The following is a 144,179-nucleotide window of genomic DNA, read 5'->3' on the forward strand; positions in this document are numbered from 1 at the left end:
TCATGTTAGCAGGCAATATTAACTAAATATGCAGGTTTAAAAATATATACTTGTGTATTGATTTTTTCAAAAGGCATTGATGTTTATGGTTAGGTACACATTTGTGCAACGACAGTGCTTTTTTCGCGAATGCGCTTGTTAAATCCCCCGTTTGGAGAAGTAGGCTGTGATTCGATGAGAAATTAACAGGCACCGCATCGATTATATGCAACGCAGGATACGCTAGATAAACTAATAATATCATCAACCATGTGTACTTAACTAGTTATTATGTTAAGGTTGATTGTTTTTTATAAGATAAGTTTAATGCTAGCTAGCAACTTACCTTGGCTTCCTGCTGCACTCACGTAACAGGTAGTCAGCCTGCCACGCAGGCTCCTCATGGAGTGCAATGTAAGGCAGGTGGTTAGAGCGTTGGACTAGTAACCGGAAGGTTGCAAGATCGAATCCCCGAGCTGACAAGGTAAAAATCTGTCGTTCTGCCCCTGAACAAGGCAGTTAACCCACCGTTCCTAGGCCGTCATTGAAAAGAAGAATGTGTTCTTAACTGACTTGCCTAGTTAAATAAAGGTATAAAAATAAAATAAAAATCGTCCACAATCGGTGTCCAAAAATGCCGATTACCAATTGTTATGAAAACTTCAAAATTGGCCCTAATTAATCGGCCATTCCGATTAATCGGTCGACCTCTATTGTGCAATGTAACAGCAATATTTAAACATAGGGTTGCCACCCGTTCGATAAAATACAGAACGGTTCCGTATTTCACTGAAAGAGTAACAGTTTTGTTTTCGAAATGATAGTTTCCGGATTTAACCATATTAATGACCAACGGCTCGTATTTCTGTGTGTTTATTATAATTATTTCTATGATTTGATATTTGATAGAGCAGTCTGACTGAGCGGTGGTAGGCAGCAGCAGGCTCGTAAGCATTCATTCAAACAGCACTTTACTGCGTTTGCCAGCAGCTCTGAGCAATGCTTGAGGCACAGCGCTGTTTATGACTTCAAGCCTATCAACTCCTGAGATTAGGCTGGCAATACTAAAGTGCCTATAAGAACATCCAATAGTGAAAGTTATATGAAATACAAATGGTTTTGAGAGAAATAGTCGACGCTTCATAATTCCTATAATAACTAGAACCTAAAACTTCTTAACTGGGAATATTAAAGAACTGGGAATATTGAACCACCAGCTTTCATATGTTCTGAGCAAGGAACTTAAACGTTAGCTTTTATACATGGCACATATTGCACTTTTACTTTCTTCAACATTGTGTTTTTGCTTTATTTAAGCCACATTGAACATGTTTCATTATTTATTTGAGACTAAATTGATTATATTTATGTATTATATTAAGTTAAAATAAGTGTTCATTGTTCATTCACTATTGTTGTAATTGTCATTATTACAAATATATATTAAAAATWAAAAATAAATAAATAAAAATCAAATACATTTTTTTATTTATTTTTATTTTTTTATCACCCGATTAATCGGTATCGACTTTTTTTGGTCCTCCAATAAATGGTATCGGTTTTGAAAAATCATAAAATCGGTCAACCTCTAGTAATGACATTGCTCAAAGGGCTAGTTCTTTCCTTGTGATCAAATAGTTGAAGAAGTTTTGTTGAAAAATACAGTAGTATGGCAGGTCATCTGAAAAAGCTGAGACACTCTTTGTCAATTTGAGCAATTGAAAGCTTCTCAGAGGAACTAGAGAATTCTTGTGAGAGATTCGTCACAGTATTCTTGGTTAGTGTTCTACTGTAGCTGGAGGGGAAATGTGTATTCCATAACAAACCGAATCTGCACTTCCCAGAGCATGCATGCAGGTCCAAACATGCATGGCAGAAAGCTTACCACAAGTATCACAGCTCCAACACCCCTACCGAGACCCCTAGCTGCCTTCAAGGGCCGTGAATGTTTTGAATACAGACACCAAACTCAACAGGGCTACCTTTCAAACTAGATCCAACATGGACAGTGCTGATATTTTCCAGTTACGTGGTATTTCATGCATTTTGGCTTGTCGTGGGTGTAACCACATTAGAGAGCAGTACAGCACAAGAAGGAAGTCAGCCAGCTAGACAGCCAGCCTCCAGCCTGTGGAATGAGTCTATGGCTCACTCAGAGGATGAGAGCGATCTGAAGAAGACACCGCGGGATACTCCGAATCTGTGACACACATTCCGCCAATATTCGCAGACATTTAAGTCAGATCCCTTCCTGGATCAGCACGCATCAATTAGAAAATGGATGAAGATTTGAACTTCCGATGCTCTGATGTTTATGAGAATCAAAGTTAATATGTCGAAGTGCCACTACCAGAGCAGCCTTGCGTCCTTTCAGGTTGAGGTTTAGGTCCTTTTCKTGTGTCGTGTCGAAGCAAAGGTTGATGTGTCTGACAGTATGGAAGCTGAATTTGCATAAGTTTGCATTGCCATGCCGTAGCAGGAAAAAAATCCTAATGAGCCCACAGATACAACTGGAAAGAGGCGTGTCACTAGGAGAGACTCAAGGCTCTGCTTTCTGGCAGGCATGTTGTGGCACAACAGCTGAGAACTGGAGCTGAAACCTAGGAGGGGCAGGCGGAGAATCCAAGGGGGAGGAAAGACAGAATGGACGACTGTAGGCCTAAATGGTCATTATTCAGTTTCCATCCAACCATTTCATGCGGATGAATTACCTGACACATGGGTAAAAAAGTCACGACCGGGCTGATGGAAACAGGAAATGGCAGGACAATTTTATAAATGTCGACAAACAATTTGTTCGTTCGACATGGTCTAGGATTTTTTTTGTGTCTGTAAAATGTATTATGCTAGCAATGGCTGTGGAAACACCTTCACGATCAAATATTATATAAATGACAAGGTAGGGGTGGTATACAGAAGATAGTCCTATTTGGTAAAAGACCAAGTCCAAAAAATGGCAAGAACAGCACAAATAAGCAAAGAAAAATTACAGGCCATCATTACTTTAAGACATGAAGGTCAGAATCCGGAATATTTCAAGAACTTTCAAAGTTTCTTCAAGTGCAGTCACAAAAACCATCAAGCGCTATGATGAAACTGGCTCTCATGAGGACCGCCACAGGAATGGAAGACACAGAGTTACCTCTGCTACAGAGGAAAAGTTAATTAGAGAGTTACCGGCCTCAGAAATTGCAGCTCAAATAAATGTTTCACAGAGCTCAAGTAACAGACACATCTCAAAATCAACTGTTCGGAGGAGACTGTGTGAATCAGGCCTTCATGGTCGGATTGCTGCAAAGAAACCACTACTAAAGGACACCAATAAGCATGTGCAATGGACATTAGACCAGTGGAAATCTGTCCTTTGCTCTGATGAGTGAAAAATGTGCGATTTTTGGTTCCAACCGCCGTGTCCTTGTGAGACGCAGAGTAGGTGAACGGATGATCTCCGCATGTGTGGTTCCCACCGTGAAGCATGGAGGAGGAGGTGTGATGGTGCTTTGCTGGTGACACTGTCAGTGATTTATTTAGAATTCAAGGCACACTTAACCAGCATGGCTACCATAGCATTCTGCAGCGATACACCATCCCATCTGGTTTGCACTTAGTGGGACTATCATTTGTTTTTAACAGGAAAATGACCCAAAACACATCTCCAGGCTGTGTAAGGGCTTTTTGACCAAGGAGAGTGATGGACTAGTCACTAGTGCATCAGATGACCTGGCCTCCACAATCACCTGACCTCGACCAAATTGAGATGGTTTGGGATAAGTTGGAATGGCGCCCCCCCCTTGGGTTGTGCCGTGGCGGAGATCTTTGTTGGCTATACTCGGCCTTGTCTCAGGATGGTAAGTTGGTGGTTGAAGATATCCCTCTAGTGGTGTGGGGTCTGTGCTTTGGCAAAGTGGGTGGGGTTATATCCTGCCTGTTTGGCCCTGTCCGGGGGTATCATCGGATGGGGCCACAGTGTCTCCTGACCCCTCCTGTCTCAGCCTCCAGTATTTATGCTGCAGTAGTGTATGTGTCGGGGGGCTAGGGTCTGTCTGTTATATCTGGAGTACTGTCTTATCCGGTGTCCTGTGTGAATTTAAGTATGCTCTCTCTAATTCTCTCTTTCTTTCTCACTCTCGGAGGACCTGAGCCCTAGGACCATGCCTCAGGACTACCTAGCATGATGACTCCTTGCTGTCCCCAGTCCACGTGGCCGTGCTGCTGCTCCAGTTTCAACTGTTCTGCCTGCGGCTATGGAACTCTGACCTGTTCACCGGACATGCTACCTGTCCCAGACCTGCTGTTTTCAACTCTCTAGAGACCGCAGGAGCGGTAGAGATACTCTTAATGATCGGCTATGAAAAGCCAACTGACATTTACTCCTGAGGTTCTGACTTGTTGCACCCTCGACAACTACTGTGATTATTATTATTTGACCACGCTGGTCATTTATGAACATTTGAACATCTTGGCCATGTTCTGTTATAATCTCCACCCGGCACAGCCAGAAGAGGACTGGCCACCCCTCATAGCCTGGTTCCTCTCTAGGTTTCTTCCTAGGTTTTGGTCTTTCTAGGGAGTTTTTCCTAGCCACCGTGCTTCTACACCTGCATTGCTTGTTGTTTGGGGTTTTAGGCTGAGTTTCTGTACAGCACTTTGAGATATCAGCTGATGTAAGAGGGGCTATATAAATACATTTGATTGGATTTGAAGGAAAGGCAGCCAACAAGTGCTCAGCATATGTGGGAACTACCATGTCCTTCTGGAAGGTTCTCCCATCTCCACAGATGAAGCCTGGAGCTCTGTCAGTGACCATTGGGTTCCTGGTCACCTCCCTGTCCAAGGCCCTTCTCCCCCAATTGCTCAGTTTGGCCAGCCAGCCAGCTCTTGGAAGTCTTGGTGGTTCCAAACTTCTTCCATTTAAGAACGATGTAGGCCACTGTGTTCTTGGGGACCTTCATTTTTTGGTACCCTTCCCCAGATCGGTGCCTCAACACAATCTTGTCTCGGAGCTCTACAGACAATTCATTCAACCTCATGGCTTGTTTTTTTTCTCTGACATGCACTGTCAACTGTGGSACCTTATATAGACAGGTGTGTGCCTTTCCAAATCATGTCCAATCAATTGAATTTACCACAGGTGAACTCCAATCAAGTTGTAGAAACATCTCAAGGATGATCAATGAAACAGGATGCCCCTGATCTCAATTTTGAGTCTCATAGCAATACTTACGTAAATAAGGTATATGTTTTTTAAATTTGTAATACACTTGCAAAATTTTCTAAAAACCTGTTTTTGCTTTGTCATTATTGAGTATTGTGTGTAGATTGATGAGGAAAGTGTTTTATTTAATCAATTTCAGAATAAGACTAACGTAACAAAATAAAGTCAAGGGGTCTGCATACTTTCCGAATGCACTGTATTTAAATAACCATCATATCGAAGTAAACTTGGAATTACACAATGATATGTTGTGTGGTCCTCCCACTACGACTCTAGAAAGCACGCAGTTTATTAGGCTACGATTAAATATTGTAAATTACTGAACTTCACAGGGTGGTGAAAGTGCACGGTGATGAGCTCGATGCTCAATTTAAATAAATATCAACGGTCTTAATTTGATGACAAGATGATCGATGCTTGGCTGCCGTTTAACAGATAAAAATGATCTTGCTCTTATCCATAATAATCTCATCATGTAGGTAGGCCTGCACTGTATGTGCAAGCTGTTGGCTAGAGCACACATGCCAAGACCAGAGTGGGCACATTTGCAACATAACGCAACAGTTTGTGACAAGACCATCAGTAGAGTTGAATATGCGATGGTCTTTTTATTTCGGCACATGGGAATTTGACCGCAAAAGTCACATTTTTATCCTCAATAAGTCTGTTCGATGGAAACATCTCTGGTGGTATTTTTATGCAGATTTGAGAATATTTGCATTAAAATCTGTCGCCAATTGGATGAAAACCTAGCTATTGTATCACTTCTAAATGTTTGCTCATCTGGAAAACCAACCTTGTTTCTGATTCCCAGTCCAGTCAACCATGACCATTTAACTTTTTCTGTTTTAAAACTGTGTCAACCTGCAACCTAGGCATTTGCATAGGTTCCACTTCGCTCTGCTACACCTTGTTATCTTGACAACAGGTGCACTTGCGGTGTAACAGAATTTAACAGTTCAAGACTACTGACGCAGCTGTTGTGGGTGTGGTTGCGTAACAACATTCTATTCTTTGTTCCCAGTGAAATGCACAGCAGTATGCATAATTCAAAGGAAGAGATCTGTAAGACTCCATTGTTTGAAACATGAATGAATAAAAGAGCACTAATGATACAGACATTTCAAAGAAAGCCTGCCTTACTGGGGAATGGATTGTATATTGTAGGCCTATCTTGAACTACTTATCTGCAGATTTCTACCAGTTTCTCAGCCCTGCAACAATGGTTGTTATAAACTAATGCTATACCAATCATTTCAGACTGGATTAAAATTATATTTTAACCTTTACATAAAGATATAATAGTCATCTCACACATTACTTTCTCACTATTTAACCCCATAAAGAAATGTTAACTCGTGTACATTAATGTAACAGTTAACAGTCAGTGACTGTGGCAAACATCTATCGAACGGCATGTTCGCGTATTCATATCATAACTTCGGCAACAAGTAAATTATGTAGCAACTATTTCACAATGTTGACCTGCATACCTACAGTGAGAGCCTGCATAATTGAGCAACTTGTTGCCAAGTCCAGCACAGAGTGGGTTTGAACAAGTAGCCTACACTACATGAAATGTCACAAAGCTTTAGTTCATGTACATGTATACATTATATACTTTTTTTTTTTTAAACAGGTCAACAAAATTGTTTCCTTTCCGAATAATACTTTTTTTTTAAACGATACTGTATCCTGTATCCTGTAGTGTCGTGTCAACAAACCAAACACTCCCACATTTTCTAGAAAAATGGGAGACCAACGGGAATTCTAACCTGAGGCCAGTTAACGGGCGTTTGACGGAAGTTGAACGAAGGTTGTGTGAAGACGGAATTGACACATTTTACTTTAGTGAATTATTTCCCCCGGGCAGCGCAACAATGGGATATGAATACGCATGTTTTCACATTTTAACAGCGCGCGTGCCATGATGTCGTTTGTGGTCCTTTGAGATTTCCAATGTTGAAATAGTTAAATGACTATAATTCATTTTAATGTGACTTCCTCACGCCTACACTTCTATTGTTTCGCTGTCTTAAACTCCGATAAGAGGACTGGTAAAAACCACACATTGTGCTCACATTCGGTCATAAACACATTTAGAAAAAAACTATTAAATATTATTAGAGAAAATAGGATACTCACCTTAAAGGAAAAATATATACGTTACTTTCATCAGTGTTGCTCAGAATAAGATACAAGTTATGTTCCTAAAATTCATAGAATGTAGCACCAACGTGTTACTTTCCTTCTCTCTCCAAATATCCTGATTTCGGCGAAGGTGGGCGGAGTTAATACTAGACAGGCTCTAACCTATCTGACAAATGACAGATACACATAGAAGTCAAGAATGGTTTAGTAATAATATTAATATAGTCCAGTTATATCCGCAGTTGATGAACTTGTAATAGTTTTATATACTTTGGTTATGTTTGCGTGATTGTTGTTTGTGAAAGGGCATAAATATAACAGGATAATATTGCTCTTTGACTCCCGAAGCTTGACACCCCTACCACAATGTCCCTAAATGACGACGCAATGAGGGGGACATGAGACTTTCCCAGCAAAAGCAATATCTCCCCCCAAAAACTAAAGCAAACTAAGTCACCTGTGTTGCTATAGTAATATATGGAAAGGAAAAGTGTGAGAGCACTTCTTTTGACATTTCCACCCAAGCAATTCCAGAAGAATAATCTCATCAAGAGAAACACTGTCCAAAGGTTTTAAATAGAATGCATTGATTTATTGTACAAGTACAGGTTCATTTCCTAAAAGGTACAATTGTCTGAATCAGATGCATTGCAGTGTTATAATCTAATGTGCTAATATAATCTCTAATATAGTCTCTTCATAATCTTATGAATGATTACACTCAATCCTTTATCCTCCATCCATTTGTAGAATTGGTTCTCGTAAATCTATTCCACTGAAATAAACTGTAAAAATGTTATGAAAACACATGGCTCTGACTTAGGAAAAAAGTCTGATTTCATAACACCATCTAGTGGTTGCTTCTGGCAGTCTATGAAACGATGAAGGAAACCATGAACATCATTCGATAGTTTTTAATATTTCCAGTTTTTTTTACTAAGATCATTAAGCATGACAAATTATTCACTTTTAAAACAATCAGTCTGAATGGATTTCCTATACGATCACAAAAATGTGCTAAAACAAAAATTCGGTAGCTACATTGAAATAATAATCATACATCCTTCTATTGCAACGAAAATCCACAAAATAAATTGATAAAGCATATTCTAAAATATATGCATGGACCATGTGTGATAATACTACCATGTTAGCTTCATTAAAGTAAGACAAATTCCGATGGCACATAATTTTCCCACAAACAGTAATTACTGCTTCGTTCCATTTGAAACTGTATCAATCATGTATCAATCTGCAAAATACTGTAAAAGTCAACAGCAGTAATCGAGTATAAAAATACTTATTTCATTGTAGTGAAGAATGTACTTGTTCCGAATGCAACATCAGGGTTGTATTCAACAGGCACCAAACGAAAGAAAACTGACTGAAACAGATGGGGGGACTATCTGGACTTGTCCTATAAGAACCTCTTTTTTTCTTTCCATTGCAAGACGTTTTACCACAGTGTGCCCTAATGAATACGACCTTGTTCTTCAAGCTAGTTTGATTTTCATGTCATTTCTTGGTAATTAAGCCCCACATGGTAGAAAAGATCCTCAGGCATATATACACTAGTGGTTTGTATTAAGTGCAATAATTGAAAGGCCCCTTTTCTCAAATCACTAGTATCAGAATCACACATTGGTATAGCTTACTCATCAACTCGTTATTCACTAATCATATTCATTACCCCACAAGCACAAACTCTCTCACACCTAGACAAGAGACAGGCACACCATTGTTCATTGCAAACCACAACTGACCCGTCAATCACTACTAAAGACAACCGTCCACAGTACATTAGCGTCAAATGCTGTGACATGCATGATCAGAAATTATCCAGATTAAAAATGGGATTCAACATATCTCAACAAATCGAGAGATTTTCAATGTACATGATCCAAAGAGCTTGATTAGATCACAAGGATCAGTCATTAAAACCCCTTCATCTTTAGGCCACCTCGCATGCTCACGACAGTTTTGCTTCCTCTCCATCTTATGTTTTCTCAGACCTTCGATTAAATCCATTAACTAGGCACAGGGTATATCAAACTCATAAACTAAAGTACTAGTTTAATACGTCCAGTAGAATGATTGATTCATTAGCAGCACATCAGTAGAGGTGGGGTAAGGAGGCTGGTCTCCAATGGTTCCCCTTTAAAAATGTTCCACCACCTGTGGTTGGTTAAACACAGCCCCTTCTGATTGGTGGACGGGCGGCGGCGGCCATGTTGTGGTCCCACTGTTGGATTGGTGTTGTTAGTGTGCTTCCCATCCCTGTAGTGGAGGGGTCAGGTGAGAAGGCTCAGAGGACATCTTACAGCTTGGCCTGCAGAGGTTTCAGGTACTTGTGGTAGGACTCGTGGACCTAGAATAGAAGGTAGGGGGGTCAATTTGAGTACTCTGCAGGTAGTCTCTTCCACCCACCGGCTACCCCTCTCTGTCGGTAGCAATAGCCTTGGGACTAGGTTACTCTGCAGGAGACTTACTACTACAGCAAATCATTCATTAGATTGCCATCATTGTGTAGTTTGCCTACATAAAGAACACAGAAATCATTTGGCTCTTGATCATAATCTGAAACATTTACAAGGATAAATGGTTCTCAAATGGCCTGTTCATGTTCTTAATAATATATATTTTTTTAAATAAGCATAAAATTAACAGTAAATGTATTTTCTTCATCTCAGTTTCTCTTTTTTAAGGCTCGCTCAATGAACTCTGACCTCTGTCTTGTTGAGAGGTGAGCGGCGGGCCCACTCGAACATGTGCTCATAGACGTTGCCGTCGTAGCGTCCCAGGACGGAGTTGAGCATTTCGTCGCAGTAGTCGAAGGCGTCCACCAGGGCCACGGCGTTGGGCCTCAGCTGGGCCAGAAGCTCCTTCAGACGCTGGGACACCTGGGAGAGCTGGGGCACACTCAGGAGACCAGTCTGGAGTGAGGAAGTAATTGTCAGGTCGTTATTGTTAAAGAGAATGTGTTCTCAATAAATAAGCAATAATAGGCTAAAATGTTCAAATGTCATGACAAACGAATTAGAGCCTTTATATGTAGGATCAAATCAAACAAATCGGAAAGTTAGAGTAAGAACATAACTGATTGCAGCATTACCACAAAAATGGAAGGGAGAGAGAAGATAGGGAACTTGTTTGCCTGCCATATATTAATTTGTTTCTAAATTGGCTGAAAGGAATTGGCATACATAGAAAAATATACCAGTTTCATTTGAGGACAAAAAAGTTGACAGCTGTGCCATACAGGTTGCAAAATAAATGGGAAGAGATTTTCGATGTACCGATTCCATGGCACATGGCTTATGAACTGGTATAAAAAAAAAKAGTTTTTCAATTTAAATTATATAAAATTTTTGCCACCAACAGAATGCTATATATATGGGGTATGCAACAATCTCAGCTCTGTAGATTTTGCTGCAAAGAGACAGAATCAATAGATAATTTATTATGCCATTGCCCCTATGTAGCTTGTTTCTGGTCACAGGTTCAGGAAAGATTTWAAAAAAAATCAAGACATACACTTAAAATTAACCTTACAAATAGCAGTGTTGGGCGATTTGGAAAGCCTTAGTCAGTCAATAAATAATACTCATAGGAAAGGTTTTCATCTTTAACTCACAATCTGTGGATACTAAATGATTAGAAAGGTTAAAAAACGATGTAAAACATCACACAGCACAATTAAAAAATATATGGCACATAGAAACCAAACAAGGATGGTCTATGGTGTTGGATTCTGGGTCAACTTTGAACATGAGATATTAAAGACTTGATAGATCAGACGCATAGTATATAAAGGAGTGAGATCTGTAGAAAGACAAGAGTGGCTGTGGAATGTGCTGGGTGGACGGGAGAGTCACGGGAGTGCAATAGGTGAGACGAGAGGACATCTGTGGATTAGGCGAAGGAGGGGTTGAGCTCAGATCCCCTGAAGGGAGAACTAATGGTTATATTATCCTGTTACATCTTATGGTTCAACAGGAAGAGGGTAAGGATTGGAGAGAAGGAGGGGTGTCGAAAGTGGAGTATATATACTTGTGATGGTGAGAAATGTTTTTTTTGTCTGAATACAGCTGTGTCGACCCTTTGGGAAGAATTAAACTTCGTTAAGCTTCTCTCGTGTCCGTGAGTTATTTACTCTGAAAAATTAGAACCTAACAATTGGGATGGGCTGAGAGTGGCTGAGTGGTGGGGTTAAAGAATTAACGTTTGGTAATGTATTACTGTTATGTGACTGCTTTATTTAAAAGTACCATGTATGTAAAAGGTGAATGCAAAAGCTGTTTAAAAAAACAACAACATTTGTCCTAAAAATATATATATAAAGGACCAAATGTAATATATATATATATATATATATATACACAAAAATAAAATAATCTTCCTTTAATAAGTGATACAAGTACGAGTGTAATACCATGTCTTGCTTAAAACATCATACATGACGTTATAAAAATGAATATAGACTTTAGTACGGGACCCACTTTAGGTCACATTGAAATTCACATCTTTTTTTCAAGTACTAGAGTATGTATGTAGTCCCTGTATTTTCCCCTGGGAGATAGTCTGTGATTGCCAGTTGCCATGGTGGTGGTTACCTGGAGGAAGTCTCCACTGTGCTGTTGGATGCCCTGGAGGGCATAGAGCAGGGCCAGGGTGCTGAGGACAGAGTGAACCCCCGTGTCTCCTATCTCCCCCAGCTTAGCTGCAAACAGCTTCACCACCACATAGTGACAGTGGGCCTGGACATGGAACGGGAGGAGGAGAAGAGATGGATGAGAGTTAAATGAGGACCAGAGAGAGAGGAGGAGGAATGAGACAGGAAAATCAAATTGAAAGAAGGAAGCAGAGGGGAAGAGATAAGAGGGATGGGGTGGGGCTCCCTCCCGAAAAACAACACATTCCATATCCCAGGTTGTTAAGGTAACTTACATCAGAGGCTCTGACCAGGTCTATAGCGCTGTTGTTCCAGGCATCTTCCTGACTGACTCTCTTCTGTAGCTCCTGCTGAATACTCTTAGCTGCCAACTCAACCAGCCTAAAGACACACAGAGAGGCATTGACATGGGAAACCTTTAAACAAAAACTGATGCATGGCTGTCCATAGAGTACAAGTACATTTAGTTGTATGCTGGTTTGCTGGACTGGTGGACCATTTTAGCTCAACCCATTGCATTGCCTGGCACCAACTAACACATTGCTCTGATTAAAAGTCTCTGCCATATAATGAACAGCCCTTTGGGACTTAACGAAGATCAAATATCTAAATGGGATCTATTACCATTACATTTTGGTTCGTTTGTAGGCCCACTTACTTGGCAGCTCGCAGTTTGTAAGCCTCCACAAGGCTGGCCAGGTCATTGACGTTGACTACAGTGGGTCGGGAGGACACAGACTGGGGCTGCAGGCTACGCTCTGACTCGTTCAGGTAGGACACGATGCCACTCAGCTGGTGGCCTGCCGACGCCTGCCGGTAGCTCTTTATCAAGAACCTGGGGAGTGAGGGATGCAAACACGTGAGCAAGACGGTGGATGGGCACGAAGGTCACACACAGACAAGAACACACACAAAGTAGAGATGGGCGATAAGGCCAAAATATCATATCACTATATGTTTCTAATTTTTGACGGTAATTGACGGTATTTTATGTTTTGGTATAATAAAAAGGGTGGCAACAAACACATTCTAAGTGGTTTTAAATGGGGCTTTCTCTCTTCTGATTGATTGTATAAAACAAATAATTTCAGCCTTTTCATCAATTTCCTTCACTCATTTGTTATAGTTTCCACCCTGTAAAATATTTGTTTTTGTCTTTGTATGCCTCTATTGTGACAAAGTAACTTTTCGTTTATGAAAGTACTAATTCTCCTCTGACCATGTCTTTTCAATGATTTCCAATGGCAGTTCTTACTTTCGCCACAAAAGGCATTGTGCTGATTTCTATGGTGCTTTAGGAACCCCCACTGCCTCACTAGCCTATTTATAACCACAAAATGACATGTGCGCACCTGAAGCTCTTGCTAGGAAATGATCAGATCTCAACCGTTAGCAGTCTCTTACTGGCGGTAAGAACGGACGATTGCAATCATTTTTCAAGTTTCATCACTCAGTTATTTACATTTAACAAACCAAGCATTGAAATACCAGTATGTAAGTTAAAGTAAAAATCCAAACCGGTCCATGCTTTAATACTGGTATATAGTAAAACGCTGTTTACCACCCAGCTCCAACTAAGGACACAAAAACTCATACACACCCATTCATTCGGTCCTAGTCTCACTCACTCCCATTCACCCTTTCCACTGTACACTTCACACTTAGCAGTGCTTAGTTAGATCAATGCTTTGTTGATAATTACTACCTTTGATGTGCAGGGCGCAATATCACACAATAGCTTTTAATACTAGGCTTATGTGCCGTGACTTGCAAGTATTGAAATACATTGTAATGTGTGTTTGTGTGAGATGTATAATGTGACTAATTGATGTTTCTGATTCAGCGAGGAAAGAATGTGTCATTTCAGGGTGTGTGTCTGTCATATCTGTGTCTTATATTTGTGTTTGCGTCTGCATTTGTGCGTGCATGTGCAAGTGTGTGTGTGTGTGTGTACCTACCTAGCGGTCTGCAGCATCATGACAGTGTTCTCTCCCTCGTAGGTGCACGTGGGCACGAAGTTAACATAGATGTCTGGGAGGGCGCTGCAGCGGGAGTAGCCATGCCCGCCGCACGCCATGCGACACACCTCAATGCCCGCGCTGGCCGTCCATGTGGTGAAGGCCTTCAGGCCCGCGGACAGGGCATGGAGCTGGGCACAGGTCAGACGATGGCACAGGGTTATGCAGTTAAATTGACACAGGATGGTAGAGGATGGGCACAGGGTACAGTTATATTGGCACAGAAAAGGAGCAAATAAAAAATGACGTCATTTGTTAATATGAATGAGGATCTTTTGTTTTAACCCCCCTAGAGTTGATTGACGCATCGGTGCGCCAATCTAAGTTACATAACAACAAAAAATCCCCATAAAAATCAATTCCATATGTCAGCTTAGCACTCCCCCCCCAATGTCTTAGACTAAAGAATTAACACCAACGAAGCCCGTTGTCAAAACACCTCCATTAGACTTCTGCTGCTTAAAATGGATGAAACATTTCAAGACTATTTTCAGTGTTATCCCATTTTTCCTGGTCAGGTCACGTGGTTAGGAAAAAACTCGGGGCCATAGCCAGCCTTCTTTCATCATGTACTATATCAAGAGGAGGTATTTACTTAGCTTGGATACCAGTCTGTTTAGCTATCATTCCACTCCTTGTATAGCATGACACGACGTGGAATGTTAGCAAAACAGATTCTGGATTTCAGGCTAGTAGTTACTGTAAGTACCTCTGGTAGTTCACTGAAGTCTCCCTGGCTGATGTCTCCAGTGATGCGGTGGTAGACGTCGTTCATGTACTGACCCACAAATTTGTAGGCATAGGCTGTAGCCAGCAGGGGGAACAGCTTGTACTGTTGGGTCTGGTAGTCCATGATCTGGGGCTCCGGCTCTCTGGAGGAACCACAAAATAAGAATATAGACTTAGACACAAGGTTAATGGTTCGCTATCTTTTATATGTTAGTCTTTGAAGAACATTGAGATACACATATTATATGAGTAAGGCTTCCTAATATCTACCCAAACTCTATGTAATATCTATCTACATCAGCTCTCACACAATTAGAAGAGTATAGATTTTGTTAAATGGTAAGGGTTCTAGTACTTTGCTTTCTATTCTTGTTTGTGTCTATGAGTGTGTTACTTGTGTATGGATGTGTGTAAGTATATGTGAGTATTTTTGTATTCCTTTGACTATTTATGTATGTTTCAGTAAATGTGTGCATCCAGGGTCATGTTCATTAGGCAACAAACGGATGAAAACGCACCGAAACATAACACAGGAAAGTAGTATCTGTACAATAAGAATTTAGATTTCCATCTCAAAATATTTTTGCTACAGTGTGACCTACTGAACATGACCATGGTGTGTCCAGAGCTGCAACTGACCCTGGGCGTATCTCAGACTGGTGCCGTACGGAACTGTAGCGGATGGCGATAGTGCAGGACTTGGCGAGGGCGCGGCCCGCTTCCCCTACGATCATGGACCTGATGAACACCATGGTGCCGTAGGTCAGCTTGTCACTGGGAGGCTTCACGTACGTACCGTCTGCCTCCACCTGGTGGGGGAATACATACTGTCTGTGGCAGTGGAGGCTCCTCAGAGGAGGAAGGGGAGGAGCATCCTCCTTAGTAAATTTCAGAATCTTCATTTTTTTTAAAATGAAACTACAATAAATATCTTCACGTCACCAAATAATTTATTAAAACACACTTTTTTGCAATGTAGGTCAGTAGCCGCAACAGCACTATGTAGGGTAGCACCATGGTGTAACCAGAGGACAGATAGTTTCTGTCCTCCTCTGGGAACATTGACTTCAATACAAAGCCTAGGAGGCTCATGGTTCTCACCCCCTTCCATAGACTTACACAGTAATTATGTCAACTTCAGAGCTCTTGCAGCATGAACTGACGTTGTCCACCCAATCACAGGATCAAAGAATGAATCTGGTACTGAAAGCATAAGCTACAGCTAGCTAGCTAGCAGTGCATAAAATGTGGTGAGTAGTTGACTCAAAGAAAGAGAAAGAACAGTAGAACAGCTTTGAACAAATTCATTTCTTTAAGAGAGTGAGGGAGAGATAGAGAGCTAGCTATATGTCGTTGTATTTTTTTCACTTAGCTAGCGAATGCAGTTAGCTAGTTTAGCCTACTCAAACACCCGGCTCAAACAGAAACATATTCTATGTTAGCTAGCTGGCTAAGGCTATCCAACACTGGAACTCTTCAAAGTCAAGGTAAGCTTTTCGTTTTATTAATTTATTGCCACCGGGGCCCAATGGTGTAACTGCTAAACTGCTTTCTGATTGTACACTGTACTGCATGATTGTAGCGGGTTTACTAACACGTTAGTTCTAGCAGCTATGTAGACTAATATGCGAGAAGGAATACAATAAACAAAGTGATCATGCTTTTTGTATGTGACTGTATGAAAGTGAACTCTGTTCACGTGTGTTCAGTGGTGTATTCATTCTGCTGATTCTGTTGAAAAATGTTTCTTAAACTGAAGCAAACAGAACGGGGATAAAATACCTGAATTTGTCCAATATAAACCCATGTTTGCCACTGTTGGACTAATGATTACATCTTAGATCAGCTAGATGCAGGCAAGAGTGTGCAAGGCGATATTGAATGTCACTGTCACCTTGATTACAAACATGTATCTCTACCTGTGTGCACCTACGTTGTAATCTTTCATTCATAGGCTAGGGATAGGAAAAAGTTGAGTATCATGTAGTAGCCTAAACCTATCGATGTTACATTGAGCTTGGAATATAAATGGAATATAAATGACAGTCATTCAATATGCTGTAATAGAAATAAGGCTCATAAATCTTTTTTTTTTTTTTTTTAAACGTCCTCCCTCATCTTAGACAACACCGACCACCACTGGTCTGTGGTATACAGTACTAGGACAATCAGGTAGTAAGTATACGTTCTCTGTGAGGAATATGCATACAATGTACTTCAAAATCAAAGCTTTGTGACAGCATTAGAATCAACCAACAGAAACAAAGAACAGTGTCTCCTTGAAATGTGCTTAACTTCCCAGTCGCTCACCTTTGCATATTTCATCAGCATGTGTTCGCGAGGAATTCGTACGTTCTCCAATTTCAGGTAACCATTGTCAACCTCATCAAAGCCAAACTTGGGTCCTATGTCCCCTACCACCACACCTGAGAGAAAGAGAGTGAGTTCACTAGACAGTAGGCTACCACCACACATGAGAGAAAGAGAGTGAGTTCACTAGACAGTAGGCTACCACCACACCTGAGAGTGAAAGAGAGTTCACTAGACAGTAGGCTACCACCAAAGCTACATACAGAGACACAGACAGACATACTCACAAACACTCTCTTTTTGACGCACGCACAGCAGTATGTACAGTACCTGGCAGTGGTATGTGTGTGTTCATACTGCGGAGAGGTACGATGAAGGCCTGCAGTCCGTGACACTTCCCCTGGGTGTGGAGCTGGGCCAGAACTATGGCGTGGTTAGACGTCTTACCCACTGGAGAGAGAGCGAGAAGAGAGCGAGACGGACAGGGAAAGCGAGAGAGTCCATTACACTCCAATGGATTCATAACATTAGCTATGTCAGTTCTCAATATTCAAATAACTTGATTGAAATCATTTGGTAGTTATTTAAGTGTCTGGTCCACACTACAATGAGAATCAGCAGTAAAATGGTCTGATCTTGTTCAGCAATGTTGTGGAATGTGTTTTCTTCAGAAGCTAAGTTCACATAATTTACTAGGGATTGGTTTGATTGTACTCAGACCCCTTGACTTTTTCCATATTTTTGTTACATTACAGTCATTCTAAAATGGATTAAAAAAATTATAATCCTCAGCAATCTACACACAATACCCCATAATGACAAAGCAAAAACAGAAATACCTTATTTATACAAGTATTCAGATCCTTTCCTATGAGGCTCGAAATTGAGCTCAGGTGCATCCTGTTTCCATTGATCATCCTTGAGATGTTTCTACAACTTGATTCAAATCCACCTGTGGTCAATTAAATTGATTTGACATGATTTGGAAAGGCACACACCTGTCTATATACGGTCCCACAGTTGACAGTGCATGTCAGAGAAAAAAAACAAGCCATGAGGTAAAAGGAATTGCCATAGAGCTCCGAGACAGGATTGTGTCGAGGCACACATCTGGGGAAGGGTACCAAAATATTTCTGCAGCATTGAAGGTCCCTAAGAACACAGTGGCCTCCATCATTCTTAAATGGAAGAAGTTTGGAACCATCAAGACTCTTCCAAGAGCTGGCCGCCCAGCCAAACTGAGCAATCAGGGGAGAAGGGCCTTGGACAGGGAGGTGACCAAGAACCTGATGGTCACTCTGACAGAGCTCCAGAGTTCCTCTGTGGAGATGGGAGAACCTTCCAGAAGGACAACCATCTCTGCAGAACTCTATCAAATCAGGCCTTTATGGTAGAGTGGCCAGACGGAAGCCACTCCTCAGTAAAAAGCACATGATAGCCAGCTTGGAGTTTGCCAAAAGGCACCTAAAGACTCACAGACCATGAGAAACAAGATTCTCTGGTCTGATGAAACCAAGATTGAACTCTTTGGTCTGAATGCCAAGTGTCAACTCTGGACGAAACCTGGCACCATCCCTACGGTGAAGCATGGTGGTGGCAGCATCATGCTGTGGGGATGTTTTTCAGCGGCAGGGACTGGGAGACAAGTCAGGATCAAGGGAAAGATGAACATAGCAAAGTACAGAGAGATCATTGATGAAAACCTGCTCCAGAGCACTCAACCTCAGACTGGGGCAAAGGTTCACCCTAAGCACACAGCCAAGACAACGCAGGAGTGTCTTCGGGACAAGTCTCTGAATGTCCTTGAGTGGCCCAGGCAGAGCCCGGACTTGAACCCGATCGAACATCTCTGGAGAAACCTGAAAATAGCTGTCCAGCAACGCTCCCCAGCCACCTGACACTCAATGCTGTAATTGCTGCCAAAGATTCTTCAACAAAGTACTGAGTAAAGGGTCTGAATACTTATGTAAATGTGATAATTTATTATGTAAATGTGATAGTTTTATTTTTAATAAATTATCTAAAATTTCTAAACCTGATTTTTCCTTGTCATTATGGGTATTGTGTGTGGATTGAAGGGAAAAAAAACCTATTTAATCCATTTTATAATAAGGCTGTAACGTAACAAAATGTGGAAAAAGTGTATGTGTATGGGCCCTGAAGCTAAAGTGTGTCCGTGTACTCACGTCCCCCAGGCCACCACTTGATGGAGGTGATGGTCGGGCTGTTCAGGACAAACTCCTGGGTGGCCGGGTCATATGTTGCCGTGGTTTCAAGCCCCCTGAGGTGGGTGCCTAGGCAACGAGAAAGACACCAAGGCCCCCAAACAAACAACACGAAAAACGAGTTATCACTAAGTTATGGCAGGAGTACATTGATGTTTTCAAATATTATGCAGTGCAAAACTGACACAAGACTAGCCATCAATCTCAACTAATAACGCAACTTCAAACTTTTTTTTAACCACCAGTTCCCTCACGGGAAAAAAAGTTATTCTATTCTATATTGGAAAAACCTTTGTAGGTGTTTGACAAATCGAAACCAAAGAAAATCCAATCTATTTCTTACAATTTGCATAGGTGTACGGTTTAGGACTGTCAAAGTTAACCCCCCAAAAATTTATGCTGTTAATTTTGCTTCTGTTTTAGTTCTCAGGTCAAAATATTTAAGCAAATGATCCCAGTTCTAGTAGCAGCTGCTTGTGACTAGTTGATGAAGAACATGGATCAGTAGCCTAGGCTAGATCTAATAGCTGTATTATATTTTACATGAACTCAGACATGGCTGAGCTGTTGTTAGTTTTCTGTGGAACTCATAACATTGTCAGACAGGTTTAAATGCTCTTTGTATCCATAGAGCCAGGTCTTTTTTCCCCATATAGTCAACCCTCCAATTAGAAATTGGAATGAATTAAGCGTTAACAGTACTTGTGTGTACGTGGGCAACTGTTAAACTTCAAGAACATTGATAAGAGGCAGTAGGCCTACTTAAACATTGAGACCGTTAATAGCCAGCTGTATGTTCCAGTGACTTTTGTGTTATGGTGAAACATTTTGATACAGAATATTTTGTGTTTCTTTCCTTAACAATCAAAACATAGTATGCCTTTAACTAAACGCCACTAATGCAATTCACTATTTTAATTGTTTGACAGCCCTATTACGTTTATACAGTGAAGTTACGGGTGATGAAGGACATAGGTTGTCTGTCTTTAAACTCAATATACTTCCAAACACAGTAAGGGGGACAAAAGGGACAGAGGCGGTGGAGGGTACCTGTTTTGGAAAGGAAGTCACTGAGGATGCTTTACAAGTGGGCATGCACGTTCACCGTGGCTGGCAACAAGACTGTGTGAGAACCAGGGGCAGAGCACATTGCAAAGGGAAGCCATGCGTAGCTGTACGGCCAACAACACGCACTCTCCAAGCCAGCCAGTATTAATGGTTTTAAACAGAGTAAAGGCCAGAGTGAAATGTCCTTTAAAAAAATAGCATTTAAAAAAGACCCAGTGCAGTCAAAAATATTATTCCTGTGTTTTATTTATAATTCCACACTATGAGGTTGGAATAATACTGTGAAATTGTGAAAATGATAATGCCCTTTTAGTGCAAGAGCTGTTTGAAAAGACCGCCTAAAATGTCAGCTTCTTTTGGCGGGATGGAGTTTTGGAATGCCTGGTGACATCATCAGGCAGTAAATTAGTACCAAACATCTCTGCTAATAACAGCTAGTTTTGAGTATCCCCTCCATACTCAGACCACTCCCAGACAGTCATAGCAAAATTCTTGTTTGATAAATTGCTCTTTGCTAAGAAGCCATTTTTGTTTCTTTTTGACCATTTTAAATTGAAAACAATCACACTAAGGTAATTAATTGTTACCCAGAAACAATTTGATATTGAGATAAAAACGGCATCATTGGACCTTTAACAACACAAACGTTTTGTCGGTGGAGACGTTTTTACACAAAATTCCCTAACGAGTATGGGAGAGTTCTCTGGAGGCTCGACTCAAATGTTTAAGAGGGTGGGCATGCATCTCTTGTCCACTCCACAGAGCATGTGGGTGACGGGAGGTTGGTGATCAGGTACGGTTTGTTCGGCATTTTACCGTGGCCCATCTCCGTCTGTGCGTAGGTGCCGATGATCTCCAGGTTCCAGGCGGGTATGAAGAATGTCTCCATCTGCTCAGGACTGGCCTGGTTCAGCAGGGTGGGCAGGAACATTGCCAGGTGGAGGTCCAGCGGCTCTGACCGCCCACGGTGCACACAGCTGGGGCAGCGCCAAGGGGCAAGGAGGGGAGGGGGTAGGGGATAGGAGGGTAGTTTGGAGGGAGAATATGGTAAAGGAAGGATAGGGTATTGTGGGGGCATGCAGTATAAGGTATAGCCAAGGGGGGGAAATAATTTTTAGGCATAGAATAATAGACCATATAATGGGACATGACAATGGCGAGATGGTTGGAAAAGATGGGAGATTAGAAGTGTTAGTAAATAACATTTTGGAGGCAGAGAGGATAGATGAATAGATGGAGGGATGGATGAAGGGATGGGGGGAGTGCAAGAATTCATATAAAAAATGTAAAACAACTGTGAGATAGTCATGCAAACTGACTGCGGAGAACTGAATAATCTGCATTTAGACCTGGCTTGAATCAAGAAAAGGTTGATTAAGTTCATTCATTCAAAATAACTTTCTCATGCATGATTGTATTTGCCTGAAATGTTAAGTTCCAAAAGCAGTGTAACCTGTACTCTCTCATTTCACTGAAAAAACATTTTAATTCCAAATTAACTGTGAGGCAAACTCTGGGCTGTGTTCATTAGGCACCCAATGGAAGAAAAATGACACAGGAAGGGACTAACTGGAGTTGGGCCATTTAGAAATGGCAAATTTAGTTTTACATTGTTAAAGTATTTTTTATTGCACGGCCAAATGAACACAACCCTGAGGCAGTAAAATGTCAAATGTGTGATAACCAATAAATCAACATTATACTCTATGTCTATGCTAATGCTACCAACTAGTGCAGTGCAACTAGCAGTTTCAAAGCAGACTCTTTAGTCCAGGGGTAGGCAACCCTGTTCCTGGAGGGCCACAGGTACTGCAGGATTTTGTTCCAAGTATGCACCACACCTGACCAATTGCGCTAATTCAGTGACTGCCTAAATTCACACACCTGGTCTTCCAGGTTGGTTAAATCAAAAATATAAAGTGCCTGCGAAACTCCAGGATTACGGTTGCCTACCCCTGCTTTAGTTTATAAGGGTGAAGCAGTTGTAAGGGCATTTAAGGTTAAGACAATAGGCAGTTTTCCATTGACCCAAGATTATTCGACAAAAGCAATGTGCGATATGTGTTACGGAAACAGCAGGTCGCATAGCGGTTAAGACTGTTGGGTCAATAACCGAAAGGTCACTGGTTCAAATCCCCGAGCAGACTAGGTGAAACATATCTGCCCTTGAGCAAGGCACTTTTGCTCCAGGGTCGCTGTCAATAATGGCTGATCCCTGGCCGTGACCCCACTCTCTGAGGGTGTCAGAGGGAGTGGGAAATCAAAAATAAACAAACTAATTTCCAATTCACACATACTTACACACTTTTACATGTGCGAAATAGGACAAATGTAAGCACCTACCTAATTATTATTAATAGATATAGGAGACATTTGCTACCGATCGGCAACATTTTTATAAGTTCGACAGGTGGACATTTCCTTTGTCGAACTTTCTTCATTGCGACAGATGATGATGGAACCAGTGTTTTTCTAATAAATGCTGATTGCCACAAATTTGAAGGTACACGGGCATGTGACGTTGTCACGTAACTATACAAATAATGTTTCTTTGCAGGAAAAGGATTATCCTGACTTTCAAGAGAGCCTGAATTACTTACACCTTGCTTTTCTGGTTGGCTGGCAAGTTTCACCATTCAATTATTTCCGATCTACAGGAGTGCAAGTTTCACCATGGCACGGACGGTGGCGATACGTTGGCACATGTGAATTATTATAATATGGAAAATATTAGTACATTATTGCATTCTATCCATGCTGGCTTTCGCGGGCTACCTGCGACATGAAACAGATAGGTGAGAGGGCATACAGGGTGTTGCCAATTTATTAATGTACAATTTTCCCAGTTGGGTAATGGAAACACTGACCACTACATTTTTATTCAACACTTTAGGATTTTGCGAAAAACAATGTTGAGGTGCGAGGTCATTAAATCCAGCTGTTTTTATTGACAATTAAATCATTAAAATGGAAACGCACGACAGCAGGCAATTGTATCCATTTTCTATGCAAACTTTTTAAATGTTGGCACAAAAAAAAAATCACTTGAAAAGTTCACGGAAACCTAGCTAGTAAGTTGCTGAGAAGAAGTGAACCAGAATAGAACTACAAAAGAAGGCCTTCAGAATATTCTGAACAGCCAGTCCTGGACATTCCCTGGAGTAGTATTGTCATGGAAATGCCATGGTTACGTGATCGTGAATAATGTCCACTTCGCAGCGTCATAGAAGTGAAACATTGGCAACAAGAGACATCTGGCATGGCAGATTTCTCTGCTTTCTGATTAACAATGGGATATTCAGGGATCTGAAACTCAACCCACACTACATGTTCTTTGGCAGGACACAGTGCGTCTTCCCTATGAGTTGAGACTTCAACAGACAAGAACAATTGTTAGGCCTATATTCATTCATCCAAGCCATTCATTCACAAACAGCCAAACAATTAGGCCTACATCCATCCACTCGAATGCACAATTCAGAATGTTAGTTCATTTGCTTAAAAAAGGTCCAAATTCTACAGTGTTAGGGTTAAGGTTACTCATTGTAATGAGTAGACTAGATTCAGAGCAAATGGGGAGTAGGGGAAAAATCAAGAGTTAATAGCAATCAGAGTTAAATGACATAAGCTTGGAAACAACTCATTAGGCTAATAGGCCACTACTAGCAGAAGGAGAGGAAATAAAAGGGGTTTGAGGAATGGAATGAAACTAAAAACTAGATGAGAGACATTTGGGTTCTTCGGGAAAAGATTTTTAAATATTGTTTAAGCGCATTGTTAGGGATTTTTTTGTCCTTCAATTGTTTCTTTTGTCACCTTTTCCAAGGTATTGGGCAGGTTATGAGGACTCTAAAAACAGACTGGCAATCATGACATTTTGAATCCAGCATATTAGTTTCGGCTATTCAGTTTAGCTAAGAACTATTGAGTTATGCCTACTGTTTGGGCACATTTTGTCTACACAAACAACTACAGTGATCTGTCAAACACCTACAAATAATCACTTTCAATCTAAATGTCCACCCCATGATTTGAAAACAATATTAAAAGAAAATCCTACGTCAAAGATCGACAACTGTCCATCCCTAAGCATCCCCGTGAGCCTTTCCATAATTCAAACATAACTAGCTAGCTAAATATAAAACAATTGCACAAGTACTTTGTTGTATAAATTGTGCTATTACGTTATCATTATTATAAATTCTCTGTAAGGAACTGACCGTGCCCCAACTCTGTCTGGGCGTAGGTGCCCAGGGCCTTGAAGGACTCGGCCAGGGGGACCCACTTCTTGAACTGCTCCTTGTTACACTGGGTGTACAGGGTGGGGAGGAACATGACGAAGTGGAGCCCCAGAGCCTCCTGATGGTTGCCCCGAAACACGCTGAGGGAGGGGGACAGACACACAGGTTGACGGATGGACAGACTGGACCACTCAGCAGGTTTGTGGTGATTTTACTCGTTTAAAAAAAGGGGAGGTTCTACCTAAACTTGTCCAATAAGAAGGTGCATTTTAGTTTTCCATTTCAAAGTGTTTCGTGCCTACTTAAAATGACCCAGGTTTAGGGTTGACACTAGTGTCAACATGACCTTACTGTAAAAGCAGGATTCTGCAAGATTCTGGTAATTAATCATGGAAGTCTATAGGTATGCTAGCATAAGCTACTGTACCTATAGACTTCTAGTTTTGCGCTAACGGTAGTTAGCATTCGCTCGCAAAACTACCTCTAATGTCATTCATACTGCACGCAGAGACATAAAAATAGTACCCACGAGTTTCTGACTCTGGGTAAGTAGAAAACTGCTTAATTGACAGAAACTTGCAGTATCCCTTTAAAGACATGCTCTGGGTCTTAAACGACCACTAAGTATTTTTTTTAACTCCCCTTATGGGCTAGATGTGTCAATGTGTAGTTCATACATGCATAATCTATGAGCAGAATTACTGTCTTACCTCAATTAGCCACAAAATCCCTAGTTTGAAAGCAACTGTCTGCAAGAAGCTGTGCAGTGCCATTTTACCCCACATGGGCCAGCCCCCTAGCAATTAGAGTTCTAGCCAATGAGCATCAGTTCCTCACCATTTGAGTGATAGCTAGCAAGACGCGTGCGCACACACAGTAGAGTGACAGAGAGCAATTATGTGGTGCACATATGTGACATAGTACACTATTTTTGGAGGCTTACTTTTGGCTCGTGAGCGCTACTTTCAGAAGTACTGGCTAAAAAGTATACAAAAGTACCCGAGAATCTAACACTTTAGAAAGAATATTGACATTGGACAAACCCAATCCCTTTAGTTTCACTATAAAATGTGCTCTGATTTGCCTCGTCATTGTCATATTGAGAAATAGATGTTTTAAAAGAGACTTACAAAGAGAAAATATAGGCTCCTGGCTGAGGCCTTAAATATGTAACTAACATCTGACTTTTATACTTGACTTGGGATAAGGCAAATATGCAGTTTGAACAAGTGAAAGGGTAGGACATAGCGTAGCCTGTGACCTAGTTTTAATCTTGATGTGACCTTTGCTCTGCCTAGAGAGATGGTGCTGGCCTGCAGCACATACTCCATGACTCTCACATACTAGGGATTGGGTTTTGAAATAATTTCACTATTCGAATAATATGATGAATTTRTTTGATATCCGGATTTTCGATAAACATGTTTGTTTTGTTTTTTTTACATTTGTTTTTTAAGCTGAGCACTGCTACGTGAGGGAGAGAGTCAGGCTCTCTACTGATGCAGTTGTGGAGGGGCCTTGTGTGTGATCAGAATGGAGGGAGCAGATGGAGGAAGATGGCTAATAAAAATATTGCCTAGTCAGACCATTATTCTGGTGATAGTCTTTACAATACAATAAAAGTCTACTACTTCTCATTTTGCTAACTTTTAATGCCATCATTGTACTACATCTTACATTGCATTAGTAAGGTCTCTCTCCACTTGCTACAGATCGAGTCTCTTTGACGCTTTGATTGGCCAACATAAAACAAGTTACATGAAGGCTACCGGAGGTCACACGTCATTAAAACTATATTGAAAAGTTTGTTTTATTAAATGAATCATTTGAAATGTCATGGTATATCCTTGTATGTAACAATGTCACATTCTAATTTCATATATATATATWTTTTTTTACTTTTCAGTGTTAAAACTTCCAGACGGGTTGACTCCAAGTGGTAAGAGTAGGCAACACCTCCGCCACACTGACCCTCAACACAGGGCCCTCCCAGGGGTGTGTGCTTACCCCTGTGTGGCCACGCACGACTCAAACTCCATCATCAAGTTTACTGACGACACGACTGTGGTTGAGGAGTTCAGAGACCTGGCGGTGTGGTGCCAGGGCAACAACCTCTCCCTGTCAGCAAGACCAATGAGCTGATCTTGGACTTCAGAAAACCGGCACAGGTGCACACCCCCATCCACATTGATGGGCCGTAGTGGAGCTTGTCAAGAGCGTCAAGTTTCTCTGTATCCTATTCACTGAGGAGTTAACATGGTCCCCTAACACCAGAACAGTCGTGAGGAAGGCACGGCAACGCTTCTTGGCCCCTCAGATCTTCAGCAACTTTTACAGATGCACTATTGAGAGCATCCTGACTGGTTGTATAGCCGTCTGGTATGGCAACTGCAACGCTCGTGACCGGAAGGCCCTGCAGAGGGGTGGTGCGGCTGGCCCAGCGCAAACCTGGGGGTGAGCTCCCAGCCATCCACGATGTACATGCCAGGCGGTGTCTGAGAAAGGCCCAAAACAAATGTCTCCAGCCACCCGAGATATGGACTGTTCTCCATGCTCCCGTCCAATAGGCTGGACCAGTGCATCAAGGCTCAGACAAACAAACTCCTAAACAACTTCTATCCCCTGGCCAAAACTGTTAAATGACGAACAACTACTGCTCTCCCTCTCCTACAGAATATCCACACTGACTATGACCATCCACAAACTCTAACCACTCAGACAACTTACGCTGCTGCAAAAATGATTATTGATCAGATTACTCCATTAAACTGCTGTCCATTGATTATGTATTGCCATTACCATTAATCTATACTGAACTAAAATATAAAGTGTTGGTCCCATGTGTCATGAGCTGAAATAAAATATCCCAAAAATGTTCCATACGCACAAAAAGCTTATTTCTCAAATTCTGCATAAATTTGTTTGTATCCCTGTTAGTGAGCATTTTTCCTTCGTCAAGATAATCCATCCACCTGACAGGTGTGGCATATCAAGAAGCTGATTAAACAGCATTATCATTACACAGGTGCAAGGATTAATTGGGGACAATAAAAAGCCATTCTAAAATTTGAAGTATTGTCACACAATGCCACAGATGGTTTGATGGAGTGTGCAATTGGCAAGCTGACTGCAGGAATGTCCACCAGAGCTGTTGCCAGAGAATTGAAGGACCCTGAAACTGACCCTGTATATAGCTACTGACTAGAGGTCGACCGATTATGATTTTTCAACGCCGATACCGATTATTGGAGGACCAAAAAAATCCGATACCAGTTAAATCGGCCATTTAAAAAAAAAAACTTTGTAATAATGACAATTACAACAATAATGAATGAACATTATTTTAACTTAATATAATACATCAATCAACTCAATTTAGCCTCAAATAAATAATGAAACATGTTCAATTTGGTTTAAATAATGCAAAAACAAAATGTTGGAGAAGAAAGTAAAAGTGCAATATGTGCCATGTAAAAAAGCTAACGTTTAAGTTCCTTGCTCAGAACATGAGAACATATGAAAGCTGGTGGTTCCTTTTAATATGAGTCTTCAATATTCCCAGGTAAGAAGTTTTAGGTTGTAGACTATTTCTCTCTATACGATTTGTATTTCATATATCTTTGACTATTGGATGTTCTTATAGGCACTTTAGTATTGCCAGTGTAACAGTATAGCTTCCGTCCCTCTCCTCGCTCCTACCTGGGCTCGAACCAGGAACACATCGACAACAGCCACCCTCGAAGCAGCGTTACCCATGCAGAGCAAGGGGAACAACTACTCCAAGTCTCAGAGCGAGTCACGTTTGAAACGCTATTAGCGCGCTCCCCACTAACTAGCTAGCCATTTCACATCGGTTACACCAGCCTAATCTCGGGAGTTGATAGGCTTGAAGTCATAAACAGCAGAGCTGCTGGCAAAACGCACGAAAGTGCTGGTTGAATGAATGCTTACGAGCGCGCTGGTGCCTACCATCGCTCAGCCAGACTGCTCTATCAAATCATAGACTTAATTATAACATAATAACATACAGAAATACGAGCCTTAGGTCATTAATATGGTAAAATCCCAAAACTATCATCTCGAAAACAAAACGTTTATTCTTTCAGTGAAATACGGAACCATTACGTATTTTATCTAACGGGTGGCATCCATAAGTCTAAATATTCCTGTTACATTGCACAACCTTCAATGTTATGTCATAATTACGTAAAATTCTGGCAAATTAGTTCGCAACGAGCCAGGCGGCCCAAACTGTTGCATATACCCTGACTCTGCGTGCAATGAACGCAAGAGAAGTGACACAATTTCACCTGGTTAATATTGCCTGCTAACCTGGATTTCTTTTAGCTAAATATGCAGGTTTAAAAATATATACTTCTGTGTATTGATTTTAAGAAAGGCATTGACGTTTATGGTTAGGTACAGTCATTCAACGATTGTGCTTTATTCGCAAATGCGCTTTTGTTAAATCATAACCATTTTTTTGGGGAAGTTGGCTGTCTTTGTTAGGAAGAAATAGTCTTCACACAGTACGCAACGAGCCAGGTGGCCCAAACTGCTGCATATACCCTGACTCGGTTGCAAGAGAAGTGACACAATTTTCCTAGTTAAAAGAAATCCATGTTAGCAGGCAATATTAACTAAATATGCAGGTTTAAAAATATATACTTGTGTATTGATTTTAAGAAAGGCATTGATGTTTATGGTAGGTACACATTGGAGCAACGACAGTCCTTTTTCGCGAATGCGCACCATATCGATTATATGCAACGCCGGACACGCTAGATAAACTAGTAATATCATCAACCATGTGCAGTTAACTAGTGATTATGATTGATTGATTGTTTTTTATAAGATAAGTTTAATGCTAGCTAGCAACTTACCTTGGCTTCTTACTGCATTCGCGTTACAGGCAGGCTCCTCGTGGAGTGCAATGTAAGGCAGGTGGTTAGAGCGTTGGACTAGTTAACTGTAAGGTTGCAAGATTGAATCCCCGAGCTGACAAGGTAAAAATCTGTCGTTCTGCCCCTGAACAAGGCAGTTAACCCACCGTTCCTAGGCCATCATTGAAAATAAGAATGTGTTCTTAACTGACTTGCCTAGTTAAATAAATCTGTAAAAAAAATACAAATAATAATAATTAAAAAGAAAAATCGGCCAAATCGGTGTCCAAAAATACCGATTTCCGATTGTTATGAAAACTTGAAATCGGCCCTAATTAAAATCGTCCATTCCGATTAATCGGTCGACCTCTACTACGGACTCTGGAACTGACCCTGTATATAGCTGCTGACCCTAGAACTAACCCTGTATATAGCATTTCTCTACCATAAGCTGCCTCCAACGTCGTTTTAGAGAATTTGGCAGTATGTCCAACCAGCCTCACAACCGCAGACCACGGGTATACCGTCGTGTGGACGAGGGGTTTGCCGTTGTCAACGTTGTGAACAAAGTGACCCATGGTGGGGTTATGGTATGGTCAGACATAAGCTACGGACAACGAACACAATTGCATTTTATCAACGGCAATTTTAACTTCTTATGGCTGCAGGGGCAGTATTGAGTAGCTTGGATGAAAGGTGCACAGAGGTGCCCATAGTAAACTGCCTGCTGCCTGTATAACAGAACTCATATGGCAGGCAAAAACCTGAGAAGTTCCACTTCCTGTTTGGATTTTTTCTGAGGTGGCAGATTTTCAACCAAGCTCTCATTGAAATTACAGCGAGATATTGATGAGTTTTCACTTCCTACGGCTTCCACTAGATGTCAACAGTCAATAGAACTTTGTCTGATGACTCTAATGTGAAGGGGGGCCGAAGGAGACAGGAATTAGTCACCACTGCCACGAGCTGACCATGCTTTGACCACGCACGTTCATGTGATAGGCAGCTCCGTTCCATCGCTCATCTGAAGTCAATGTAATTCTCCGGTTGGAACGTTATTCAAGATTTATGTTAACAACATTCTAAAGATTGATTCAGTACATCGTTTGACATGTTTCTACTGACTGTTATGGAACTTTTGGACATTTCGTCACGTTATAGTGGACGCGCTTTGTGACTTTGGAATTGTTTACCAAACGCGCTAACCAAAGTAGCTAATTGGACATAAATAACGGACATTATCGAACTAATCAAGCATTTATTGTGGACCTGGGATTCCTAGGACTGCATTCTGATGAAGTTCATCAAAGGTAAGGAAACATTTATCATGTATTTTCTGGTTTCTGTTGACRCCAACYTGGCGGCTAATTTGGCTATTGTTCTGAGCMCKGTCTCAGATTATTGCATGYTTTGCTTTTTCCYTAAAGTTTTTTTGAAATTTGACACAGCGGTTGCATTAAGGAGAGGTATATCTATAATTCCATGTGTATAACTTGTATTATCATCTACATTTATGATGAGTATTTCTGTTGTGGCTATGCAAAATCACTTGATGTTTTTGGAACTAGTAAATGTAACGCGCCAATGTAAACTCAGATTTTTTTTATATAAATATGAACTTTATCAAACAAAACATGCATGTATTGTGTAACATGAAGTCCTATGAGTGTCATCTGATGAAGATCATCAAAGGTTAGTGATTCATTTTATCTCTATTTCTGCTTTTTCTGGCTGCCATCTTTCGCTGGAAAAATGGCTGTGCTTATTGTGGTTTGGTGGTGACCTAACATAATCGTTTGTAGTGCTTTTTCTGAAAAGCATATTTGAAATCGGACACTTTGGTGGGATTAACAACAAGATTACCTTTAAAATGATATAAGACACATGTATGTTTGAGGAATTTTAATTATGAGATTTCTGTTGTTTGAATTTGGCGCCCTGCACTTTCACTGGCTGTTGTCATATCGATCCCGTTAGCGGGATGCAGCCATAAGAAGTTTAATGCACAGAGATACCGTGGCGAAATCCTGAGGCCCATTGTCGTGCCATTCAGCCGCCGTCATCACCTCATGTTTCAGCATGATTATCCAAGGCCCCATGTCGCAAAGATCTGTACACTATTCATACTCACCAGACATGTCACCCATTGAGCATGTTTGGGATGCTCTGGATCTGTGTGTGCGACCATATGTTCTCGTTCCTGACAATATCCAGCGACTTCGCACAGCCATTGAAGAGGAGTAGGACAACATTCCACAGGCCACAATAAACAGCCTGATAAACTCTATGCGAAGGAGATGTGTCACGCTGCATGAGACAAATGGTGGTCACACCAGATACTGACTGGCTTTTTGATCCACGCCCCTACCTTTTTTAAAAGGTATCTGTATTCCCAGTCATGTGAAATCCATAGATTAGGGGCTAATTATTTTATTTCAATTGACTGATTTCTTTTTATGAACTGAAACCTATTAAAATCTTTGAAATTGTTGCGTTTTGCGTTTATATTTTAGTTCAGTATAGTTTCAGGTTAAAACGTTTATTCGCCACGTGCTGGATATTGTCAGGAACTGTAATATGCTGTCGTACACGTCGACCCAGAGCATCCCAAACATGCTCAATGGGTGACATGTCTGGTGAGTATGCAGGCCATGGAAGAACTGGGACATTTTCAGCTTCCAGGAATTGTGTACAGATCCGTGTGACATGGGGCCATGCATTATCATGCTGAAACATGAGGTGATGTCAGGGGATGAACGGCACGACAATGGCCCCCAGGAACTCGTCACGGTATCTCTGTGCATTCAATGTGCCATCAATAAAATGCAATTGTGTTTGTTGTCTGTAGATAATGCCTGCACAAACCATACCCCCACCATGGGTCACACTTTTCACAACGTTCACGTCGCCCACACAACGCCATACACGTGGTCTGCGGTTGTGAGGCCGGATGGACTTACTGCCAAATTCTCTAAAATGATATTGGATGCAGCTTATGGTAGAGAAATTAACATTAAACTGTCTGGCAACAGCATGCCAATTGCACGCTCCCTGTCACATTGTGTTGTGTGACAAAACGGTACATTTTAGAGTGGTCTTTTATTGTCCCCAGTACAAGGTGCACCTGTGTAATGATCCTGCTGTTTAATCAGTTTATGGAATATGCAACACCTGTCAGGTGGATGGATTATCTTGGCAAAGGAGAAATGTTCACTAACAGGGATGTAAACAAATTTGTTCACAAAATTTGAGAGAAATAAGCTTTGTGAGTATGAACATTTTCTGGGAACTTTTATTTCACCTCATGAATCATGGGACCAATACTTTACATGTTGCATTTATTTCTTGTCTATTACTGCCCTGTTGGGTAGAGCTCTGAAGTTAAGAATTTCACTGTACTTGTGCATGTGACAAAACTTGAAAATAGGTGTATAATTACCCCCCCTCCCTCGATAAAAGTGATACTCACAAGTATTCTAATACTAACGTTCAGCTATTCGAACAAGCGTGCACATCCCTAACACACACACACAAACCTTTATAGCCACATGGCAGAGTGCCAGGGTCTTGCCCCATAGGCAATTATGTAACAGTGCATAAAACTACAGTACCGTAACATTCCTATTGCTTCACCATATATATATATTACAGACTTTGATCAGGAAGATACCAACAAACTCCTCATAAGATGACAATGCAATTACTCTTGAGGCTAATAGCAGGCAATACATTAGCATGGGGTGTGGAGAAGACTTTAGCATATAGGTGAAAGGCTTAGAGACTGTTTGTGTAATTCCAGCAAATGCTGTGTTTTGCTTCAGTGTGTCCAAAGCAGCATCAATACAGCCATCTGCGCTTCAAACCTCAAAACAAGCATGAGAGAAACCTCATCGATGTTTGTCATGCTGTGTTTACCATTAGAACTTCCTGTGAAATGTTAAGAAAGAAAAAAAACATCCATGAAATGTGTTAAGGAGTGATGACTGGAGGATACCGGGAAGTATGATATTTGCTTTGATCATCCCAAACCCTTACAGAATTCATACAGTCCATTGAAACCAAATCCTGCTTGTAAACAACAAAACTAGCCCAAATGATCTTAATTTCCTCACCTTTCATTACTTTCACCTGCATCGGTCATTACACCTAACAGGTTAGCTGACAGGAAGACATCTATGGACAAAAGCCTATATCTATTTTCACATTTCTAGTTGTGATGTGCAGGTCCATAGCATTTACACTGACGTCATTTAACAGACGCTCTTATCCAGAGCGACTTACATGAGCAATTATGGTTAAGTGTCTTCCTCAAGGGCATATCGCCATATTTTGGGATTCAAACCAGCGACCTTTCGGTTACTGGCCCAACGCTCTTAACCGCTAGGCTACTTGCCGCTCATAGCAGGTAGCTGGCCTGGGTCTGTGTCCCAGCCTTACCTCTTGTAGCAGTAGATTTCCTCAGGATCTGAGATGCCATACTCTCTGAGCTTCAGGATCATCTGGGCACTCTTCTTCACCGCGGCATCGTATCGCTCGCTCCTGGACAGGAAGTTGAGATCCTCACTTTGGAAGTCGGGGTCATTGATCACCAGTGACTCTGTGGAGGATATAGAAGATTGGGGGGTTAAGTCATCAGGGTAAACATAGCCTCTGAAACCCAGGCTTCTCACATAAGACGATTTTGGAAGGGTGGCCATGCGAGACTAGGTTGAACATTATGTGCAAATTGTGTAGTTTTACCATTGGATAAATACATGTGTCTAATATCATTAGCTACATTTCTATCTGCAACATAATACACCCCATATCATGTCTTATTTGTTTTGATTATGTTGCCATAATGAGTCCTGCATGGGGTCAACCATCACTATACAAACAGCCAGTCGGTCAAACAACGACTGTTGCTATATGAAGGGCTCAAGTGACCCTAACCTAACGTTCTAGCTAGCAAGGTTGCTGCTAGCTGGCTATGTTATCTGGCAATACACGAATCAGAGCCTTGTTTACACAAACAGTATGCATTTCGTAAACAGTATGCACAAGTTACAATGAATGCAAAAATTGGCCATCTTGTCATTGGTTCACAACTATAAACAGCTGACTGGTTATAACGACTGTTACAACAGATAGATAACTAACTGGCTAACCTGGCCTAGGCAGCCGATAGTGGCCGTGCAGATCTAGCGACCACTATCGGTTGCCTAGGCTATGTATAACCAACCTTCTCTAATGTAGGATAGCTAGCCAGTTGTCAACTTGTTTTGTTAGCTAGCTAGCTGCTAGTTCAATGTTTTGTTTACACTTGTTTCATGATGTTTTACCTCGCGAGAAAATATATACTAAACACACGAGACACAAAACAAGACATTCCAACCTTACCAATTTCTCTTCTTCTTTTGGTCTTCTCGATGCCTCCGTCCAGAATATGTGTGAGTTTCTCCACGTTAAATGTAGCATTCTCACGCTCTCTAGTTATGTCAGGATTCATGGCGAAATAAATAATATTTTCCCTTGCAAAAGACGACGTTGCTTGTGGCAATAAAAATGTGAGTTGTGTAACCTTGTGACCACAGGAACCGAGTTCAGCACTGTATAACTGGAGCCTGACCAACTCTTTTTTTTGGAGCCTGACCAATTATTGACAACTTCCTGAATAGCTAGAAGAGGGGGCGGGTAAACACAATCATGTTATGTGACGTTGTGAAACATTACCGCCTTGAACTGACAAAACACACAACTGGCATCTTTATGGTATTTGGCCTATTTTACCCTTTGATAACTTCTTGAGAAGATGCTTCCAGCACCTGCAGTCTTTCATTTCCTTTGGGAAGTCAACTCTGGTGCAGTCAAGGAGGGAGATTCAGTGAGAACATTTGGAAGGTGAGGAGTGTCTATCGCAGGAGGTTGGTGGCACCTTAATTGTGGAGAACGGGCTCGTGGTTATGACTGGAGCGAATCAGTGGAACGTTATCAAATGCATGAAACATGGTTTCCAGGTGTTCGATGCCATTCCATTTGCTCCGTTCCGGCCATTATTATGAGCCGTTCTTCCGTTAGCAGCCTCCCCTGGTACTGTCTTTAACACAATCTACCTAATAATCGTATTTTTTTAGCATGGCTAACAGACCAGTTCATTTTCTAGATTGGTGAGTTACCAACCAGAGGAATCGAAGGCTACACTATCTATCCAGCATGCAACAAGACAGCACCAAGTTGTTGTTCAGACTCCATTTGTGGAACCCTTTGACCCCATCATTGGAGCCCAGTACATAGTTCTGGGCGAGATTGAAAAAGCAGAGGGTAAGATGAGGTTTTTATTTGGTTTATATGCTTTGCAACTCCCAAAACCCACGTACCTATCTCTTCACAGGAGGTGATGGTGTGATGGTCCATGCCCGTGTGCTGAACTGTGTGGATGGGGTGAACCTAGCCCTGCTACAGAGAGGTGTCACTGAACAGAGGAGCTACTTCAGAGAGAGGGGGGAGAGCAAGGGAGATGCTGCTACTGCTGCTCGGCCACGTGCTCCTCTCTGACCTGGACCCCAATAACAATTAATCTGTCACAACGCTGCACTGATACAGTGCTACTGGTGGAAAGTTATGAACCAGGTGGAATTTAATGACATGTAATGTTTATATGACCTCATTTATACCTCAGATGGATCGTGTCAAAAGGTCCGTTTTTTTTATGGTTGTGACATTTTCCCAAATAGCTGATTACATGGGGATGTTAAGAATTATGAGACTGTGCTTCTCGCTAATTTAGAACGGCGAAGGGTGGAATTGGGATATAAAAAGACTTCTGAGGAAATCCTGATTGATACACAAAAGCTGCTTGTTCCGGTGCATTGTAAAGTCCTGCCATTACTTGTCATAAGATATCAGTTCTGGAAGACACCCTCTTCCTCCTGAAAGAGTTAGGCAAGTTCACTGAATGTTGGGTCAGGTGTATGAAGTAGGTCAATAAAATGCATACTTACATTCTTATTGTAGCTAATCTAAGGTAAGAGAGCATGTTTGATGTAGCCATTTATGCAATGGTTATATTTGTGAATGAAAACTGATATGTAGCTTGGAAATGTATATTTGTGAGAAACAAATAAATTCTTCTTGATTTGATATTAGATGTATTTGTGGACGAGGTGTGTGTTATCGTGTTGCTTTCTTTTTTGGTAGTTAATTATTTTATTTTGTTGGAATTGAAGAAGCAAACATGTTGACAATATAATCTTTAATGAGTAATTATTTTCTTGATACAGTATCAAGGTTGCGTTTAAAAGGATCAGTGTCAGGAAAATAATAAGAAATAGACAAGCAAAACTTAGTCAATAACATTGCACCGTGTCCCATCAGCTCTAGTAAAACAATATCAAGGATAAATAAAAAAACAAACTCCTTTGTGTCTTTCCTTTTTTAAAGTAGATTCTGCCATCTCCAAAGAATTTTGGTAAACAAAAGCAACTCAGCAGCAACAACCATGACCTTACAGTGAGCTACGCACTATTTTCAGACAAAATTAAAATGATACATTCTGGGTATTATTGATATTTAAGTTTATACAATATAATTTGACTTCATATAAAATCACCCTAGAGACAAGAATACCCTCCAAGCACACTGTTAACAGGTCTATTATCTAGGAGAAAATCGATGAGAATTGTATGTAGGGATGTAGCTGCTGCCAGACACTTTGGAGGAAGCAGGTAGCATCAGTAGGCCAGACTGAGGATCTGTCTTGCAGAGGGCCATCGCTTGCTTGTAGTTGATTTTATCCTTTGTTGTGGGGTCGACGATTTCCTTTGCGTAGTTGTACTCGTCCTGAAGCTCTCTCATCATGGTGCTGTCAATCATCTTGGCTCCAATGGCCTCCCGTATGCCCACACGGTCCGTGTTGTTGGGATTTACCAGCCCTCCTGTCAGGTGTTGCACCTCCATGTAACGCAGGGCAGTTTCTTTGGGCATCCAACCTTTCAGGACGGCCTCTCCCACCGACAGGCGTTCTCTGGTCGTGGGGTCCTCCACGCCAGTGTAGGCTTTCTGGGCATTGAGTAGACTCTGCAGTTGGCTCGAATCGATGAGGTCCCTCTCGGCTGCTTTGTGGATTGAGTATCTCTCCTTGTTGTTGATGTCAACGATGCCCCCTGTAGCAGCCTGCGCTTCCAACAGCTTCTGTGCCGTGCCGCTTTCGATCAGCTTGCGGGCCACTGCACTGCGTATGGAGAAGCATGTGTCGGTGTTTGTGTCAATTACACCAGCGATAGGATATCTTTCCTTAGAGGCAGGAACAGGGACGCTGCTTGTAGGGGACGACTTTAGCGAGGATGCTGACTTTGATGTGATTGAGTTGAACTTGGGCTGTTTTTCTTTTTCACCTGCGACAAGGAGTGCAAACTCTGAAATGGGCATTTTCCCATCCTTGTATTTTTGCAGATCATACTGGGTCAGTTTTCCATCTCTCAAGGCATTTTTGATAGAGTACTGCTTGCCGCTCTTGCGATCCTGCAGCACAGAGGTCTCCCCATRAGGTCCCATGGAAGTTATTTCCTCCCAATCGCACTCCAGCTCTTGCAGATGCATGTACTGGGTACGGTCGATCAGTCCCTGCAGGTAGGCTTCATATGGCGATAGTTCTTTGGCAGTATCAGGGTCCAAGATGGTGATTTTAGTAGAGACGTTGGTCTCCTTTGTCTCTGTATGGTCTTCCTTCTCCTTTTCCCTCTGGAGTTCCCTGATGGTGTTGTCTTTCTGGTGGATTGTGTCTTTCTCGTCCAGTATCTCCCTCTCCAGACGCTGCATGTCAGACTCCATCTTGACACTCTTTTGCCTATTGATCTGACTTCTCTCGCTCATCAGCTTGGTCTGCTGCTGGAACGAAAAGCTGATGTCTTGCCTCTCAGACTCCAACTTCTTCAGCTCCCGGGTGAGGTTGTCTTTCTCCCTCTGCGAGGCGTCCCTGGCCAGAATGAGACTTGTCTCTTCCCGAGAAGACTGAGTGCCATTCAGTCGGTTGAGTTTGTCAGAGAGCTGTTTGATTTTATCCTCCAGGTCCTGCCTGGCATGTTTCTCCTGAGACACCAGGCCCTTCAGGCGGTATCTCTCTGCTTCTACAGTCTGGTCTTTCTCCACCCGGATCACCTCTTTGTACACCGTCTTCTCTACGGCCTTTTCTCGCTGAAGGAGCTCAAGCTTAACATTTGTGTTCCTGATGTTTCTCTGAATATTCAGGACGTCATTGGTTTCCTTGTCCATGTCTGAGCGAAGACCGTTGGTCATCCTCTCCAGTCTAGGGTCTCTCTCAACTTTCAGGACCTCCTCGACAATGATATTCTCCTCGACGGGCGGTGGGGCATTCTCCAGCTCTTTGATGCGCAGTTTGATCTGTTTCAGTTCAGACTCCACTTTAATCTTCATCTGATGTTCGTCACTCTGCTTTAGGATGATCTCCTTCTCCTCCACTAAGGTTTTAAGTTTTTGCATCTCAAGCTCTAGCTGCCTGCGGGACTTAACCTCCTCATCAAGGTTCCTGCCAAGCTTATCATGCTCAACTATCTGCTTGGGGTCCTTCTGTAGACGCACCACCTCCTGCACCACCACTGTTTCTTCTGGCTTTTGTCTCTCCAGCTGGATGTACTTGTTTTGCAGGTCGAACACCATCTCCTCAGTGGTACGGCGACGCTGTTGCTCTTCGCGTACCTCCTTTCTCAGCCGATCTGCCTCCTTCTCCAAGAGCGGATCATCCTCATACTTGAAGATATCTTTGGTCATCAGCTTTGTCTCCACCTTGGATTTTTCTGCTTTCCACTCGTCCCTCTCTTTTCTCAGGAGGTTAATCTGGTCCTCTACATTATTGTAAGTACGGTGCAGATGGTTCACCTGATCATTGAGCCTCTGTATCTCTCTTTCGTTCTCAGGGCTCCTCTCCTCTTTCACCACGTCTTGGATGACTTCCTTCATCTCAACCTTTGGCTTCTTGGAACGCAGGGCTTCCAGATCGACCATGACCAGAGTGATCTGGTCCTGTAAGTCAGAACGCTGCTTGTTGAAGTCTTGAACATCTTTCTTCAGACGCATTATCTCCGACTCTGTTTGTGGATCTATGCGGTAGATCTCATTGACAATTTCCTTGAGTTCGACCTTGGGCTTCCACTGCCCCACCTCGCTATACCGAATTTTGAGCTGAGAGACCTCCTTGACCAGAGAGTCTGTCTCAATTTTCTCTCCTTCTAGGCCTGATCGAATCCTCTTGGATTCATTGATGAGCTCAGGGTCCTGTTCGACTTTCTTCACCTCCCTGGTGATCACCTTGGGCTGAATGGTGGGAATGATCCTCTCCAATGCATTGATCTGGCTCCTCGTTTGGAAGATCTCGTCATTCAGAGTCTTGCTCTTGTTGCCTTCATCTGTGATTTCCTTCTCAAAAGTTTTAACAGCCTTGAGCATCTCTGGATCCTTCTCCAATCGAATCACCTCCTTTTTCATAACCTTCTCCCTGATGTTGGGTCTTGTAGCATTCAGGATGGTGACCTCTGTCTTCTGTTGAATGACTTCTCCCTCTTTTACTCGAACCTCATTCTTTATCTTGCCGATCTCATCTTTTAACTTGGAGGCTTCTACATCCAACTGAGGATCTCTCTCAAACTCAGTCACCTCTCTYGTCACCAGTTTGGGCTTGATGCACTTGAGGTCGTCCCCAAAAMTYGCGATTTTGATTTTCACACCCTCYARCTCACCCTGGGTACGGCTGCGCTTCAAGGCCTCTTTGTGGATTTGGTCCTCCAGATCTTTTAGGTCGGTTTCCAGTTTAGGGTCGCGGTAGTACTCGAGTACCTCCTTCTCCTCAACTCGATGCATCCCTTTACGGCTCTTCAGAGACAACATCCTGGTCTTGAATGTTTCCACGTCAGTCTCAGCACGGCTGCGTCTATCGCTCTCCGCACTCAACTCTTGCTGCAGGCTCTTTATGTTCATGGTTGATTTTATGGTTGGTTCTATGGATTGTTTCTCATGTTTCTGAAAAAAGTCAAACAAAAAAAAGCATAGTTTTAAAAGCAATTTCAGGGAAAATACTTCAACATTTTCATAATTCTGTATCCTAAACACATTCAATTGATCAAAATTGGCAGTGGGAAAGAAGTTATGTGTAGCTCGATTTTCCAACTCACCTGAGCGATGAGGTTCTTAGCAAAGCCCATCTGATTGAGCAGCTGGTCATTCTCAGCTGACGTTTTAGCATAGTGGTTCACCACAGCCTTTTCCTGTAATARACAAAGAAGCACAGCCATCCTTCAGAGTGCTTCAAAGTGCTCAAGAAAACATGCAGGAAAACATGATGCGCCCTACATTGGTCTGCATAGAAGTGGATAAACATGAATGTAATTTGTATCTATTGTCTTCCATTCTTTAAGTATTACCTGGTTCTGCACAGTATCGGCAAGGGTGGAGGTGTGACCTTTTTTGGAATCTTTGGCTCCCACATTATCGAGGGTGCTGCTGTATTTATCAGTGTTGACCTCATATTCCTGCACAAGCAGTTGAAATAAATATTTTATTATTCAATATCCAAATATCTGTTACACAAATAAAAGGTTTATCATGATGCAGTAGGATAATGTAACTTAATCYGAGTCTTACATTGAGGATATTCTGCAAATCTTGGGAAAGGTCAACCACTCTATCCAGATCGTCTCCCTTCCTCTTGATGTCATCCACCACCCTCTGCAATAAAAATTACAAAATTAAACTTGATTGCAAAATATGTGTCTTACAATGATATTTTAAGAATATCYRCAACAATTTCAGAGCTTCRTGACACACAACACAAACAAACTGACCTTCTGGGAGGTCTGCTTGGAGTTGACCTGTGATAGGTCATCGCTGGGGCTYATCTTGTTGTCAGGCAGATTTTTCAGGAAGGAGTTCAGAGATTTGCTTGTGTTCTGGAATTCCTGGTTCTTGCCTGCAGCCTCTTGCAAGAGGCCCTCTCTGAGAAAGAAAAACGCAATGAAAAACACTTTCATGATGACAAACTGAAAACAATTATTCTGTTCATCTGACGTTCGAGCAAACAAATGGACTATTTTGATACCATATATTTGCAGACATGGTGTGTGTAGTCAACATTAGCTAACAGACAAAGGGGCCCTGGGCTCACCTCTCCTTCAGRTGGTTGTTGACYTTAGAGTAGCGGTTCTGTAGTTGTTTGACCTGGGTCCCCTGGCGATGGATGTCTGGGCAGTACTCCTGGTAGCCCTGCTGCAGGGAACTACACAGCTGCTCYCTGGTCTCCAGGTCCTGGCCCAGCTTCTTCAGTTCATCCTGAGAGCCCGCCACYTCCTTACGCAGACTCTGTAGAGAACAGATATGATAAACGTGTCCTGGTGGTGTGCATTTAGCTAAACTAGAAGGGATGACTGAAATGTGCAGTCAAATGATACAGTCCTTTATTACTTCAAGTCAACTACTAGGGTATTCTCTGGTCCAATTTGTTCAAGGATACTGTAGAATCTATTTGGTTCTCTTGAGAAAGCTGAGGTGTGTCCAAAACGGCACACTAATCCAAGGCAGTGTAGGCAATGGTCCTGGTCAAAAGTATTTCACTATATAGGGAATAGGGTGCACTGGTAATTGTCCCACCCACCTGGATCTCCTGCGTGCGGGCCTGAATAGCATTGGGGACATCTGGGATAGGGCCATCCTTATTCAGTTTTTCCTCAAAGCCAGAGACGATGCCATCCACTTTCTTGATCTGCTTCTCCAGGTTCAGAGATGCATTAGCCCTATAGAAGAAATGGCAACAAAAAAATATATATAATTAACAGCAAGATCTGCTGTTTGATGCTATTTTCGGATAATATATCGCTAAGACAGGTGATCGGTGATAACGTATGTTTGTAAAATGGTCGTACTTCTTGTTAAATAGGTCGGCCAGGGCTGCGATGCCATCTTGCTTTTCCTTGGCAGCTTGAAGTTTGGCTGCAAGACCTTTGGAGACGTCCTTCTCCAACTTCGGCTGCTCCATAGCTGCCAGAGCATCTGCTGCTTTCTACGAGAGATACAACCACCGTATCATTAGGGTCCAGTACCATCCTCACCAACAATATCATAACTATCATCATCCTCATCGCCATAGTCATTAGACTCATCATCGTTGTCATCATCATCTTTAGGAGGCACGAATCCATCAATGTCATCAATGTCAATCTATAATTATTCAGATTTAGCTTGTCAACCAGCATGAAGATATATTGTACAGTTACAATGGCTGGTAGACATGCTTTCTATCTATCAAAAGTAGCTGAATAGGGTGCCATTTTGGATGTCCCCTTAGACTGTGCCTGAGGCTGGTCTGGTGGGTAATGTGGCCTGCAACACATATCACTCCACAGCGTGGGTACGAATCCCGGCTCCACCTCTACTCTCTTTCTCCCTCCTTCTCCGTCTCCTTGCTCCTTTCCTCTTGTATCGGTCTCAATAAAGTTAAAAACAAGACTTTCTCCCTCCTTCTCTGTCTTCCTGCTCACTTCCACTTGTATCTGTCTCAATAAAGTTAAAAACAAGACTCTCTCTCACCTCTTGCTCCTTCAGCCTCTTGGCCAGGTCGGTGGTGGGGTCACTGCGGTCAAGCGGGGCCCTCAGACGGCTCAACATGCCCTGCTTGGCTTTGACCAGGTCCTCATCCAGCTTATCCAGCTGACCGGCCACGGCTTTAGCTTTGGGGTTGGACGGAGGAGCTATGTGGGGGACACAGGGCAATGATAATCTGGCCTTATCAAAAGTAGTGCACTATGTAGGGAATAGGGTGCCATTTTATCTGCAGCCTTAGTTAATTTCACACATTGTATATGTACACATGTCCCATAAATAACCTTTGGCTTGGGGTTTACATGACGTGATGAATTGAATGTGATATCACAATGTGGTTTAGGGACAATGTTGAATCAAAAGTTAGAGAAGCCATTTCTCCTTATTTACAGTTAATGATCATAGCAGTAACAGTAGCAGTTCCAGAGTTATTTGGAAGGCTTTGCTTTGGGGTACTGGGATTGATAGAGCAACTTTTTCTCACCTGTGTATACGGGTTTCTCTTCGACACAACGGATCTTGTCTTTCATTGTGCCTAAATAAACAGCCCTCCTCTTCTTGATGTCGTCAAGCACATCGCCATGTCTGGCGCACACAAACACACAAAAAATCATTAGAACTGAGGCATTTTAATTCACAAAATCGACGTATTATTGTCCATATGCATGTCATATAATTGACATAAATGACATATTATCCTGTTGCTTACATGTCTACGGTGGCAATGGCCTCTGGGTCAGGGGGTGGGATCAGGAAGCAGACCCCTGGAAAGGTTTTGGTTGCCCCACTGCTGGTCAATACCTTCCAGTTCTCAACGTCTGAATTCGACTTGAGGGTGAACTTGTCCCCTCGAGTGAGTTCAGCCTAAAAGAACACAAAGAGAGAACTTTCCTCAGAATGGATCACATGTAAATATTCCTTTTCATCTTACAAACACAATGCCCAATACTGAGGTATCTAGGAACTCTAATTTACTTTAGTGAGTTCCCTAGTTACAGTAATGTTTGGTTTTGTGATGTTTACACGAGCCTACATTATGCTGCATGCCTTGACACACCTCTCAGTGCAGTGGTAGAGCATTCTATTCTATTCTAGTACTCATGTCATTGCTTAGTAGCTTCATCAAAGATTCTACAGATGTTTGGAACCCGCTTTGACTTCATACCGTAACCTGTGGTGGATGCTCCGGGACAGGGTCAAAGTTAAAAGGTGAGAGGTCAGAGCAGCTGGTCATACCTTCTCAGTCTTCCAGTCACAGAGGGAATCCACGGTGGTGGACCTGGTGGGCGGGCAGCGGCGCAGCTTGAGGGGGACGATGGTGGTGCTCCTCTTCCTCAGGTCAGCCAGGAGCTGCTCGTTACGTTGCACCGTGCTCTCCTCCGCCTGAGAGAGAGAGATGGAGAAAGAAAGAGAGAAGGAGAGAGAGTGGTAAAGCGAAAAATGCGGAATTAGGACCAGCTGCATTGTATTTCGGCATAACCCTTTTTCTTCTAGTAGGGTAATGTCATGATAACGTCTGATAATGTGTGAAAGAAATGCAATGTCTTTAGAAGTGAAGTGTTAACACGCACACTACCATTTATTTCTCTATTGTGGTGCAGGGAGTTAAAGCCCAAAAATGGACATTGTAGAAAAACGAATGGACTTGAAAATGGCTTTTCTACATGTATTTTACATTGATAATAAATGTGCAGAGGTAAAAGCGTGAGTTTTATTGTTCAATATGAAATGCAATGTAGCATCTTCATGATTCATGGGTGTGTTGAAAGTTTACTGCGCAAGTTAACACCGAAGATTCAATGAGATTGGAACTGCATCCAGATGTACAATAGATATATCAGTGTTCACATCCTGGCATTACCTACATTTGTATTTGTATGTATCGGAGAGGCTGGTAAAAAAGCAGAAGACAAATTTCCATCTAGTATGGACTAATAAAGGATATCTTATCTTACCTCCAGTTGAAGAGTCATCGCTGAGCCACTCTTCCCAGTTGAGCCTTCCACTTTCTTCAGGCTAGAGTTGAGTTCACTCAGAGACTCCGATAGTGTCTCCACATCTAGTTGGTACTGAACAGGGACACATAAGAACATGGTATCTTTTTCACATACAGTATCTTTGACCTATCCAGGTTACTGATCATGCTGCAGTTTGAATGTCTATGGTAATGTGCCGAGGGACATTTCTGGTTCAAAACCAAACAGAAGATACCCTTTCCATTCTGACAATAAAAACGGGAATCTGAATATTATTCTAAGCTGATGTAAATACTATGAAGCCTTGTTAATGTATTCTGAGTGACATTTACCTTCTTGAAATCCTCTATGTAATCCAGATGGGTCTCTTGGCAGATGCACAGGTTGAGGAACTTCTGCCACTCATTCCGCAAAGAATCTCTCTGAGCCTGAAACAAGTATAAAGATGCAGGCATCACGTAAAGGAAAACCGCTACATCTTTCAGGAACATTGTAAACTTGGTGGACCTAAATGTAGAAGTCGAATCTATAGAAGAGTGATTGATCCTTGATTGAAGACAATGTAAAATGGTAATAGTCTATAAGGGGAGGTGTACTTAAAGTTTTAATTGGTAATTGGCATGTACCTGTATTGTGGTGTCAGCCGGGTGCTTCAGCTCAATGAGTCGATCACCGTCATCCTGGAGTTTGTTCACTTCGCTTTCATGGGACAGCAGGCTATTGTTCTTGAAGTTCTGATTGAGATAAAAAAAAAAATGAAATATGATGCCCCTGAACATGGCTCATTCAGTAATGGAAAACTAAATGTACACCCATGCCAGAAACCTATGAAGCACCTCCTCAAGCAACATTTTCATACTTTATTGTTATATTAAGTCTTATTGACATTGAGTGACACTCCGAAGACGGACTCTCACCTCATACTGTCTACGGACGTCCGGAGGGTCCAACATATGGTCGCTCCAGTCCTGTTTCAGGATTTTTGTCTGTTCGTCTCCTAGATAAGTCAGCTCCTTGTTACAGCTCTGCATGTAGTCATACAGACTGCTTAGGTAGTGGTGCCGCCATTTTGAATTGTCCTGTGGGAATAGAACAATATTATATAACAACTGTAAAGAGTMACACCAAAAAGAGAACATATCTTACAATTACTTTTAGGTTGAAAGTGAAATCCCACCGATCCCATCAGAGGAGGCTGGTGGGAGGAGCTATAGGAGGATGGGCTCATTGTAATGGCTGGAATGGAATAAATGGAACGGCATCAAACACATCAAACATTTGGAAACAGCATGTTGGACTCTGTTCCATTAATTCCACTCCAGCCATTACAATGACCCCATCCTCCTATACCTCCTCCCACCGGCCTCCTCTGGATCTCATAGTACCCATATGATAACTATGACGTACCGAAAGGTTGTTGTATTGTTTCTTGATGACAGCATACTCCTCCTGAAACACAAATCAATTGTTGTCATGGTCACTAGCTACAAGATGTTTTCAAACACATCCATTAAATCCATGAACCCTTGAATTCATTGTCACGGAGATGAGAGAGTTGAAGGGGTTACCTTGGTGCTGGTGGAGCTGGGGCTGAGCTGAGAGCTGTAGGCCTCGATCTCCTTGTGCAGTATGTTGTGGGCAGCGATCTGCTTCTTCAGGTCAGCCATGGTGGGCCCGTACTCTTCTGTGTTCACCTCCCTCTGAGAGACAGACGCACAGAACGGTATGGTCAGTCATGGACACAATTAGACTCAGAAGAAAACTAAAGAGGCTTTATGGTAGTATGCATTCTTATGGGGTATCTTAAATGAACATGAACTGTAGGATAACGATGAACTGAACGTTGTGTACTGTTTTGTTAGTTGTTGTGTTGTGTACTGTTGAGTTAGCTAAGTCAGTCGGTATATAGTACAACTGAAGTAAAGTTCAGCTTGGATTGGTCAACAGAACAGTTTGTCAAGGGGATGAGCACCATGATTTTATGAGGATGTTTACAATAGGGAGGCTTGGTCTTAAGTTAGTTGCCAAAGAAGAAGAGGACACTTGATTTTACCTGTTTCTGATTGAGCACTGAAGCCCAGTCGATTCTGGGCTTCAGCTCCACATCGTTGACAGGCTCATAGATGGCACGATAGACGGCACAGTCTTTCAGCCAGCGGTCATGAAGATGACGGACACTGGAATGACCAAAAGGTTGAGGGAGGGAGGGTAAAATACGTTTAGTATGTTTAGCATGAGCATGATAACAAAGAGAACTGGCAAGAGCAACACATTTCAGTAAATAAATCAGGCTGGACCTTACTGTATCCCCCAATGATCAAATGTCTTAAAGGGAAAGATGGATTTCCACGTTTTAGTAAATGAATGCAGCTGGACCTCACTGTATCCCCAAATTATCAAATGTCTTAAAGGGAAAGATGTATTTCTAGCTTTTAGTAAATTAATGCAGCTGGACCTTACTGTATCCTCAAATTATCAAATGTCTTAAAGGGAAAGATGGATTTCCACGTTTTAGTAAATAAATGCAGTTGGACCTTTCTGTATCCCCCAATGATAAAATGTCTTAAAGGGAAAGATGGATTTCTGCAAAGACTAATATTTTAGAAGCAGCTAAAGAGCCCAAATGATATCAGCTTTCATAAGAGATATCCCACTGTGCACACACTGGTTGAATCAATGTTGTTTTCACATCATTTCAATGAAATTGTGTTGAACCAATGTGGAATAAACGTTGAATTGACATCTGTGCCCAGTGGGATGGGCCTAGAAGAGGTCACTCACTCGCTCTCTATCTCGCTGCCTTGGGGGTGTTTGTACTTCTTGGCCTTGTCCACATCCAGGAAGAGGTCATTCAGCAGGCCCTCAGCCTCAGACAGGTTGCTTGCCACCACTTTCTGGTGCTGGAGGGGCCGGTTTTTCTTCTCATTCTCTTCATCCTACATGGCAATGGGGATGAAGACAGTTGGTGAGTCAAGAGAATGAATAGTGGCCAGAATTGAAGTCCATGGAAACACTATTATTTAGAGAGAAAGAAAGAGAGACAGTATGTGTTATGTATGTGTATGTGTTCTCACCACAGCAAGTAGCTCTTCGGCCCGGAGGACATCTTTCTCCACCTGGTCGGAATTCTTTTGCATGCGTGCAATCACCAAGGCCAAGTCGTTGGCTGTGTAACTGTTTAGAGGGCAAAGGTTAAAGGTTAAATATCTGATTTAGAAAAATAGCAAAGAAGATACAAAATACAAAGAGGAAAGAGGCAGAGAGAGGAATGTGGAAATGGAATCTCTGTCTGAATCCTATCAATCATTTTTTGTAGTTTTGGACCATTTACGAGCACCTCAGTTGCTGTCCTTGACTTAAGTGACCAATGAAGGTCAAGGTCCTAAACATTTAAGATGGATGCTGAGGCCATTATCCTTGTATAACCTTCTAACCCCCCCCCCCCTTAAAAGAGTTAGATGCACTATTGTAAAGTGGTTGTTCCACTGGATATCATAAGGTGAATGCACCAATTTGTAAGTCGCTCTGGATAAGAGCGTCTGCTAAATGACTTAAATGTAAATGTAAATGTATAAGCTATCCAGTTACAAAGCCTAACACGCAAAATCATTAGATATAAAACCACAGGCTAAGAATAGATAGTGACACAGACAGAGTAGATGTGTGTGAAGATGTCCTCCGTGAACTAACTTCCCTATGTCCAAAATTAACACTTTATCCAAGACTAACAAAAGTCCAAATGTATGACTAGGACCTGAGTTCTTTGTGACTTGACCAGGAAGAACTCTGGGCCATAGTTAGAACCTATAACTAGGGCACTGAGTTCTTGATGTTCAGGAAAAAACTCCTGGCCCTACATAAGACAACACTCTTGAACTGAAACCAATGTGAGTCCCAAAAGGCACCCTATTCCCTTCGTAGTGCAGTACTTTTGACCATGTCTCTGGTCAAATGTAGTGCACTACGTAGGGAATAGTGTAACGACCTGGGATCAACAGTAGGGTGAATCACTTCCACTGCCCCACCTGAGAATTCCCAAAACGCTGTTTGTTTGTCTCTCTCAACTATTTGTTTGTCTCTCTGTGTGACTGTGACTACCTGTATTGCTCCCTCTCTGCCGACCTAGTGGTACTCTCCCAGGGCAGTGTTCAAGGTAGAGCATTGATCTCCAGAGAGGGTTGGAAGTTGGCAGGCTATTCAGATTGCCTGATAAACTGTAAAATACTGTACGTAACTGTCGTCTTACAACTTCATCTGAGTTGGGATCAATTCATGTCACCAATTCAGGTGATATACAGCGCATGTGTAGAAAATAGACCACTACTTTAACTGTGTAGTTGAATTTGCTGAACTGACGACATTTGACGACCCCAACATTTCTGCCCATGTTCCTTTCTGCCCATGTTCCTTTTAACCTACGGAGCCATTTTGACATGAAAGTGTTGTTACCAACAGTAAAACATGTATTATGATGTAATGAGATTACATATGCTTGTACCGGCATCATAAGATGACAGATTCAGTAATACGTCGATCTGTGTTCTCACGTCAACCTYCCCCTATGGACCATACCAGCACTGAAGTGATAAGTCACTAACCTCCCCTTTAAATACCAGCACTACAGGACTCACAAACCTCCTCTTTAAACACCACTATCCCTCCAATGACAACTTCTACAGGTGATGGACAGGGTGAAATATTTAAGTGCCTTAAACACATTAAATGCAGAGGCCCTAGATTTTACACGGATGCCCTCCACCATTACTAAGATAGACCTACTATACTAAAGTATCTTCACTGTCATTAAATGCTTCATCAACAGTTGTACTGTGGAACCCTTCACAGTGCTCATACAGATGTTTCAATTGTGTTAAATAAACAGAAAGACAAGCAGTCTATCAATCAGACAAGGACAGACATTCCCTTTAAATATCCCATTTGCACCACCGCGGCGAGAGGGTGAGCCAACACCCATAGGCCGTGGAGAAACCAGCTGAACAGCACAGACAGAGGCCTTATCTGCCCTGCCCTGATCAGCAGGGCCATCAGACACACAGTGACCCTGAGGCAGGGTGAAACCAGTGGCACTCCTCTCACTCTGAACGGTCATCACCTCAACCTTTCATCTCAGGCCAGGTGTCGTGCATGGATACTATAAGACAATCATCCTGTTATTATAGCATCACAATGATCAACTAACACACCTTCCATGTATTCACGCTTCAAGCGTTTCCATTCCTCTCTTTCTCATGAGAGTCTTTTCACCAGTGTTACACCCATAGACTTGCAGGTTACATCTCCATTAACATCAGTCTCCATTGACTCAACATAAACACCAACCATCCTGGTGTTAAGCTGCCTTTGCCGTGGTCAGGTTTGATTTTCAACCTTAGGGAAGCGCAAGTGAATCATATTTTTCTATAGGGTGACATTTGATTTATCGCTATTTTAGGCCTACAGGCTACGCTGTTGATGATGCATTGACATAGGAGTCATACTTGATTGATGGATGAACATTGATAAAAAATATGTGTCCCTATCTACCTTATCTAAGTACTGTATGTCCTACTCTTTCGTGGTAACGTAGAAATCTTGATGCCATCATATATCCCTCCACGGGGAACGTTATAATGACGTGAATAGCCACCAAATCAATGTGAATCTAATGAGCCGTACCATTTGATAAACGCCATCAAATTTTAGAATCTGTTTTACGTGACCTGAAAACAAACACACACACACACACACACACACACACACACACACACACACACACACACACAGGTGACGGAGACTATCTACTGCTACTCCTGAGCAAATCTGACCTAAGGCCACATAAAAACCTACAATAACATCAAGACAACCAAAGAGACAAACAACATTTCTCTTCATATGTTTACATAGAACAAAGTTTGTCTTCTTGACTAGAACAACATGCCAAAACACACAGTAAACCATCTATCTTCCAATCTCCATTATCCAGGAGTTAGGAATGAAATAAACAAAGGAGATTCCAGAGGATTCTATGAGAAAGAGGGCAACACAGCAAACACAGGAAATATGAAACAAATCCAAGTTTAGGAAAAAGGAGAAGAAAGGAGGAAGGAGGTAGGGTGGAGGAGGTTGCATGACCGAGTTTGCTATCGTTCCTTAAAGACTCACGTGCTGGTCTTGCTGGACCCCTTCAAGGTAGTACTCTCCTTCTTCTTGAACATCCTGGATCTTTTGGTGAGTGGAAGTTCCACTCCACGGACAGAACTCAAGTCTCTCTGGTCCCCTTACACTCTCTGTTCCTCTCTCGCTGTCACAGATAAGACACACACTCCCTGTGCGTATTTTAGTGTGTGTCCCTGTTGGCGTCAGCACTGTGATTAAGCTGAATGAAAGCGTACCTGTGCCCCTCCCTGTTAACAAGTGTGTCGACTCAACACCCAGACAATCTATTTAGTTCCACAGGACCGGGCCAACCTGTTCTACACACTCCCCCTTCTCCTCACTCACCTCTCTAGTTCAACCCTCCCCGTTCATTAGTTCACTGTCACTCATTGAGGTTTTCTAAAGTCACTGTCGCTATTTTGCTAGGGAGTTAGTCTGGAGAAACATTCCGTTTCTATAAGGATCAGTGTAGAATAACATATGGGCTTGTGGGTAATTAGATACGAATGAGTAGTGGAGGTAATGTAAACCTTAAACAAGGCAAGATGAAGTACAATCCTATCTTAGTGGATGCCTGTGTACTCTGTTCCTATAGTGTGTGTGTGTGTGTGTGAGGGGGGGGGGGGTAGGCATAAACAAATAGAAATGTTGATATTGTAAAACTGGCAGCCTCCCGGTTGTTTTATTTGGCCCCCCCAAGTTTTTTACATTTTCATTGTTGCACATAAAAGACTAAAAACACCAGCTCCAAGTGATTTTAATTTTGGAAATGTGTTCCCAAGTATTCCCACGCATAATAGAGAGACACGTGATCATCTGCAAACGTAAGAAAGGTTTGAAATTATGTTTTAGTCAAATATATCTGTTTGGGGTTCTTGCGGTCAATTTGCAGTTTATAAATTATTTGTAAATATGTTCCGGCCGCCCGACCATCCGCTCAAGAAAAAAAATCAGCCCGCGGCAGATAGATGGTTTACTGTGTGATGATCCCTGTTGTAACACAATCCATTTCCAAGTATTACATTGATTTTAAAAAGCAACAAAAATCTTTCTGAATCAAAGTTCAGAATGTTAGAATGTATCCAACAGAGAAATGATCTTTTACACATACCATAAGAAAATTGGGTGTGTTATATACATTACCGGTACATATTCCTTACAGTGGGCTTCAACCAAGCTAAGCTTTCACAAATGTGATCAGATTTCTCTATGGGGGCTTATGTCAAATTTAAGTGATCTTGCTTTAGTTTTTTACATTTTATACAAACTCAGCTTCAAAATGCATTTCATACACTGTTGGAGTAAACATAAACATAGTAAACATAGTAAGCCCACCCACTGGGAAGCCAAGCCCAACGAATCAGAATGATTTTGTCCCCCAAAAGGGCTTTATTACAGACAGAAAGACTCCTCAGTTTCATCAGCTGTCCCAGTAGCTGGTCTCAGACAATCCGCAGGTAAAGAAGCTGGATGTGAAGGTCCTGGGCTGGCGTGGTTACCCGTGGTCTGCGGTTGTGAGGCCGGTTGTACTTACTTCCAAATTCTCAAAAACAACGTTGGAGGCGGCTTATGGTAGAAAAATTAACATTCAATTCTCTGGCAACAGCTCTGGTGGACATACCTGCAATCAGCATGCCAATTACACGCTCCCTCAAAACATCTGTGGCATTGTGTTGTGTGACAAAACTGCACATTTTAGAGTGTCCTTTTGTCCCAAGCACAAGGTGCACCTGTGTAATGATCAAGCTGTTTAATCAGCTTCTTGATATGCCACACTTATCAGGTGGATGAATTATCTTGGCAAAGGAGAAATACTCACTAACTGGGATGTTAACAAATTTGTGCATATCATTTGAGAAAAATAAGCTCGTCGTCAGTATGGAACATTTCTGGGATATTTTATTTCAACTCATTAAACATGGGACCAACACTTTACATGTTGCGTTTATATTTTTGTGAAGTTTCGACTTATGTACAACCAAATAAAATTACTTTACTGTCATAAACAGCAACTGGGACCATTAATGAATTATTTGCCTACAGCCTGGATGAACTAGACTGAACATTGTGCTGACCATTGTTTTACTTGATGTCACGTCATGTTCAGGTCGGTTTAACCAGGCTATTATTTGCCTATTGATTGATAATAACCGTTACTGTTTATGCTAATTCAGGTGTTACCTGAGGTGTTTTGGTAATGCCCTCAACATTAGCCTTCCTCAGGAATGGCCATGAGGGGGGAAATATTTCATGAGGGGGTTGTCAATTTCCTTTTATGGATGCCATACCACATCTCATATGACTTTGTCATAACCATTAGGAAAACTCAGTTGTCACGCTGTCATACCGTGTAGGTGTTTGGGTGGAGTACAAGGAACACAAGAGATGGGTGAAACTTGGAGGAACTGCCAACCTCAAGGTTCCTAAGGCAACAGCTGCAGTAAGAGTGCATGGGAAAACAATAAACATAGGTGTGTGTGATTGTGTGTATACAGGGGTGTAATACAGCGATGGTGTAATACATGTAGCCTAATACAGGGGTGTGCCACATTAACTAATTTAACGCACAGTAGTATTGTGATTAGCCATTTTATATATATGTACATAACCCTATATAGATATGTTTACAGTAGAAGGAAAGTGATTCAACAGACAAACAGTACATCATAATCATATACGGTACTCATCACACTGATGATGGATCCTGATCATGGGCTATTATCAAACACACAAAATGACCCATACGAGGTTAGAATGCATTTCATGGTGTCTGAAGTGTGCATGGTGGACAGCACATACCGGCTCGTGATGAGAGCCCAGCTGTTGGTTACCGATAAGTGATCAAGGAAAAAACATTAGGTGGTGGGAGGAGGCTGATTAGCTTTGAAAGTTGTTAACATGTAGCACCTGTACGCCTGCCTGGGACCGAAACACACACACCCAACACAGGCATCTCATGCTGCTCACACACCCACACCTGACACAAGAGCCTATAATCATGAAACTACACTAATAGGCTTCTGTGCCAAAAGCACTACCATAAAACTGGGTTCAAGCCCTGAATGCTGATTGGCTGACAGCCGTGGTATATCAGACCGTATACAACGAGTATGACAAAACATTTTACTGCTCTAATTAAGTTGGTAACCAATTTGGGGGTTTGTGGTTTATGGCCAATATACCATGGCTAAGGGCTGTGTCCAGGCACTCCGCGATGCGCCTAACAGCCTTAAGCCGTGGTATATTGGCCATAAACACACCCCCTCGTGCCTTATTACMTAATTATAAACAGCAGACTTATAAAGTCTGTGTGATAGAGGTTGGCAATTGAAGCTAAGCTACAGTATAAAGTCAGTATCAGTCACAAACTAAAAAGTGAGTGAGAATGACAAAAAGCCAAATTATAACATCTTACATTTACATTTAAGTAATTTAGCAGACGCTCTTATCCAGAGCGACTTACAAATTGGAAAGTTCATACATATTCATCCTGGTCCCCCCGTGGGGAATGAACCCACAACCCTGGCGTTGCAAGCGCCATGCTCTACCAACTGAGCCACACGGGACATCTTGAAACGTTCAAGAGAAGTTAGGCATGAGTGAAAAAAGGATTCACAATTTTCTCTTTCAACACTTCAGTTTCAAATCATGTTCACAGAATTCATTTTTCAGGCATCTTGGGTGATGATGCGTGAAACCATTCCAACCACGCATCATCACCCAAATCCTGTTCATTAATACATAACATTGGGAAACAAAAAAAATTAATTGAAGTAAAAAGTACAAGACTTATATAACCCCGAATTAAAGAGAAAACAAAGAGTTAGATTGAAGAGAGGACAGAAGGTAAATTGACAACCTGTAGTTGAGAACACGGTTTGTCATCATAGGCAAACGCAAATATGGAGGTCCATTGAATAGCTAAAGGCTCTTGATTACAGAACTGGCTTTGGTACTGGAAAAGCTGAAGAGGTGTTAGCCACTCAAAAAYYYTGCCGCTCCCTCCCATTTAAAACCTGTTGGAATAGGAGCCAACTGATACAATGAAGTAGTYTGTKRWYAAARARWYTYTTTRWYMACARACTAGGGTTGTTTTGGACAGAAGTTCATGAACGCTGCCTCCTAGACTTTCGGGGGTGAGGCCAAAATGAATCCTAAGCAGTCCCCTTTGACCTCAAAGGTCATTCTGTCTTTTGTCACACACAGAATGTTTTAAAAAGTCATATCATTAGAGAATATAAACACGTTATAGAGTCCTTTCCTGTACCGAATATAAAGTCATTGGCCACTGAACCCCATTGTTGTATAAGGAAATTAACAGGACCATTTCAATCCTGATGTCTAACGTTAACTGTCAACCATGCAGAGACGTATTGGTGCCACAATGGCGTGCAGGACAAGACAGACGGATACATTATTCTCTATATTGTCTCACAATCTAGATATTACAGTCATGAGACAGTTGAGGCAATACAGAGGTGATTTCGACAGTATGTCCACGGTCAGAAATGAACGTGTTATGAGACATCACGGCTTGGTCGCGGATTTACCCTGTGTGCCTGCATTTATACAGTTTGTCCTTTTTGATAGTGATTGGTACAACACTTCCTCTCCCTCCCTCCTGTATACTGACATCGAGACGGAGTACACGAAGGCGCTTTTACGAGTTGAAAATGAAAAGTCAATTGGGTTTGTTTCCCTCTGTAAAGTGTGTTGGGGGTGGTTGAAGGGAACAAACACAAGGCCTGGAAACCTCTAGAACACGAAGTCTCAAACTGGTAGCTTTTGAAATGGCACTCTATACCCTATGCAGTGCACTAGTTATGACCAAGTTGTCTACTACATAAGGGAACAGGGTACCATTTCCAGACACAGACATTGTTTCCACAGTTCAGGTGGAGACGGAGAAAGTTTTCAAGAAACCCACTCAGCCTGTTTATCAATATCATGGGGGACCATGGCTGCTTCCAACCTGAAGGCCTKACCAAAGCCTGGGACTCGATTTAGCTGCCGAAGCCGAAGATGCCCTTGATGTAGCCGGTCAGGCCGCCCTTGCCCTTCTGCTCCACCTTGTCGTCGAGGGGTGGGAAGGCCACGTGGTTGAGTGCCAGATCAAAGAAGAGGGGCTTACAGGGGATGGGCTGGAAGTCGGGGGGGAACTGGACCAGGTTGGGCTGCTTCCCCACCAGGGTGGGGTCCAGGTGGAAGGTCTCCAGACGCTCACACAGAGGCTGGATGGAGGGGGGGGTAAACAAATTAGAGGGAGAGCAGGGACTGGTAAAAGTAAATGACTAGAACCTGTCATAAGGTTTGGCTAGTCTGTCAGCTAGCAGAAAACATACGCTGTGGTTCCAACGCAAAGCAGAGGTCATTTTTCATGAACCGGCACTAGGTTCAGTCGTGAACAACTGGAATACCTGCCATGTCGACATACACTGCCCATGATAGCAGCAGCATGACATTTCTATGACAGATTTAAGAGTGAAACCCGACCCTGTGTGGGATTACACAATAACATATAGTATGTCCGGCAAAGGCCTCCTGATATAGGTCACCCATCACCCAAACGTTGTCGTTGTTCCGTGTCAGTCTGCTAGGCAGCATTCCAGCTCTGTCCTGTATTGACAGAGGCAGGTCAGGGAGTATTCTTTCCCACATGCTGGCCCATGTAAGGCATGCTCCGTGGTAGGCACACTCCTATTCCCAACACTACTTCCTCTCACTACTGCACAACTAACATACTACACCTTTCATTTACTCCACCATTTTCTGAAAGTAGTCTAGAAAATGGCAAGGCTGGAACTTGGGAGGTACAGAGGAGTCAGAGTTAACACAGAACTAATTGGTCAGCTGCTCGATTGAGATCTGTGTCAACGTTAAGAGATTGATAAAAGCTAGAACAAGGAGCGGAACGAGGAGCTCCACCCTCTCTTTGCAAGTTACGACCGAATGTCCCCTCCCGAAATTAGAAAGACGCTAACACCTGCGAAATCGTGATCTGTTCAAATAACCAGTGATGAAAAACCCCAAACACCGTAATTACACACAGAATCTTTCCACGAGAGATTAGAGTTAGGGCTAAGCACATTGGGGGTGGTTAGCTGCGAGACTTCGTTTTTATGTGGGAGGCTAATTTTGTTTGTTCTTACCGTGTTGTCTTTCACCTTCTGCTGAGACGGTGCTTCAGGAGCATCCTCTGTGTCTAAAATACAAACACACACCCACAGCTTCATAACACAGGCACAATAAACCAGAGACGTCAGGTCTTACAAAACACACACCAGTCCGGTCACAACAATGAAAAGTCAAGCAGAAAGGTCAATACAAAGAAAGTTGCCTAACCCAGGTAAGGGTATTACCCTATAGAAACAAAATGGCTGCCATTGCAAGTCAGGTACCCACCTAAGATGGCCGCCGCCTGAAGCGAGTATTTCTCAGCGTTGACCTCTGTGATCAGCTCCTGCACATCAGGCAGATCCTTTAGGCAAGGGAGACAGATACATRAGGCAAAGACACTTTTAGACAGTCCCACAGTAGAYTATCATGAATAACARGTATGTTTACCGACCTGCYTCCATTTCAATGACAGACKCCCCCCCCKAAAAWATATARKRAKKKYAWAYWWYAWKYKKRACRTWSTMMYTYMWMWWWMWYWTWGWWRGKASYKWSAATRYYRTSMKTCWWYKATYYWWWMTYWRWGACAYKCAASCWWMRRTTRKWTCKWWMRMTMYSWTYRARAMYRAYSTYKCWYWKWAAWMYAWYSAKWRYKWTYAATGAGGGATACAAAGTATATTGAAAGSAGGTGCTTCCACACAGGTGTACRGAGTTAATTATGCTTAGMGTCATGTATAAAAATACTGGGAAGGCCATTATTTTGGCTATCATGACTATGCCTCCCATAGGATGACAATGGCCCCATCCAGGTGGCACGAGTGGTCACTGAATGGTTCGATGAGCATGAAAACGATGTAAACCATGCGTCATGGCCGTCACCAGATCTCAACCCAATTGAACACTTATGGGAGATTCTGGAGCGGCGCCTGAGACGGCGTTTTGCCACCATCATCAATAAAACACCAAATTATGGAATTTCTRATGGAAGAATGGTGTCAAAACCCTCCAATAGAGATCCAGACACTTGCAGAATCGATGCCATGCATAGGTGCATTGGAGCAGTTGTGACTCGTGGTGGCCCAACGCCTTATTAAGACARTATGTTGGCATTTCCTTTATTTTGGCAGTTACCTGCATGTTAAAAAAGTAAGTTTACATAACGGCCCCGGTCGGGGTCAACGGTTATAGGTCAGGGGTCAGTGTCTGTTACCTTGAGGCTGTTGTTGAGGCTCTTAGCCTTGGACTGGACCTCCTTGGCGTACTTCAGGACCCGCTCATACAGGACCAGAGCCTCGCTCCACTTCTTCACCAGCACGTACGACTGGGCTATGAAGAAACACCTGGGGGAGAGAGCGGGATGTTAGTGACTGTGTGTATGTTTCTGTTCTGGCAGAGGCGGATCAGAAACACCTGAATGGCAGGGGTTATGCCAGCAACTGTGTGTGTGTGAACAGTGTGTGGCCTCCGTGGTGTGAGCTCTGACCTGTAGGCCTTGTAGACCAGCATCTTGAGGGCCACCTCCTTCTGGAACGTGTGATCTTCCTCCAGCCCCTGCAGGGTGGACAGCTCAGCCAGACTCTGTAGAAACAGTCATGAGGCAACATCAACAAGGATAAGATGACTCACTGGTAGTGGCTTAACCGTAGAAATAGAATGAATCAGAAAGAAACATCCTATTTCTACGGGCTTAACATTAGGGTTGAGTGGCGAGCACCCCCTCAGACGATCCCGCAGGTGAAGAAGTCGGATGTGGAAGTCCTGGGCTGGCGTGGTTACACGTGGTCTGCGGTTGTGAGGCCGGTTGGCCATACTGACACATTTTCTAAAGTAACGTTGGAGGCGGCTTATGGTAGAGAAATGAACATTCAAATCTCTGGCAACAYTTCTGGTGGACATTCCTGCAGTCAGCATGCCAATTGCACGCTCCCTCAAAACCYGAGACATCTGTGGCATTGTGTTGTGTGACAAAACMYKTCATTTTAGAGTGGCCTTTTATTGTCRGCAGAACAAGGTGCACCTGTGTAATMATCATGCTGTTTAATCAYCTTCTTGATCTGCACACCTTTTGGGTGAATGGATAATCATGGGAAAAGAAGAAATGSTCAATAACGGGGATGTAAACAAACTTGTTCTCAAAACTTGAYATAAWTAAGCRTTTTGTGCCTGTGGAACATTTCTGGAATCTTTTATTTCAGCTCATGAAACCAACACTTTACATGTTGCGTTTATATTTTTGTTCAGTATAGTTTTTGGACTTGATCCTGGGTATGCTGAGTAAATAGAGTGGTTTGGATGTTTTGTGGTTATGAAGCAGGACAATATCAAACCATTCAGTTTCACTATCAATTACTGTAACATTATGAGACGACAAGGACACCGACATTGGGAATGTGCCAGAGATGACAATGTAATGTGACGTGGTGTTGTGTTATCAGAGGTGTATTCATTAGTGTGCACAACAGCAAAACATTTTAACAGAAAAATAACAGTTTATTGGACAACCTCAGGTAGTACCGCCCTGTTTTATGCTGTTTTCTTCCGTTTTGTGGCTACTGAACACGACCCAGGTGTGTGTTTGTACCTGGAGGATGATGTCGTACAGGCGGATGAGGTCCTGGGGGCGAGGGCCCCTTTTGTTCTCGTCCGTCTGCGGCTCCTTCAGCTTGGCCTGCAGCATGTGGGCCATGCTCTCGTTCCTCTTCACCACCGTCCACAGCTTGATGTAGGTCAAGTAGCTATGGAGAGGGGGGGGGACCAAAACATAGGTAAAAGACTGGTTCCATGTACAGATAGGCTCTTAATTCATATTTGCTTGCATTTCTCATCTAATCAAAACGCATCGGAGAAGACGGTCTGAGGGACCTCGGACCTTCTCCTCCAATACGGTTGAGGATGCGGCGAGGAGATAGTGGTCACCATGCGTCTTGCATCCTCTGACAAATGTCAGACAGACAGAATGACCTCTCTTACCTGTGCAGGAACTGCAGGTTGGACACCTTGCCACTGGCTTCATCAGATCTCTCTCGCTGCTTCTGCAGAGTTGAACAGTCAGGGAGCATGTACCCATAAACATATAGTAAGATTCTGGTACGGTCCTTGACCCTACTACTCACGTTACTGTCTAGCCTATGAACTTTACTACGTCAGGTCCGTAAACCCACGTATCAACGTGAACCCCGGTCAGTTCGTAACCCTAACGGTCATGTCTGTAACTTCAAATGTGTCATTCTGTAACCCAAACAGTCATGCCTGTAACTCTTTCAGTGTCAGTCAGTCAGCCATACTTACCGCTTCAGTCTTCAGCTCCTCTCTCACAGCCTGGATGGTGTCTCTGCACTCGGCTAGTAGGGTCTCGTACAGACGTTCCTTGGTCTCCTCATTGGCTGCCTGTGGGGGACAAATGGTGATCCTGTATAAATATGACATAGAATATATAAAATCATATTTCCATATATACCTCCCCTGACCTTCTCCTCCAATGGGTATTGAGAAGGACATGAGGATAGAGGACACGAGGCATAAGCAAGAGAGACCTTCCCTATGCGGTGGGCTTTCAGCACAGCTCCCCCGGCACTGATGCTGCGCGAGGTGGGATATGAGATTGGTATTTCTTTGTGCGATAATATGTAACAGTATGAAACAAAACAGCTGAAAATAGCTACGGCAGCATTTTACTCGCACACGGGCTCATACTTGAAATGGTTGCCTGAACTGGAGCCTTGCTTACGGTACGAATCAGATTAAAATCACGCAAATGTAAATATTAGCGTAAAAGTAGGTCTTGGGTAAGGCTGTGACTGGGAGAGACAAACGTGCGCAGCAGAGCAGGTTGCTGTAGACATTCCTGTGAAAGGTAACTTCCTAGAGTTACTGTAGCTCAGGACCGATGTCAAAAAGAAGCCTTACACCACACGCGATGTAACACAGGCTTATTGTGTACGTTACAGTAGGCTAACTTGTAGGTGTGGGAGGCAGCCAAGTGTCATGGTTTATATTGTTTATGAAAAATGTCAGTCTTTTCAATAGATGAGAGTGAGTCAGAAATATTACAGTATCGTCAATGACTCATATGTCCTAGTTAGAACATCCCAGCAGTGGCCATATTAAATACAAAATTGCTAACAAAATATGTTTGTTATATATTCCCCTGTGGACAAGTCCATCCAATCTTAAATTATTTTGCCGCATCTTATCTTCTGACGAATCGGTGTATATGCTGTTGAGACACAGTAAATCTGAGGATTCGCCAGTGTCTTTCTTCTCTTCGGTTGACAAAAACACTTAAGCAATCATTAAAGCGCTAAAACATGGCGGGGAATGATTTGGGAGCGTTCCACTTAAAAAAAGGACAATTCTGCCACTTTTTAACCTCAAATTCATCATCTCCACCACCATACCAGTGTCTACATATTTGAAAACAGCACATTTATATGATCTGTGGTTAAAAATATAAGAACATCCAAAAAAAAAAGCTTATCATTAAGCATATTTCCATCCATTTATGCGAGTAAAGTAATACTGTATAAAAAAAAAAATTCATCACAACAGCTGTGATGGAAACCGATGGTTACAGTACAATTTAATAAATGCCGAAAGATAGCGTTCATTCGACAAGGTGGAATCTTTGTGTGTCGGTAAAATTAATTATGCAAGAAATGGTGGTGGAAAGTCCTTAAAGCACAAAGACATTATAACCATATTGGAGTCCTCCCACTACAACTCCGGYAAACAATGCAGTTTAGTAGACTAGGCTAAAGATGATATAATTCATGATGAACTTCACAGGGTGGTGAAAGTGCACGGTGATCTTGATTCCCCTTTCCAATAAATATTGAGGGTCTGATTCTGGTGACATGATCATCGATGCTTGACTGCCATTTGACAATAAAGATATTCCTCGCTCTTAATAGCGTCATTATGTTACGTAACCTACCCGCACTGTCAGGCTTGGGCGGTATACCGGTCATACCGGGGTATTTCGAAATACCGACGGTATGATTTGAATACCGTTCAAAAGAATAAGCAAACCAAACGCATAGCTGGAGCCCTTAGCTGGATATAATTTGACTCATTTTAGATTGTTATAAACAGTGGCTTAGCACAAACCCCCATTGTTATATATATATTTTTTTTTATGTACGAGGGTGCATGCTACGCCACTGCTTATAATAATAACTACATATCGAATATGTGTCAAATAAACGATATCCAGCTACGGGCTCCAGCTATGCATTTGGTTTGCTAAATTGACATCTAGTGGCTAGAAGTCAAGATCAAGCTTCTTGGTTACAGCAGAGACATTTAATCCTTTCCATGATCAAGATCTGTTGCCTAAATTGTTGTGTGTGCAAAAAATGTATAACTACACACACACACACACACACATACATATATCACCCCTTGTGTGCACTTGAGTTAAGACCGTATACCCCAGTATGGTACAGAAACAGTAGGACTATAACCTGGATAACGCCCAACCCAACCCAGATACTCTGGTATCTGACCAGAGTAGGGACATTTGCTATTTAACGCAAGTTTGTGACAAAACTATTGGTAGAGTTGAAAATGCGATGGAAACACATTGAAATGTATTATTTATTCATAATTTTGGCGGTACATGAAATTAAGAGAAAAAGTACATTGTGTGCATTACGTCATCACGCACTGATTTTTGGAAGTCAGTTTTGTGGATTTTGGAATATCCGCATCAAAATCTGTCACCAATTGGATGGAAACCTATCTTGTGACATCACAAGTTAGGATTAAAATATATATATACATTTTCAAACCCTGCAACGAGTTTCTAGCCAGAGGGATGGCATTTTCTTGCTCCCCACATCACCACGAATCTGTGTTTGAAAATCAGTGTTTTCAAATGAACCTTTTGATGATGTCTTAACATTATATATTGTTCTACAAAACGTAGAAATGCACCATTTTCACAAATGTAAACGGTATTGCGCTGGAGATAATGAAAATTACGCTGAAAATGTATGAGAGTTGCCCTTTAACACAAATTCGTATTGGGCAGACTATGAAGTAACATTCACTCCCATCCATCCAGCATGTGGGGAGGGTGTATTGTGGTGAGACACTCACTAGTGCCAGCACCCTGGCAACGCCTAGCCCCTAACAGGACTGGGAGAACCAGTCTGGTGTCTTCTGTGCTTTTCACAGAGGGAGAGACAAAAGGAGGGATGGCACATCCCTCTTCAGTATGTCCCCTTGGGATTACGCATGGCCTTAAATGGCAGTTCCGTTGGAATGGTTGAGGGATCCCTCACAAAACCCAGATAACAACAAAGACCATGATTTGGGGGATTTTTACTAAATGTAATCCACAGAAGTCCTATGGATGAAGGATTGTTGACAGACAAATGTGAAATATAAAAGCATAAAATCTGAAATAATTAAAATTACCATATGACATTGACCTTACCTAGGCCTCCTTTTAAGATTCCATATTGTTTCATTTGTGAGCTACAAAGCAAAAATGTACGTCAAATGAAGCTTTACTGCTTGCTCTGTAATAAGCGTAGTATTTTAATGGTCATACATTTATGAATATTGAAATATATATATAAACATGAATATTGAAATGTTTGGATTTTCTATATAATTGTTGAACATAATATACTCTACAGGCATATCAAAGTTCCAGAGTGGGAACTCTGCTTCTTTTAGAGTTCGTAAGCATAACCAACGGAGTGAATGTGAAAATGGATTCAAAATTATCACGTTCTACTGGTGATTTGCAGGATGTGCAATGATACAAGTAAAAGGAGGGTTGTGATTGGTGTAGTAGACAATGTAACCAATTGCTCTGTATAAAAATGAGCCACAACTTTAGACAACCGAGGTAGATACAGGGGAGTGTAGAAGTAGAGGCAGCCATAGGGGGAAAGGCATTATGGTCCAACTGTTTCTGAACCCTTGTGTTCATCAAATGGTACCTTCCATAAACATAACAGAACCATTGACTGACATATCAATTAAGGACTGAAGTGCATAAAATGTTAACCCTCAACTCAAAAAGCACATTTGGATACAGCCGGTTGAGGACAGGTATGAGGGGAATTTCTGACCAGACCCAAATTCAGCCTTACTTCAAAAGTGTAAGCACAACAATTACATGTAATGCTCTGCTACATCTAACACAAATGATGGTACCACTCCCTAACTGATAACCATTTAGCTCCGATGCTAGTCTGTCCATAGAGACTAGGGCTGATGGGTGTAGCCATGTGAGTGTGTGGGTTGCTATGCATAGAATGCAGTTTGACAGCACGAGTGGCAGCATGCCAGAGCCTAGTGCAGGTGGGTGTGACGGGTGTGGCCGCAGGGAGGGAGAGGTAGGCCTACAGGAAGCCCGACAGGGAAGGTAAGAAGAGTCTGACAATAGACACCTGTCAAAGAGCTGTAGTGGAGGGAACGACACCTACTGAGACCCAAGGTGAACTACATGTGATGATAGCCACCGTTGGACACCTTACCTGCCTTTAGGATAACCTCTCCCTACAAACTGGTTTATAACAGCTCGATACCGCTAGAGATATCGAGCACTGACTAGGCTGCACCACTAAACCCCTGTTCACTGGCCCCCTAGTTCACCAACAGTTTCTCTAGTTCCATTAGTTCACAAGGCATCCTTGTTCACTAGGCTCATCAGTTAACTACTAGCCCTGCAGCTTCATCCCACTAACCCATAACGAAGCAGAGGTGTCCAAGCAGACCAGCGAAACCCTTTTCAGGGCTTGACATGAACAGGCTTTTTTTTGCCACTTGTCCATTGGACAAGTAGGACAGATTCTTTTCTTGTCTGAAAGCACAAGTTACTTGTCCCCCCCCCCCTAAAAAATAATAATAAAGAGGCCTGTACCACCATAGGCCAAAATAGGTGACTGATATGCATGTTGTAAGAAGCAAAGAAACTTTCAAAGAAGATAGTTGGTTTAATCGGGATTCATACACATTCTGACAGATGTCAGAATTACATGGGCAATATTGAAGAGCGGAAACRGCAGCTTTCCAACAGTGTCAGATTTATTTCTCAGCTCCCAAAGAGACGGCTTTGCAACCAGTGTACGCAGCATTGGTGTACTAACGCACCGACTCAACAACTACGCAGTTGATGAACGCTCACAATGCCATGTACAGTTATTCACGAGCGCGCTGGTGAAAAGTTTAGGACATGACACTAATACATGCTAATAGCTAAATAGTTAACTACCAAGACAACTAGCCAGACTATACAATATGTTTTAAAACTGMCCGTCTAGTTAGTCTGTTGTCCATCATTATTTTAAAAGGCTACCTGCTGCTGCAATGTCTCTCTCGGGCAACGGCCCACTGGCACAGATAAAGTACACGTTTGATGACAGTACGAACCCTGTTTGCTGGAACAAACAAATATGCACAGGGTGATCTCAAAAGCGTAGCTTGCAACCGCAGGTGATTGAAAGACTGCTCATGCCTGTCAATGCAATACAATAATTATACTCAGATGCGRTCTGCAGAGATTGGGAAAACAGCGCGCAAGACATCTCAGAWCAAATTCTAATCCGAGTAAWTGTTTGATATTTTGATGTGAATTATTRATATTTGTCTAGTCGGACAACTTAAATCTATATTCTGCTTGTCCGACRTTTTGTTGTTGGTTGTCCCGGACAAGCGTTAATGTCGAGGCCTGCTTTTAACACTTTCATTCTGACCTGAACCGTACTGACATTTTCTTTTCACAGTTCTAGCAACTGCGGTGGATGCGAAACCCAGGCCAGCCCAATCAAGTTATGCTTGGCTCAGTACTGTGAAAACATGACTAGTCCCCTGGTAGGGTCACTGACCTGGGCGATGGCGGCCTCGTTGTCTCCCAGGCCCAGCAGGAAAATGCGAGCCTTGTCGATCTTGACGGGCACCGTTCGGCCTCGCCARTCCACCTCGCTCATGGTGGCTGCCTGCTTGGCTCTCGTCTGTGTGATCAGGGCCTGGAATAATACCATAACCYTTCAACAGTATGCTGCATAAGACAGGTCTGTTSCAATATCCACACTAGCCTACTACTGAAAAAGATAGGCAATGTATCAGGTCTGTATTCTAAGTGGTATAACAGTATGGACAATGGAACAAAGTGATTTTCTCTGCACTAAAGCGTCAAATATAGATGTAGGGGCAGATTTATGGCCATACTTTCCAGTTGTAAAGTAGTTGTTACTATGTGTTTCACAGTGAGAGGGACCACACACTGACCTCTAGTTTCTCAGCCATCATGCCTCCTCCTCCTCCTGCACTGAGCCTCATCTGCATCAGCTCATTCATMGCGTTCTGGTCACCTGGGGTCAGAGGGGAGTAGGGTTGTTCACTACCAGTCAACTGAACGGGAACGAGTTGTGTGTGGGTGTGTGTGTACGGTGCGAGGGTGTGGGAAAGAGAGAAGCTGTAGAAGGCACAGATGTGTGTGATTGTCTCGATATGAGAGGTGTGCATGTGTGAATACATATGAAAAGTGCAATCCACTGTCAATGTGAGCGACGGGCTGTATGTGTCGCCTACCGATGTTGTAAGCACAGTAGCGGATGTTGGGTGAGATCTCCTCCACACGCTGGTGATACAGCACTGCCAGCTCCTCAGTAAAGGCACTGGCCAGCTTCTCATAGATGGTCCTGAGGGAGGTTACAATACAGTTACATGGAATTTTCTATAGTTSACAAGTTGCAAGATGGTGGTCCGAGAARACAGCTATACGCTGAATGCGTTTGGATATGTTAAGCATACGCCTACACTTAGGTACCGCTCGTTAACACCAGACAACTTGGCATCTGTCAACAAACAATGTAGCCTACATTGTTGAGGCCTCATTTGCCCCATGTGAAATGATGATCTCAATACTCTAGATCAAAAGCTCAGCAATCAAAAAGGGCCACACTTTAGGCATTTCGGTAGTAGAGCTGTCTCTTATACACATCTAGATGTGTATAAGAGACAGCAAAAGCTCAGCAATCAAAAAGGGCCACACTTTAGGCATTTCGGTAGTAGAGTGGGGTCAYACTCACTTGCACTTGTTGAAGGCCTCCGTGGCAGCCTTCCACTCCTGCAGCTCAAAGCGCACCATGCCACTCAGGTAGGAGGTGTAGGCCTGCAGACAAGTTGCTTTCATTATTATTCATTCAGAGGTCATCAGCAGCTATTTCGGGCTGGGTTAGAAAGACAGGGCCCTGAAGCGCTCTTTCCTCCAGGACAAGCCCAGTTGCCATGGACACCAGCTGCCATACTGTTGGTTCCTCAACTGATAAATATTTGTCTTAAAATATTTGTTTCAGTTAAATTGTTACTTCACTTCAACAGCATTTGAACCGCATGTTGAAATAAATGAAGGTGAAACAATAGGGAAAGTCACTGACTCTCCAGGTCAGGGCATTAGCCTACCTGTGCTTCCAGTTTGGTCTTGGCATCCACACGAGGGCTCTCGCACAGCTTCTCCAGCCTCTCTCCYTGTTTGGCGGCCTTCCGCAGGCGGGACAGCAGGTGGAAGCGCTTGCGGGGCTCTGTGTTGGCCTCCTGCTTCAGCTGCATGGCGTAGCTCCACGCCCTCTCAGCCTCCATCAGTACCAGGAGTAGATACCTAAAAGGGGAATGGGATTTGTTATATTCAAGGGACTTGGGCCAACTTGTGCTGGCTGCAATTTTGGTGCCTCTCTCGGCACTCCATGCATGATGAGTTTGATTGTAGTTCTAGAACAGAATGATGGTTGCTGTCAGGTATCATGCATGAAGTATTTGGATTATAAATCCAGTTGTACTTTAATACTGTTGTAASAACGGGATCGGGTACCATTACCTGTTGTCAGAGTACCGGTTGTCAGAGAGCATCTCGACAGTCACTTTCTTCCCAGTGAACTTGTGCCTGTTGCCGCACTTGAAGCCCAGGGTCTTGCGCAAACGACGCAAGCGCCGGGAGCAYTATCCCCTAGGACAGAGAGAAAGACATGGGTGAATTTTTGTGTGAAACTATGAGCCAACCATAAGGTATGGTCTATGYTTGTCAAACACCCATTCACTGCCATAGTTTAGTCCTCCATCTCACCTGTATCTTTGATAATCCCCGTGTCGCAAGCCATGTTGTTGCTGGGAATCCTTGATGATCTGGAGAACTGRAAGTATGCGTTAAGGGCCAGTCTACTACATTCACACAGGAACCTAAAGCTAGCTACATACACAGTGATGCATTTGAAAAGTAACTATACTTTAGCAGTGGATTTTAATTATGTGATGGATGTAGCAGGTTGACAATGTTAATTTACTTAAATACACATGATTATAGCAATATTCTAATGACAACATTTTGTAAACCGCTTTTCTAATGACACTTAGCGCTAGCCTTCCGACATTACGTTAGCCAACTAACGTTAGTTATGGAAGCCCACCCCCACCAAAACATACTGGTGTCGCTAAATCACATAACYTTATTGGTCCATTGTCAGCTTTATAGCTTAAGAAAGGATACTCTCCAGRCCTATTCCATCTTCCGTTGTATTTTCTTTATTCTCGTCCATAGGTAATAATTTTCCTTCATTTTGCTTGTCGGAGGCCATTTTTCTTCTAGTAGCACACGTCCAAACAGACCTGGAAAAAATGCACCGGAAGTAGACTCAAGCGTCAACGTTGAGGGAAGGGCTTACCTTTTAATTCAACTCTTGCCATGTTTACACATGACACGCAACAATAGCGAAATACACAATTCAAAACAGTCCAATAACGCTTAAAACATTCAACAAAAATATAAACGCAACATGTAACAGTGTTAGTCCCATGTTTCATGAGCTAAAATAAAATATCCCAGAAATGTTCCATACGCACGAAAAGCTCATTTCTCTAAAATGTTTTGCACACATTAGTTTACATCCCTGTTAGTGAGCATTTTCTCATTTGCCAAGATAATGCGTACACCATCTTCTTATTCTGAGTGTAACGGCGGGTGGCTTCCAATATGCTGCATTACCGCCTCCAACTGGACTATAATATAAATACATGATACTTTGTAAATAAAAAAAATAAAAAAACATCCTTCAAACTAATCCTACACTCATTAAAAACCCACTACTCCATTCCACTACCTTGACCCTATCAACTCCTGCACCATGCCAACGGCCTGGGYGGACGGAACACCACCACTCAACACACCCTGTAACTCTTCTGAAGTAAAAAAATTAATCAAATTAAAAACTATTCTAAAGTCAAATACTTCTCTGCAGCTGCCACCAAATCTATTTTCTGTGATTTTCTTTCCATTTCTGTGGTACAGTTGATAACCATTGCTATGAATGCTAAGAAGCCAACCTTACTGAAGCATGTCACTCGTTGGCCTATCCCTCTGTGCTGACACAGATCTACTACTCACAGGGATCCTCTCAGGATCCCTCCCCCTTGATCCATTCTCCTCTACTTTCTTCACTGCCTCAGGATACGAAACGTTCTGCACTACTCTGACTCTAGCCACCTCAACCTGCCTCTGTCGCACCGGACACTTCTGATCCCCGGCAACACGGCAAGCGGTACCGGCGCACCAYGTCGAGGTCCKAAAGGATTGATTTTAAAGCATTGTTGGTTAAKGGGCTTGTAAGTCAGCATTTCACTGTAAGGTGTACTACACCTYTTGTATTCAGCYCATGTGACAAATTTGATTTGATCATGGGCACCCCTARAGTTAACACACAAAATGTTATCCACCAAAACTACACAATCCTCTAMCCCATGCCCTCTTGCACACTTCCCAAATCTTGGAATCTCCCTCCTTCAAACTGCTGCAACATGACCATAAACATTGCACCTGAAACAGCGCAGTMGATTCGGCACAAATGCTCCGACAGGATAACTGATATATCCTAACATGGCTTTTGTCGGGTAAAGACTGACTCAAAACTCAAAATGACTGACAGGGTCTTGACCTGACTGCAGTTCAGCGTCGTAACCAACTTCATTGGGCAAATGCTTACCTATGATGGCCACTGACATGCTGGAGAAGTGTGCTCTTCAAGGATTAATCCCAGTTTCAACMGATGGCAGACAGCATGTTTTGCGTCATGTGGGTGAGCAGTTTGCTGATGTGAACATTGTGAACAGAGTGCCCCATGGTGGCGGTGGGGTTATGGTATGGGCAGGCATAAGCTACGGACAACGAACACAATTGCATTTTATRTATGGAAATTTGAATGCACAGAGATACCGTGACGAGATCCTGAAGCCCATTGTCGTGCCATTCATCCGCTGCCATCACTTCAAGTTTCAGCATGATAATGCACGGCCCCATGTTGCAAGGATCTCTACACAATTCTTGGAAACTGAAAATATCCCAGTTCTTCCATGGCCTGCATACTCACCAGACATGTCACCCATTGAGCATGTTTGGAATGCTCTGGAGTGACGAGTGGGCGGCAGGTAGCCTAGTGGTTAGAGCATTGGACTTGTATCCGCAAGGTTGCAAGATCGAATCCCRGAGCTGACAAGGTAAAAATATGTRGTTCTGCCCCTGAACAAGGCAGTTAAKCCACTGTTCCTAGGCCGTCATTGAAAATAAGAATCTGTTCTTAACTGACTTGCCTAGTTAAATAAAGGTAAAATAAATATTTTTTTAAAGTACAAAAGCGTGTTCCAGTTCTTGCCAATATCCAGAAACTTCGCACAGCCATTGAAGAGGAGTGGGACAACATTCCACAGGCCACAATCAACAGACTGATCAACTCTATGAGAAGGACTGCATGCACGCTGCATGAGGCAAATGGTGGTCACACCAGARACTAACTGGTTTTCTGATCCACGCCCCTAGTTTTTTTTTTTTTTATCTGTATTCCCAGTCATGTGAAATCCATAGATTAGGGCCTAATGAATTTATTTAAATTYAATGTTCTTTATATGAACTTTACCTCAGTACAATCCTTGAAATTGTTACGTTAATATTTTTGTTCAGTGTATATAAACATATATAAAGTGCATTCGGAAAGTATTCAGACCCTTCACTTTTTCCACATTTTGTTACGTTGCAACCTTATTCTTAAATAGATTAAATCGTTTTCCCCCCCACATCAACACCCAATAATGACAAAGAAAAAACCGGTTTAGACATTTTTGCAAATGTATTAAAAAAAATTAAAACTGAAATATCACATTTACATAAGTATTGAAACCCTTTACTCAGTACTTTGTTGAAGCACCTTTGGCAGTGATTACAGCCTCGAGTCGTCTTGGGTATGACGCTACCAGCTTGGCACACCTGTATTTGGGGAGTTTCTCCTATTCTTCRRTGCAGATCCTCTCAAGCTGTGTCAGGTTGGATGGGGAGTGTCACTGCACAGGTCTCTCCAGATATGTTCGAAAGGGTCCGGGCTGTGGCTGGACCATTCGAGTGGCACAGCATTGTCTTGGCTGTGTGCTTAGGGTTGTTGTCCTGTTGGAAGGTGAACCTTCGCCTCAGTCRGAACGCTCTGGAGCAGGTTTTCATCAAGGATCTCTCTGTACTTTGCTCCGTTCATCTTTCCCTTGATGCTGACTAGTCTCCCTCGATCGTGACTAACATCCCCACACCATGATGCTGCCACTATGGGTGAAGTCATGGCAAACGTCGGTTTTTGACAGTTAAGTTGATACACTGTTACCTAACTCCCCATAAGTRAAATACAAACACTTYCGTCGGGCTGGGGGTTTCACTTCTCAGTTAAGTTAAGGGTCAAAGTTTGYGAAAAGCTTAAAACCGAGAAAAAKATATATACCATTGCCTAGCCCTGGGATTGAACACGAAACCCTCAACGCCAGATTGCAGCTTTTACACCCATCCACCATCCCTGTCCACAACGCCCTAGCAAAGTCAACAGCTCACTTTTCCCCCTAGTGGKCGGTTTTGAAGGCAATTCTACACGTTCTTGGGACCTGGTTGGATGTCTCTACTTAGACTTCAAACTAAAGCGATCTCCCTGGTCCATGAACACACACACACACAGAGAAATATCAGACTACATCCACTATTGAAGCAGTGTCCTTTATGTCCCAGTGTCCTGCAGGTAGAGGAGGTGTTAGATCGATCTCAGTGTGTATTCATCACTCATCACTGTCTGTCTGTAGCCACCGGGACTGTGACCTACGGTTGAGTCAAAGGCAGACAGCAGCACACACCCTGACACAACCGAGGACTGACTTACCTTTACAACGTACACTTTCAAAGACACAAACAAACACACGCTCACACACCAAATTAATCCTCTCACTATAGTTTTTCTGACAGCAGTGCTTCAGACACTAAGTTGATTCCCCAGATGGATTTCTCCGTCTGCGTTTCTACCTCAGAACTCCCTGTTTCCTGGAGAGTGATTGTTGAAGAGAGAGATGRTGAAGGTTTGCCTTTTATAGCACCCCTTCGTGTCAATGAGACCAAAGGGGAGATGAATAATCCTTGTCACACAACAGTGTAGTGTCTATTGTGGCAGCTGCTTCGCAACAGTTGAAAGTCACAAAGAAAAGTACAAAGCACTCAGTTTACAGTTATAACAGAAAGCAGTCTCTTTCATTAAATGTATGTCTTTTCAGTCACTTTCATTTCATGCTGTTTTAGTAGTCAACACTATGATCAAGGTGGTTTGATTTTACTCTTGGCGTCAGTACCTTATGGAAGCCTGACACCTAGTGGTGCATTTCAGAACTTCCCACTGTGCCCACTAACCGGTGCCCATTGTATTTCACTGCATCAGCACATCTTATCATCAATCAAACTCACTACAAAGATTACCTGTACATTTGAGTCAGGAATGTTTTACCATGATGGAAGTCTCAGGTCAACAATGGCTTGACTTAGAATACAGAAAACTGATGTTTGTTTACATACACACACACACACACACACACACACACACACACACACACACATACACCATAACTAATAGCGAAAGGTTAGCATGGACCTGATGGCATCTCAAAACAACGTCTGACACTTTTGTATTCCGAATGCTTGACGACTGTGCTTACAAACTGGGCTTACTAAAAGTATCATGCTGCAGAATACTGATGTGTATTACAGTGTAAGCTACAGATGGACTTCAATAAATGCAGTGTAATACGACATATAATACAACTCCCATTGTAATGGCATTTTAAAACAGTAATCCTTGAGGTATGAGACACACACCTTTGTCTATGTGAAAAAATGACTGTATGGGATACCTAAGGCCAGCTCTATCCCAGTGGTAGTCTGGTAGACATTGTACCCAGTGGTAGTCTGGTAAACATTGTACCCAGTGGTAGTCTGGTAAAACATTGTAAACCAGTGGTAGTCTGGTAGACATTGTATCCAGTGGTAGTCTGGTAGACATTGTACCCAGTGGTAGTCTGGTAAACATTGTACCCAGTGGTAGTCTGGTAGACATTGTACCCAGTGGTAGTCTGGTAGATATTGTACCCACCATGCTTCACCGTAGGGATGGTGCAAGGTTCCCTCCAGARGTGACGCTTGGCATTCAGGCCATAGAGTTCAATCTTGGTTTCATCAGACCAGAGAATATTATTTCTCATGGTCTGAGAGTCCTTTAGGTGCCTTTTGGCAAACTCATTGCAGGCTGTCATGTGCCTTTTACTGAGGAGTGGCTATTGTCTGGCCACTCTACCATAAAGAATGATTTAAGAATACCATTTAAGAATGATGGAGGCCACTGTGTTCCTGGGAACCTTCAATGCTGCAGAATTTTTTCCATACCCTTCCCCAGATCTGTGCCTCAGCACAATCCTGTCTTGGAGGTCAACGGACAATTCATTCAACCTCATGGCTTGGTTTTTGCTCTGACATGCACTGTCAACTGTGGGAACTTATATAGACAGGTGTGTGCCTTTCCAAATCATGTCCAATCAATTGAATTTACCACAGGCGGACTCCAATCACGTTATAAAAACATGTCAAGGATGATCAATGAAAACAGCATGCCCCTGAGCTCGATTACAAGTCTCATAGCAAATGGTTTGAATATTTATGAAAATAGGGTATTTCTATTTATTTATGAATTTGCAAAAATGTCTACAAACCTGTTTTCGCTTTGTCATTATGGGGTATTGTGTGTAGATTAATGAGGAAAAAAATGAATGTAATCAATTTTAGAATAAGGCTGAATAAGGTTAAGGGTCTGAATACTTTACGAATGCACTGTATGTATACAGTACCAGTCAAAAGATTGGACACACCTACTCATTCAAGGGTTTTTCTTTATCTTTACTATTTTCTACATCGTAGAATAATAATGACGACATCAAAACTATGAAATAACACATATGGCATTATGTAGTAACCAAAAAACTATTAAAACGAATCAAAATGTATGTTATATTTGAGATTCTTCAAAATAGCCACCCTTTGCCTGGATGACAGCTTTGCACACTCTTGGCATTCTCTCAACCAGCTTCATGAGGTAGTCACCTGGAATGCATTTCAATGAATAGATGTGGAATTCCCTTTGTGGAATTTCTTTCCTTCTTAATGGGTTTGAGCCAATCAGTTGTGTTGTGACAAGGTAGGGTTGGTATACAGAAGATATCCCTATTTGGTAAAAGACCAAGTCCATATTGTGGCAAGAACAGCTCAAATAAGCAAAGAGAAATGACAGTCCATTACCTTAAGACATGAAGGTCAGTCAACGCATAAKATTTCAAGAACTTTGAAAGTCTCTTCAAGTGCAGTTGCAAAAACCATCAAGCGCTATGATGAAATTGGCTCTCATGAGGACCGCCACAGGAAAGGAGTTACCAGCCTCAGAAATTGCTGCCCAAATAAATGCTTCACAGAGTTCAAGTAACGGACACGTCTCCACATCAACTGTTCAGAGGAGGCTGCGTGAATAAGGCCTTCATGGTCGAATAGCTGCAAAGAAACCACAACTAAAGGACACCAATAATAAGAAGAGACTTGCTTGGGCCAAGAAACACGAGCAATGGACATTAGACCGGTGGAAATCTGTCCTTTGGTTTGATGAGTCCAACTGTGAGATTTTTGGTTCCAACCGATGTGTTTTTGTGAGACGTAGAGTAAGTGAACGGATGATCTCCGCATTTGTGCTTCCTACCTACCGTGAAACATGGAGGTGGTGTGATGGTGTGGTGGTGCTTTGCTGGTGACACGGTTAGTGATTTATTTAGAATTCAAGGCACACTTAACCAGCATGGCTACCACAGCATTCTGCAGCGATACACCATCCCATCTCATTTGTTTTTCAACAGGACAATGACCCAACACAAATCCAGGCTGTGTAAGGACTATTTGACCAAGGAAAGTGATGGTGCTGCATCAGATGACCTGGCCTCCACAATCACCCGACCTCAACCCAATTGAGATGGTTTGGGATGAGTTTGACCGCAGTGAAGGAAAAGCAGCCAACAAGTGCTCAGGATATATGGGAACTCCTCCAAGACTGTTGGAAAAGCATTCCAGGTGAAGCTGGTTGAGAGAATGCCAAAAGTGTGCAAAGCTGTCACCAAGGCAAAGGGTGGCTAATTTGAAGAATCTAAAAGCTAAAATAAATGATTTATTCAAACTTTTTGGCTTACTAAACTCATTAAAAAAAGAAATGCCCTCTCACTGTCAACTGCATTTATTTTCAAACTTAACATGTAAATATTTGTATGAACATAAGATTCAACAACTGAGACATAAACTGAACAAGTTCCACAGACATGTACCTAACAGAAATTGAATAATGTGTCCCTGAAAAAAGGGGGGGTCAAAATCAAAAGTAATAATCAGTATCTGGTGTGGCCACCAGCTGCATTAAGTACTGCAGTGCATCTCCTCCTTATGGACTGCACCAGATTTGCTAGTTCTTGCTGTGAGATGTTACCCCACTCTTCCACCAAGGCACCTGCAAGTTCCCGGACATTTCTGGGGGGAATGGCCCTAGCCCTCACCCTCCGATCCAACAGGTCCCAGACGTGCTCAATGGGATTGAGTTCCGGGCTCTTCGCTGGCCATGACAGAACACTGACATTTCTGTCTTGCAGGAAATCACGCACAGAACGAGCAGTATGGCTGGTGGCATTGTCATGCTGGAGGGTCATGTCAGGATGAGCCTGCAGGAAGGGTACCACATGAGGGAGGTCTTCCCTGTAACGCACAGCGTTGAGAATGCCTGCAATGACAACAGGCTCAGTCCGATGATGCTGTGACACACCGCCCCAGACCATGACGGACCCTCCACCTCCAAATCGATCCCGCTCCAGAGTACAGGCCTCAGTGTAGCGCTCATTCCTTCGACGACAAACGCAAATCTGACCGTCACCCCTGGTGAGACAAAACTGCGACTCGTCAGTGAAGAGCACTTTTTGCCAGTCCTGTCTGGTCTAGCGACGGTGGGCTTGTGCCCATAGGCGACGTTGTTGCCGGTGATGTTTGCTGAGGACCTGCCTTACAACAGGCCGACAAGCCCTCAGGCCATCCTCTCTCAGCCTATTGCGGACAGTCTGAGCACTGATGGAGGGATTATGCGTTCCTGGTGTAACTTGGGCAGTTGTTGTTGCCATCCTATACCTGTCCCGCAGGTGTGATGTTCAGATGTACCTATCCTGTGCATGTGTTGTTACACGTGGTCTGCCTCTGTGAGGACGATCAGCTGTCTGTCCTGTCTCCCTGTAGCGTTGTCTAAGTCGTCTCACAATATGAATTATCTTTGAAAGACAGGGTCCTGAAAAAGGGCTGTCTTTTTTTGCTGAGTTTATATATATATATATATACACACAGTTCAAGTTGGAAGTTTACATACACCTTAGTCAAATACATTTAAACTCAGTTTTTCACAATTCCTGACATTTAATCCTAGTAAGAATTCCCCGTCTTAGGTCAGTAAGGATCACCACTTTATTTTAAGAATGTGAAATATCAGAATAATAGTAGATTGATTTATTTCAGCTTTTATTTCTTTCATCACATTCCTAGTGGGTCAGAAGTTTTACACACACTCAATTAGTATTTGGTAGCATTGCCGTTAAATTGTTTAACTTGGGTCAAACGTTTTGGGTAGCCTTCCACAAGCTTCCCAAGCTTACTCCTGACAGAGCTGGTGTAACTGAGTCAGGTTTGTAGGCCTCCTTGCTCACACACACTTTTTCAGTTCTGCCCACTCCAATACCTTGACTTTGTTGTCCTTAAGACATTTTGACACAACTTTGGAAATATGCTTGGGGTCATTGTCCATTTGGAAAACACATTTGCAACCAAGCTTTAACTTCCTGACTGATGTCTTGAGATGTTGCTTCCATATATCCACATAATTTTCCTCCCTCACGATGCCATCTATTTTGTGAAGTGCACCAGTCCCTCCTGCAGCAAAACACCCCGACAACATGATGCTGCCACCCCCGCGCTTCACAGTTGGGATGGTGTTCTTTGGCTTGCAAGCATCCCCCTTTTCCTCCAAACATAACGATGGTCATTATGGCCAAACAGTTCTATATTTGTTTCATCAGACCAAAGGACATTTCTACAAAAAGTATGATCTTTGTCTCCATGTGCAGTTGCAAACSGTAGTCTGGCTTTTTTAATGGCGGTTTTGGAGCAGTGACTTCTTCCTTGCTGTGCGGCTTTTCAGGTTATGTCGATATAGGACTCGTTTTACTGTGGATATAAATAGTTTTGTACCTGTTTCCTCTAGCATCTTCACAAGGTCCTTTGTTGTTGTTCTGGGAATGATTTGCACTTTTCGCACCAAAGTACGTTCATCTCTAGGAGACAGAACGTTTCTCCTTCCTGAGTGGTACGACGGCTGCATGGTCCCATGGTGTTTATACTTGCGTACTATTGTTTGTACAGATGAACGTGGTACCTTCAGGCGTTTGAAAATTGCTTCCAAGGATAAACCAGACTTGTGGAGGTTTACAATTTTTTCTGAGATCCTGGCTGATTTCTTTTGATTTTCCCATGTCCTCAAGCAAAGAGGCACTGAGTTTGAAGGCAGGCCTTGAAATACATCCACAGGTACACCTCCAATTGACTCAAATGATGTCAATTAGCCTATCAGAAGCTTTTAAAGCCATGACATCATTTTCTGGAATTTTCCAAGCTGTTTAAAGGCACAGTCAACTTAGTGTATGTAAACTTCTGACCCACTGTAATTGTGATACAGGGAATTATAAGTGAAATAATCTGTCTGTAAACAATTGTTGGAAAAATTACTTGTGTCATGCACAAAGTAGATGTCCTAACCGACTTGCCAAATCTATAGTTTGTTAACAAGAAATTTGTGGAGTGGTTGAAAAGCGAGTTTTAATGACTAATGACAACCTAAGTGTATGTAAACTTCCGACTTCAACTGTGTGTGTGTGTGTGTGTATATATATATATATACACACACACACATACACTTAATCATGTTTTGTTGACCCGTAGAAAAAGTTCCGTATGAGAATTTGCTACTGATATGACAGCATTTGAGTGACACTTTGACAACAAAATGACAACCACAAAGTGAAAATGATTAACACCTTTTAATATAGTATCCTAGATAGTCAAATTGGTTTTGAGGTATAGTTATCCAAAACATATAGACAGCTTTCCTGCTGCCCATGAGGGCCCACCACCCCATTCTTTGACAGTCTCCTTTGACATTTTGCCAAATGTCAGCCTAACATGTCAGTTTTCAATCAATGAGGGAGTTTGATTAAGTGCACCATGCTATGGCATGTGACGTGAATGGGCAAAGCGGTGAGGGAGGAGCGCCCTTCTCAAATAAAACAGTAATCTGCACATGTTGTCAACAAGGCAGCATCGTTCAGATACATATAACATCTATTATTGTTGCTTAATCTACGTCATTTCTGTTTACAGCTGAATTCACCAACGGCTAAAATGGGGCACCTGGCTCACGCCCGGGAGGCAGTCCGGCTCCAAAACAAATGTAATCCATGCTAACCCGGTTCACCCGGGACATCAATATTACTCCCTCATATGTTCTGTGCAGCAGATATGTATCTGGCCAGAAAGTTCTTGACCTCGGAGATGTGCATGGTCTCCTTGATGGTGGTGTCGCGGCTGCGCACCTGCAGTAGGCCACTCTCAAGCGTGTTGTCACTGATCACCACAGTGAACAGCACCCCCATCTCATCATACCTGGGCACACAGGCACCAAACGTAATACTTACAGTTGGGTCGCCACAGGGAAACAGTACAGCTATCGAGATCACCTTCAGTGAAGTCAAACGTCAACATGTTACATAATTCTGTATACACCAAATTGCATGGCCACTAAATACGTGTGGCTTTTGATGTCAAAATTCTATTCAACAATAAACGCATGAAATCCGTTACATGAAATGTTAAACCACAACATAAAGAAACTATACTATAACGGTATGAAGAAGTTTTACTTTGTGTTCAGCTGCTCCATTGAGGTTGGCATGGTTTCAAGATATCCAGGCCATGCAGAGACTCCCCCTTCCAAGAACTCCTTCAGCAAGCCTTCACAAACCTAAGATGTAGAATATCATTTTATATCTACAATCAAACATAGTCCTATTGAATAACTTTGTGTATATCTCAATAGTTTCCTACCTGTCGTAGTTCCACAGTGGCTCCCCTTCCCATGTCCAAGGCCACTTTGACTGGAGACAAAATAGGATGGAGCTTCAAAACCTACAAGGGCCACAAGATGTCAGTGTGTGAAACACATTCTAACAATTTCCACCAGTTCAAAAACCAGAAGTAAGATGCTCAAGTTCTCACCCATGTTGTCAGAGACGTAAACCATACTAAAGCTAATGTGGAAAGGACTTAGGTGTTTCACCTTTCTCTGCTGTAGCCTCTGTTTGCTGTCGACTTTCTTCACTTGCTGGAGTGAGTTGTACAGGTACGCCAACACTCCTCGCTCTAGGTTTCCCGTTACGGAGATGGCATAGGGGACGACTGACTTCCTTCCATCTAGGCACTGTGAATGACAGACGGAAAAAATACGGAGCACTGACATGATTAATATAATCTTACTTGAATAACAAAAATATGTTTTATTGTCACATACAACACATTTCACTGCACTTATCCGGTGTATTACAGGGTCAGCCATACTGCCCTACCAAGCAAAAAGGCAGTACCTGTTCATAGCGTGGAACTGAGAAAAATTGCTTTTATTTACTTTGGTTTCACAGAAACCCAGTGCAGTTACTGCTAATATGACCCCCATTTTCTCCAAAACACAATAGAGGCAGGATACTTGTCCACATGATTAAGCATGTATTTAATGTAGCAAGAATGATATTAACTCATTTTCGACCAAATGAGCAGTTACTGCCTTTTTGCTTGGTAGGGCACCATAGATGTACGGCGCACCTGGAGCAAATTAGTGTTAAGTGCCTTGCTCAAGGGCACAGAGATTCTTCACCTTGGGTATTCAAACCAGAGACCTTTCGGTTAATGGCATAATGCTCTAACTGCTAGGCTACCTGCCGCCACACAACTGATCACAGGCGGCCAGTGGCACCTTAATTGGGGAGGACAGGCTCAAAGTAATGGCTGGAACAGAACTAATGGAATGGTATCGAACAACTCTAACACATGGTTTCCATGTGTTTAATATTATTCAATTCACTCCATTCCAGCCATTGTTATGAGCCGTCCTCCCCTCAGCAGCCTCCTGTGCAACTGACATATTGTGAAAAGATCTACTCCTAAGTTGTTGTATTGTGACAGCATGAGAGGGATAGGGTATTAACTGCAGTGTTGTCCCTGCAGTGGAAGGCAGCATTACACTGACCTGTAGTTTGTTGCGAGCGCTCTTGTGTGTCTGCAGCAACTCCGCATCCCCTCGGCTCAACAGAGTCTCCAGGGCCTCTTGGCCCCATGGGAAATTGTACACAATTTTCACACCACGAGACGCCCGGCCTGCCAGCTCCTCTTCTGTTATGACACTGCAGCTGAAGTCGGACGGGCCCAGGGCAAACTGGATCATAGATGAAAGGAGGGACAGGATTGGATGGACAGAGAGATTAGAAAAAAGTACTTTACTATCCACATTAAGTCAAGTTGTCTTTCAGTATTACAAATATCAACATAGAAACAATGTTGTTTCGTTTCTATAGATTTCAAATCAAGATTCAGATTCATGTTCAAGATCCAGATTAATTTGCAGACAGAGAAACTTATCTTGACCACAATGTATTGAAATTGGATCAGAAAGTGACCCACCTTTCTCCACCACTGCAGCCGATGCCGTGCCCAGTAGTCCAGCCACTGTGAGGAGGTGCGGGGCGAGCAGAACCACACCAAAGAGGACTGGGTAACTTCATCTGGGCTGTCAGGAATGGACACACAGAATAGGGGTTAAAGGTAGACTCAGCAAAATGAGAATGCCACAAGCAGCACCGCAGATATTGAGTTGAGCGATATGCAAGACAGTCACACACAGCATGAGCGCATACGCACAGGTTCGGTGTCATGCTGTTGGAATGTCATAGGTACGGGACCAAAACAGTGGAGAAGTTGAACCTCGCACTTCAGCGCTCTTAGTTGTTGCAGGAATTGAACCACTATGCTGTTAACTTTCTGAATGTACGTCATATCGCTGAGTCTACCTTTAAAGCGCACAACTACTCTTTAGTCTGCTATGCCCAGGCGTTATTATAGCAATCTGCCATCTCAAACAACACAAGGACACATGACTTAGGTTAAATCTATGCTCAATTAAATCTATTTGCACTTTGAATAACCACAATGGTAAATTATCACAGTGCAGGTGAATGGTTCATGTGATTTGAGGGAGGAGTAAGCCTCACCAACTAGGTCCACCTGATGGCTGGAAGCACAATCCGGTCTCAGCCAGGCCAAACGGCAGCTTTCTATTCACTAGCTCCAAAGAGGGCACATATTGCTCCAAAGCACCTGGACAGGAGGGAAGAGCATTGTCCATGTTAGCCTGGAAACCCAACGTTCAATTTCATTTAACTCTACGAGTTGATTTCTATGTCCTGAAGCATGCGCACAAGTAAAAATAGCAGAGGTGTTCAATACAACACCCAATGATAGTTACCTTGGAAAAGACTAGTTCGAACAGATGCACCATTCTGGATATGGGTCTGTAGCTTCTGAATAAGTTGGTCCTTGCTTAGCTCTCTCTGGGAAAGTATTTGACGAAGGTTCTCGGTGTCAACAACCCTCAATTGTCCATCCCTCTCGGTAGTTCTGTCCTTACTAGTGTGTAGAGTGCTTATCCCAAACACCTCTGCCCTGAACCCTATCACAGAGTTCCACCATTGTTCAAGAACGTTCTTTTTAAGTTCCATACCAAGTGGTCCATATCCACAGTTGGTTCCGCGCTGAAAAGAATCTCTATGAAGTTGGCCAGAAGCTATGTAATACCTGTCAGTGCATAGCTGCATCAGTGTTTTGGTGTGGTCGGAGTCCTCAGCGACAGACCTGACAGGAGTTGCAGTACTGCAGCGCGGACGCGCAAAAGCTATCCTGCAGCATAGTGAGGTTCTTGGTATATTCTCACATCTCCAGATGAGTCGTCTAACACAGTAAGTGAGCATGTTTAGTGGTCACTCATTTCGTCATTGAAAATAAGTTAATAACCTAATAACCTAGCAATGCATTGCGTGCGGTCTCACATTTTAGAAGTCATTCATAGGCTGAAATCACGTTTGAAAATGATATTTGAAAGTGAGTGCAGTTGCCTGCGAATTACACCACGAGTAGTTTCGGCAAAGCCTGGCAACTTAATATAAATATTCTTCTATTTCTAAAATACTTGCAACCATGTGTAAACCGTAAACTGGGCGCACCCGGAAGTAAAGCTATGTCTACGTCACTTCCGTGTCGACATGAAAACGAGACAAGTTCTCATCCATTACCTTACGTTAACGTGTTACCTTACGGTTATAGTTGTGCAATTAGCAATGTTTGCTATATTATTGTGGCATGATTTCATTGTTTTAAAAGAAAATCCACTAAGATTAAATGCTGGATGAATACTCAATAGAACAATGAACCACCACAAAACTTCAATTTAATTGTTTTATTTGAAGGCCCATGCATGTCCCCCAAGTAAGATCTTAACATATCACTTTAAACATACCACTAACTCAAAATCTGCATTACTAAGTAAAAATAAATTACTGAGGAATGTAACAAATAAAAACAGTCAAGGAGACGTGCACCAGTTAAAGATGCACTTCAACAGCCCCATTGGGACCCATTTCAATGCTTTGGGTTACTGAAGAATTCCAACCCCGCTGTAAGCAAAAAAAGTTAAACAGTACAAAGGATAATAATAATATTAATATAAGATTTAAAGACGAGGGGGGAAAAAATTGTGGTTTGGTTGTGAATTGTGCACACAATCTACACCTAGTCAGTTACTGTGGGAAAGGTGGAGGCATAGAGTAGGGTACCATGGGTGGGGGTTGTTGGGGCTGCTGTGCCTGTGGGTTAAAGGGGAATGGCGGGCGACCCATGCCGTTTGGGGCAGCCGCCTGCGCGGCTCCAAACTGTGGAGGGGCCTGGAAGTTCTGGCCGCCGAACGCACCCACCTGGTTGGTGGCGCCGAAGCTAGCCTGTCCGTTGCTGCCGTAGCTGTTGCCGTAGCTACCGCCAGAGCTAGCGCCCTTGTCATAGGTGCTACCCCCGTAGCCCACTCCGTTTTGGGTTTTTGCGCCGAAGGCACTCTTTGGTCCCCCACCAAACCCCCTGTCGCTATCCTTGTCCCTGTAACTACCACCACCACCACCTCCACCGTAACTCCTCCCCCCAGAATACCTATCTCGTCGGTCATCCCTAAAGCCACCTCTTCCCCCCCCTCCACGACCTGGAAAACAAGACAAAAACAAGAGACAGGGCAGTGYTGAGACTGGTAGCAGTGATGGGTGGCATGAAGACATTTAAACTAAAATGATAGTTGACAAATATGGCGAGAACAAGGTGGGTCATCTTCGCATTTAACTTTAAGAACTTCTGCCCCAAAACCCTTCAAATAGATTTCTTATCTAGAAAATCTAAATGTCTGCAGATGTAACCACAGCCTTGTTCGCGTCTCACCCGCCATAGGAATTACCTCCTCTGGCCTCCGCCATCTGGAGGAGCTTGGGGTTGATAGCCTGGTTAGCTTCGCGGAGCACAGCTATGAGGTCACTGGCCTGTTTCATGTTGTTGGGGGTGAAGAAGGTGTAGGCGGTGCCCGTTTTTTGACTGCGGGCCGTGCGTCCAATGCGGTGGATATAGTCCTCAGAGGAGTTAGGATAGTCATAATTTATGACAAATTTCACATCCTCCACATCTGTAAAGTGTTGCAGTGTGGCAAAAAGGACACCATACAGGATTTTGCACACCACAACAGCCAGACCAAAGGACAAGGTTAGCATAGAGAATGGAGAGCTAAAATGTTCCAGAGACTGGATACTTAGCTGAGCTGCAAAGAACGGGGTTAACCAACACAATCCAAGAACAACGTTCTACTCCATGGGAATACTACTGTGGGAAGAGAGAAACGAGATGCACACTCCGTTTGCTTACCATATCAAAAAATCCTAAGGCATTCTCCCTCCCTTTTTTWACCAGGGGAGGAAAAGAACTGGATTTGAAGTCTTACCATTAAGGAGTATGCATTCACTAGTCCTTTCCCAATGCAGCGAACTCCCCCACAAATTGTCAAGTGACATCCAGGAGCTTCTACGCAGTAGGGCCGCTATGTGCACTGTTGCCTCCTCGTGTGCCAATATAGGACCTTTCAGTTGGTATGGGTTCTGAAGGTCCTTTTTCCCAGTACACACTCATGAGAAGCTTGCTAATAAAGGCCTCACTGCACGTCTTGCCAAGACCGAATAGACCAAGTACTAATTTGAGGGCGGACCCAAAAAAGGCAAAAATGAAAAAGGCCCAAGTATTGACCCCTGTGGTGCCCCTCAGAGAGCATAGAGCACCCCGCCCCCATCAGTCTCGTCTAGGCAAGATCTTCCCAGAAGCCAGTGTTCYTTCACTTGAGAAAATGTCTCTCGTTGGCAGGTCTCGACATGACTTTAAAAAGCAGGCGAGGGAGGAACTTTGGTTTTTGAAGCTCTTCTATGTCACTTTCTCTAGATGTTCCCATAGCCCCTTAAACACATGTGCCAGTTTCTCATCAATTTCGATTCGACAACAGTAAGTTGAAAACTGCTCTCTCCATTTCAAGAAAACCAGTGCTTTGAGTGAGGGAGAAAAATATAGCAATGGAAAGCTGTGACATTCGCAGCACCCATGCTTTTTTTAGGGACAAGCTCCGCAACTAACAGAATCGCTCCAAATCTCAAAACAGTGACTTGCAATACAGTGCCCTCTACKAAACGCATGCAAGGCAAATGGTCACATCAAGCGTTTGTTTTTGTGTGTGTAACGTTTGAGTTGGAAACGTCTCGACGAAGGCATTTGTCAGGTAAAATCCATGGACAGAGAACAAATAATGTCAAGTATAAAAAATAAAAAAAGATATCAGAAACAAGGCTTAGCCACACTGCCTTTTGACRTGAGGATTACTGGCACACAGAGCTTTCACCTCTCTAGGCCCACTGGGTGGCAGCCAGTGGGGCAACTTCATTTCCAATATGTCCTCCTTCCCCCTCGAGGCCTGGGACTTGTCATGCCTAGGCCCTGCCACAAAGACTGCACCTTTAGGTGAGAAAAACTCAGAAAATGCATAGAAGTTAAAGAAAGCCAAAACCACTTTCTTTAAAAAGTTAAAATATTGAGGAAAACAACCAGAGGGTTTAACCAAAGCCATACTGACCTAGACCGCGGGAGGCCACATCGGTGGCGATGAGGATGGGGGCCTTGCCGTATTTGAACTCTGTGGAAAGATCAACTTCAATTATACAAGTCCATTACATTGTCGTGACAAACAAAATATATATATATAGAAAATATTTCAGGCATACCATTGAGAACCCAGTCCCTCTCCTGCTGGCTCTTGTCTCCGTGGATACCCATTGCTGGCCAGCTGTAACAGACAAACATGGACATCAGAGGCATGACACATTACAAGGAGAATGATTTACCAGTTAAACGAGACACTAGTGTGATGACACTTACCCATCTCGTCGCATCCTCCTGGTTAGCTCATCGCAGCGTCTCTTGGTCTCGGTAAAGATGATGGTCTTGTTCTCCTTCTCGCTCATGATCTCTTCCAGCAGCCGGAGGAGTCTTAAGTGGAAAGACAAGAGACCCGGGTTCAAATTGACATGACTCACACTATATCCTGGATGAGACAAATTGAAGAGTTCTTCCATTTGAATTCCTTCAATTATGAAGCAGTGTAAATGTGACGTTTGGCTTTGCTGAGGAGGAGTGTGTCACTCACTTGTCATCCTTCTCTCCGTCGTTGCACACGTCCACTATCTGCAGGATGTTGTGGTTGGCGCTGAGCTGCAGAGCGCCCACGTTGATTTGGACAGACTGCTTCAGGAAGTCCTCAGCCAGCTGGCGCACCTCCTTGGGCCAGGTGGCACTCCACATGAGGGTCTGACGATCCGGCTGAGAGAAGAACAGAGAAAACAGATTACTTAAAGGATTTGATAAAATACTAAATGGCTGATCCTACAGGAAAATTGAATCAAATTCTATTTGTCGCATGCGCCGAATACAACGGGTGTAGATTTGACCATGAAATGCTTACTTACAAGCACTTAACCAACAATGCAGTTCAAGAAATAGAGTTCAGAAAATATTTAATAAAGAAGCGAAAGTTTTAAAAAACTAAATAACCACAAAATAACAATCCCAAGGCTATATACACAGGGGGTATCGGTACCGAGTCAATGTGCAGGGGTACAGGTTAGTCATGGTATGCAGACTCTGCAATGATTTGTCAAAGTCCAATGGGAATTCTGCCAATTGAAATCAGCAGCAAGTATTGAGCAAGTCTACAAATCATTGCGGGAATGAGCCTTCATATTGAAGAATTCTAGCCAAAGGAATTGCGTTGAGTCAAAGCCACATACTCTAATTTGGTCCACAATTTTGCGGATTTGGGGCTCGAAGCCCATGTCCAGCATACGGTCAGCRTCGTCCAGCACAAGGTAGGTACACCTGCGAAGGTTGGTCTTCCCAGCCTCCAGGAAGTCAATGAGACGCCCTGGGGTGGCAATACAGATCTCAACACCTAGGGGGAAACAGAAAACACTCACTCAGATGTCTGCCTCCATCACCAAAGTTATTTAATACAGAACCAACGTATTGAGCAAACAAATGAAAGCAAAACAAAAGTGGTGGATAGATACCTCTCTCAAGGTCCCGAATCTGGGGTCCTTTGGGGGCTCCACCATAGACACAGACTGACTTCAGGCGGGAGGCCCTGCCGTACTCAGCGGCAACCTGCTGCACCTGCTGAGCCAGCTCACGGGTCGGGGCCAGCACCAAACACTGAGAGACAAAGATAGAGACAAGTGTTATTCAGCTGGACTCACCCTGTAAAAACTAATAGGGATGTTCTCTATTCAAGAGGCTTATGGTGTACTTACTATAGGTCCGTCTCCATGCTCCAAGAATGGCTGGTGTTGAATGTGCACGATTGCAGGCAGCAGATACTGTGAGGGGGGGGGGGGGGGGGAGACTGAGCCCAAATGGTCCAACTGCACAAATATGTACCAGAAAGATGCTACTAAGAGTAGTTTTAAATCAATGTACTTACAGCAAGGGTTTTACCGGAGCCTGTCTGGGCGATGCCCACCATGTCTTTCCCACTGAGGGCCAGAGGCCAACCCTGAGCCTGGATAGGAGTTGGCTCAGCCCATCCTTGTTTGGCAATCACATCCATCACATAATCTGAAAAAGACAAAGTCAGATTACATATGAGATTCAATTCCACCATTTTATACAACCAGCTTGTTCTTAAGCAAAGTTGGAAGAGCGGTTTTACTCACTTGGAAAATTGGCCTCGTGAAACTTCATCATGGGCTTGGGGCAGTCTCTGCCTTTCACTGTTACGTCTTTACTTCTCAGGTAGTTCTCCACCTCTTGCTGCAATTAGACACATAAAAAGGTTGTTCATAGGCAAAGACCATTTGAATCAAAAGGTTTAGACCACACTCAAATCAGATGGAAAGAACTGCCTGGGTCACTTACAGGTGGTCTGCGGGTCACATCCGGGTGCTCCTGGTAGAAGTTCTTCTCGAACTTTGGGAGCTCATCCATGTTCCAGTGTTTTTTGCGCAGCCTTTCGCCTGGGTTGCCAAATTTCCCCTGAGGGGGTCCACCCCTACTGCCACCACCGCCACCTCCAAAACGAGGCGCACCTCCATACCTGAAATAGTAGGGGGAACAACCTAATATTAGATGACTGAGCATACAGTGAATGGTGGGTTTAAGTCAGATAGTTATGCCAGCTACATTGAAGAACTGATACCCCACATTCCCCCATGAATGCATGGCTTGATGAGTACTACAACAGCTAGCAGAGCTAAGTTAGGTTCCCTTTGTCCAAGATTTGGCAAACGTTACTCCTTAGTGTTCAATAATGGACGAATTGGCTCTGGAAGCCAAACACGCCATCTAAACGTGAATTGGTTATAGAAACAAATCCGTCTACTTTAATATCACGTCAAAATAATTTCACAAATGGAAAATATACTAACTGTAAACTGTTTAACAGTTGCAGCCGACAGTATTTTTCAGTGACGGCACATTTGTGGCATCTGTCTTCCGTTTACAAACATGTGTTGTGAGACGCAGATAGCTAAATAGTGCAGGTAGTCCACTCTCTCTTCCATAAACAAGCGCTGTAACATGGCCGTGTGGGTACCCGAACCAAATAAATGTGTATCAATTTCGCCAATATGAAAGAATGTTTTTATGTTTCCAAACCCGTACCGCAATCGATGCATTTACATTTTACGTGGCTCTTATCTTAACACTTAATTACAATTTAGCATTAACACTGGAGTGATAGATGAGCAGAAGATGAATGTGCAAGTAGAGTTACTGGGGTGCAAAGAAGCAAAAAAAAAAAAAACAATATGGGGACGAGGTAGTTGGGTGGGCTATTTACAGATGGGCTGTGTACAGGTGCAATGATCTGTGAGCTGCTCTGACAGCTGATGCTTAAAGTTAGTGAGGGAGATATGAGTCTCAAGCTTCAGTGATTTTTGCAATTCGTTCCAGTCATTGGCAGCAGAGAACTGGAAGGAAAGGCAGCCAAAGAGGAGTTGGCTTTGGGGGTGACCTGTGAAATATACCTGCTGGAGCAAGTGCTACGGGTGGGTGCTACTATGGTGACCAGTGAGCTGAGATAAGGCAGGGCTTTACCTAGCAAAGACTTATAGATGACCTGGAGCCAGTGGGTTTGGCGATGAATATAAAGCAAGGGCCAGCCAACGAGAGGATACAGGTCGCAGTGGTGGGTAGTATATGGGGCTCTGGTGACAAAACGGATGGCACTGTGATAGACCACATCCAATTTGCTGAGTGTTGGAGGAATTTTTGCAAATGATCGCCGAAGTCAAGGATCAGTATGATAGTCAGTTTTACGAGGGTATGTTTGGCAGCATGAGTGAAGGATGCATTGTTGCGAAATAGTAAGCCAATTCTAGATTAAAATTTTGGTATTTGTAGTTGTCCACATATTCTAAGTCAGAACCGTCCAGAGTAGTGATGCTAGACGGGTGGGCGGTTGAAGAGCATGCATTTAGTTTTACTTGCATTTAAGAGCAGTTGGAGGCCACGGAAGGAGTGTTGTATGGCATTGAAGCTCGTCTGGAGGTTTGTTAACACAGTGTCCAAAGATGTGCCAGAGGTATACAGAATGGTGTTGTGTGCGTAGAGGTGGATCAGAAAATCACCAGCAGCGAGAGCGACATCATTGACATATACAGAGAAAAGAGTCGGCCCGAGAATTGAACCCTGTGGCACCCCCATAGAGACTGCCAGAGGTCTGAACAACAGGCCCTCCGATTTGACACACTGAACTATCTGAAAAGTAGTTGGTGAACCAGGCGAGGCAGTCATTTGAGAAACCAAGGCTGTTGAGTCTGCCGATAAGAATGCGGTGATTGACAGAGTCGAAAGCCTTGGCCAGGTTGATGAAGACGGCTGCATAGTACTGTCTTTTATCGATGGAGGTTATGATATCTTTTAGGACCTTGAGCGTGGATGAGGTGCACCCATGTCTGTTTGTTCACTTGGCTTTCGAAGGGTGGAGATAGGTCTGTAACAGTTTGGGCCTAGAGTGTCTCCCCCTTTGAAGAGGGGGATGACCGCGGCAGCTTTCCAATCTCTGGGGATCTCAGACGATATGAAAGAGAGGTTGGACAGGCTAGTAATAGGGGTTGCAACAATTGTGGCGGGTAATTTTAGAAAGAGGGGGTCTAGCCCGGCTGATTTGTAGTGGTCCAGATTTTGCAGCTCTTTCAGAACATCGTCTATCTGGATTTGGGTGAAGGAGAAATGGGGCAGGCTTAGGCAAGTTGCTGTGGGGGGTGTAGGGCTGTTGACCAGGGTAGGGGTAGCCAGGGGGAAAGCATGGCCAGCCATAGAAAAATGCTTATTGAAATTCTCAATTATCGTGGATTTATTGGCGTTGACAGTGTTTCCTAGCAACAGTGCAGTGGGCAGCTGGGAGGAGGTGCTCTTATTCTCCATGAACTTTACAGTGTCCCAGAACTTTTTGGAGTTTGTGCTACAGGATGCACATTTCTGTTTGAAAAAGCTAGCCTTTGCTTTCCTAACTGCCTGTGTATATTGGTTCCTAACTACCCTGAAAAGTTGCATATCGCGGGGGCTATTCGATGCTAATGCAGTACGCCACCGGATGTTTTTGTGTTGGTCAAGGGCAGTCAAGTCTGGAGTGAAACAAAGGCTATATTTGTTCGTAGTTCTACATTCTTTGAATGGGTCATGCTTATCTAAGATGGTGAGGAAAGCACTTTTAATTACATGTGTAATGGAACTGAGAGCCTCGATCAAGGGCTGGACAGCAGTGACCCATTTGCTTACACATGCAAAGATGTGGTATGTATAACTACATTCGTTTCTGCGTCACGTTTAAACCAGTTTAGCTGCCATTTTAATTCCGGCCGGTAGAGGAGGAACAAAGGGAGCCGGCATTTTGATTCGAAACAATTTGCAACATTCAAGCTGACCAAACATTCCAGGGTTCTTAACCAACATCACATCCTATATTTTATGCGCCGATGTGCAAGTGTGGTGGATATGGTTATTATATCAAATATAGCATAGGCCTCTGAGAATCTCCCATTGCGAATGCGTTATTGAAGTTAGCTAATGTTAACTGCCAACTAAACATTTGCCCGACCTGCTTGTTACATCAATTAGATCAGGCAAAATGTACTTTAACAATTGATTAGGGTTCAAATAAGTCGTATTAACATTGCACATCAAGCCAATGGCATGGATAAACAAAACTTACCTAGCTAGTTACAGTACCGCGTTAAAACTAACCATCGCACCGTCTTTTCCTAGCTAACTACGTTAGCTAAACAGACATTAGCGTTACCTACTTACCCCCTGTCTCTGCCACGATCTCTGTCGGAAAATCCAGGCATGGTTAAGCAGAGTATGAAAGTAACAAATGGTAACTACGTCTATATCTCTAAACCAATCTGTGATAAATACAAGTGCGACACGAAAATAGAAATGCCGGGCAGACAAATGTCAGTCAAAACGGCGTACTAACTCATAACACATTGGAACATATCAACGCGCATGTGTCTGGTACTACTTTTTCTCCTTATTTGGTCACGGAAGTTAGCTGATTGGCACAGTTTGACGTGTTATTATCCCATTTTTACAATAACCTTCATTATTTGAGCCAAATGAAGTACTAATGTATTACTTTATTCAACATGGTAAATTTATAAATCATTTTAAAACAGCAATGCAGGTAGTAGACGCAACATTGTGTTTACACAGGAACACCACATTAGCTACAACTTCTACTCAATAGTCTACTGAAATAAGCAACAATACAATTTACCCCCAAAAAGAAGGGAACAAAATATGTACAAACGCAAATAGTGACCACCCCCAACGTTTGCAATTAACACCTATCTTCAAATCAAATTTTACCTATGTTCATTTTAATGCAGTCAACAGATAATGGATACCAAAGACAGTAACGTTACAGTATTAAGATGGGCAGAAACTGCTTCTCGAATACAAAACCCAGATTACACATGTAGGCGATGTTAAGGCGACTTTGGCTAGCTAAACTCATGTGCAGAAACACGTCATCGTGTTGTGCAAGCAGTCAAATCAAAAGGCACTTCTTCCTTTTTTTTATTTCACCTTTATTTAACCAGGTAGGCTAGTTGAGAACAAGTTATAATTTGCAACTGCGACCTGGCCAAGATAAAGCATAGCAATTCGACACATACAACAACACAGAGTTACACATGGAATAAACAAAACATACAGTCAATAATACAGTAAAAAAAAAAAAATCTATATACAGTGAGTGCAAATTAGGTAAGATACGGGAGTTAAGGCAATAAATAGGCCATGGTGGCGAAGTAATTACAATATAGCAATTAAACACTGGAATGGTAGATGTGCAGAAGATGAATGTGCAAGTAGAGATACTGGGTTGCAAAGGAGCAAGATAAATCAAATAAATACAGTAAGGGGATGACGTAGATAGATGGGCTGTTTACAGATGGGCTATGTACAGGTGCAGTGATCTGTGAGCTGCTCTGACAGCTGGTGCTTAAAGCTAGTGAGGGAGATATGAGTCTCCAGCATCCATATACAGATGTTTTTTTTTTTTTTTAATTAAAATTAAAAAGTGTCAGTTTGTCACTTTCACGAGGTTGGAGTAATAACATGGCCATCTACTTAAGACATTGGCTCGAATCTAGGTTGTTCCTTTAGATTTCGAGAAAATTAACAACTAAGGAATAATTTTTCACTTCTGTCATTAACAGGTTTCCATAGACCCAGGTTTATTCGACAAAAGCAATGTTGCCCCCCAACCCCCAAAAACATTTTTATATTTTCGACGGGTGGATTTTTCTTTTGTCAAACTTTCTTTTTTWAAATTATTATTATTTAACCTTTATTTAACTAGGCAAGTCAGTTAAGAACAAATTCTTATTTACAGTGACGGCCAACCAAAAGGCAAAAGGCCTCCTGCGGGGACGGGGCCTGGGATAAAAAATAAAACAAATACAAAATAAATATAGGACAAAACACACATCACAACAAGAGAGACAACACAACACTACATAAAGAGAGACCTAAGACAACAACATAGCAAGGCAGCAACACATGACAACACAGCATGGTAGCAACACAACATAACAACAACATGGTAGCAACACAACATGGTAGCAGCACAAAACATGGTACAAACATTATTGGGTACAGTCAACAGCACAAAGGTCAAGAAGGTAGAGACAACAATACATCACACAAAGCAGCCACAACTGTCAGTAAGAGCGTGCATGATTGAGTCTTTGAATGAAGAGATTGAGATAAAACTGTCCAGTTGAGTGTTTGTTACAGCTCGTTCCAGTCGCTAGCTGCAGCGAACTGAAAAGAGGAGCGACCCAGGGATGTGTGTGCTTTGGGGACCTTTAACAGAATGTGTATGGCAGAACGGGTGTTGTATGTGGAGGATGAGGGCTGCAGGAGATATCTCAGGAGGGAGTGAGGCCTAAGTGGGTTTTATAAATAAGCATCAACCAGTGGGTCTTGCGACGGGTATACAAAGATGACCAGTTTACAGAGGAGTATAGAGTGCAGTGATGTGTCCTATAAGGAGCATCGGTGGCAAATCTGATGGCCGAATGGTAAAGAACGTCTAGCCGCTCGAGAGCACCCTTACCTGCCAATCTAAAATTATTTCTCCGTAATCTAGCATGGGTAGGATGGTCATCTGCATCAGGGTTAGTTTGGCAGCTGGGGTGAAAGAGGAGTGATTACAATAGAAGAAACCAAGTATAGATTTAACTTTAGCCTGCAGCTTTGATATGTGCTGAGAGAAGGACAGTGCACCATCTAGTCATACTCCCAAGTACTTGAATGAGGTGACTACCTCAAGCTCTAAACCCTCAGAGGTAGTAATAACACCTGTGGGAAGAGGGGCATTCTTCTTACCAAACCACATGACCTTTGTTTTGGAGGTGTTTAGAACAAGGTTAAGGGTAGAGAAAGCTTGTCGGACACTAAAAAAGCTTTGTTGTCGAGCATTTAGCACAAAATCCGGGGAGGGGCCAGCTTAGTATAAGACTGTATCATCTGCATATAAATGGATGAGAGAGCTTCCTACTGCCTGAGCTAAGTTGTTGATGTAAATTGAGAAGAGCGTGGGGCCTAGGATTGAGCCTTAGGGTACTCCCTTGGTGACAGGCAGTGGATGAGACAGCAGATTTTCTGACTTTATACATTGCACTCTTTGAGAGAGGTACAGTTGAAGTTGGAAGTTTACATATGTAACCGATGTGAAATGGCTAGCTAGTTAGCGGTGGTGCGCGCTAATAGTGTTTCAATCGGTGACGTCACTCGCTCTGAGACCTGAAGTAGTTGTTCCCCTTGCTCTGCAAGGGCCGTGGCTTTTGTGGCGAGATGGGTAACAATGCTTCGTGGGTGACTGTTGTTGATGTGTGCAGAGGGTCCCTGGTTCGAGCCCAGGTTGGGGCGAGGAGAGGGACGGAAGCTAAACTGTTACACATACACCTTAAATAAATCATTCTCTGTACTATTATTCTGACATTTCACATTCTTAAAATAAAGTGGTGATCCTTTCTGACCTAAGACATGGAATTTTTACTAGGATTAAATATCAGGAATTGTGAAAAACTGAGTTTAAATGTATTTGGCTAAGGTGTATGTGTTCTTTCATCACAATCCCAGTGGGTCAGAAGTTTACATACACTCAATTAGCATTTGGTAGCATTGCCTTTAAATAGTTTTACTTGGGTCAAACGTTTTGGGTAGCCTTCCACAAGCTTCCCACAATAAGTTGGGTGAATTTTGGCCCATTCCTCATGACAGAGCTGGTGTAACTGAGTCAGCTTTGTAGGCCTCCTTTTTCTCACATGCTTTTTCAGTTCTGCCCACAAATTTTCTATAGGATTGAGGTCAGGGCTTTGTGATGACCACTCCAATACCTTGACTTTGTTGTCCTTAAGCCATTTGTCCACAGCTTTGGAAGTATGCTATGGGTCATTGTCCATTTGGAAAACCCATTTGGACCAAGCTTTAACTTCCTGACTGATGTCTTGAGATGTTGCTTCAATATATCCACATAATTTTCCTTCCTCATGTAGCCATATATTTTGTGAAGTGCACCAGTCCTTCCTGCAGCAAAGCACACCCACAACATGATGCTGCCTGTTTCCTCCAGCATCTTCACAAGGTCCTTTGCTGTTGTTCTGGGATTGATTTGCACTTTTCGCACCACAGTACGTTCATCTCTAGGAGACAGAACGCATCTCCTTCCTGAGCGGTATGACGGCTGCATGGTCCCATGGTGCTTATACTTGCGTACTATTGTTTGTACAGGTGAACATGGTACCTTCAGGCGTTTGGAAATTGCTCCCAAGGATGAACCAGACTTGTGGAGGTCTTGGCTGAGGTCTCGGCTGATTTCTTTAGATTTTCCCACGATGTCAAGCAAAGAGGCACCTCCAATTGACTCAAATTGTGTCAATTAGCCTATCAGAAGACTATAATTTTCTGGAATTTTCCAAGCTGTTCAAAGGCACAGTCAACTTAGTGTATGTAAACTTCTGACCCACTGGAATTGTGATACAGTGAATTATAAGTGAAATAATATGTCTGTAAACAATTGTTGGAAAAATTACTTGTGTCATGCACAAAGTAGATGTCCTAACCGACTTGCCAAAACTATAGTTTGTTAACAAGAAATTTGTGGAGTGGTTGAAAAACGAGTTTTAATGACTCCAATAAGTGTATGTAAACTTCCGACTTCAACTGTTAGCAAACCAGGCCAAAGACCCTTCAGAGACACCAATACTCCTTAGCCGGGCCACAATAATGGAATGGTCTATCGTATCAAAAGCTTTGGCCAAGTTAATAAAAATAGCAGCACATGATTGGTTAGAATCAAAGGCAATGGTGACATCATTGAGGACCTTTAAGGTTGCAGTGACACATCCATAACCTGGGCGGAAACCAGATTGCATACCCAAGAGAATACTATAGACATCAAGAAAGCCAGTCAGTTGATTATTGACAAGTTTTTCCAACACTTTTGATAAACAGGGCAAAATAGAAATAGGCCTATAACAGTTAGGATCAGCTTGATCTCCCCTTTAAATAAAGGACGAACTGTGGCTGCCTTCCAAGCAATGGGAACCTCCCCAGAAAGCAGAGACAGGTTAAAAAAGTTGGAGATATGCTTGGCGATGATATGGAAACAGTGTTTTGCGACAGACGATTATGGACACAGTGTTTTTTGAATAAATTATGATTGGCGAATAACTTTGAATGTACACCGGGCAGGTGATGTTATCAAGTAACTAAAAAGCTCCATTTCACATTTACTAAATGCTTACAAAATGATCGTTTTAAACTATACAAATAATGTTTCTTTGCAAGACAAGGATTGTCCTGACTTTCTAGAATGCCTGAATGCTTCGCCTTGCTTTTCTGTTTCGCTGGCAAGTTTCACCATCCAATTATTACAATGGCACATAAGAATTAATGGAATATGGCAAATATTAGTCAATTCTCACATTCTATCCATGCAGGCTTTTGCAGCTACCTGAGACATTAAACAGATAGGTAGGAGGGCATACAGGCTGTCCTCCAATTTATCAATTCACAATTTGCCTAAATGGGTAAACACTTCAATCACTACATTTTTATTCGACACTGTAGGAGTTTGTGGTGTCATTATATCCAGCTGAGATATATATATTTAATTTTCATTGAAAGCAAGTCTAAGAAGCGGTAGATTTGTTCTATGTAACTATTTCTATGCTTCCTGTTAAGTTTCGTACACAAGCTGAAAACACAATATTTTTGGTTATGGGAAATATATTTTACAGCAGTTTAGATCAGTGTTTCCCAACGCTGGTCCTCAAGTACCCACAACAGTAAACATATTTATTGTAACTCTGGACAAGCACACCTGGTTGTACAATGATTCTCTACACAATGACTGCTTATTTTGTCACAAACTGAAATAAGGCGAACTATTAGAATGTTTGCAATCGGGAAATGGCGGAGTTTAAGTTTAAATCTACCCTAGCAGGCAATTGTCGCATCTATTTTCTATGCGAACTTTGAGTGTAGAAGTTAATGGAAACAAAGTTAATGACTTCTCAAACCCCGTCCTGGTCTGCTTGGTCTGTTTCGCTAGCCATCCCGGAAGTCTCGCGACGTTGGGCCTCTGGGTTTAGAAACTCTGGGAACTACTTTAAGACAGATACTCGGGAGAACACCCTGTCTACCATGTGATATTTTTATAACTGTTATGGTTAATTTATTAAATGTCTGTCTGTGCTATCTTGTAAAATAACTTAAGAGTCAACTGGACTAACTAGAACAAAGAGAAAAGAGTACAAGGAACCAATTTTCCCGAACATTCATAAGCTACTTCCGGAAACAAAGTGCCAGTTTACCATGGTTGTCACTAGTTACCACAGCCACAAAGTCATAAATCCCGCCTATTTCTACAATGCATTTTCTTAAAATGTGATTTTAAACGTAACCCTAACATTGACCACACTGCTAAGCTCATTTCCGACTCAAACATCAAATTAAGACCAAAAAGCACATTTTAGTTTTCATGAATTTTTACAATATATACATTTTGACTTTGTGTCTAGGGTAACTAGTGAAAACCGTTTACCACCCAATCAGAAAACACTTGCATTTTAAAATGTCGATTACTTTCTGGTTGGCAGCCGGCACCCTTTTAATTTCCGTTCTCATTATGAAGGTTAATCAGTGAGTGACTAACATCGACATTTGGAAAACGTACTGCTACTAGCTAGCAATGCTAGTTCTTCTTTTCAGAGGTCAAGGGAGACAGTATTGTTGCTAATTGCTTCACTTTCGTTGTTGCCAGCTCGGCTGACTACCACACAGCTAGCAATCTGGCTAGCTTGCTAGTTAATGCCGAATGGGAACCCAAGAAGATGAGCGAGGTAAGCTAACGATTGTTAGTTAGTAAATTAACTAAGAAGAAATAGCACCTAACTTGGTGGTTACTGTGTTTGGTAGCTAGCGATACCAATCAGGATAATAACTACATATTAGGCTATTTAAGGACTTATTCAGTACTTTTCGCGAACCTAGCTATCTAGCTACTGTAACATACATAGTCAGTTTGCCAACTACAGTAGTGTTCTTTGCATTAGTATTAACGTTAACTGGCATACCACACTGTAGTTGGTGTTGCTAACATTTCTAACGTTAGCTAACATACTGTGCCTGTCTTCTGCCCGCGCATGCCCCCAAATTACCCGCCAGTATGTCAACAATCATGTTGGGATGGTTGCCACCAACTGAGTAGTTTTGTTGTGCATTTTTGTCAACGTCTGTCAACAAACTGAATCAAATCACATTTATTTATAAAGTCCTTTTTTACATTAGCTGTTGTCACACAGTGCTTATACAGAAACCCAGCCTAAACCCCAAACAGTAAGCAATGCAGATGTAGAAGCACGGTGGCAAGGGAAAAACACCCTAGAAAGGCAGATACCTAGGAAGAAACCTAGAGAGGAACCAGGCTCAAAGGGGTGGCCAGTCTTCTTCTGGAGAAAGGGTCAAAAACAGCAGGTCTGGGACAAGGTAGCACGTCAATTGAACAGATTAGGGATCCATAGCCACAGGCAGAACAGTTGAAGCTGGAGCAACATCACGACCACATGGACTGGGGACAGCGGCAGCTAGGAGTCATTTGGCCAGGTAGTCCTGAGGCAGTGTCCTAGGGCTCAGGTTGTTCGTGAGGGGAGATTTACTTAAATTCACACAGAACACCAGATAAGATAGGAGAATTTCACCAGACAGGACAGACTGACCCTAGTCCCCCGACACATAGACTATTGCAGCATAGATAATGGAGGTTGGGTCGGGGGACACTGGACATGATACCCCCGGACAGGGCCAACCAGGCAGGATATAATCCCACCTACTTTGCCATAGCACAGCCCCCACACTACTAGAGGGATATCAACAGACCACTAACTTACTACCCTGAGCCAAGGCCGAGTATAGCCCACAAAGATCTCCTCCACGGCCCAAGCCCGAGGGGGGTGCAAAACCGGACAGGAAGGTCACGTTAGTGACTCAACCCACTCAAGTTGAGTAAAGCGGAAAAAGCCTCGCACGACGTGACGCACCCCTCCTAGGGACGGCATGGAAGAGCACTAGTAAGCCAGTGACACAGCCCCAATAGTTTCAGAGGCAGAGAATCCCAGAGGGGAGCCGGCCAGGCATGGACAGCAAGGCGGTTCGTCACTCCAGTGCCTTGCCGTTCACCTTCACACCCCTGGGCCAGACTACACTCAATCATAGGGCCTGAAGATGAGTCTTAAGTAAAGACTTCAAGGTCGAGACAGAGTCTGCGTCGCTCACAATGATAGGCAGACCATTCCATAAAAATGGAGCTCTTTAGGAGAAAGCCTGCCTCCAGCTGTTTGCTTAGAAATTCTAGGGACAATAAGAAGGCCTGTGACTTTTGACCGTAGGTAGGAGCAGGTCCATGTAGCAAGTCCATGTAATGCTTTGTAGGTTAACAGTAAAACCTTGAAATCAGCCCTAACGTTAACAGGAAGCCAGTGTAGAGAGGCTAGAATTGGAGTAATATGATCACATTATTTGGTTCTAGTCAAGATTCTAGCAGCTGTATTTAACACTAACTGAAGTTTATTTGGTGCTTTATCTGGTTAGCCGGAGAGTAGAGCATTATAGTAGTCTTAAACTGGAAGTGACAAAAGCATGGATTAGCTTATCTGCATAATTTTTTTTCAAAAAGTTAGATTTATGCAATGTTACGAAGATGGAAAGAAGCTGCCCTTGAAATATTCTTGATATGTTCGTCTCAAAAGAGAGATCGGTGTCCAGAGTAACGCAGAGGTCCTTCACAGTTTTATTTGAGACGACTGTACAACCATCAAGATTAATTGTAAAATCAAACAGCAGATGTCCTAGAACTAACATCTGTTTTTTCCAAGTTTAAAAGTAAAACATTTGCCGCCATCCACTTCCTTATGTCTGAAACACAGACAGAATATAGAATATATAATGAAAACAATGGTGGTCCTAAAACAGAATCTTGAGGAACACCGAAACTTACATTGATTTGTCAGAGGACAAACCATCCCACAGAGACAAACTGATATCTTTCCAACAGATAAGATCTAAACCAGACACAAACTTGTCCGTGTAAACCAATTGGGGTTTCCAATCTCTCCAAAATAATGTGCTGATTGATTGTGTCAAAAGCGGCACTAAGATCTAGGAGCACGAGGAAAGATACTTGGTCTGATGCCATTAAAAGGTAATTTACCACCTTCACAATGCAGTCTCAGTACTATGATGGGGTATACAACCAGACTGGAGCGTTTTGAATACATTATCTGGCTTCGGGAAGGCAGCGAGTTTCTGCTCAACAGCTTTGTCAAAACATTTTGAGAGGAATGGGAGAATCGATATAAGCCGGTAGTTTTACATTTTTCCGGGTCAAGGTTTGGCTTTTTCAGGAGAGGCGTTATTACTGCCACTTTTTAGTTTTAATGTAGCCTAGTTCATAACTGCTCCAAGAAGTATGATCTACACTATGCACTTTATTCATAAATTCAAGGTCTGCATTATGTTTGTAATGTCCCTTTTTACAGATTGGGTGGACGTGGCGAATGATATCCTTAGCAAGTGTCACATTAACCTAAGACTGAAGAAGGTGACAGACTGTAATGCCAATGTTTTTGCCGCTTTGTATGAGGCTATCTTGGGGGAGAAAGTCCCAGGTAAGTTTACACCAAACATGACACAATAAACATGCCCACCAAAAGAGCACTATGTGTTTTTGAGACCTATCAACTGTCCCATGTTAGTTCATGTTTAGATTTTTTTTAAAGCTTCTACGCTGCATGCCGTTTAGGCCAACAACTGAGTGCTTTAGAGGAGACTATTCTTAGAATTTCAAGAATGCCACACAGTGCTACTTATGATCGTCAAACCTGCCAACACAAGGCTGTGTTTGTCAATGAGCTAGTAAGTTGCCAATGTGCACAAGAGGCTGTGATTTGGAACCGTGTGTGTGTGTAGACTACATCGCCGCCCCGAGCAGTCAGGAGGATGATGTCCACAACATCCAGTCTGTGATCGACTCCCTGGCTCTGGATTACCTTCAGATCAGCCTTTCACACATCACAGGTGAGCAGCTCTTACTCTTGACTCACTATTCACTAGTTAATTAACTAGTAACTACTCCTTTATTCCCTAGGTATTCACTAGCTATTCAGTCATTCATCATCTGATCAAGTCAAATGTTATTTGTCACATGCTTCGTAAACAGGTGTAGGCTAACCGTGAAATACTTACTTCCAAACAATGCAGAGAGAAATAAAATAAAAATAAGGAATAAATACACAATAAGTAATGATAACTTGGCTATATACATGGGGTACCAGTACTGAGTTGTTGTGCAGGGATACGAGGTAATTGAGGTAGATGTGTACATATAGGTAGGGATAAAGTGACTAGGCAACAGGATAGGTAAAACAGTAACAGCAGTGTATGTGATGAGTCAAAAGAGTTAGTGCAAAAAGGGTAAATGCAGATAACTAAATAGTAACCAATAGCTAACTATTTAGCAGTCGTATGTAGGGCTGGGCGGTATACCGTTTTGCGATATACCGGTATTGATGCACGGACCGGTTTAGGTTTTTACTTTACCTTCTATTCCGGTATTTGAATGTTTGGTTTGTTAAATGTGACACGCAGCGTGTAACGTCCATTTTTATAGTTTACTTCTCTACTTGAGTCATCTCTCTCCACTCTATGTCGGTTTCCACACAGACCTAGCCACGCCCCCTGTAACTCAAGGAGCGCATTTGATGTTCGTCAAACAAGAGACACTTGCGTTCAGTCTGCATGGTCAATATGAAAGACTGTTGATGACAACGATGCAGTGGGCACTTTGCTTCTTAATATAAATCTACTAGCATTCTATAATTACACTATTAGCTTGTGTTTCTTACATCTGCAAACAGCTAGTTTTGTATTTTCTTAGCACGTTGTTCCTAAATCTTGTTAGCCGCTGATTGTTAGCTAGCTAATAAATGTACTGAGTAAGAGCATGCGTAATTGGCTATACATCCTGATAATACCAGGGGTTGTGTAGAGCTATATCAGCATGTTTGTGCAACAGTGTCTTCTAAATTAAAGAGGTAAACGCAAAGCAAGAATAAGAGAACATTCAATGTAGCCAAACATTATAGGGTCCCCTAGGAAACACCTATCAACACATTTCGTTTTTACCCTGTCACAATAACTCCTCCCTGGCATTTTCATTCGTTGTCATGTCAAACAACATTGTATTAAAAGTGCCCACTATTATATTCCAACTATATAATTATAATAGACTTTCTATTCCCATGATTCCAACAGTTAACCCAAGTGTTTTGCTCCAAATCGCAAGTGAAATTGCAGCATTTGGTTAAAAAWAAGTTAAATTGCTGTTTTAGATTTCAAAGCACAGCCTTGTTCAGAGCAAACACAGCCCTCTTTGTTTAGGAAAATTAACCGTAAAAAGATGCAGACTAGTTGGTTCTATTAAAAGGACAACAATGTGGTGTTGATTATAGTTCCACTGATTCATCGCTTGTCCTAATGGGTTTTCCCCCCGGCTCTAGGCGAGAACATTGTACGAGGGGACAAGGAGTCCATCAAGAACCTGTTGGAGATCTTTGACGGGCTGCTTGAGTATCTCACCGAGCAGATCAGTGAAGAGGAGTCGCAAAATGGAGGTAGACAAAAAATGTACACTCTCAACTGTTATATTTAGGCTAACCTTTATTTAACCAGGAAGTCTTATTGAAGTCAGAAGACCTGCCTGGAAACATACCTAAACATACAGCTGTTCTTCCTGACCTGATATCACCCCTGTTCTTCCTGATCTCATATCACACCATCTCCCTCAAACCTTATTTGTGTCACTGAGTCACTGACTGTCACTGGTTGGTGACTTGGCGTGAGTCCAAAAGGAGCTGTGAAGTATTGGCTGATAATCCACCGATAACTGATTTTTCAATCTATAGGATGAAAAAAGGGACTCTCGTGCTTACCTTAACACTTGCAGCCATTCTCATTGTCATTCATTTCACAATGTAAGAAATCGACATTTGAACCATATTTCTTGGACAATTGTTCTTTTGAGTAGCATTTTATGCGAATACAGTGTGGGGAAATTACACTTTTTAATTTTCCAGGCATAAAACAGTATATCGGCAGATACATTGGTATCAGTAAATTTTGTGCCCCCCCAAAAATCTAAACCGCCATCGGACCTAGAATAACATATCGCCGGGCTCTAGTTTAAACCTCTTTATATTTCCAATTACTGGGATAGGCTATGCATGAGTCACTACAGATAATGTTACTGTCACACTCGATGAACTCTTCGATGCACTTTCACAATGACATGGCTAGAGCAGTTGCTTGTTTCACTTCAGCTTTCGGAAATGAGGTTGGATCATTGTCTATGAGCTCCAATGTCTATGGATTGCTATGTTCCGAGTGCTTATTCTACTACTCTGACCGAGTCCTTTTAATGTGACTTAAATATTTGTATAATTACGGACTGATTGGTAGTCTGAAAGTCGACTGGTAGCTTGTTCGTTTCGTCATTGCATCACAGCAGGAGCCTGTCAACTTCACCACATTGCGTCACGCTGTAATCACCCTTATCTTCTTCAACCCTCCCCCTTTCCTCCCTCCAGACAAGGAACCAAACGGTGTTCCTGTTGAGGATGCCCCCCTCCCTACAGGGCCAGTGGTCCCCCAGACAGAGGAACAGGAGGCCCTAATGGAGAGATCCTCCCAGTATTCTAGTGTGCAGTGAGTGTTTTCAAGATATTCCACGCTACAGGTTCTTTGTATATTTCCATGGTTTTAAATTCAGTTCTGTGTTCAAGCAGGCTTCCAGTTCTGTTGAAACAACTAAAGACACCACATCACGAGACAAGACACTTATATATGCCATTTAGCAGACACTTTTATCCAAAGCGACTTAGTCATGCATGCATACATTTTTCATATGGGTGGCCTTGGGAATCGATCCCAACACCCTGGCATTGCAAATGTCATGCTCTAGCAACTGCACCAGACAGGACCACTTCAAATGTCATCATTGTGTACGTGAAGTCGGTTCATCCTATTGACACAACAGCCAGTCAGGGAGCACAACACAAATGTCAACAGTAATGGCGAATGCTAAGGTTGGACACGGAATACAAACATCTGTGACATCACTATGTCTACTCAGCCTGTTCCGTTGGCTGTCGCACAGAAAGGCTGGCTGGAAAGTCAACAAAGCTGAATGAGTCATTGTGGGTGAGGTAAACCTCTGCTCCTAAACCAGGAAACCCGATGCATTGTTTTGAATAAGTGCAAGTTGTACTTGTTCTAACTAACTGGTGTCACACAAACCAGACACACCGATGCACTTCCATTGAACTGTTTGCGTGGTCTTTCCTTTGATTTACTTTGATAGTGATACATCGGTAACTTTACGATGTTTCTTTTATCTTCCAGCTCTGCCGTCCAGTCTAGCAGCAAACATTCCCTCCACTCTTGGAATGCAGAGGAGACGGGCTCGACCAATGAGCTTATCCTCCTGGGAGACTCCGCCCGCACGTTCACGGCCAAACAAGAAGGTAGGCGGAACCAAGAGCTTGTTCCTGGCCCATGGCATAGAATTCTGAAAAAGGAAAAGCTTTCCTCTGTCTATCTGTATTTACATTTGGGCTCAAATCCCATTTTATTTGTCACATGCTTTGTACACAACCGGTGTAGAGTAACAGTGAAATGCTTACTAACGGGTCCTTTTCCAACAATGCAGAGTTAAAGATAGAAATAGTAACACAAGGAATACATACCCAATGAATAACAATAACGAGTAAAAAGAACATGGCTATATACAGGGAGTACCTGTACCGAGTTGATGTGTAGGGGTACGAGGTCATTACATTTACATGACATTCAGACGCCCTTATCCAGAGCGACTTACAGGATTGGGGTTAAGTGCCTTGCTCAAGGCATTTAGCGATGTAGCTAATTGAGGTAGCTATGTACATATAGGTAGGGGTCAAGTGACTTGGCAATAGGATAGATAATAGACAGTAGCAGCAACGTGTGTGTGACGTCAGTTCATGTGTGCGCGTGTTGGGGTGTGAGTGTGTGTGGGTAGAGTCGGTACAAGAGAGTTGGTGCAAAAAAAGGTCAATGCAGGAAGTCCTGGTAGATATTTGATTAGCTATTTTTTGGGGTCTTCGTCCGACACCGCCTGGTATACAGGTCCTGGATGGCAGGGAGCTCGGCCCCAGTGATGTACTGGGTAGGACTCACCACCCTCTGTAGCGCCTTGCGGTCTGGTGTCTTGCAGTTGGTGTAACAAGCGGTGATGCAGCCAGTCAAGATGCTCTCAATGGTGCAGCCTTATAACGTTTTGAGGATCTGAGGGCCCATGCCAAATCTTTTCAGAGAGGTTGTCCTTGCACCACACCGCCAGGTCTCTGACATCCTCCCTATAGATTTTGTACATAGGTTTTTCTATTGTGTTATTGACTGTACGTTTGTTTATGTGTAACTCTGTTTTTGTTGCACTGCTTTGCTTTATCTTGGTCAGGTCGCAGTTGTAAACGAGAACTTGTTCTCAACTGGCCTACCTGGTTAAATAAAGGTGAAATAAAATAGGCTGCCTCGTTGTCGGTGATCAGTCTTACCATTGTTGTTGTCAGCAAACTTCATCCACCTTTCGCTTATCAAACAGCACATGATGATGATGAGGTATCCAGTCTTTCCAGTCTTTTGCTCTCTTTCCTATGGAATTCTTTATGGAGACAGTGTGGAATGTTATGTGGTCAGGGGGTAGGTTTTTCCTCAAGTGGAAGTATAAAAAAGGATTATGTCACCTTTTCCTTTTTACAAGCCCCTGTCCTCTCATTTAGTTTCCACGAAGTCCTTCTCATGAGTCCCCACCTTTGGTTTTAATGATTGTCTTCAACAACGGTTTAGTTAGTTAGAATATGAATGGCCCGTATACTTGTCTTTGCTCCGTTGTATGGATCTTGTGTATATTCGCTAGACAATGCCAGGGTTATTGGCAAGGCATCGATAGCTAGGAGTACAGAACCGTATCTGAGAAAATAATTCAGAACTGTAGGCTACTTAAAGAACAGTGAACCAGTTGAGGCAAATCTGATTGTATAGAAACAAAAATAATATTTTACTTGAACCTTTGTTCAAACAGCCTGCATAACACTATTATAACATGACACGAATAGCCATAGCATCTGTTAACCATGGGAACTACAGTACTGAACAGTGTACACATACTCCTACAATACATTGCCTACAAAATCTACACCTCTAACATTTTACCCCTCCCTAACAGTGGAAGCCTCTTCCCAAGCTCCGGGCCCCAGCACCACGGGAACCCCAGGCACCCAGGCCACTCTACTGAGGGAGCCCCTGCGCTCGGCCATCCCCCTGCAGCCCCCCTACCAGACCACCCCCCACAGGCCCGACAGAGCTCCCCGCTCGGGTAGCCAGTCTCCCCCAGCCAACGGGCTCGGCAGCGGGGCCGCAGTGGAGCAGGGGGCACCCGCTGGCACCTCAGAGGTATGTCCATCTAGTCAAATATATCCATGCTGAGTCCATTCAAATGACGCTTTTTAACACAGTATCAACTTTCCGAAGACACATTGTAATCAGTTTTTCAAAGCTCTCAGCAAACGACTGTGTTCTGAAACACGTTCTGAAGTGACCTCAGCCAAGTACAGTTTATAGAACTGTAGCTTCCTTCCTCCTCTGACAAAGGATGAGCTGTTGCTGACTCATGCCGACTCATCCAAAATGGCCACGAGACTCATCACAGGAGTCACTTTTCCAATGCGTTCTTCCTCTCTGTTTACTGGTGGCAACACCTCCTAACCTGGGAATCACGTCACATCCCACCTGTATGCCTCTGGCAAGTCCAGACACGCTACCAGGGGCAAATACTTTCCACTTGTTATTCCATTACCAACTGGTACTCGCTATGTCTGAAGACTAGCCAATACTATGACTGAGAAATTGGACAGCAGTGGATCTAGAGTTGGAGAGACCGGACTGAGAACCAGTTCTACATTCCCATGTCATTTACAATATGACCCAGGGCCATATGTCCCCACCCAACACAAGTTTCCACCCTAGAAGGAATGTAATGTTTCCACCTTCTAGTCTCTCCACTGGGAAGAAAGACTGCATCAGTGGAACAGACCAGTGACGCAACCAAAGATCTAGGCCCAGTCAGTTAGTCAGGATATAGATAGATAGATATATCCATCTCAGCAAAAAAAGAAACGTCCTCTCACTGTCAACTGCATTTATTTTCAGCAAACTTAACATGTGTAAATATTTTTATGTACATAACAAGATTCAACAACTGAGACACAAACTGAACAAGTTCCACAGACATGTGACTAACAGAAATTGAATAATGTTTCCCTGAACAAAGGGGGGGTCAAAATCAAAAGTAACAATCAGTATCTGGTGTGGCCACCAGCTGCATTAAGTACTGCAGTGCATCTCCTCCTCATGGACAACACCAGATTTGCCAGTTCTTGCTGTGAGATGTTACCCCACTCTTCCAACAAGGCACCTGCAAGTTCCCAGACATTTCTGGGGGGAATGGCCCTAGCCCTGACCCTCCGATCCAACAGGTCCCAGACGTGCTCGATGGGATTGAGATCCGGGCTCTTCGCTGGCCATGGCAGAACACTGACATTCCTGTCTTGCAGGAAATCACGCACAGAACAAGCAGTATGGCTGGTGGCATTGTCATGCTGGAGGGTCATGTCAGGATGAGCCTGCAGGAAGGGTACCACGTGAGGGTGTCTTCCCTGTAACGCACAGCGTTGAGATTGCCTGCAATGACAACAAGCTCAGTCCGATGATGCTGTGACACACCGCCCCATACCATGGCGGACCCTCCACCTCCAAATCGATCCCGCTTCAGAGTACAGGCCTCGGTGTAACGCTCATGCATTCGATGATAAACGCGAATCTGACCATCACCCCTGGTGAGACAAAGCTGTGACTCGTCAGTAAAGAGCACTTTTTGTCAGTCCTGTCTGGTCCAGCGACGGTGGGTTTGTGCCCATAGGCGACTTTGTTGCCGGTGATGTCTGGTGAGGACCTGCCTTACAGCCTCTCTCAACCTATTGCGGACAGTCTGAGCACTGATGGTGTAACTTGGGCAGTTGTTGCCGTCCTGTACCTGTCCCGCAGGTGTGATGTTCGGATGTACCGATCCTGTGCAGGTGTTGTTACACGTGGTCTGCCACTGCGAGGACAATCAGCTGTCCATCCTGTCTCCCTGTAGCGCTGTCTTAGGCGTCTCACAGTACGGACATTGCAATCTATTGCCCTGGCCACATCTGCAGTCCTCATACCTCCTTGCAGCATGCCTAAGGCACGTTCACGCAGATGAGCAGGGACCCTGGGCATCTTTCTTTTGGTGTTTTTCAGAGTCAGTAGAAAGGCCTCTTTAGTGTCCTAAGTTTTCATAACTGTGACCTTAATTGCCTACCGTCTGTAAGTTGTTAGTGTCTTAACGACCGTTCCACAGGCGCATGTTCATTAATTGTTTATGGTTCATTGAACAAGCATGGGAAACTGTGTTTAAACCCTTTACAATGAAGATCTGTGAAGTTATTTGTTTTCGTCAAAAAAATTTGCTAAGTTTTTATATATACCCATACCCCATGAGCTCACATACCATTGTGGGTGATTGTAAGGAGCTGTTGTATGGATGAAATAAAATCATTTTTTTTACCCAAAATGACCTGCACACACTACTGCTATTCTTTCTGTGTCTCGTTCGAATTCACTGCAATAAGGCAGTGTACTACTACTACTACTGTATTCTCTTAGCATTGCTTTACAGTTTAGTCATTTAGCAGACTTACAGGCGCAATTAGGATTAGGTGTCTTTCTCAAGGGCACATTGACAGATTGGGGATTCGAACCAGCGACCTTAACCGCTAGACTACCCGTGACACTGGTATTTCAATGGTTTATACTGGTAGCGGTAGTTAACGTCAGGCATCTCTTGTGTGATATGTCGTTAGCATCCGCTAGCTAGCCTCTGAGACTCCTACTCTTGCTGGGTTCTCTTTTATCACAGTGTGATTTGAGTGTGAATTCTTCCCCCTCCCCCACTAAGTGGAAATGCATCCACCCCTTTGTCTCTGTCCCCTTTTCTCTGACTAATGAATGACCCTCTCTCTCTCTCTCTCTCTCTCTCTCAGTCCCCAAGGCCAGTGGCTGACACAGTTACCAATGGAGTGCGCTCGCCAGCCCACAACCACTCACCTGGTGAGGACACAGAACGGACTGCTCTGAACAGCACGGCTGTAGCCATTGAACTGACGTATTTTTGCACAACGTTCAATGCATCAGAAATAAACGTGTAGCACCTCAAAACCATGTATCAATTTGATTGATTGATCTTACTCCTCCATGCTTTTCATTTGTAGTCGAGAGTGAGAAGTCTGTGTCCAGTCAAACCAAGGTCAGGCTAGAGGAGGCCAAGGAGCAGCCGGAGGTAAGGCATAACAAACCACTCGCCCTCTACACTGTTGTAGTTACAATGCCTCAAATTAGGACTAATTCAAGTCTACATCATGCCTAATTCCAATCTAATTATTTGCTAATGCATGTCCAATTTACAGCTAATTCATGACTAAATTGTTTGAATATTTCGCAAATTTCTCTCTTTCTCTATAGCCTACCAGTGTGGGGCCCAGGAGGGTTCTATTCCGGACACAGCCAGACATTCATTTCCTCACCCTGCAGGATGAGCTGAAGGACAGGGCACCACTGGACACTGAGGAAGTTGAGGAAGAGACCTACACGCAGCAGGACAGTCGGGCTCACAGGGGGCGGACGGGGATCAGGTAAGAACAACACAATGGGAGGTGGTTAGAATAGCATTGTAGATGCATAGCGAGAAAAGCAATGTACATGAACATAAGTTAGTTACACACAGAGGTCCTACACACTGCCACTCAATCTAACATTCACCTCCCTGCCTCGCCCTTTCTGTCTCTGCTCTTCCTCTCTTTCTACCTTTTGCCCCCCTTTCCCCCTCCCTCTCTCTGTCCCCCTCTCTCCGGTCAGCAGTAGCAGGGTACTAGAGGAGGAGAATTGTGAGGAGCCTCTCTCCTGGCGTAGACAGAGAAACAGGAAGGCAGAACAGGAGCTGCACCACATGTCTGAGAAGCTGTCCCGACGCCTAGAGGAGCTGGACCTGGTGAGTGGTACACTCGTGTGAGTGACGCGCTTGTCATTGTGGACCTTACTGGTTAGTCCCAGTGACTGTGTGTGTCAAGCTATATTTACATCGCGGGGATACGGGACGCGTTCGGAGCAGTCTAACCGCGTGTCGGATGCCTTACAATCCCGTTCACCGGGAGAACCTTCCCACCCGACGTGCTTTCGCTTTGCATGCGCCACGGCTGACCATTAAATTGTGTGTGTGGGGGAAAAACTAAGGCGTCGGGACCTGGGATTGTGTCACCCCCAGCATCGCAGCAATGTACATCTCGATTTAACGTGTGTGTTTCCACTCGTCAGATGTTAAAGAGAGCGCTAGGAGAGAGCGGAGAGCCCGACGAGGTCAAAGAGGAGGACAAACAGTCCCACCACAGTGACAGCGTCATGGAGTGTCGCAGGCCCCCGAGGAGGCCAACAGGTACATACACTCCACCTCTTCAATCACATCAGGGGCCGTGTTCATACAGCATCTCAGATCTAGGATCAGTTTAGCCTTTTAGATCATAAGGAATACGATTTGTATGGGCAGATCCTAGATCAGCACTCCTACTCTGAGATGCACCACACCTCTCCAACAACACAGTTGACTCGCCTGAATGTAGAACTATAATAAGTCATTATTGACCAACTCTATGATTTTAACATTTCCTRGGCTTTAACCTTTAACCTCTGACCCTTCTCCCAGGTACGCCGCGAGCCCCCACAGCTCCCTGTACCCGCTCCCTGTCCCCCTCCCCTCCCCGGGCCCGTCGCTCCCTCTCAGGTCAGCTAGAGGGCGCCATGAGAGAGGCGGTGAGCGGAGGGGTCGCACAGAGACACGCCGCCCGTACGGGCCGACAAGAACTCCATCTACCACACAAACACAGCCAGGTCAGAGGGAATTGCCATATTCAGTATAAAGATTGTCACCTTTTAAAAGAGACAAGTTGAACGGTCTAACGTAGTTGGTGTGTACACATCTCTCTCTAGCTGGAAAAAGCCTATGAGGAGGAGCTGAAAGTGTACGAGGACAGAGAACGGGCTGCTATGGCCAAGGAACGAACCAGAGCACAGGAGGCGGTGAGAGAGAGAGAGAGAGAGAGTGGTGTGTGTGTAAACTGCATCAGACCTACCCATTGTAGCCCTGGGGAGGTGTGTGCATTAGACACCATGTGACTGTGTTTACAGTAGCCCTCCGGCAGAGACTGTGATAGAAAGACTGTCCCCCCCAATATTATCTACAGCAGACGTTCTATGTTTGATTCTGCCCTGTAGGAGAGGGAATACAGAGAGGCCATACTGAGAGATGTTCCCCGAGCCCTCAAACCGTCCCAAGTGTACACCACAGCAGCCCAACACCGCTCCCCCAGGACCAGACAACCAACTCCGGGCCGCAGACGACAGGACAAAACCAGGAGAGCCCCACCAAGTAAGACCCCCAAGCTGGAGTCAGTATCAACTCAATCTAATCTAAGTACTGTACAAAGTGGCTTCCTCTCCTTAATTTGCCCTGAACTAAAAACGCAGCATTGGCCTCGGTGAAACTAATATGGAGGATGCCTACTTGGCTATCTATTCCATCCTATACATATGCCTTAGGAGAAAGAGCTTGATATGGATTTGCGCATTAGTCTAAGTTCACGGTATGGATTTGTCCCTCTATATTAACTGTTTGTGCTTCTCGCTCTCCCTCTCCCCCGTTTTCCAGTGAAGGTGAAGGACAACGACCTGCTCCCCCTGCTCCTGGAGGAGTTCCCCCACCTGCACCTCTCGCCCCACGCCCTGGGCAGGATGTGGCAGCAGCAGCTGGGCCAGGTGGACCGCCTCAACGCCTCCCTCTCCCTGGACAACCAGAGGCAGGGGCCACGCACTAAACTCACCAGCCAGGTGGGGGCGCTATAACACACTATCCACCATATAAACCACAGGGCGAACTGGGAGGGTTTAGCTTAGCTTGGCTTGCCAGTTGGATCTCTGCAAGTCTCCTACCTGTCTGTAACGTTAAAACAGATGTCTAAGTGCGGAGCCTGTGATTGGGCGAAGACCCTATAATGACCCCCAGAGACCAGGGTTCACCATTGCAACCTTTCCACCTCGATCTCCTCCCGTTAACTCGTCAATATTTCTCTCTCCAGGTGGAAGAGGCTCAGAGGAGACACAACCTGCTGGGGGAGATCATCCGCAAAGAGCAAGAACACAACAGACGCCTGGTGAGCCGGTCAAAACATGCACGAGCTTCAGCATACATGTAGGCTAGACACACACACACACACACACACACATATATTACCAGTCTTATGTCTCTCACACATTCTCAAACACACACACAGACACACACACCAAGCAATAATACAAACAGCCCCTCTAACTGTACAGCCGTCTCGCTCCTCTCCCCCTCCAGAGGGATTTTAAGGAGCGTATCCAGCAACAGAAGTCGACTCAGAACCGTCTGAAGGAGCAGAGGCAGCAGATCGCCCGGGCCAAGAAGTACCACGGTGACTACCACGTCCAGCTCCGCGCGCGCATGATGAGGGCCCGCACGAAAGAGGAGAGGGTCAGTTAGTGACGCCATGCTACGCCTCGATACCCAACACGGTTTAGATGCTCCTAGAATTTCATGTTTCAACGCTTCACAGTACTTTCCATTCTCCATCCATGTATTTTTTGAAGGGAAGATTTTACACAATTGTCATGTAATAAGTTCTATTGTAAAATAAAGTCAAAAGTAAACAGGTCATGAACACAATGACTATACAAACACATGTAACGATACGGTGGTTTGTTTAGTGGTTATTAATTGGCTGTATAACACTATGTGTGTGTTGTGTTCCAGATGTTTAAGCAGGTGTTTGAGGAGGGCTTGGAGGTGCAGAAGGCTCGTCTCCGAGAGCAGAGGGCCTACGCCAAGGAGCAGCGCCAGGAGCACCAGAACAAACACAGAGACCAGATCCAGTCTATGGAGAACTATTACAAGGACCAGGTAGGACCAACACACGACCCTCTTTCATATTAACACGCACGCGTACCTCACAGATGTAGTAGGAGAGTAAGACCAAGAAACGGCTTCCTGATCTTCTCCGTTCCTACGTCTGAAAGAACGGGACAGCTGAAAGCTAATTCCACGCTGTTCTGCACTCTTTCAGTTTTCATTGTTGGCTGAGACTCTCGCTATAGAGCGACAGGATATCCAAGTACGGAAGAAGGCCCAAGAAAAGGTAAATGCATGCTAATGTAGACACAATTTACTACATATGCCTGTACTTTGTCTGCAAATTTTGGGGAGATTTGAGATACTTGACAAGTGAACTTCTTCAGGGTTCAGCATGTGACTACTACGTCCTACAGTATTGGGTCAGGATAATAAAGCGTTTCTCTCTGCAGGCCCTTCAGAAGATGAAGCGAGAGCTGCGCTCCAAGATGGAGAGGGAGATAGGCGAGCTGCAGAAGATTATCGTCCAGGACGACGACGACGACTACTTCCACGGCCTGGAGGTCCAAAGGTTACGGGGTCGCGTGCAGATGGCTTCCTTCCAGTACAACACCAGCTGTCAGCACTGACCCCGCTAACGAGCTAGCAATCTATAGCTACCTACCGCTAACTTTCCTTCGGCTGCTAAAAACAAACTCTAAAGTCTCTAAAACCCACGGATCTGAGTCCTACTCCTCGATTGTTTTAAATACTTGATTATTTAAGAATGTTAAAAACAAAACAAAAAAATGACTCCCTCACTGTGTATTTTGTGTGCTGTCGTTTTGATTTTGTCATGTGGTAAAGATGAGTAGTTTAGTAAATTGTCTTTCACAGCCAAACGGGACCATTGTGAAAATTGGATGCAACACTAATTATGAATGTCATGCCAGGACAAGATTTTTTCCCCTCTTCCTTTTAATGCTATGCAGGATTTGTCTCCCGTACCGTTTTTAACAATGTTGAATGATTTATTTAAATGTACTGTAAATGCCCTGTTAGTCTGGTTTTTAGGTTATTGAGCTAACCTTTTACGCTTTTTGAACACCAGAGGGCGTTGAAAGTTCCCTTTGCCACTAAACTACCATACTAATAAACAAATCAGACCTGTTAAAAAGACATCCTAAGTTTACAAGGCCAAGTAGCATGAATGGGGCGGATTCATAATTAGGAATTGTACGCCGTCCCTATGCACTTCTCAGTAGTTGGTATTCAGACGTACGTATGGAGGCGTATAAGGTGGGTTGTGGGCGTGGTTCCAGAGGGCACACTGAATACATTTGAATTAAACCCCATGGGATTTGATTTTCTATTTCTCTAAAACTATCCCTTTAAGTAAGTTATCTTTTCATTTGAGTTTGATCAGCGCAAGCCTTGAATGTAGACTATGGAGAATGGTTCAGAATATAGAAAGATGGCCATGAAATCATATGCATATTTGTCTCTGTTCAGTACCCATTATTTATTTCATGGAAAAATAGCCTTAAGGCACAAGGTGGTTTGATTCATTCTGAATGTTGCCACATTCAGTTCATCCATGGTAATGTTGGAAGTCTATTGCCTATATAATATAGAGAATTAGTAGGGTATAATACATATACCATAATTGCCTGCATTGATCATGAAACTGTGATGGCAAGTGCAAAGTCTTCAAAGTAACAGTTTGAGCGCCATAATGATTAATAAGCCTATAGGTCCCGATTTGATTTTTACTACAATTTGGATTTGTTAAATCAAATGATGTAATGGAATGATACATATGTAGGGAACAAACACTAAACTGTCTGTTAAAATATTGCCCTACCAGGTTATTACTTATGGTCACTACCGATTGTGGCTTAGAATATTTAACATATGCTAATGTCTACAAATTAAATTGAAGGTAACAGGAAAAGTAATATGATTAAAACATTCTAGGGAGCACAAAAGGTTACATTTGACGCGACTTTCCTTGTCATCCAATTTGGTTTACGTCTCAATCCCTACAAATTACAAGGCCATACTTTATTTTATCTATTTATTTTTATTTCACCTGTATTTAACCAGGTAGGCAAGTTGAGAACAAGTCCTCATTTACAATTGCGACCTGAAGCAGTTCGACACATACAACAACACAGAGTTACACATGGAGTAAAACAAACACAGTCAATAATACAGTAGAAAAATAAGTCTATAGACAATGTGAGCAAATGAGGTGAGATAAGAGAGGTGAAGGCAAAAAAAAGGCCATGGTGGCGAAGTAAATACAATATCGCAAGTAAAACACTGGAATGGTAGATTTGCAGTGGAAGAATGTGCAAAGTAGAGATAGAAATAATGGGGTGCAAAGGAGCAAAATAGATAAATAAATACAGTAGGGGGAGAGGTAGTTGTTTGGGCTAAGTTATAGATGGGCTATGTACAGGTGCAGTAATCTGTGAGCTGCTCTGACAGCTGGTGCTTAAAGCTAGTGAGGGAGATAAGTGTTTCCAGTTTGAGATTGTTGTAGTTCGTTCCAGTCATTGGCAGCAGAGAACTGGAAGGAGAGGCGGCCAAAGGAAGAATTGGTTTTGGGGGTGACCAGAGAGATATACCTGCTGGAGCGCGTGCTACAGGTGGATGCTGCTATGGTGACCAGCGAGCTGAGATAAGGGGGGACTTTACCTAGCAGGGTCTTGTAGATGACCTGGAGCCAGTGGGTTTGGCGACGAGTATGAAGCGAGGGCCAGCCAACGAGAGCGTACAGGTTGCAGTGGTAGGTAGTATATGGGGCTTTGGTGACAAAACAGATGGCACTGTGATAGACTGCATCCAATTTATTGAGTAGGGTATTGGAGGCTATTTTGTAAATGACATCGCCGAAGTCGAGGATCGGTAGGATGGTCAGTTTTACAAGGGTATGTTTGGCAGCATGAGTGAAGGATGCTTTGTTGCGAAATAGGAAGCCAATTCTAGATTTAACTTTTGATGTGAGTCTGGAAGGAAAGTTTACAGTCTAACCAGACACCTAGGTATTTGTAGTTGTCCACATATTCTAAGTCAGAACCGTCCAGAGTAGTGATGTTGGACGGGCGGGCAGGTGCAGGCAGCGATCGGTTGAAGAGCATGCATTTAGTTTTACTTGTATTTAAGAGCAATCGGAGGCCACGGAAGGAGAGTTGTATGGCATTGAAGCTCGTCTGGAGGGTTGTTAACACAGTGTCCAAAGAATGGCCAGAACTATACAGAATGGTGTCGTCTGCGTAGAGGTGGATCAGAGACTCACCAGCAGCAAGAGCGACATCATTGATGTATACAGAGAAGAGTCGGCCCAAGAATTGAACCCTATGGCACCCCCATAGAGACTGCCAGAGGCRRGGACAACAGGCCCTCRGATWTSACACACTGAACTCTATCYGAGAAGTAGTTGMTGAACCAGGCGAGGCAATCATTTGAGAAACCAAGGCTATCGAGTCTGCCGATGAGGATGTGGTGATTGACAGAGTCGAAAGCCTTGGCCAGGTCAATGAATACGGCTGCACAGTATTGTTTACTTATCGATGGCGGTTAAGATATCGTTTAGGACCTTGAGCGTGGCTGAGGTGCACCCATGACCAGCTCTGAAACCAGATTGCATAGTGAAGAAGTTATGGTGGGATTCGAAATGGTCGGTGATCTGTTTGTTGACTTGGCTTTCAAAGACCTTAGAAAAAGGCAGGGTAGGATAGATATAGGTCTGTAGCAGTTTGGGTCAAGAGTGTCCCCCCCTTTGAAGAAGGGGATGACCGCAGCTGCTTTCCAATCTTTGGAAATCTCAGACGACACGAAAGAGAGGTTGAACAGGCTAGTAATAGGGGTTGCAACAATTTCGGCAGATCATTTTAGAAAGAAAGGGTCCAGATTGTCTAGCCCGGCTGATTTGTAGGGGTCCAGATTTTGCAGCTCTTTCAGAACATCAGCTGACTGGATTTGGGAGAAGGAGAAATGGGGAAGGCGTGGGCGAGTTGCTGTGGGGGTGGTGTAGTGCTGTTGACCGGGGTAGGGGTAGCCAGGTCATAAGCATGGCCAGCCGTAGAAAAATGCTTATTGAAATTCTCAATTATAGTGGATTTATCGGTGGTGACAGTGTTCCCTATCCTCAGTGCAGTGGGCAGCTGGGAGGAGGTGTTCTTATTCTCCATGGACTTTACAGTGTCCCAGAACTTTTTTGAGTTTGTGTTGCAGGAAGCAAATTTCTGCTTGAAAAAGCTAGCCTTGGCTTTTCTAACTGTCTGTGTATATTGGTTTCTAGCTTCCCTGAAAAGTTGCATATCACAGGGGCTGTTCGATGCTAATGCAGAACGCCATAGGATGTTTTTGTGTTGGTTAAGGGCAGTCAGGTCTGGAGAGAACCAAGGGCTATATCTGTTCCTGGTTCTAAATTTCTTGAATGGGACATGCTTATTTAATATGGTGAGGAAGGCATTTAAAAAAAAATAACCAGGCATCCTCTACTGACGGGACGAGATCAATATCCTTCCAGGATACCCGGGCCAGGTCGATTAGAAAGGCCTACTCGCTGAAGTGTTTCAGGGAGCGTTTGACAGTGATGAGTGGAGGTCGTTTGACCGCTGACCCATTACGGATGCAGGCAATGAGGCAGTGATCGCTGGGATCTTGGTTGAAAACAGCAGAGGTGTATTTAGAGGGCAAGTTGGTTAGGATGATATCTATGAGGGTGCCCGTGTTTACGGCTTTGGGGTGGTACCTACAACATACAATAAAGATTCTGCATAATGACACAGCATTTCATACTCCACTGTAGGAAAGGGGCATAAATAGCCCTGCCTGTCATGTCAGTCTCCTGCCATGACTAGATTCACATTAATCTCCAAGTAAAATAGATCTATAACAATGGTCATTTATCCTATATTTACAATCCCCTTATCCATAGGTCTTATATCAGTTGATTTAATTAGGACATGGAGATTGTCATTTATATCCGAAAAATAAGTCGATTTTTCCACTTGAAACCGGCAAGTTCTCTTGACCTTATTCATGGTTGCGTATAAAGGTGGTGGAATTAAGTCTTCAGAATATGGACAAGCAGCCACACCTCCATTTAAAAAAATCTCCAACCTAAATGCCTACCTTGCTTTCACTGGCATTTCCCCCATGCTTAAGTTCAAGATTAGAATACCATAGAAAGAAAAGTGCATTAAAATAGGAATAAAGTTCATTTTACCCACGCTAATCTCAAGTCTGAATTTCCCCTATATGAACAGACATTATGTAGGTGTGAGAACATCACTTGTCAGTGTCAAGGCCACTCGTTCCAGGGACCACACTGGTAGCTGATCGGTCCCTGGTACAGTGCACCGGTCTGAACTGACCAGGGCCGTTTCCCAAAAGCATGTTAAGGCTAAGTTCATGATGCTTTTGGGAAATGAGCCCTGGTGAAAGCAATCTTAAAGACCTTCCACTCCATTGTTTTCACCTGTCAAGTCTTTTCAAATCATGGCAGATGAATGGGAGATGAGAATGATTTTGAAATTGAGAGCCTACATGGTAAATAATTGACCCTCAAATTGTGTGCAACTTGTCTTACCAATTCCCTTCATTTTATGAGACCTAGGAAAGAAAAAAAGCACTTCATTCTATGAAACATTATGCTGTGAGTTTCAAACAGCATAGAGTTTATTGCTTGTTTTCTGCAAGGGTACAAGAGGTTTATAATTTCCGCTTTTATTTTTCTTATTTACAGTGTCAGTTGAAGCTCACAGAGCAGCTGATGTGAAAAAACTATGAACACACTAATAAATACAACAGACTGAAAAATGAGAAATAAAAACATGTTACAATTTCAGACAAAAGTTAAGCAAATTTAATCAGAAGAAAACTAATTTACACACACAATACTTACATACACATAGAATAAAGGAAAGTGGGTTTTACACCATGTGAGAAATTGCACCGGTCAGCGACTAAAAGTCGCAGGGCTCGGCTGGCAAAGCATGCTACGAGAAGCAACAGTCCATATTGTCTGATCTATTATCCAGAAACAACTCCACCTCATAAGACTGAGTGAAAGTCAATTATGGTTAGACGTAGATAGCAGAAAACAGTACTGTGTGTGTGCATATGAGCTTTATGTGTGCATATCTATACGCGTATATATCTACATAAGAAGTCAATCAGTCCATTAACTATTTAGTAAATAGATGGAAGTTGCTGATTATAAACGGCAACACAAGTCTGCGTGTGCAAAAATGTCTTGTTTTTTTATGCATTTTATTCATTTTCTGTAAAATTTAAAAAAGGTTGCTTGTGATCCACCACATGAACAATATCTTATACTGTACAAAAGCACAATTTCAGGATACTTGATAATTGTCTATCTGAAGAGAATCTGCTTCACCGTTGAACACACTGGGACTGGGTTTATTTTATTTTGCATGTACGCAGGTGAATACAGTCCATGGTCATAGTCCACGTCCATTGCTATTAAACAGGCAGCATTAAAAAAAAACATTCAACAGAACTTTTTCGCATGTCAACACACATTTTGCTCAGAAGGGACAAAATAATAGCAAATAAATATTGTTTAAAAAAAAGTCCATTCATGCAAGGGTTGTGGTAGAGGCTCTATTAGGGTCATGTCTAGATGGTATACAGCATGTCAAACGGTGATTTTTCTATGCATTTTAGCTAACCCTAACCTTGACCTAATTCTCATAACCTGCTACGTTAAACCTACGAAACGTCCATTTTGACAAAAGCTGTATCCCTTTTAGACAAAACCCTTTAGTAGGGAGAGCGCTCTAGTCCCAACCTCAGTCTCTTAGTGGCCAAAAGGTTAAAGGTTATGCACTCAGCTCTCATTCAAGGAGAGGGTCACGGGTTTGACCTGACAACGGCTTCCATAACCAGAAGATACTCCCCCCTTTCACAAGTCAGCCTCACAAAGAAAGATGACTTCACCTGAGAATACAGAGGTCTGTGATAACACCAACATGCTAGCAAGTAAATTAATAGGAAGAGGAACAAGCCATATACAAAATAGGTATGTATTTGTACACATATATACTCAAAATTACAGGTAGATATACTTTTTTTTATCTGTATATTTCCGTTGAATGCTGTATGGTTGGAATAAAATGTGGAATATTAATTTTAACTTAATATGAAGAAAGCACGTCCTTTGTCGCCATTCCGTTTGTAAAGTGCTCTAGAGTGGCAACGGGAGAGAGAAAAAACATCTTGCCATCTTAGGTTGGATGTCACTCTGAAAACACCGACATCTTCCTTGAATTGCCTTCAACTAGCCTGGTCCCTGGGACAGAGTTCCACTCACTAGACAACGACCCACTTTGYGCATTTGATAAGGAATTTCAATGGTGTGATTTATAGGTACAGTGTGCTATAATGATGTTTAGCGTTAAGTTCAACTCAGACTTTCACTAAAGCGCAACATGTCTACTCTGTGTAGCTGGACGGGGTTAGGTGTTCAGGTTAGCATGTCCATTAGCTTTTGATGTCAAGAGGTGGCAGGAAGTTAGCTGTGTGAGACTATTGGTCATCAGTAAGACCTAGTTTCTCCTGGTTAGCTCATGGTCAGGAAACCACCCCCCCCTGGCCCTAGTCATCTACTCAGCGTGGACCTTCATATTTCTCTCTCCCAGWCCAAAGCCAACATACCTTCTCTAAAATACTCTCGTTGCAGTCTGGACCTTGGTATTCGATCGCACCAGACGACCCACAACAAAAGAAATGTGCTTTCACGGAACGCACATACTAGGGACCAGAGTTTTCTTCGGTTAAGAAAAACTCCTGGTCCAACACAAAACTGGTTCTGTGGATTTCACCGTTATAATGACATACAAGCTATTACAAAAAGAAAACGAAAAAACGAAATAAAAGCTGTCATTCTCGCAGGGTTTCAAGGTCAGTAATCGTCACTCGTCTGTAGCAGCTGAAAAAGTGATATTTCTAAAAAAGGATGCGGTGAGAGAGGAGAGTGCTCCCGTGTGGTCTGCCTCTCAGTCGGTCTCCATATTGTCCTGGGGGACTGGGCACCGGAAAGGGGTGTGGTCACAATCCTCATGGGCGTGCCTGAACGTTGCAGGGTTCCCGTGGTGACAGCAGAGTCTATAGTCTTGCTGCGCTGACCGCACAAAATACACACACGCTGACACACACACACACACTTCCCCACTGATGTGTCACTCATTCCACCGCAAAGCCACACGTCTCCTCGATGGCTGTCAGCAGCTTGTCGTACAGCTTGTCATAGTGCTCGTAGGCGGGAACGTCAATCCGGTTAAAGCTGGACAGAGAGGGAAAGGGCAGAGGGGGAGAGAAAAGTACATTTTTAGTTTGAGTGGACAGTTTTGAAGCACCTTTCTTTCCCTATCGATGAATGAATGACATTTAATTTCTGTCAAATCACCAGTTGGCGAGCCATCCCTCACGGGATGAATTGACGCCAACAAACATTTCAATAATTCACTGTGATAATTCTATCTTTAAACTGTTCTACATACAAAACATTAACATTGGATTTGGACATGCATTTAAAACCGGTAATATCATACGAGTTGGGGGATTGGACACCCTTTTCATAGCATGTCTTCGCCTCATTGACAGGCCATTGTAATTAAGAATATGTTGTTAATTGACTAACCTGTATAAAAAAGGTTAAATGTATGGAGTAGCAGTGTGTATCTGTGTGTCTAAGCGGAGCAGTGGTACTTTAACTGCACTCACCAGGTGTGGGCTTTGGGTAGATTGTTGGTGTTGGCATCAATCTGGTGGATGGTGAAGAGCCTGGGCCCCGCGGCACCTGGAGGGTCACACACACACACACACAGAAAAAGAGAGTCAGCATCAATTCTCAGGCTGTCCATCATTATATTTCTCTACACACAGACAGACAGTTCAGGACAGTTGACCAGTTGAACTCAGTGTTTAGAACGTGAACAAACACGGCTGCTGTTTTAACACAACACTGGGTGTATATTTTATATACTGTATATTTTCGCAGGCGCACACACACAGACAGACGGGCACACGCACGGCTTGAACAGAAAGATCAACTCTCCAACACGCACACTCAGAAACACACACAGCTGCACTCTGAGGTCTTCTGTTCCCCCAGGGCTTCCTGTCTGTCTGGATTTAACCAAACCCACTGAGGTCGTCTACGACACTGTCATGAAGACGGGGTCACCTCAGGCAGTCTGAGAGACTCACAGTGTTTTCCACTAGCGTCGCCTGTCGGCTATATAACCAGTTAAAATCACTTTCAGCCCGGTACTTTCTCCACTTAAATTAATTAAGCTACTTATTTTTCTTTTTTACAATTCGCGAGACAGAAAATGTAATAAAAGGTATTCTAGCAATCTATTGATAGGACAAGTGCCTGTCAGTCACAAGGAAGCCCTGCTCGTTTGATAATCTGCTGTCTGTCCCGCCTCCGGGGTACCTGGGTGTCTGTGTTGTGTACACTGTGGTTGCAGTCAAATTACGTTACACAGAGGGAGAGCGCCTGATGCTCTCATCGTCTATGAGTCCATTTGCACGTCCCATATAAATGTGGTAACGATGAGTCGAAATCCACTTAGCCTATTATTTCTGGGCACATTCATTTATTTTCTTTTGTGTGTTTCATATGCAGCCACGAAGTGCTAGAGCACAGGCTTACTGAGCCGTTCATTTGGCTCCCTAACRTGCATAGCGGTAGGCTTTATGGCYATAATCTGCAGATAAATGATGAAKACAATCGATGAYGATGGTGAATCCTATTCACTGCAGGCACAATTGGTAGGGTAGTGGAGCGATAGCCTCACTCTGCTCCAAAATATAAGAAAAGAAAAGAGATTGAATTGTTTTAAAAGCTAATGACACTCTTAGTGACTTCAGAAAGAATTCACACCCCTTGACRTTTGACACATTTTGTTGTGTTACAGCCTGAATTTAAAATTGATTCAATTGAGATTTTGTGTAACTGGCCTACACACAATACCCCATGTCAGAGGAAATTTTTACTAATTAATAAAAGATTTAAGCTGAAATGTCTTGAGTCAATAAGTATTCAGCCCCTTTGTTATGGCAAGCCTAAATAAGTTCAGGCGTAAAAATGTGCTTAAGTCATACATAATATGTTGCATGGATGATGTATGAATGACTACCTSATCTCTGTACCCCACACATACATYTAATTGTAAGGTTCCTCAGTCGAGCAGTGAATTTCAAAACAGATTCAACCACAAAGACCAGGGAGGTTTTCCAATGCCTTGCAAAGGGCACCTATTGGTGGATGGGTAAAAAWAAAAAAAAGCAGACATTGAATATCCCTTTGAGCATGGTGAAATTATTAATTACACTTTGGATGGTGTATCAATAAACCCAGTCATTACAAAGATACAGGCGTTCTTCCTAACTCAGTTGCAGGAGAGGAAGGAAACCGCTCAGGGATTTCACCATGAGGCCAATGGTGACTTTAAAACAGTTAAAGACTTTAATGGCTGTGATAAGAGAAACCTGAGGATGGATCAACATTGCAGCTACTCCACAATATTAACCTAATTGACAGAGTGAAAAGGAGGAAGCCTGTACAGAATAAAAATATTCCAAAACATGCATCCTGTTTGCAATAAGGCACTAAAGTAAAACTGCAAAAAATGTGGCAAAGAAATTAACTTTATGTCCTGATTACAAAGCGTTATGTTTGGGGCAAATCCAACATTTCTGAGTACCACTTCATATTTTCAAGAATGGTGGTGGCTGCATCATGTTATGGSTATACTTGTAATCAGCWAGGACTAAGGAGTCCTTGCCGATGCACAGGCAAGATGCTGGAGGAAAACCTGGTTCAGTCTGCTTTCTACCAGATACTGAGAGATGAACTCACCTTTCAGCAAGACAATAACCTAAAACAAGGCCAAATCTACACTGTAGTGGCTTACCAAGAAGACATTGAATGTTCCTGAGTGGCCTAGAAACAGTTCTTACTTAAATTGGCTTTAAAATCTATGGCTAGACTTGAACATGGCTGTCTAGCAATGATSAACAACCAACTTGACAGAGCTTGAAGGATTTAAAAAATAATGTAAAAAGTATTGTACAATCCAGGTGTGTAAAGCTCTTAGAGACATACCCAGAAAACTCACAGCTATAATTGCTGCCAAAGATACCTCCAAAAAGTATTGACTCAGGGGTGTGAATACTTATGTAAATGAGCTATTTCATTTTCCATAACTTAGCAAACATTTCTAAAAACATCTTATCACTTTGTCATTATGGGGTATTGTGTATAGATGGGTGAGAAAAATATATATAATTTAATCAATTTTGAATTCAGGCTGTAACAACAAAATGCGGAATAAGTCAAGGGGTATGAATACTTTCTGAAGGCACTGTAACACCATTCACCCCATTCTCCATCACCCCCCCCCCCCCCCCAACACTTTACCTTGTAAAGCCTTGAATCCCTGCAGTGGGACTCTAGATGACCCGGTAACAAACTGCAGCAGTCTGGCCCTCCTCTCCTCGTCGTAGGACTCCACGGCCTTCCAGAACCACTTGACCACGTTGCTGTCCGTGGGCAGTGCTTCAGGCGCGTGTTGCTCTTCCAGTCTGCTATGTCGATCTTCCCCAGGCCACACACTATCAACTGGGGTAGGGAGGAGAGGGAAGAAAATAGTTGATTAGATGGTTTGAAGGGGTGTATATTCATGGGAAATAGTATGGTAGCTGTCACCTTTCATGTAATTTAAAAAGTACATCCCAGTCTCAGATTCATCTTGGAACCCCCCCCCCCCATTCAGGATTCCCACACAAAGATATATGCTCTTGAGAAATGATGTCATGTTTCTAGTAAGTGAATAATTTCTTCCTAAACCATGTTATATGCAACTGTCTACATACCTCTAGTTCCTTCTCGTCAAAGGACTTGAGCAGGTGCTGGGGATGACCTCGTTGAAGCCCTTCTGCAGGGCCAGGAACTGAGCCTCGATGCCGTGGAGGAACCTCCAGTTCACATACAGTCCTATAGAGAGAGAGAAGGTAAGACTTAAGTCAATATAAGTCCATACAACATTGCAACATGTGAAACCCCACAGCAGTTCAACCAAAACCAGGGCTGGGGGATAAGTCTTTTTGCTGTGCTGGTAATCTTGGTAGACAGAAACCAAATTCAGATTTGTTCTGGGGGGGGGGGGGTTGAGATTTGGCCTAGTGCGAGAGGCGAAGTCTTTTTAAATCCCCGGCCATCTTTCCCGAAATTCGAAAGACGCCAGGTAACAACCATCTCCGCTTAATGGTGATTTGTCCAAATAATCAGTGACGCAAAAACCAGCTCACCAGAGGAATTATTCCTCTTAACCCTCATATCCCCTACGTCCCAGACACATGGAACTTCAGTTACGGACAGGGGAAGAGACTCCTGTGGTGCTGACTGGCTGGCATGCAGCTGCTGTCTTGGTCGGACCAGGTCTCTCTTGAAAAATAGATTGTATCAATGAGACCAACCTGGATAAATGAAGGTTCAATCAAATCAAATTTAAAAAATGAACCCCATTGGTTGTCAGAGGAACGACGTCACTCCATCACAAGGTATACTTGAGACGTGTGTATCGTGTCGGCCGCGCGCGCGTGTGTGTATCGTGTCGGCCGCACGGCCGTGTGTGTGTATCGTGTTGGCTGTGTGTATGCGCGTGCGTGGGACCCAGGCGGCGGTCTCCTCCGTACCTGACATACTCCTTCTTGGTGTCCTCGGAGACAGAGACAGTCTTGCCGTTGGGCTTCAGTTCGTGCTGGATGATCTCTCCGTAGGCATTGTGCTCCACACAGAACGTATGGTCCAGCACCCCCGTGATGTCATTGTCCCTGGAGGGCGGAGAACACGGAAATGTTAGTTAGTAGTCAGACGTTTTAGGCTGTCTTGTCAACAGAGGGCGCTAGTGTTGACGGGAGAGTAGTTGGTTCATGGTGGGGTTGTTTTAGTGGCATTTCATGGACACAGAACAACCAACATGTCAGCTCAAGGTTGGCGTTTGTATATACGTGCAAACACCAACATTACACATGCTATCCTGTGTGTATTAATATGTGTGGCTGTGCTTGTACAGCATGTATGTCTCCGGGTGTTCACGTGAGTTCAATTGTGTATAATTGTGTCTGTGTACAAGCATGCATCTGTGTGTAGATGTATGTATCAACGCTGTGTATGTGTCCAGGCCTATACACACAAAGGTATGAGGACACCCCTTCAAATTAGTGGATTCAGCTATGTCAGCCACACCCGTTGCTGACAGGTTTATAAAATCGATCACACAGCCGTGCAATCTCCATAGAAAGACATTGGCAGTAGAATGGCATTACTGAAGAGCTCAGTGACATTCAACGTGGCACCGTCATAGGATGCCACCTTTCCAACAAGTTAGTTTGTCAAATTTCTGCCCTGCTAGAGCTGCCCGGGTCAACTGTAAGTGCTGTTATTGTGAAGTGGAAACATCTAGGAGCAACAAGCTCACTGAGCGGGACCACAGAGTGCTGAAGCACACAGAGCGTAAAAATCGTCTGTCACTACCGTGTTCCAAACTGCCTCTAAAGCAACGTCAACGTCAGCACAAGAACTGTTCGTCGGGAGCTTCGTGAAACGGGTTTCCACGGCAGAGCAGCCACACACAAGCCTAAGATCACCATGCGCAATGCCAAGAGTGGGCTGGAGTGGTGTAGCTCGCCACCTTTGGACTCTGGTGCAGCCTTTATTGGACCTATATAAATTCTAGCTAGTTTTGAAGCACGTTGTGCCCTTGAAACTAACATGTAACCCTGTAAATCTATTTGTTTATTATCAAAGCTAAAATGTTGATATGAATCCCAGTCATTGAAATGGCAAAGTAATGTGTAGAATATCAGGTTTTTACATTGCGTAAAAAGCACCGTTTCTAACTGAGATGCATTACATTGAAAATTGTACACTGTCTCTCTAAGAATGTCAGTGACGTTCTGAGTGACACCATGCAAATCAGTCATTCYTTCATTGATCACCTGAAGAAGCTCTCTCTTTTCCATTCTTTCTGTGCCCCCAAATGTTTGGACATACTGGTAAAGTTAACAGGTTGTTCGCTAGCTAGCTAATGAGGTAACATGACTGAACAAGTCGTTTTAGAACGGCCCACGGTTTATGAACGTAAAATGCGTCCCGTCACTGGAGATGCTTCCAGCTGCAGCACCAAATGAGCAATAGAAGGAAAAACAGAGAGCTGGTAATGTGGGTCACAGCTTTTGAACAGTTTGRGCTAGAGACAACGTTTTTTTCTCTCTAGGGCACTCGGAAACAGCGGTACAGTGAATCATTACAACAATTATCATCTGCCAGTGTTTTTTTTTCTTCAAGGCGCACTGGTGCTCCCAAATTTAAATTCCAAGTCGCACAGCAAAATAATTAGGAGCATATGTGACCAAAGTGGTCATGCGTTAGAGCCCCTGTACGTGTCGGTGTCTCCTACTCACAGGATCCAGACCAGGCTGTTGTGGAGGTCTGGGTCCACTGACTCCATGTCGTCCAGGGTGATGGGTTTCCCCAGCAGCTGTTTGTAGAAGGGCAGGGTGAAGCCCCCGTCTATGTAGTGGCCGTGGAACACCGCCATGCCCATGATACGACCCACAAAGTGGAAGTAGGACAGGTGCTCCTGGAGGAAAGGAAAGGAGAGATGAGTATTGAGGTTGGCCATCGATGCATATTTTTGGGTTATTGACGTGTGCGAGTGTGGTCACTATTGGGTTGTAGAGAAAAGCGTGATATAAATGTAGCTTATCATCATTATTATACCGAGGTCCCTCCCCTCTGACTTTCTCATCCAATGGGCTTGAGAAGGTGGTGAGAGGACACGAGGAATCCAGAAAACGTAATTGAGATTCTCCCCATGTCTACTCCTCCACCTCCTTCAGTCTACAAGAACCTCCATCTCTTAGGAATTCTGTTGGTGGCTCGTTCTCCTTCCTCCTCTCTGTTATTATGTGTCTCTCCCGATGTATCCATTGATTCCTCTAGTTCTCTCTCTCACCGGGTTGACGGCGCTGTCTGGGTTGATCTGCAGGGTGTAGATGTCGTCTCTGGAGTACTGGAACAGGCCGTAGTAGGGGTTCAACATCTCATGGGACAGCAGGTACAGCCACTCCCTGTACGACAGACAGACATCTTGTTAGTCACGTGACACCGGCATAATAAAAACACATTTTTGGGGGGTTGCATGTGGCCACATGCCTCCAAAAATATTCTGTTTGATGTATCAAGCTTTTTGAAATGTGAATTTCCACAGTGGTTGTTTCTTTCTGGACTACTGTCCTATGAGGAAAATAAAATATTTTGAAAAGGCAGAATTTTTGGTTGACCTCATGGTATTATTAAACAGTGTTTTAGCCTGGAGGTGTGGATGACTGCAGTACCTGGCCACTCCTCCGTAGTCCAGGCCCTCCTCTCCTCTGAACTTGACCATCAATCTCTTCCACAGGTCCTTGGGACGCATCTTCATCACCTGGCGGTACGACTCCTGCAACACAACAAACGAGAACATGGGTATGTTAACCTTGGGTGTATTCACTAGGAAACAAATGGAACCAAACGGGGAGGAACCTACCTGAACCAGTCCAATAGAAACTTGTTTTTGTTGCAAAACATTGCTACGGTTTGCACTAAGGAATACACCCCTAATCTTAAGATGTGCCAACTTGCAGGCCATTCAACTTGACCCTCAATCATGCTGTTTCTGTTCTAAACAGCGCTTGTTGTTTTATGCAGCAGTAAGAGCAACAGTGGATTACAATGTTCCGAATTCGAATTCCACCACTGATCATGTAAAGTAAAGTCTGTTTTTTTTAAGTGGGGCAGAGAGTACAACAATATGCGGTCGACAATTTACCATTGTCATAATACTCCCTCAGATTAGTCAATTCACCATCCAGAACGGTTTGACAGCGCTGCACTCCTCTCCTCTTTCTCGTTCTCTCTCTCTCCTGGTAGACTAGGACCTAGTGGTGCCTGGTAGAAACCAGCAGCACCAACACCATGACATCTGTGCCTGGGCAAGAGAGTGTATGTGTGAGAGGGCTTCATGTGCACTAGCTCCCTTTACATTACGTAAGGGCCTTCTCTCTCGCTCACTCACTCCCTATTTTCTCTATCAGGGTCCAGAGTAACTCAGGAAGGCTGCCATCAAAAACAAACTCCTGCCACCACAGCACAGAGCTGTGAGGAGTGTTGCAACCGGGAACGCAGCAAAGCACGGGAAGCAGGCTCGAGGAGAAGCAGGAGAGTGAAGCAAGGGTTATTAGTTAGGAAATTACAGTGCACTGGTCAGCGGCGAACAATGCCATCAGTCCCTGTTGAAAACCAGAGTCAATCGCAGGCAGGGCGCGCACACACACACACGCGCYCTCTGCTTTCTCGCACATCYTTTCCCCCCTTGCTGTCACGTCCCGAGGATGAAGTCATCTTTTTTTCTTTGCTCAAATTGTACCGCCGAAAGATGTCCGTCCCAAAAACTTGCCACTAGGCCCCCCCCCTCTCTCCTTCTTCCCCCTACTTTTAACTGCTGAAATCATCCTGAAAGAATGCCTTGCCGTGGAAGAACAGATGATTGGAGGAGGAGAAAGAAAGAGGAAACTGTGGTGTTTGAAGGGGCTTTTTTCACGGCGAATCGTAACAAATTTGGGGGTATTACCGCTCAGTTGTCGTAGGCCTTCTCTTGCAGACTGTAAATGGATGCAAAGCCACCTATAAATCGTACGGGTGTGCATATTTGTAAACTTGTAACAGAGTGTGTTATAGTATGTTTATAAATATTTTCAGTATAAAGCGCTTGTTTGGGTTTTATGGGCATGCACAGTACTATTGCATGTGTCATTTTTACATGTATGCATTAGTGTGTGTACAAAACATTAAGAGCACCTGCTCTTTCCATGACAAAGTCTGCATCTCAATATTAGCAAGGTGTGTGCAGCCTACTTTAAAATGTATGCTTGATTTGTGGTGGATGAGTGAGTTACGCCACTCAACGTAAAGCACTACCTATATACATGCAAATGCAATCCATTACGATACAGTATAAATTAAGCCATCAATCACACACACACACACACTTGGACAGGGTTTTCACACAGGGTCCCTCAGTTTACCTCAAAGATCTCCTCGCGGCAGACCTCGATGCGACAGTGTCCTGCCTGGGGCTGCTGATTGGACAGCTCCTGCCGGAGGATCTTGAGCTTCTGGACCAGGTCCCTCTTGTACTTGGGCACGGTGAGGCACTCGGCCTCCTCGGGGAGCTGGGCCGGGGACAACACCGGGACCTGCGGGGGGGGCTGCTGCTCCTTCAACTGGTTCGACTGACGACTACTGGGGAGGGAGACAAGCAGAAATGCTCAATGTTAAACAGTACAAGATTGCAATATGAAATCAAACAAAACAATTGTAACACATGGAATGAAATGATTAACACCATCTTTCTCTCTCTCTATTGAGTATTGTTTGTGGAGAATACGGTGTTAAAAGTGCATATATCTCAGCTCGTTGTAGACAGAGGGAGTTGTGGTCTGTCTGTGCCTTTTGCCCTCCGCCACCTCATTCTCTCCTTCCCTCTCATTTTAGGTGCTGGCAGACTAATTAAATACGCAGCCTTCGCTTTGTAAGACACCTCCGTTTCCTCTTTAAAGCCTCATAGTGCCTTCAAAGTGAAACTGGCGCCTTCGTTGGTGCCCTCTGCRACCCTGCCCCTGGCTAACTGCGGCTGGGGCCACCGCTGCCCTGGCTCTGTACCCACGTCAATCTATGCCCGTACGGGATGGTTACACGCCTGGGTGGGCCTCGTAAAAACACAATTCACCCCCCCCAAAAAGGGCCAGAGTTTCCAACAGGACAGTACTGTACAGAAGACGGAGTCCCTAATAAAAGGACCTACTGTGCAGTAGCAGTACAGTTGCGGCCAAGCAATGGTGGTTCACAGAGAGGAAGTTCTTTAAACCTGTGTCTGAGAGGGGAGGCCACAGGCAGAACAGAACATAGCCACCCAAACACCCACTCTCTCTCACACACACACACACACACCCTCATTCACCCTGTCACTCCCTCATTCTTCAGGGGTGGAAAAAAGAAAAAGCGTGTTATATTTGGCGTTCTCCAAAGTAAAATGGGCCCAGTGTTCCGCCGGTCCGTATCCCTGTATAATCAAGTCAGCTGGTATTTATTTTATTGGCAGTGTCGAGGCCCTTCCATGTCAAAGTGAGGGTAAGGCTCGGCTCGCAGGGCTGAAAACCCCTAGGAACACACACACACGGAAAATAGGTCCTTAAACAAAATAGAATGAGTTTCTCTTGGCTCGGGTTGGGAAGCCCTTGAACCATATAATAAAACATAATTTGAGCATTTTCGTCGAGGGCGCGCAGGGTAATTAAAAATAAATGTCGGTATAGTTAGCCGTCTCGGGTTCCCGATTCGGAATGACCTCGGCATATTTCTAACTGTAAATATAGAAGTACAAGTGCGGCTCAGTCGAAAATCACTCTGGCGCGGAGACACACAAGGGGAAAGAGTCGAGGGTTCCTTTCTGTGACGAGCCTCGATGAAATACAACTATCCGGGTAGAAAGACAAACTTTCAAATTCAATCTAGGAGTATTATTGTTATTCCAAGGTAGAAGAACAAGGCGAGGAGAGAGCGAGCGATGCCAGAACAGGATTCACTGGACTAAAGCGGTCACGATCATGAAGTTGGCACAGGTTTGGTACCGAGGTCCCAGCGAATCAAAAGCTCCTTTATTGAGCCGGGCACTGGAAGTACTACCTAGGTATAACCTCCCTCTCCCCGGCCCTTTACACGTCGCCTAAACAGTGGGGAGAAGGCCCGCCAAAGGTCGTCCAAGCGGCACTGCCGTGCTGACTACTACCCACAAAGGAGTGTGTGTTTGTGGCGCTGGAGCTCAACCCTCAATCACCAATCATCTACCCTGGCTCCGGAAAGGAGGGGAGACATTCTTATTGGCAATGGATGGGAAGGGATGGCCWAGTTCTCCCTAAGGGAAYACAAGGGAAGTATTGCACTATATAGGGAATAGGATGTCAGCCAATCACTACCCTAGCACCACAAAGGTAGCTTTCACAAGCCTGGGGCTGCCTCCCTGTCTCACACTCACACAGAGCCCCCATAGACACTGACAATAACACTCTGCTTACAGACAGGATGTTTATAGTATTTAGGCTACATAAAATATGCCTATAAGCCACAAAGACACAAACAAAACATGACAGACTAAAAATACATAAAGACCCATCCAAAGGCCTTGACAATATAACGCTCTGTTTACAGACATGACGTTTACAGAATTTAAGTGACATAAAAAGGTGTCTATATGCCACACACTGTGATACAAACAAAACATAAAACTTCAAATATATAAAGATCGCTTATAAAGACAGTTATTTTATTCATTCGCTCACCTTCATTTCACCAGGTAAGTTCGACGCCCCATTGCACACCAAATATAAACGACTCGCTTGATAAATATAACGCAGACATTGACGTAATGCTGCAGAAACAGAGAAGTTTAGTCAGGAACATACATGTGAGACAGACAGTGTGGCTGAGGGCAGACCACAGCAATGTGGATGTATGAGACATGTCTAGCAGTCTTGGAACCAGCAACCAGCCAGTCAAATATAAACGGGTCGGTGCTGCGTTGACAGAACAGCAGGTAAATGCCACTCCATCCGATCATAGAAATTAATTCATTTTCTCTATTCTAACGGTTATTTTTCTATCCTGCCGACCACCAAACCACTAGCAGTGGCCTAGTCTGTCTTCTCACAGTCTCTATGATTATCGGATTCAAATGAATTCATCTCGCCATCTTTCTACTCTTCTCCATTACTCTCTTTCATTTACTTCCTCTCCCTTTCCTCCACATCCAATCACACCTCTCTCTCTCACAAATCACATCTCATTCTACCCCTTACTATTCTACTCCTCTCCTCCTCTCGCTCTCTCTCCACTACAGGAGAGAGCGCGCGAAGGAGAGAGCGAGAGAGAGGCGGAGAAAGAGGAGAGCGGGAGAGAGAAGAAGAGCGAGAAGAGAGGAACCTCATTGCAGAACAGTAGTCTGCACTTTGGCGCATAACTCACATTCCTCTCCTTCCACATCCTCCTTTCTCTCTCTCTCATTCTSTAAATCTCTCCCTCGCTCTGGTATACAACTATGCATTGAATTCCTTCCTTTCCAACTTATTTTCAACCCGGTAAAGTGTGACAACTTAGCYATAACATCCTATGTTAAAACACCAATAAGTGGTCAGGCTATTTTCCTACCTTTGCCTTACATGGAATCAAATAAGAACTCGAAACCTCAATCAAAAACCAAAGGAACATTAAGTATGGGCTCCGTTACCGTTCTAAGGGTCACACACTGCAACACAGCATACTGTCACCACACTGTCTCTAACAGCGAGGTAACACTTATCGTGAGGTCATCATCAACAGCATGTCCTCTCTGACAAACTTAAATGGCCCGAGGAATCCCGGCGAAAAACATTTATCAAGCATGGGCCACGGCGGTTGTTGGGTGAAATATTCTGAAATCCTGGGGCTGATCGAAGACAGATGTGCTGCTGATGGCAGGCCAGGCCTGGCTGCAGCACCGCTAGGCTAGCTAGCTAATATGTTTTCCAGCAGCTTCGAGCAAAGCTTTCTGGGATGGGCCAGTAGGGGTGTTACTGGAGCCAGGGGAGACCTCAATGTTTGGAGGGGGTGACACACGCGCACACACACAATCATAAACACATAATTGTGCAAACACACACACTCAATTCATAAACAGGGTTCACACACACACTGGGTCCACCCTTCCGGTCCCAGATAGCTCACTCTCCTCCCCAGACAGTGTGAACATCTCCATCAGACACATCAGCTGCATCATCTGGTCTCACTTTGCCTGTTTACTTGCCTGTTGTCAGTCGGTACGGACTGTTTATAGTTCCGGCTGAGAACCAGACAGCAATCAAACAAGATGTCCGTGTTCTGCTAAGTGCCTTTAATACCCAATAAAACACGATTGTGCGAGTGACAACAAAGCAATAAAATAAAGAAAATGTTGCCTTCATAGAAGTGTGTTGACTGAGGGGGTGGAAGAAATGTTGTCTTCATAGAAGTGTGCTGACTGAGGGGGTGGAAGAAATGTTGTCTTCATAGAAGTGTGCTGGACTGAGGGGGTGGAAGAATGTTGTCTTCATAGAAGTGTGGCTGACTGAGGGGTGGAAGAAATGTTGTCTTCATAGAAGTGTGCTGACTGAGGGGTGGAAGAAATGTTGTCTTCATAGAAGTGTGCTGACTGAGGGGGTGGAAGAAATGTTGTCTTCATAGAAGTGTGCTGACTGAGGGGGTGAAGAAATGTTGTCTTCATAGAAAGTGTGTTGACTGAGGGGGTAGAAGAAATGTTGCCGAATTGTAGCCTTGTTTAAATGGAATGTACACAAGTAGTCTGGGGGTTAAATTCCAGGGAGAGACAATTGGCTCTTGACTAACTGCCATCTGAGGAGAATAGTAACACACACAACCTGTGATCAGCACACACACACAACCTGTGATCAGCACACACACACAGGTGCTTAAAACCATACTCGTATCTACTTACACAGCTATACAGACCGCTCTCTAACAGTCTTTTGTAAAAATACTAAACAGCACTAAAACACTAGAATACGATATAGTAGTGACTAGTGGTGTAACACACTTTGAGGTACAAGAAAGGCCTATACATAGCCAAAGCAGCTTCTTTCAGAGTGCTGCAAATCTTGCCCTCAAAAGGGAATAAGACAGTGTTGTGCATCAGCGTAACAGCAGACCTATAAGCTTGCTGCCAGCTCTTAGCAAACTGTTGGGAAAAAATTGTGTTGGACCAAATACAATGCTATTTCTCGGTAAACAAATTAACAACAGACTTTCAGCATGCTTATAGAGAAGGGCACTCAACATGTACTGCACTGACACAAATGACTGATGATTGGTTGAAATAAATTGATAATAATAAGATTGTGGGAGCTGTACTGTTAGATTTCAGTGCAGCCTTCGATATTATTGACCATAACCTGTTGTTGAGAAAACGTATGTGTTACGGCTTTTCAACCTCTGCCATATCGTGTATTCAGAGCCATCTATCTAATAGAACTCAAAGGGTTTTCTTTAATGGAAGCGTCTCTAATGTCAAACATGTAAAGTGTGGTGTGCCGCAGGGCAGCTCTCTAGGCCCTCTACTCTTTTCTATTTTTACCAATGACCTACCACTGGCATTAAACAAAGCATGTGTCTCCATGTATTCTGATGATACAACCATACACACATCAGCAAACACAGCTAATGAAGTCACTGAAACCCTTTAAAGAATTGCAGTCTGTTTTAGAATGGGTGGTCAGTAATAAACTGGTCCTGAACATCTCTAACACTAAGAGCATTGTATTTGGTACAAATCATTCCTTAAGTGCTAGACCTCAGCAGAATCTGGTAATGAATGGTGTGGCTGTTGAGGGGACTAAATTACTTGGTGTTACCTTAGATTGTAAACTGTCATGGTCAAAACATATAGATTCAATGGTTGRAAAGATGGGGAGAGGTCTAGCCGTAATAAAGAGATGCTCTGCTTTTTTGACACCACACTCCAAAAAAGCAAGTTCTGCAGGCTCTAGTTTCGTCTAATCTTGATTATTGTCCAATTGTGTGGACCAGTGCTGCAAGGACAGACCTAGTTAAGCCGCAGCTGGCCCAGAACAGAGCGGCACGTTTAGCTCTTAATTGTAATCTGAGGGCTAAGAGTTGAGYAGAGACTGACTGCATCACTTCTTTTTATAAGAAACATTGTGTTGAAAATCCCAAATTGTTTGCATAGTCAACTTACACACAGCTCTGACACACACACTTACCCCACCAGACATGCCACCAGGGGTCTTTTCATAGTCCCCAAATCCAGAACAAATTCAAGGAAACTTACAGTATTATATAGAGCCCTTATTGCATGGAACTTCCTTCCATCTCATATTGCTCAAATAAACAGCAAACCTGGTTTCAAAAAACAGATAKAGCAACACCTCACGGCACACAACGCCTCTCCCTTATTTGACCTAGATAGTTTGTGTGTATGCATTGATAATGTAGGCTACGTGTGCCTTTTTAAAAATGTATGTAGTTCTGTCGTTGAGCTGTTCTTGTCTAATGATGTTCTGTATTACGTCATTCTGTATTATGTTTCATGTTTTGTGTGGAGTGGACCCCAGGAAGAGTAGCTGTTGCTTTTGCAACTGCTAATGGGGATCCTAATAAAATAACTAACACCAAACTCACAAAGCTAGCTCCACTACCGGGGGCCATTTTGACACATATGGATACTATTTGTGCCGAATGACCAGATGTTGATTTCACAAACACGCATCTCGTGCCAAGCGCCGTTATTGCAAAGGTTTCAACTGAGAATTCTTATAAAAAAAAATGTTTTCTTACTAAAAGAAAATGACACATTCTTTATGTAAGACCAGAAACACAAAGTCCCTGTATCATAGCTTAGATTTACCTCATTCCCAACTGGGTTTAGCTACTGCCCTTCACCTGCTCCCTCCGTGTCCACCTTACTGTGTGCAAAGCAGCGTGGGTAATAGCGTGGTAACTGGACTGTTCCACTGAGGCGCACGGTACACGGCTGGTGTTTGAACAGCTTCTCGGTGTGTGGGGGGGGGGGGGGGGGGGGGGGGGGGGGGGGGGGGGGGGGTGGGGGGGGGGGGGGGGGGGGGGGGGGGGGGGGGGGGGGGGGGGGGGGGGGGGGGGGGGGGGGGGGGGGGGGGGGGGGGGGGGGGGGGGGGGGGGGGGGGGGGTACCGGCATGCCCGCACAACACACACACACCTGCTTACTGCAGAGAGAGGACTAGCCTAGCAGCATCTGATCCACATTACATTGAGTTTCCTCTGTAGTGGAATGGCTCCAGCCCTGACCCCAGATCCAGCCCAGAGGCCTTTCATGGCATACCTGAGGTTCAGCTGAGGCAGCGCGCTGACAGACTGTTTGCGCACAGACAGCCAGGAGTGTGTGTGCGCATGTTTAGTGAACCTGAATGGCATCTGTGAAAATCAACAGTGGCGAAGCTACACACACAGACGGCCCACCGGTAGGGTCACACGTCAGCATTTTTTTCAGTCTGCGTCTTACGCTGCTGTCGTGATGTCTGTGTGTGTATGTAAGTATGGTGAAAGGTTGCTGAGTTTGCACACACGTGTGTCTGGTTGAGGGGTGTGTGTCAGTGTTGTTGTTTGTCACCCCTGAAGTGTGGTGTGTGTGTATATGTATGTATGTATGTATGTATGTATGTATGTATGTATGTATGTATGTATGTATAGGGAGGAGGGTTACCTGAGGTTAGTGTTCTGGCTCTGGCTCTCCATGGCCACGCGGGAACCGTTTGGACCAGGGCCGTTTGGACTAGGGAGGAAAAGAGGGAGAGAGCAACAAACCAACAGTGATATAAAATGGGACAAAAAGATTTGACGCCATCACACAGCAGATGGATTCACTAGCAGCAGGTAGAACGCTTCCTCTGCATTTTTGCTACCATGATATTTTACTGTGATCTAGAAAATAAGCAAACACAGTGTTTTCAGCTACAAAGGCATAACCTCGGAGTAGACCACTAGATTAACAGTAAAGAGCCCAGCTCGAGTCTAAGGTCACAGCCTGAACGGTGACAGCGTTTGCACTCACTTGAGGACCAGGTGGAGGTTGGCGGAGAGGCGCGGGTCGGTGAACTGCGTGGTTCGGTTGTTGTGGTCCACAAAGTAGACGCGRCCCGTTGCCGTGTTGCGGATCTCCCAGCCCGGCGGCAGAGGACCCAGCTCCTCACAGTTGACGTTGCTCAGATCCCTGGGCATGAAAATAGGACCACAGGAGACCGTGAAGACAACTAAACCATAACCACGTAAACCCATCGCTCACTCAACCTAGGGTGCTAAAACAACAAGGGTATAACACAATGAGCATAATAATACAGTATTTACTACTATTATCATCATTATACTTTATTGAGTATTAATCATCTAGGTTAATGAGAGTATATTATCTTTTATAGTGTAAGAACCAGGCTATTATAGTACAAATCGACTTGTAAACAGTCACTGTTAGCCATCTCTATTCTACCAGTTAGGTAGGATTATTGAGTGCAAATTGTATTTTCTAAGTACACAACAAATCTTTTCTCCAAGTATAAAAAGGACACCCCAGAGGCATTCCTAAATTCAACTCAAAAGAGTTGGATCGATCGCAAAACATCTGAGAAAACACTTGAATAAATTCCAAAAACTCCCTATCGGTCTCTACTCCCCCATAGACCTACATTCTTTTCTGTTGAAACCTAAAACCCTGAAGTGGGATGTATTAACTGTCCACTAAGGACTCATCGCTAAAGCAGTCTGCACATGCCTGGCTAAACTGTTTCATTACATAATGGGTGTTTGTAACTCGTTCTGGGCCAAATGACCATGATTCAAGGTTGAATCTTAAGGACATTGAATCTCTGAAGACCAAGACATTGATAAGTTCATTATTTGGCATAAATCGGTGTGTGTGTGTGTGTATTAGCACATCAATGAACAAGAAATACTCAGGAGGTGAGGAAAGGTCAGGGCGGCAGGTAGCCTAGTGGTTAGAGCGTTGGACCAGTAACTGGAAGGTTGCTGGATCGAATCCCCAAGCTGACAAGGTAAAAATCTGCCGTTCTGCCCACTGTTCCTCGGGCGCCATGGATGTCGATTGGCAGCCCCCAGCACCTCTCTGATTCAGGGTGGTTGGATTAAATGCGCTGACATTTAACCCATTCAGTTGGACAAGAAGAAAATGGACATTGAATGCCTTTATGACCCGGAAGACAAAAAGGTCTGTGAAAGGTCAATTGTCAAAGTTTAGTCAGTGTGAAGGAGAGAGAGCGAGAGAGGGAGTGACAGCGACAGATTGCTTTACGTATGGCTATTTTGACCCCTCATTATTGTTGTCAAAGTGCAAATTGTATTTTCTAAGTACACAACAAATCTTTTCTTCCAAGTAGAAAAAGGACATCCCAGAGGCATTCAACTCAACAGAGTTGGATCGATCGCAAAACATCGGAGATGATAATAATATAATGTTAATAATATGTTAATATTGTAAATCTCCAAAGTAAGCTTTATTACCTCATGTCAATAAAGCAAATTGAATTGAGAGAGAGACAGAGAGAGATGGAGGTGAGTGTGTGTGTGTTCATAGCAGTGTGTACCTGGGCACTCGGGGGTCGTGCCATGTGCTGACGCCCGTCTGGGTGTGGAGGAAGTACACCTGGCCCTGCTGCGTGGTTCTTTGCTCTGTGGGGGGGGGGGGGCACATAAAGACAACGGCGTGAGAAAAGCGGAGGCAATCTTAAATGGCACACCCTTTTGTTCTTCAATTCTCTCAACTTAAACGGCACACAAATTAGTATTTATGTTCCAAACATCTGGACAGGACACCAGCGTGAACCACCCAGTATGAGTGCACTGACGGCGACAGGGCACTGGGTGTGTGGGGGTGTGTGTGTGTGTGTGTGTGTGTGTGTGTGTGTGTGCGCGCCTCGTGCATGCACATGTTGTCCCTCATTCATCCCCATTAACGCCGATTTCCTTCCGACACCACAACACATATTCCACCCAGCTCTCTCACCTCGCACTCCCTCAGTTCCACCCAACTGGTCAGAGTCACTGACTGAGTCGAAGGAGAAAAACGCCCTCTGGCCTTAAGTGAGTCATCTCTGCCAAGAATATTGGGCATTTTCAGGGGCATGGATCACCGCCATTCTAACTGAATGGCATTCATCACCACCATTATCATTTCCTTCACAGACTCTGGTTCAGTTCTTCTACAGAGCTCTGTGTTGAGCCTTGAGTTTATGCAGTTCAACACAGATGCCCAAGAGCTCTGCAGGAGATATACACTGAGTCTACAAAACATTCCAGGACATAACCTATCATTTCACCTGGTCGGTCTATGATCCCTTATTGATGTCACTTGTTAAATCCACTTCAAAACAGTGTAGATGAAGGGGAGGAGTCAGGTTAAAGGAGGATTTTTTTAAGCATTCAGACATGGATTGTGTATGTGTACCATTCAGAGGGTGACTGGGCAAAATGGAAAATGTAGGTGCCTTTGAACGAGGTATGGTAGCAGGTGCCAGGCGCACCGGTTTGTGTCAAGAACTACAACGCAGCTGAGTCTTTCACGCTCAACAGTTCCCCGTGTGTATCAAGAATGGTCCACCACCCAAAGGACATCCAGCCAACTTGACACAACTGTTGGAAGCATTGGAGTCACCATGGGCCAGCATCCCTGTGGAACGCTTTCGACACCTTGTAGAGTCCCTGCCCCGACGAATGTTTGGTATACTCGGTACATACTCATCATTTATGAACTTGCCAAGTTGTGTTGTATATTAAAATAGGAGGTAGAAATAGAGGATGGGGAACTTCCACAGAACAGGGAGATTGTGGTGACTGGTGGGCTGGCGTTGTAAATCAGTGTTTTGCTACAGCATATTAAATAATGGTGCAATACACTCGACTGTTGACATCCGACATGTCAATGTTTTTAATTGTATCTGTCCCTATCAAATGAATCTCGTCCTCAGGCTAACCGCTACCATATATACAGAGAGAGAGAGAATTGGCTGGCGGATGAGACTACGAGCAAATAAGCTATTAAATACATCATTTAATTGTGTGTTGGTCTCTGGTTGTGAAAGTCAAACTGGTCCAACACTGTGTGCTTGGGGTGCTTGAAATAGCTGCAATCTATAGCAACAGCCTAGCAACCACCAGCCTGTAATACTTAAATCATATTGCATAATGTATGTAATACGTTCCATCTGCATGTATAATGTATACAAGACTGAGGCTGTACAGACGTGGGGTTGACCAAAAACACCCAAATGAAAACCAGTTCCCCTCGAATGCACCCTTTCCTGTCCTCCACATGGGGGAAATGTTCTTTCGCTCCCTTCCCCTCAAACGCTCCCCCCCTCTTTGGCTCGCTCCCCCTCTCCGTCTCTCCTTTGTGGGAATATCACTCGGCACTGCGAGAACACTTTGGAGCGCTGGGAAGTGTTCATAAACATGGGGAAGAGAGGAGAAGAGGGGTGAGGAGAGAAGAGGGGCCTTGAAAACACAGCCTGCGCTGATTGCAGCTGTCATGATGTGGTGCTGTGGGAAGAGGGAAGCTGAGAGAGGGAGGGAGGAAAGGAAGGAGAGAGAGGGAGGGACAGAGGGATCTAGAGAGACAGGGAGGGGGAGAGGGAAGGAGGGGTGAAGGCTGTGGTTGTAGCAGCAAGGAGATTGTTGTACTACCCTCTCAAAGGCTGATAAAGCCATGTTTGCCCTGGTATTACGCTGCTACAGTTGAAGTCGGAAGTTTACATACACCTTAGCCAAATAGTTTTAAACTCAGTTTTTCACAATGCCTGACATTTAATCCTAGTAAAAATTCCCTGTCMTAGGTCAGTTAGGATCACCACTTTATTTTAAGAATGTGAAATATCAGAATAAAGGTAGAGAGAATGATTTATTTAAGCTATTTAACTAGCCTACTTGGTTAAATAAAGGTGAAATAAAAAATAAATAAAGATTCCCAGTGGGTCAGAAGTTTACATACACTCAACTCGTATTTGGTTGCATTGCCTTTAAATGGTTTAACTTGGGTCAAACGTTTTGGGTAGCCTTCCACATGCTTCCCACAATAAGTTGGGTGAATTTTGGCACATACCTCCTGACAGAGCTGGTGTAACAGTCAGGTTTGTAGGCTTCCTTGCTCGCACACYCTTTTTCAGTTCTGCCCACAAATGTTCTATAGGATTGAGGTCAGAGCTTTGTGATGGCCACTCCAATACCTTGACTTGTTGTCCTTGTTGGCCATTTTGCCACAACTTTGGATGTATGCTTGGGGTCATTGTCCATTTGGAAAACCCATTTGGACCAAGCTTTAACTTCCTGACTGATGTCTTGAGATGTTGCTTTAATATATCCACATCATTTTCCTCATGATGCCATCTATTTTGTGAAGTGCACCAGTCCCACCTGCAGCAAAGCACCCCCACAACATGATGCTGCCACCCCCGTGCTTCACGGTTGGGATGGTGTTCTTCGGCTTGCAAGCATCCCCCTTTTTCCTCCAAACATAACAATGGTCATTATGGCCAAACAGTTCTATTTTTGTTTCATCAGCCCAGAGGACATTTCTCCAAAAAAGTATGATCTGTCCCTATGTGCAGTTGCAAACCACAGTCAGTTTTTTTTATGGCGGTTTTAGAGCATTGGCTTCTTCCTTGCTGAGCGGCCTTTCAGGTTATGTCCATATAAGACTAAGAGACAGAACACATCTCTTTCCTGAGCGGTATGACGGCTGCGTGGTCCCATGGTGTTTATACTTGCGTACTATTGTTTGTACAGATGAACGTGGTTCCTTCAGGCGTTTGGAAATTGCTCCCAAGGATGAACCAAACTTGTGGAGGTCTACCATTTTTTTTCCGGAGGTCTTGGCTGAGTTCTTTTGATTTTCCCATGATGTCAAGCAAAAAGGCACTGAGTTTGAAGGTAGGCCTTGAAATACATCCACAATTGACTCAAATTATGTCAATTAGCCTATAGGAAGCTTCTAATGCCATGACATCATTTTCTGGAATTTTCCAAGCTGTTTAAAGGCACAGTCAACTTAGTGTATGCAAACTTCTGACCCACTAGCATTGCGATACAGTGAATTATACGTGAAATAATCTGTCTGTAAACAATTGTTGGAAAAATGACTTGTGTCATGCACAAAGTAGATGTCCTAACCGACTTGCCAAAAATATAGTTTGTTAACTTTTTGTTAATAGGGGGTGCTGTTTTCACTTTGGGAAAAAATCGTGCCCAAATTAAACGGCCTCGTACTCTGTTCTAGATCATACAATATGCATATTATTATTACTATTGGATAGAAAACACTCTGAAGTTTCTAAAACTGTTTGAATTATATCTGTGAGTAACAACAGAACTCATTTGGCAGCAAACTTCCAAACAGGAAGTAAAAATCTGAAAATGGGGCTCTGTGCAGGCCTGCCTATTCAACTGGCTTATATTTATGGATCTGTATGCACTTCATACGCCTTCCACTAGATGTCAACAGGCAGTAGAAGGTTGAATGGGGTGTCTAGCTTGATGTGAGGCCGAATGAGAGCTTTTGGAGTGACAGGTCCGCTCTTTTGTCAGTAGTCAGCTGCGCACAGGGACTAACATTGTCTTCTGAAATGCGTTCGGTTTACACGACGAAATGCTCCGGCTCTGATTTTATTGGATACATATGAGAAAAACCATCATAAAGTAGGATATTTCAACCGAGTTTGACCAGTTATTCAACGTTTATTGGGACTTTTGG

General features: G+C 43.4%; 7 protein-coding genes and 1 pseudogene across 10 annotated transcripts; 2 read left to right on the forward strand and 6 right to left on the reverse strand.

Moving 5' to 3' along the window:
* Positions 1-8,244: 8,244 nt before the first annotated feature.
* Positions 8,245-34,979, reverse strand: acox1 (acyl-CoA oxidase 1, palmitoyl). Of its 2 annotated transcripts, none has more exons than XM_023972642.2 (14): positions 34,871-34,979; positions 33,929-34,088; positions 21,184-21,344; positions 19,261-19,368; positions 17,405-17,524; positions 17,075-17,190; positions 15,404-15,573; positions 14,745-14,907; positions 13,976-14,166; positions 12,676-12,852; positions 12,293-12,398; positions 11,959-12,102; positions 10,072-10,278; positions 8,245-9,713 (listed from the first exon to the last, which is right to left on the reverse strand). In XM_023972642.2, the coding sequence occupies exons 1-14, from the start codon at positions 34,977-34,979 to the stop codon at positions 9,663-9,665; spliced, it is 1,983 nt and encodes a 660-aa protein (XP_023828410.1). In that variant the 3' UTR covers positions 8,245-9,662. The 2 variants fall into 2 exon arrangements, with proteins under 2 accessions (XP_023828410.1, XP_023828345.1); XM_023972577.2 differs by lacking the exon at positions 21,184-21,344 and adding an exon at positions 24,588-24,748.
* Positions 34,980-35,234: 255 nt separating this feature from the next.
* On the forward strand, positions 35,235-36,615 carry ten1 (TEN1 subunit of CST complex). The gene is made up of 3 exons (XM_023975698.2): positions 35,235-35,371; positions 35,634-35,791; positions 35,862-36,615. The coding sequence occupies exons 1-3, from the start codon at positions 35,283-35,285 to the stop codon at positions 36,023-36,025; spliced, it is 411 nt and encodes a 136-aa protein (XP_023831466.1). The 5' UTR covers positions 35,235-35,282; the 3' UTR covers positions 36,026-36,615.
* A 92-nt stretch (positions 36,616-36,707) lies between these two features.
* On the reverse strand, positions 36,708-51,469 carry evpla (envoplakin a). The gene is made up of 22 exons (XM_023969948.2): positions 51,211-51,469; positions 48,123-48,222; positions 47,830-47,984; positions 47,102-47,225; positions 46,617-46,748; positions 46,456-46,497; positions 45,966-46,127; positions 45,675-45,782; positions 45,381-45,476; positions 45,028-45,141; positions 44,309-44,455; positions 43,782-43,936; positions 43,557-43,657; positions 43,061-43,221; positions 42,397-42,533; positions 42,129-42,267; positions 41,643-41,836; positions 41,323-41,473; positions 41,123-41,206; positions 40,903-41,010; positions 40,654-40,746; positions 36,708-40,501 (listed from the first exon to the last, which is right to left on the reverse strand). The coding sequence occupies exons 1-22, from the start codon at positions 51,261-51,263 to the stop codon at positions 37,124-37,126; spliced, it is 5,934 nt and encodes a 1,977-aa protein (XP_023825716.1). The 5' UTR covers positions 51,264-51,469; the 3' UTR covers positions 36,708-37,123.
* Positions 51,470-53,081: 1,612 nt separating this feature from the next.
* Positions 53,082-68,964, reverse strand: LOC111953757 (signal recognition particle subunit SRP68-like). Its single transcript, XM_023973267.2, is given in 16 exon segments — positions 53,082-56,435; positions 57,354-57,406; positions 57,607-57,682; positions 58,529-58,658; positions 58,802-58,896; positions 59,900-60,053; positions 60,289-60,350; positions 60,607-60,705; positions 66,162-66,302; positions 66,565-66,647; positions 66,868-66,977; positions 67,368-67,450; positions 67,741-67,936; positions 68,153-68,281; positions 68,399-68,465; positions 68,819-68,964. Coding segments are annotated over 16 exon segments (1,794 nt in total). The 5' UTR covers positions 68,907-68,964; the 3' UTR covers positions 53,082-56,207.
* Positions 68,965-78,795: 9,831 nt separating this feature from the next.
* Positions 78,796-83,218, reverse strand: polg2 (polymerase (DNA directed), gamma 2, accessory subunit). Its single transcript, XM_023974028.2, has 8 exons — positions 82,341-83,218; positions 82,087-82,192; positions 81,500-81,605; positions 81,069-81,254; positions 80,106-80,246; positions 79,874-79,954; positions 79,690-79,790; positions 78,796-79,432 (listed from the first exon to the last, which is right to left on the reverse strand). Exons 1-8 carry the CDS (start codon positions 82,840-82,842, stop codon positions 79,267-79,269), a joined length of 1,389 nt encoding a protein of 462 aa, XP_023829796.1. The 5' UTR covers positions 82,843-83,218; the 3' UTR covers positions 78,796-79,266.
* A 94-nt stretch (positions 83,219-83,312) lies between these two features.
* On the reverse strand, positions 83,313-91,990 carry LOC111953611 (probable ATP-dependent RNA helicase DDX5). Of its 2 annotated transcripts, none has more exons than XM_023973033.2 (13): positions 91,793-91,990; positions 88,400-88,577; positions 88,198-88,294; positions 87,966-88,099; positions 87,796-87,861; positions 87,556-87,697; positions 87,277-87,437; positions 86,637-86,809; positions 86,369-86,479; positions 86,215-86,276; positions 86,067-86,126; positions 84,363-84,584; positions 83,313-84,116 (listed from the first exon to the last, which is right to left on the reverse strand). In XM_023973033.2, the coding sequence occupies exons 1-13, from the start codon at positions 91,831-91,833 to the stop codon at positions 83,668-83,670; spliced, it is 1,896 nt and encodes a 631-aa protein (XP_023828801.1). In that variant the 5' UTR covers positions 91,834-91,990; the 3' UTR covers positions 83,313-83,667. The 2 variants fall into 2 exon arrangements, with proteins under 2 accessions (XP_023828801.1, XP_070302550.1); XM_070446449.1 differs by having other exon boundaries at positions 84,347-84,584.
* Positions 91,991-97,997: 6,007 nt separating this feature from the next.
* Positions 97,998-114,890, forward strand: LOC111952362 (centrosomal protein of 95 kDa). Of its 2 annotated transcripts, none has more exons than XM_023971074.2 (21): positions 97,998-98,406; positions 101,101-101,229; positions 101,531-101,638; positions 103,120-103,233; positions 104,206-104,323; positions 105,020-105,141; positions 106,881-107,107; positions 109,780-109,846; positions 110,008-110,075; positions 110,258-110,427; positions 110,654-110,783; positions 111,107-111,224; positions 111,492-111,676; positions 111,776-111,865; positions 112,061-112,214; positions 112,494-112,672; positions 112,921-112,995; positions 113,187-113,339; positions 113,619-113,765; positions 113,929-114,000; positions 114,167-114,890. In XM_023971074.2, exons 1-21 carry the CDS (start codon positions 98,382-98,384, stop codon positions 114,341-114,343), a joined length of 2,628 nt encoding a protein of 875 aa, XP_023826842.1. In that variant the 5' UTR covers positions 97,998-98,381; the 3' UTR covers positions 114,344-114,890. The 2 variants fall into 2 exon arrangements, with proteins under 2 accessions (XP_023826842.1, XP_023826758.1); XM_023970990.2 differs by having other exon boundaries at positions 97,999-98,406; positions 110,651-110,783.
* Positions 114,891-119,345: 4,455 nt separating this feature from the next.
* Positions 119,346-144,179, reverse strand: part of LOC111953074 (E3 ubiquitin-protein ligase SMURF2-like) — an 80,377-nt pseudogene continuing 55,543 nt past the window's right edge.

The sequence above is a fragment of the Salvelinus sp. IW2-2015 genome, linkage group LG1 (genome assembly GCF_002910315.2).
Source record: "Salvelinus sp. IW2-2015 linkage group LG1, ASM291031v2, whole genome shotgun sequence".
NCBI lineage: Eukaryota > Metazoa > Chordata > Actinopteri > Salmoniformes > Salmonidae > Salvelinus > Salvelinus sp. IW2-2015.

Excerpts from the sequence above, each read along its gene's own strand:
- acox1 (XM_023972642.2), bottom strand. The coding sequence starts at position 34,979 with ATGAATCCTGACATAACTAGAGAGCGTGAGAATGCTACATTTAACGTG. Across the intron at positions 19,369-21,183 it reads ACAGACGGAGATGGGCCACG|GCACCCACCTCAGGGGGCTT; the intron begins GTAAAATGCCGA and ends CTCGTTGCCTAG. Across the intron at positions 9,714-10,071 it reads CACCTCTCAACAAGACAGAG|GTCCACGAGTCCTACCACAA; the intron begins GTCAGAGTTCAT and ends CTTCTATTCTAG.
- polg2 (XM_023974028.2), bottom strand. The coding sequence starts at position 82,842 with ATGCTCACTTACTGTGTTAGACGACTCATCTGGAGATGTGAGAATATA. Across the intron at positions 79,955-80,105 it reads AGAGGCTACAGCAGAGAAAG|GTTTTGAAGCTCCATCCTAT; the intron begins GTGAAACACCTA and ends TGGCCCTTGTAG. Across the intron at positions 79,433-79,689 it reads ATGGAGCAGCTGAACACAAA|GTATGATGAGATGGGGGTGC; the intron begins GTAAAACTTCTT and ends CTGTGTGCCCAG.
- ten1 (XM_023975698.2), top strand. The coding sequence starts at position 35,283 with ATGCTTCCAGCACCTGCAGTCTTTCATTTCCTTTGGGAAGTCAACTCT. Across the intron at positions 35,372-35,633 it reads TCAGTGAGAACATTTGGAAG|ATTGGTGAGTTACCAACCAG; the intron begins GTGAGGAGTGTC and ends TTCATTTTCTAG. Across the intron at positions 35,792-35,861 it reads CGAGATTGAAAAAGCAGAGG|GAGGTGATGGTGTGATGGTC; the intron begins GTAAGATGAGGT and ends ATCTCTTCACAG.
- LOC111952362 (XM_023970990.2), top strand. The coding sequence starts at position 98,382 with ATGGGAACCCAAGAAGATGAGCGAG. Across the intron at positions 105,142-106,880 it reads GTTCACGGCCAAACAAGAAG|TGGAAGCCTCTTCCCAAGCT; the intron begins GTAGGCGGAACC and ends CCTCCCTAACAG. Across the intron at positions 112,673-112,920 it reads GCACTAAACTCACCAGCCAG|GTGGAAGAGGCTCAGAGGAG; the intron begins GTGGGGGCGCTA and ends TTCTCTCTCCAG.